General features: G+C 41.7%; 10 protein-coding genes across 13 annotated transcripts in view; 4 read left to right on the top strand and 6 right to left on the bottom strand.

Moving 5' to 3' along the window:
• The window catches only part of tmem86a (transmembrane protein 86A), a 19,057-nt gene extending 15,966 nt beyond the window's left edge, over window positions 1-3,091 (bottom strand). The window contains exon 1 of the mRNA XM_084059095.1: window positions 2,999-3,091. Coding sequence (XP_083915221.1) covers window positions 2,999-3,019 — 21 coding nt within the window. The 5' untranslated portion in view covers window positions 3,020-3,091. The remainder of the gene's footprint in view (window positions 1-2,998) is intronic.
• A 2,541-nt stretch (window positions 3,092-5,632) lies between these two features.
• Window positions 5,633-12,072, top strand: spty2d1 (SPT2 chromatin protein domain containing 1). Its single transcript, XM_084059890.1, has 6 exons — window positions 5,633-6,177; window positions 7,232-7,352; window positions 7,817-9,646; window positions 10,231-10,393; window positions 10,521-10,598; window positions 11,241-12,072. Exons 1-6 carry the CDS (start codon window positions 6,115-6,117, stop codon window positions 11,326-11,328), a joined length of 2,343 nt encoding a protein of 780 aa, XP_083916016.1. The 5' UTR covers window positions 5,633-6,114; the 3' UTR covers window positions 11,329-12,072.
• A 755-nt stretch (window positions 12,073-12,827) lies between these two features.
• Window positions 12,828-21,695, top strand: uevld (UEV and lactate/malate dehyrogenase domains). 2 transcript variants are annotated; one of them, XM_084059093.1, is made up of 12 exons: window positions 12,828-12,946; window positions 14,482-14,566; window positions 14,970-15,035; window positions 16,050-16,213; window positions 16,316-16,460; window positions 16,641-16,735; window positions 16,843-16,948; window positions 17,560-17,730; window positions 18,200-18,364; window positions 19,601-19,688; window positions 20,175-20,298; window positions 20,834-21,695. In XM_084059093.1, the coding sequence occupies exons 1-12, from the start codon at window positions 12,905-12,907 to the stop codon at window positions 20,996-20,998; spliced, it is 1,416 nt and encodes a 471-aa protein (XP_083915219.1). In that variant the 5' UTR covers window positions 12,828-12,904; the 3' UTR covers window positions 20,999-21,695. The 2 variants fall into 2 exon arrangements, with proteins under 2 accessions (XP_083915219.1, XP_083915220.1); XM_084059094.1 differs by having other exon boundaries at window positions 16,316-16,455; window positions 16,639-16,735; window positions 20,834-21,694.
• Window positions 21,696-29,261: 7,566 nt separating this feature from the next.
• LOC311047521 (uncharacterized protein) lies at window positions 29,262-75,182 on the bottom strand. Its single transcript, XM_084060264.1, has 14 exons — window positions 74,985-75,182; window positions 53,603-53,676; window positions 51,328-51,413; window positions 51,014-51,053; window positions 50,783-50,863; window positions 47,329-47,436; window positions 46,546-46,655; window positions 41,667-41,715; window positions 37,934-38,054; window positions 36,885-36,979; window positions 35,635-35,700; window positions 35,022-35,121; window positions 32,560-32,712; window positions 29,262-31,952 (listed from the first exon to the last, which is right to left on the bottom strand). Exons 2-14 carry the CDS (start codon window positions 53,666-53,668, stop codon window positions 30,619-30,621), a joined length of 2,409 nt encoding a protein of 802 aa, XP_083916390.1. The 5' UTR covers window positions 53,669-53,676; window positions 74,985-75,182; the 3' UTR covers window positions 29,262-30,618.
• Window positions 75,183-77,865: 2,683 nt separating this feature from the next.
• On the top strand, window positions 77,866-78,669 carry LOC311046962 (ubiquitin domain-containing protein UBFD1-like; the record flags this gene model as incomplete). Its single annotated transcript, XM_084059541.1, has 1 exon — window positions 77,866-78,669. One exon carries the CDS (start codon window positions 77,866-77,868, stop codon window positions 78,667-78,669), a length of 804 nt encoding a protein of 267 aa, XP_083915667.1.
• A 20,809-nt stretch (window positions 78,670-99,478) lies between these two features.
• On the top strand, window positions 99,479-101,233 carry LOC311046961 (long-chain fatty acid transport protein 4-like; the record flags this gene model as incomplete). Its single annotated transcript, XM_084059540.1, has 1 exon — window positions 99,479-101,233. One exon carries the CDS (start codon window positions 99,479-99,481, stop codon window positions 101,231-101,233), a length of 1,755 nt encoding a protein of 584 aa, XP_083915666.1.
• Window positions 101,234-102,741: 1,508 nt separating this feature from the next.
• Window positions 102,742-116,625, bottom strand: mapk12a (mitogen-activated protein kinase 12a). 2 transcript variants are annotated; one of them, XM_084060936.1, is made up of 13 exons: window positions 116,400-116,625; window positions 112,056-112,185; window positions 111,793-111,851; window positions 111,498-111,609; window positions 111,369-111,398; window positions 110,927-110,974; window positions 110,112-110,226; window positions 108,920-108,991; window positions 108,515-108,594; window positions 107,749-107,827; window positions 107,252-107,425; window positions 105,758-105,827; window positions 102,742-105,661 (listed from the first exon to the last, which is right to left on the bottom strand). In XM_084060936.1, exons 1-12 carry the CDS (start codon window positions 116,516-116,518, stop codon window positions 105,760-105,762), a joined length of 1,086 nt encoding a protein of 361 aa, XP_083917062.1. In that variant the 5' UTR covers window positions 116,519-116,625; the 3' UTR covers window positions 102,742-105,661; window positions 105,758-105,759. The 2 variants fall into 2 exon arrangements, with proteins under 2 accessions (XP_083917062.1, XP_083917061.1); XM_084060935.1 differs by having other exon boundaries at window positions 102,742-105,827.
• A 716-nt stretch (window positions 116,626-117,341) lies between these two features.
• On the bottom strand, window positions 117,342-126,721 carry selenoo1 (selenoprotein O1). The gene is made up of 10 exons (XM_084059883.1): window positions 126,331-126,721; window positions 123,651-123,953; window positions 123,193-123,396; window positions 122,496-122,673; window positions 121,759-121,889; window positions 121,182-121,459; window positions 120,535-120,697; window positions 120,012-120,197; window positions 119,413-119,569; window positions 117,342-118,712 (listed from the first exon to the last, which is right to left on the bottom strand). The coding sequence occupies exons 1-10, from the start codon at window positions 126,609-126,611 to the stop codon at window positions 118,497-118,499; spliced, it is 2,097 nt and encodes a 698-aa protein (XP_083916009.1). The 5' UTR covers window positions 126,612-126,721; the 3' UTR covers window positions 117,342-118,496.
• Window positions 126,722-127,110: 389 nt separating this feature from the next.
• trabd (TraB domain containing) lies at window positions 127,111-135,697 on the bottom strand. Of its 2 annotated transcripts, none has more exons than XM_084059158.1 (10): window positions 135,630-135,697; window positions 135,143-135,177; window positions 134,660-134,726; window positions 134,043-134,209; window positions 133,694-133,834; window positions 132,382-132,492; window positions 131,828-131,967; window positions 131,116-131,288; window positions 130,651-130,747; window positions 127,111-130,439 (listed from the first exon to the last, which is right to left on the bottom strand). In XM_084059158.1, the coding sequence occupies exons 2-10, from the start codon at window positions 135,167-135,169 to the stop codon at window positions 130,268-130,270; spliced, it is 1,095 nt and encodes a 364-aa protein (XP_083915284.1). In that variant the 5' UTR covers window positions 135,170-135,177; window positions 135,630-135,697; the 3' UTR covers window positions 127,111-130,267. The 2 variants fall into 2 exon arrangements, with proteins under 2 accessions (XP_083915284.1, XP_083915283.1); XM_084059157.1 differs by having other exon boundaries at window positions 135,555-135,654.
• Window positions 135,698-139,391: 3,694 nt separating this feature from the next.
• The window catches only part of panx2 (pannexin 2), a gene marked incomplete at both ends in the record, with an annotated part of 6,917 nt that continues 2,129 nt past the window's right edge, over window positions 139,392-144,179 (bottom strand). The window contains 4 exons of the mRNA XM_084060207.1: window positions 139,392-139,705; window positions 140,135-140,317; window positions 141,657-141,792; window positions 143,646-144,179. The exon at window positions 143,646-144,179 is cut by the window's right edge and continues 581 nt beyond it. Coding sequence (XP_083916333.1) covers window positions 139,392-139,705; window positions 140,135-140,317; window positions 141,657-141,792; window positions 143,646-144,179 — 1,167 coding nt within the window. The remainder of the gene's footprint in view (window positions 139,706-140,134; window positions 140,318-141,656; window positions 141,793-143,645) is intronic.

The following is a 144,179-nucleotide window of genomic DNA, read 5'->3' as shown; positions in this document are numbered from 1 at the left end:
AACATTCCCCATTCATCGCTATTTTGGTGCTAAGCTTGGTTGCCGTTTGTCTTTTATGAAAGGTCCAGGTCTACGGTATATACCAGTGTTTCCCAACCCTTTCTGGATCAGGGCTTACTTGAAAATCTCAAAATTGTTCGCGGCCCACCGATCTGACCATTTAACTCGGCAGCTGAGCCAGCTGATCGGATGGGTGGGCCGCGTGCATTTTTCAGAGCGTGTTTAGTTTAATGATCAAGCAATCGACTGTGTTCCGGCTTGGATCAATGGAACTAACAAAGTATACTTTAAGTTCCTATCTGTATCTCAATCAAAACTTTTTTTTCATGAGTTCAAGGTTTTAAAGAAAATCATACTTTTCTTGCAATATCCTCATGGCCCAAAGGGAATCGCTGGTATATACACAAAGTGGGGTCAGGGGATCCCCAGGGGTCCTCAACTCCTTGGGGGGTAACAGGGGGTATTTGTATTTGCTGTATACATCTGCTATTTTTGTATAAATAAAATAAAAAATAAATGAAAATGTGTGCGAATCTTTGAAAATATATTTTTTTAAATGACATTTTTTTTACTCAAATCTTTGCTTCTGGAGGTCCCTGAAAATATTATTGAGATGAGGGTCCGCAGCCAAATATATATCATTTTGGTTGTCCTTGACACAAATATACACTGATATACAATCAGCATACAATACATCATCAGTTCAAGCATTCCTGTGGGCAACACAATTATAGGCTAGGCTAAACTTCTAGAGAGTATATAGGCCAGGTCACACACTACCACACCATCCATCACAGCTGGTGTTAAGGGTACAATTTCATAGCAGCTCTGTCAAAGTATAAGCGGATGCTGGAGGCTGGACTTGAGCACTTTTACACAATTATTTACTTGTCATGTCCACACCAAATGGGTTCTTACTTAGGTGAAAGTGTGCGCACCACCATAAGCTTATGAATCATACTCCATCACACAAGGGTGTGTTGGTTTGCAAAAAAGAAACAGATCTACAAACTCACAATGCATGGCAGTAACTTCTAGATCAGTCCAATGTTTCCTGTTTATCCACATTCTTTGTTGAGCTTCGTTCTAGCAGACGACCATGTGTCCAATTTCCAAAAGAATTGCGCCAAAAAATGCCTGTACCCATTGCATAGTCTACTTTAAATTGTTCAGCATACATTTGTTTTAGCTTTTTGGCCCATATTTGACGCACTAAACGATTGCGCAACATTTCTACAACATTACGCAACATCTTGAACAGGAAGGGATCATATGGGTGCATTTCGCCTTTCCGACATGTCGCCTTTCCGACGTTAACGTTACGAACCCTATACCTAACCCTAACCCTAACCCTAACCGCACGCGGACGCAACTAGTCGGAGTGTCGAGATGTCGGAATGGAAGGAACCCCCCGGATCATATACGTCGTGTTAGCTCTTGCTGCTAACAGCGTTAGCGTGTTGTTCACTCAGTCATTGTGTGTGTGTCTTTTCAGACAGATCGTATACATCGTGTTAGCTCTGGCTGCTAACAGCGTTAGCGTGTTGTTTACTCAAGTTATATACTGTGTGTGTTCGCTGGCAGTCCGTGATGCGACGATGTGTGTTGGTCACTTCATCACGCGTACCGCGGAACAGAATATTCATGTGCGCGGCCAGTCAGACAGTGTGTGTGTGTGTGTGTGTGTGTGTGTGTGTGTGTGTGTGTGTGTGTGTGTGTGTGTGTGTGTGTGTGTGTGTGTGTGTGTGTGTGTGTGTGTGTGTATACATATAGCTCCAACTAAATCCATGTCATCTAATAAGATGCCTTGATTAACTGAAATGTTCATAAAGCACCAAATAAAGACAGTTCCCGCAAATGACACCATGATCAGACAGATGATAATGAACGCTCTCCTCTTCAGGTTGTGGTCCTTCTCCCTCCCCATCTCCACTGAGAACGGCGAGGCTGCAGAACATCATCACTTACATGACAAATAGGCATTTACCCAAATGAACATACCATCTTATTATAACCCACCAGCATAGTGAAAAACCAATGATGACCAACGCACAGCAAGACACCCTGTACCTGAGGTTTGTATATGAGGAAAAATAGTATATCGCCTAACATATATTGTAGGCTCATAGATGTGAGGGCCTAGGCTAATAGATGTGAGGGCCGCGTAGGGGCCCGAACCTCTGTGTGTGTGTGTGTGTGTGTGTGTGTGTGTGTGTGTGTGTGTGTGTGTGTGTGTGTGTGTGTGTGTATATATATATATATATATATATCATGGCAGCTCTGCTACAGGCATGATGGATTGTTTTGGCAAAATTATTTTGGAAATTGGACACGTGGTCTTTTATATATATATATATAATATCTCTCTCTCTCAACAGCACAGCGGCAGTGGGACATTAGTAGGCGCATGCGCGACATGAGGGACCAGAGCAAATGGACCAGAGAGAAGACAAAAAGGTGGTCACATGACAGCCTGTTCTTTGTGTCTGCCACTCTGTGCTTTTAGAAGTGTGTAGAAGAGTGCTGTGTCCCACTCAGATGCTGCACAGATTCTACAGGAAAAGTTGACGCTCTGTCTTTGTCGTGACATGATGCCAACTAACAAAGAGAGCAACCATAAGAACAAACCCCCCAAAAACGTTCCTATACTGTATGTTGTGCCTCTATCAAATTCATTTTCATAGTGCCATAAGAAACAATTAAAGCCAAGTCTGGGGTTGATGATGAGAAACCTGTAGGTGGTCTGCATCTTTTCTTAGCATGCAGATAAAAAGGGGGGGGGGGGGGGGGGGGGTACAAATAATTATCCTCTAAAGAAAATAACCGGGTTACCAAACAAGACGTTCAGACATGACATGACAGACAATGACAGCCCTAACAAAGACGGGCCACTTCACTTGTTAGATGACAACGGAGACAGACAGACAGTTGTCTCAATATATATGGATTATCTGGCTTCCATCAAGGCAGTGACGGCTGTATAAAGCTAGCTACTCACCACTGTCACCGGAGACACCATGATTTTTCATCCGCTTTATGATGCGCCAGGTTGGGCTTGAACGGTGGACAGTTTCCCCTACGGTTAGTACGGTATGTTTTACTGTGTCTGCGATGATGCCGATTGTTTTTGTCACTTTTCGGAAGGGGGGCAGTCTGTAGCCTCATTTATGCTCCGTCGTGCAGTGGTGTCGCGCTTCGAAAAATAGCAGATCTACAAGCTCACAAGGCGTCGCCTCCGCGACTTGTTGTGAGCTTGTAGGTCTGCTATTTTCGATAAATCAGGCATAGTACATGAAGGGGGCGGTGACGGGACTGCCAAGATGTGGGCGGAGCCGCGATGTGTTTGGGCCAATGAACGCGGGAGTTTCCACGTCAAGTGGGAGGGAACAGCGGCAGACGTGAACGCCCACATTAGGAGGAGGAGCCCGGCTCGTGTTTACATTTATATGAGAGCAGATGGCTTTTATTTACGTTTTGGAAACGTTTGCATTGTTGCAGCGGTGGACAAAGGTACTCAGATGTGTTACTTAGGTAAAAATAACAATAAATACCACAATGCACAAACACTCTGCTACAAGTCAAAGTCAAGCATTCAAAAGATTACTTGAGCAAGTACACAAAAGGCATATTTTTGAATATCCTAATACAGTATATAATAGTAATAGGTAATAATTGGTTAATCTATGTTTTGTAATAATAATCTAAATCTACAAAGTTACTTGTAACTAAATTTAAAGTGTACTTAAATACAGTACTTTAGTAAATATAATTTCTTACTTTCCACAGTGGTAGCATATTGTGTTGGATGGGGTAGGTACTACTTTTACTAATAAAAGGAGTGTCAGGTGTCATTGACTTCACAACAAAAAAATAAGAGGGGAAAAAAAGGCCATCTGTCTATGACGGCAGCACAGTGTATGGTTGATAACCATAGACATATATTATATTATAATACAGGTGATGACAATCTCTACTTGCCTCCTCCAACAGTACGTTTGCCCATTTGTTTCCTTATAGTGCCATCTAGTGGCACAAAAACACAGTTGGGGTGTTAAACGGATATTACATAGGAACAACACGTCACGCAACGCCACGACACTGGAGGTGTGGATAAAACCCGAAACGGAGTATACTATTAGAACGGAATTGGTGAATTGAGCAATGCGCCCCCTTGCGAAGTTACAGTATATAATTACACTTCCATTATGTGAAGATAGGCTTATTAGGCTCACTAATTCGATCACTGTACTGTGTTGAACACTGTGATTAGCTATTATTAATCTCAATTAGGTTGTACTCTTCTGTCACTTTAGAATGTAGTTAGAGGTTGTCTTTTTCAGTAGCCTATGTATGTTTCATGTTCATTTGGTTTTAGTTAGTGTTATTCAGCAGTCATTCACGTCTGTTTAATGTATAATATAATAACTTTGGGGTTATGCAGCCTCTAGTGTACTTGACTTGCCTTGTGAACTATTATAATTAGGCTATATTACAATGAAGACAAAACTGAAAGGGGGTTGTTTTTATGTAATTCACAGACGTTTTTATTTAGTTACGTTTTGTGATTTTAAACCACCAAAATGTCAGTGCTATACACACACATGCACACACAGACACACACGCACGCACGCACGCACGCACGCACGCACGCACGCACGCACACACACACACACACACACACACACACACACACACACACACACACACACACACACACACACACACACACACACACACACACAGAGTAGATCTGTACAGGTCTGTACACAGACAGACCTGTATTAATCCTAAAGTCAGTTGTCTTAGCAAGCAACACCACACAGTAGGGATGAAAGTTAAGGGTAGAGATTAAGTCCTAACACTAGTAACAAAAGGGCCTCTGGGGGACACAAGGGTCACTGGGGGGGGGGGGGGGGGGGGGGGAGTGGGGACACCTAGGCCAGCAGACAAAGGCCTAATCAGCGTGTTTGTGGTAATTAATGGGTGAAAGGCTCTCTCTCACTCAAGGCTCTTTTGTTGCATCTTGTTTACACATAATGTAAGAGTCAAACTTATTCTTATTCGGCTTCTTCAGTTCAGACATAGCAGGAGGCAGGAGCAGACCCCAACAAGAAAAAGTATCAAATACGCACATTTTCAATTAAAGGTAGGGTAAGTAATATGTTTTGGTATTTTTATTGTTTTGTTAAAAAAGTCAAAGTACTATATTCTTCTGATAGTAATCATTGCTTCAGGGCGTTTGTTCGGTCACAGGGGTCTCTCCAGCTCTTTGATAAACAGAATAAAGTACATGTTCAGGTAGGTGACAACATTTAAGCCAATCAGCAGAGAGCACTGAAAATGAGCTGGAGAGACATGGGAGACTCCTTTTTACTGAACAAACACTCTAGCAATGAGTACTATCAGAATATAGAGCTACCCTACCTTTAAGTAAGCATGCAGTCGTGTCCGTTTATTCAGGAAATATGTATATTCGAATCATAATGTAATTGGGATTGCATTGTTTGCATTGTATTTTATTTTTTATTTTATTTGAACTTCACCTTTGGCTTTGAATGTTATCTGATGCAGTCCTGATCCGCGATCCAGTCCGCCGGAGCGTTCCTACCAAATCTGTTGGATTCGAATTGAATGTGGACCTTTAATTTCACAATCTGTTTTGCATCAGTCACGACGGAATTCCACCTTGATTTCGCTCCGTTTGCGTTGCTTTGTATTTTTTTTTTAGTAGGATCTGAACACACAGCCGGAAGGATCTCGTCTGTATTTGTTACTGTTTAGTGCCAATTCTTCGCTGGTTCCCTGTCAGAGCTAACATTCGTTCCTTTACAAGCTAACTTGGCTAGCGTCAACGTCCAACCTTAGCATGGTGCTGGCGACTAACGGTCTCTCTGCTTCTAGTTTGGTCTGATTTCTCTGATAACATCCCGTGCTGACCGGAACACCAGCGTTTTATTCATAACATTGGACGAGGGGGGCCACTGTTGTTCCTGACATACAATCTTACATTTAAAGCAGTTAAAAACAGTGAACTACGTGGCCAACAGGGCCAGCGTCAAGTCTGGCTCTCCCGATCCAGCAGCCAGCTGACCCCACCTGCTGTAAGCCATCATCATGGACTTCGAAAACATCCTGTCCATCGCCTCCCAGAACCAGGGGCTCAGCTCTGTACAGCAGGTGAGTTAAAAAAGAAACAGATAGAATATAAAGTATGTGTTTGTTGTTGATTCTTCCACGCTGGCAAAGCATCGAGGGTGCTGCTAGCTGAGCTAACGGCTAACTTGTCCCACTCCCTTCTTCATGCCAAGTAACAGTAACAGCTGATCCTCCCAGGGTTGGCTGTGAAAAGGCTTGCCAAGAACATGTGCGTGTGGAATCCATTTACTGCTGGAGTTTGCATATCGCAATGCTGCTACATTGTGATACATATGCAGAAGTATAAGGCAGATTTGCTAAGTTGCTTCACACTGCTAACTGCTTTGTAGATAGATACATACATTGTAGCGTGCAGTAAAGCACTGGTTACAGTTACAGAGTCTGTAACTGGTTACAGACAGTATATGTAACAATATCGTCCATTAATTAGGCAACACATTATGGCAGAACAGTGGTCTCTAAAACAGTGACCATTTGTCCTTTATAAATTAGCCTTTTTTATGTTTGAATCAGTGTGTCTAACTCTAACTAACCTACTAGCTACTCTTCATAAAGAATAACTGAGCTGCACCAAAAGCTCTTTCAAAAATAAGTAATTACTAACTATAATTCCAGGACAAGTTGCTTAGTGAAAGTAGAGTTACATTGGAGCTACATTGTGGCTGAGCACATGTTCTGAGTGCCATGAGAATAAATAAAACAGGACTGTAAAAGCTACAAATGAATGGAGTTGGAGAATTCTCTTGATGGAGAAATTGCTCTCAAAACTCATCTGTTGTGATACATAATCTTAATATGTTTGAAAATGTTACAATGTAGCTTTTGTCAAGCTTCCCAGCTACATGGTGAAAAATATATTTTTTTGGAATTGCTGAACTACTAACTTTAAAGCATCGTTGTGAAAGTCGTGAAGTTAACCCAAAAGTACTGGGAAATATAGTTAAGCTAGTAGTTTAACTTCTTATACCTAAACTACTGTACAGCACTGAATATAAGCTATATCCATTGTAGACGGCGGGTATGTCAACTTATGTTTCTCATTTACTAAACTATTTGTTTTTGTTTGTTTTTGCAGCAGAATAAAAGGTACAGCTTACAAACTGGACCATCCAAAAAGGTCCCAAATGTGAAAGGCGTGAACTCTGCTGCTGTGCAAGCATTTCTAAAGCAACAAGAACAGCAAAGCAAAAAGAAAGGTAACCCACAACTAAAATAACTTCATTCAGCTCATCTCAAGAGTGACACACACATACAGCATGGTAGCAAAAATATCATGGGATGCTTCAGTTCTTATTTTAAAGCCAACTTTAGATGTGTTTGTAAACAAGGATGCAAATGGCTTGCATTTGCATTAACAAACATTCATACAGGAGTTTGAATTACAATCTCTTTGTGAACACACCCCCGCACTGTTATTGTGTAGAAGCTCTCAAAATGTAATGCTCAAATAAGTCCCCATCTACCAAAATAACAGTGAAAACCCCCAAATACAGCAAGAGGGTGATGTGTTTCTGCAGGTAAACACCACCACACTACTCCAGTGGCTGATAACTGCTGGCATAGAGGGAAATTATGGATAAGAATTTATTTATTTATGTGAACACAGGGTAAAGTTACATACTATGCCTTTAATGTAATTGAGCGGGTACTTTTATTTCAGAATTGCAATTCAAGAAAGCCAAGGAGGAACTTACAGCCAAGAGGGTTGAGTTAAAGTCGGACCGTAAAGCACGTGCAATGGCTTCCAGAACTAAGGACAATTTCCATGGCTACAACGGCATCCCAGTGGTAGAAGAGCCCAAGAAGAGGAGATCAAAAGGCGATAGCAGTGAGGATACGTCCATGAGTAGGCCAGCTGATGATTATTACGATCCGGATGATGAAGACAACTATGACTACGAGAAATCAGATTCTGAGCCCGAACCCGAGCCAGTGAGGCCAAGCAAAGCCTCCAGTAGTAGTGGGTATAGCAAGAGCAAGCCCATCTCCAAGAAACCAGCTGGTCCACCCCCATCCTTTGCGGAACTCCTCAAGCTGGCGGAGAAGAAGCAGTTTGAGCCAGTTGAAATAAAAACCAAGCAGGTCAAGGGCGACGAAAGACTCCGCACAGCTGAGGAGATAAGGGAGATGGAGTTGGAGCGCAGAGCCAAGGGGCTGCCGGTTATTAAAGGGAGGGACTCAAGGCCAGAGAGGGAAAGAGATAGGGAAACCAAGTCCCAGTCTAGCTCAAGCTCGTTTAGAAAAGGCACTTTAGAGAAGGAGCAGAGAAATGTGAAGTCACAAAAGAGCTCATCGGAAAAGCCCACTTTGCCCGGTGGATCGGGGAATAGACCAAAGCCAATGTTATCAAGTGATCGAGGCCACAGTTCTTCTAAGCCCTCCCATAGTGACAGACCCAAACCCTCTCATAATGACAGAGACAGAGCCAAACCCTCTCCTAGTGATAGAGACCGACAGAAACCCTCTGCTAGTGACAGAGATCGACCAAAACCTTCTCCTAGTGACAGAGACAGACAGAAACCCTATCCTAGTGACAGAGACCGACCAAAACCCTCTCCTAGTGACAGAGACAGACAGAAACCTTATCCTAGTGACAAAGACAGACCGAAGACCTCCCTTAATGATAAAGATAGACCCAGGTCAAGCTTGTCTAATTCTTCAGGTGCCTTAAGCAGTAAAGTCCCTTCTAAGGGAGCAAGTTCTCAGGTTCCACCCAAACATTCAAATCCCAGGCCCTCATCCGGCCACAAGCCCAGCACCTCAAGTGACCTTAACTCAAAGAAGGGGACTGCATCATTACCTCAGGGAAAGCCCGGGGGTATGCGGCCACCTGGCACATCTTCGATGGGCCAAAGACCTCAGCAGGGGAGCTCCGGACAACCAAGACCCAGTCAGGGAAGCACATTAAAGGGAGGACCCACAGGCGGAGGCCAAAAGCCTGGAAAGGGAGAACCATCAAGGCCTGGAGGTAGCTCTGTGGTGAAATCGGGCAATAATGGACAGATGAGACCGGGCAATAATGGACAGATAAGACCGGCCAATAATGGACAGATTAGACCGGCCAATAATGGACAGATAAGACCGGCCAATAATGGACAGATGAGACCTGGCAATAATGGACAGATGAGACCTGGCAATAATGGACAGATGAGACCGCCGTCGAGTGGCACCTCAAAACAAGGGAGCCAACCTCAGGCAAGACCTGCGGGTGCACCCAGGCCTGGTGGGAATAGTCTCCAAGGTGGAGGAGCAGTCAGGCCCCCGGGGAGTGGACCTAGTCGGCCAGGAAGTGGGGCACCCGGGAGGCCAGCTGGCATGATGGGTTCTGGACCAGGGAGACCCAAATGCACCGTGGTGTCTGAGACCATCTCAACAAGGGACTTCAGTGGATCAGGCCGAGGTGTTCCCCCTCGGCCCGGCATGCAACAGAGGCCTGGGATGGCCCCTAGGCCAGGAATGCAGCCCAGACCTACGATGAGACCCCCATCAGGTAAGAGCCAGAGATGCATTAACCGCCTGAGTCCCACTTGAGACACCTGTGTCTCGGTTTATGTATTAATATCTCACTGCAACACAGGGTACAGTTTTCAATTGGATCTGATTCTGAATCCATAATTTCTGATGATTATTGAATTGTATCCTATCTGAGATAGTGTGAGATGTCATTGTAGTTGGTGATTCTACAGCTGTGAAAGAGTTGAGCAGCATATTATTTAGCTTGGATAAGGTGTGTTGCCATTACACCAGTAGCCTTAAACAGAGCTCACTGTAATACCGGGCCGAGCGTTTGTGTGCCAGAACCATCGTGTGTGAATACTAAGCCAGCAGCACTCGACAGCCTTTGTCACAACTCTTGGGTCAGTTCCATGGAATGGCTGGACCAAGCTCCGTGTTCAGATAAACAAAACAGCGTTCCAGTATCTTGTCCTCGTCCATAATGTAAAAACTAAATAGACATCAACATAGATATCGTATTTGCTTTTCCTTTCTCCATCAACAAATCACATACTTCATTGTTTCTGTTCAAACATTCACAGGTGACAATTAAATTGAAGTATTTTATTTTTCTCCCAGGAACAACGCTCCCACCAATCACCTCTGCATACAAGAGGCAGATGGAGGATGAAGAAGAAGATGAATATGACTCAGAGATGGATGATTTCATTGATGACGGAGACGACGAATCGAACGAAATCTCTAGACACATCAGGGAGATCTTTGGCTATGATAAAAACAGGTACACAATACCACAGTATTGCTGTGACGCACTTAATTTACACAAGGTTAACCTTTTAATATGAAGTGGATTACAGATCAACCATAACTCATACAAATGATTGGCTGTGTCATGCGCTTTACCACAGATACAAGGACGAGAGTGACTATGCACTGAAATTCATGGAGAGCAGCTGGAAAGACCAACAGAAAGAAGAGGCCAGAAGGTAATGCTCTTCTATTACATTATTATTATGTTTATTTTATTGTTGGCATTGTTATGCTTGATTTCATATAGTTCAGTGTGAGTGACAGGAAACCAAGGGCAGAGACAGGAGAGACTTGCAGGAGACAAGACAGGAGTCGGATTCAAAATTGGGTCTTCGCACTCACAAGGAGCATATGGTCTGTGCACTAACCCTGGCACCAGGCACCCTGACCCTTTTGCATTATTATCTTCTGTCTATATCTGCGGCTTCAGAGACTGAACGTTAAATGAAAATAACATTGAAAGGACAGTGAGTGCATCAGTGTGGAGTAACTCTTGACAGCCAAAGGGCCATCCACGCCAAGAATGATAACTATAAATAAATATATCATAAAAAAGAAATCGAATTCAAGTGCAGTCCACACACCACAACGATGACAATAGTGAATGATGTCGTTGTGATCACTTTCAGAGCGATTTGACAAACTGACAGCTGACATAAAAATCCATCAGAAGTTACAGGGCGTCACGTTCAACATGTTTACAGAACGTTATCGTTCATCTGTGTCGATACATCGATATGGACGGCCCTTTAGACTTGGATCACATGACGTGTACTGATTCTCTTTGCGTTTGTACCCCTGTGTTTTGCCGGATTTAGTCTGAGGATGGCTGTGACTGAAGATTTGGAGGAGGAGAAGCGAGATTTGGACGACATGAAGAGGGCAGCCAAGAGGAGAAAAATCTGACGTTCCTGTAGCCATAAAATGAACAGAGAAAAACCCAGCCAGCTGGGTTTTTCGCTGTTCACTGGGATGCCGTTGTAGCCATGGAAATTGTCCTTGCCTGCTTGAAGGCCAACCACTGTGTCCACTTTAGTGCATCTTTAGTTTGCTTTGTGCTTCACATTGTGCTTCACATGTGCTAACATTTGGTTAACAAGGAGGGTATCCAGTACCTGACAGTGGAGGAAGAGGAGTTGAGAAGAGTTAATGGCAAGCAGAAAGATAAAACATCTGACTTACATCATTCTATGAGAATATGCCGGATACAGTTCTCTTTTCTTTCTCATGTTACGCTATTTATTTCCCTCTGTTAAATGTAAGGTTTGCAAAGTCAAGACACAAAGCAGAAATATTTGTATACAAAATTGTAATAACCACATAAAACAGGAGTTGACAATGTGCCATTTTTGTGAACCAAACCATTTCATATGTTTCAAATCATGCAAAACAGGATGGCGTCACTCTTAATTTTATTTTTTAATTTAATAATGGATACTTTAATGATAGAAGAATCATGACCATATAATGTGTTGTAATATATTTTTTTCCCTTTAAAAGGTTTTGACAGAACTGAGTGGCTAATGGCTGTTATTTACTTGTGGTGGTCTTTTTCCTATTGGTCAAAGTGTGACAATCTTATTGTTTAGGTACAATCAAATGAAAACTAACCTGTTCAACAACACAGAGATAAGTGTGATTTGATTAATGGTAAAGACAACATGTAGCAATAAATGGTGTGGATCATGCATGATGTGTATTATCTTTACTTCAGTGGATAGTAATGCAACTTTGGTTCCAAAACTTTTCCATGGCAAGGACCCTCAACTATCCATATCCTCTGGCTGTGTTAATGTGAGCTGGCATAAAAGAAATGAATGAAAATATCAACAACAAAAAAACGGATCTATAAGCACACACCATGTCAAGATGTGAAGCGTTGACCGCTTGTAGGTGCGGTGGGCTATTCTTGCTGTTTTTAAAGAACTTGTGAATTGATATTGAATTGAAATGATTAACCACTTAAACCCCAGCATTGGTATTGTGGGGAAAGCTTTCGCTGAAAATAGCAGATCGACAAGCTCACAACGTGACACGTTGTGTCGCATTGTGAGCTTGTCAATCGTCTATTTTCAGCTAAAGCTTGCCTTTCCCCACAAGAACAGAAAACAGAAAATACACTAGTATTGAGCCCTGAGGGACTCCAGTTACCCATATGGGATTTAAGTGGTAAAATAACTATTTTAATTATATTTGATATATTTTATGTATGATCTTTTTTTAATCTTCATCTGTCCATTCCCGCCCCCTGGCGGCCACCACTTAAAACACCTGCGAGCCGCCTATGAGGTTCTCTTCATTCATCTGTTTTGTCCATAGACTGTATAGGTTTTGTCCCCTCTCGGCTTGCCGTATCTTGAGGCGGTTGTGAGGAAGTACCATAGTTGGAAACCACGCCCCTTTGTCAACAAAGTTTGCGGAAGTTGTGTTATTGTGTAGGTGTGTGATTCTGAGAGAGATATTTGTCATATTAGTTCCCTAGATGGACCTGGGTTCGGAGACCACACAGAAGATACTGTCAAGGGTTGGTATTTACCTAAGAGCTATATTTGAAATGAAAACTACAGTTAAAAGAGTTAAAATCCATCCATTCATCCGGCTAGTATTGTGTCTGGTTAGTAGTTATGGTTTAGTTCAAACGCCTGTAACTGGTTGGACCAGCCTGTCATATAGCTGTCATTCAGGTTTTACAAAGACAGCCATACAGTGGTGGAAAAAGTACTCAATTTCTTACTTAAGTAAAAGTATTAATACAGAAATGTAGACATACTGTTACAAGTAAAAGTCCGGAATGTACTTGAGTAAAAGTACAAACGTATTGTTGGCATCAAAATGTAAAAGTACTCGTTATGCAGAATGTCCCATTTCACAACTTTTCAAATGTATGAAATATTGAAAATAGCAGATCTACAAGCTCACAATGCGCTTGTAGATCAGCTATTATCAAATGGTCGAAATGTATTTAGGGCTGAAGTGGGAAGTATGTTTTGTAATAATCAAAATCTACAAAGTAACTAGTAACTCAAGTTTTCAAATAATGGAGTAAAAGTACAATATTTGCCTCTGAGATGTAGTGGAGTAGAAGTAAAAGTACAGAAAATTGGATACAGTACTTACTTTACACCACTGCATACATAGGACTAAATCAGAAAGTGGGTACACAATTGCCTTGGGCTGGTGTGTGAAGCTTCAATGAATGATCACATGAACGTGTCAATTCTCCCTGATATAAAACATTCCTTGGCAAAAGTGAAGGCTTTGCCTTACTGTGGAGGTGTTCTTGTCCTTGAGCAAGGCATTGAATCCCCACCTAGCTCGACTAGTTACAGAGCAGTGCTGCAGTGAATGTACACAGGAAAATCCTCAGTGTTCATTGGAAGGTGCAGTAAGTGATTTTCTTTTGTTTAGATAAGCGTACATTTTTTTGCTCTATATTCTGATAGTAATACTTGCTATAGAGTGTTTGTTTAGTAACAGGGATCTCCCTGTCTCTTTTTATGTTTACTAAAGAGCTGCAGAGACTCTCCAGCTCTTTAGTAAACAGAACATGCATCTTCAGGTCGGGATACCAATTTTATGCATTCAGGAAAGAGAATTCATACAGGATACAGTATAAACAAGTGCAATTGGAAGTGATGAAACAAAGAAATGAGCAGACAAAATTGTAACTGAAACACTATAAATGTTAAGCTGATAAATGGGTACTCTCCTGAAATTGGCAAACCACCTGAAAATGTATTTTCTGTTTATTAAACAGCAGGAGAGACTCCTGTTACTAGACAAACACTCTATATAGCATGATTAATATCACAATATAGCTTTAAACAAAACAAATATCACTTACACTGCCTTTAACTGAGTGTACAAATATTACACGCCATGTGTACACTCTCTGAGTTACAAATGCATAAAAATGACACAGGAGTTTACTGTGTAAGGCAAGGTTTTGCTTTGACATACAGAATGGTCAGGATTGACAATATTTATGAATGTTATTGATTGATCATTCCTCTCAACAGTTTACATTACTTTTTCCCTCCCCCACCTTTGTGATATCAGTACAAATTCCACGATGTTGCCATTCAGGAGCTGCAGAAGATCCATCGGATATACCCTGGGATGAAACCAGTGACAGGCACATATAGTAAGGCTTCTTCAATAAACATAGCATCTACTACTTTGTTGCTACTGATTTAAATCAGGGTTTTAACCCATTTAGACCTGAGGCCGATTTTGAACACGCCTTCAAAATCCTTATCTAAGTTTTCTGAAAAACTTCAAATATTTATTCAAAAATTACAAAGAAATGTTGCTATATACTGTACATAGCAACAAGAATCCCAGAAGGGGTTCTCGCTTGAAAGGTATAGTTACATAATGGGGTTCCAGGTCATAATGGGTTAATATAAATATCAGTTTTAGACCTAGGTTAACTGTTTTCACAGAACAGGTATGTTCTCCACACAGTAAAATCTTCAATGTTCATTTATGTTCACTTTACGGTTGAATTTCTCGGGAGACCCAATTACACTCATTGCCCATTTCAGCTTTCAGTGACGGCTCTCAAAAGGATCTCCTGAGGTTGATTGGTAACGTCCCTGTCCAGTATGAAGGTAAGACATGCACTGTCCACGCATGACTGATTCCTGGTTGGATTCGGTCACCATCTACTCTTGAACTCAATATGAACCAGGAAGGAATCAGTCCCTATCTATCTGGACATAGTGACTGATTAGACTACATCCCTTCAGGGTGATAAAGACCCCTCCGTTATCATGTCAGGGTCTAATCACCCTGTCTGGGTTTATTGATTATCCCTTGCATAAACATAATTTTATACATTTAGATCGTGTCAAAGGTCATGTCTCACCTAGACACAGGATGTGACACGAATTTTCAAGATTCAATTTATCCCCTAAGCAAGCAGGCAGGCTCTATTTGCTCAACGGTAAAAATGTCAGCACTTGTGCAGGAAAAGAGGTTCAAATCCGGGGTAGAAGAGGAAAGTTACACAGTGCAGCTTTAAGTAACACTTAACCCGTCTCTCCAGCTCTTTAGTTAACAGAAAATACATTTTTAGTTAGGTCATCAATTTTATGAATTCAGGAGAGAGTACCCATTTATCAGCTTCTATTTTATAGTTTGCCTAGTTTGCCAGTTCCAGTTTTGTCTGTTAATGTTTGGGTTTTTGTTTCATAACTTCCAATTTCACTTCTTTATTCTGTATCCCGTATGAGTTCTCTCTCCTGATTGGATGAACTTGGTATCTTGACCTGAAAATTGATTTTCTGTTTTCTAAAGAGCTGGAGAGATGGGGGAGACCGCCGTTACTGAACAAACACTATAGCAATGATTTCTATGGGGGAAAAGAGCTATTTAACAGTTGTTACTGAAGATTTCTTATTTCTTACTTATACTATTATTATGGTTATTTCCCCCCTGAAGTCTTCAATGGATGGTGCTACATCGACGGAAAGGGGAGGGGTGTGCGTTCAAATTCACAGACAATGCATGGTGTGAATAGCATTTAAACCTAGGAGACAATGGTCTTCTAAGATTTCTAATCTTCTATTCATTGATTCCAAGCATCAGTATTAAGCCCTTACTGTATTTTCATCATGAAACAGGCCGCTCCTACAACCTTCCCATTCAGCTGTGGTTAATGGACTCGTTCCCCTTCACGCCTCCCATATGCCTGCTGAGACCCACCGCTAACATGGTCATCAGGGAAGGCCGGCACGTCGACGCAAGAGGACGGATTTACCTGCCCGAGCTACACAACTGGGACCATGTAAGACCTTGTGTTCATCTGAGCATTTTTTTCCTAAGGTGTCCGGCAGCATTGCATTCTTTAAACACTGGGTTTGTCTGTCTCTCACATTCCTGTTGACAGCCTAAGTCGTCTGTGGTTGGTCTCATGGCTGAGATGATCTCCAAGTTTGGGGAGGATCCACCTCTGTCCTCAAAGACCACAGGAGACGCCAAAGATCCTCATGAGCTGCTGGCCTTTGTGTCGAACCTCCAGATCAACAACAAAGGTGTGTCATTTGTTTAGTCAGCCACACAGGAAAACCATCAGTGTTAATTTAACTCTTGAGAGTACAAATGGAACTATGAACAATGTTGATTTAAACTGACACTAAAGATTTTACTGTGTGATGATTAAAAAACTAAACATAAAGCTATGATGGCTGTCACTAATCTAATGGAAGTTGCAGGTGGTGTTCGACAACATGATCAGCCAATCAACAAAGTCTCAGTTATTGGGGGAGGAGACTTAGGAATGGCGGCAGTTATGAGCATTTTGGCCAAGGTAAATCCTGGTTTGTATTGTCACTCAGGTGTTTAATCTAAGACGCTGAAATACCTTGGCGTAACATTCAACTTTCCTCTTTCACGTTGTCTGTTACTGCGATCTAGGGCAAAGTGGATAAACTTGTTTTCATCGACGTAGCAGAGAGTTCTACCAAAGGTGGCAGCATGGATCTGGAGATTTTCAAATTGCCCAAGGTTGAGGTATCCAAAGGTACGGTATGTCTTGTTTCTATACAAACATCGCAGGGCATCCTTATCAATTATTTCACACTGAGCCCATGCACCCATGTGCTCCACATATCAGCTCCTTCCCTCTCACAGAGGCTTCTGAGTCCCCTTGTGTGCAAGCTGAACCGCTTTAAGCACTTCTTTGTTCCCCTCATCAAAGACCCAAATGACAAGCTATCCAGAGCCAAACTCCGTAACGCTGCTTGTATTTTAACTGTACACATACAATAAAAAATTATTCATGGTGATTTTATGTTGATCTTACTTCACACTATTGTGTCAACACTGGGTCGTTCAGTGGACAGTGCGCAATTTGTTGACAGTCTTTGTTGTACTGTTGTCAGTGTATTTTAACAGCAGATACTGTATGTACTCATAACAAATGTATCCATGGGACAATAAAGTGCTATCCTATCCTATTCCTAATTCATCACAGAGCCAAACTATAGTAGACTCATGTCGTGTCCTTAGTTCGAAACCACAACTTAAACAAACTGCCTCAGTTTGGGATATTCTTGTACACCGTTTGTAGACTTGTAGACTTGAGTCCATTTTAAAGACTGTGTTAACACACTTTGTATGTTATCTTATTAGACCTGTCTGCCTCGGCGGGTTCCAAGGTGGTGGTGGTGACGGCGAACGCGTGGAGCAATAAGCAGTCCTATGTGAGCGTGGTCCAGACTAATGTAGACCTGTTCCGTGGAATTATCCCTGGCCTGATGAAAATCAACCCCAACGCTGTGCTGCTTATCGCCTCACAGCCAGGTCAGTACACAATACAATACAACACAATACAGGTGCAACAGTTAATCAAAGCAATCAATGTAATCGATTAGAAAAAACTATCGATAATCAACAATGTAATAAAATCATCGATAAATGATAAATCCCTATTTTGAGCTGTCACTGTATCATTATAGGTGAGAATTACAGTGAAAATAGCGGATGCGAAAAACGTCACATCACATAGAAAAGCTGTTTTCCCTATTTTAAGTATAAAATAATGCGGAAGGGGTTATTGATTCGTTGATATATCATGTCTTTGTTAAATATAAAACAAAAACCAGCGCTTCTCGATTATTGGATTAATCGAGAAAGTAATCAATGGAACAATCAATAAAGAAATAATTCACAACACAACACACAGGTGCACACATACTCACTGACCCTGTCTACTCTCTCGCTGTCTCACACACTGTCATCACACTCACTGTGTGTGTCTTTCTGGTTCCAGTGGATGTTATGACCCATGTAGCCTGGAGACAGAGCGGTCTGCCCCCGTCCCGGGTGTTGGGTGCAGGGTGTAACCTGGATTCAGAGCGCCTCTGTCACGTTCTGGACATTAACCTGAACACACACAAACAGGCCTGGGTCATAGGAGAGCTGTCTGACGACAAAGGTGAGGGCAATAATCAATAATGTCACTGCATAGAGGAGCAGGGCATTCTTTCACTTTATTTCCCTTGTTTATCACAGATTTTTAAACCGAGTCCTATGTTGCGCTGTTGCGCATATCAGAGAAATGGCCACCGAAGTAGGGCCATTTGAAGTGTTAAACACTGCTGTAACACTGCTGCTGTGGCCCATATGTGTGCAATGTAGGTTTGTTGGGGGCCCTGTGATAGCCAGGAGCCACACGGGGCCCCTGGTGTGGCTATTCTGATGGCAGACCCCTGACCAGTGTTGGTGCCAAGTTTGGTGCGGATCTAAGCAACGGTGCGCCCCGCAGGTCTGCATGTTACGTTTGTGACGTACACCGCCCGCCCGCCGTCGGTTGACCCTATTGGCAATTTTAATATAGGATATCTCAGTAGTAGGGCTGGGTTACATGACTTCAAATCAGTTTCAAACTTTTGCCACTATTGTACAATGAAGTATAATACAGGGTTAAGTGGTTAATCAGACTCATTGATTGGCCCGATTATAAACAATCTATTCTGCTTCTTGATTTTTCGATTAACCTACATGAGCAAGATTAAAGCTCTTTTTATTTTCTTTAGTGAATAAAATGTTATTTTGTCCAATCTGAATATGTTAATACAATACAACTTATACAATTGGGTTGGTTGTATTTGGTCTCCCTGCTCTGCTATTGTGACATTTAGATCCAGTGTCTAGGTTGGACAGGACCTTTGACCAATCCTGTTTCTGGTTTGAGACAAATTTTGACCTTTAAGGTTTTTGACACTTCACTAAAGGTCTTTCTTTACAAAAGAAACCCCATTTAATTTTAGCTCTCTATGTTTCATTTTCTTTTTTTTTAATGAACATATATTTGTTTGTAGTACTACCTGGTTCCCTTCCTGTCTGTGTTTTTTCATTTTTTATAAGTCATTGATGTTGATTGGGCTTTTAGGTTAAACACTGTCTAGTCACAGAAGCTAGGTGGTGGCAATTACCATCCCCTGGACCACCAAATGATGCCCCTGTTTACTGCTCGCTCTCTCATCTTTACAACTTCATATTTTTGCTTTACAGTACTTGGTGTTATTGTATTGTTTTATTCTGTATTACACAGGCATGACCAGCTCTGCATTCTCTCCAAATCTCATAGTCCATTGTTTCCGTTCTAAGAGGCCTCATGACTGCCATGACTCATGCGGTTGCACTGTTCTCTTATTTCTTTGTGTTCAAGTTGCTGTGATGAGTAACATTGGGCTGAGTTCCAGCCAGAGCCCAGAGATCGCTCCAGCCTCCAGCATATCCAAGCCACTGTTAGACAGGTAAGGACAACAAATAGTGTTGCATTTGCATGCGCAACTTGAATCCCTTTGATGGAAGGATTTCCTTATTTCCAAATATGTATAGATCACTTATTGGACATACAGTTCTCATGCCCTCTGAGTTATTGGTCAGTTTTGTTCACTTAAACCATATATACTTGGTCATAAGATGAATAGCGAAAATATACAATCTACAAGCTCACAACACGTTACATTATGATAAGTTGTGAGATTGTGGATCATCAATTTTTGCTATTTTTGAACAAAAGACAAGAAATTCCGCCTATATGACATGCCCAAAAAAGGTAGGTCAGGTTGAAAGTGGCTAAAGAAATGCTATTCAATAATTAGTTATGATTCCATGTTGTAATTGTGGGAAATGGTTACTTTGCATAGACCCTTAATACACAAAAAAACATCTATATACTCAAGAGCAGGGTTAGCATTACTTGTTGACTTAAATACAGTATATATCCTTGCCCCTAGGGGGATGGAAATGACGAAGAGTCGAGGCCAACGTTCATGGTCCGTGGGTCTGTCCATTGCTGATATCGTCTGCAGTATACTGACAGATAGCAGGAAGGCCCATTCTGTATCAACACTGGCTCAGGTAAAACACTCATCACTGATGACATTTAGAATTTATATCCGTCATAACCTTATATAGGGCATCCCTGTTTCAAGATTGTTATAGTTTAGCATTTTTATTTTCTGTTCTCAATTTAGTTTTAATCTGTTGTGTAAAACAGGATTTCTACTTAGTTTTAGTTTAGTTTTTAAAACTTTGATGTTAGTTTATTATAATTATTTGAAAATTGTAGTATTTGTCAGGGGTGTGATTTAAAAACACCAAAAAAAAACATAGCTTAATATCCATAACTAATACTTAAGTTAATAAATGAACAAAGACAAAAACTAAGGACATTTTCTCTATATTAGTTAAATCAAAGCTTTTCATTTATTCATTTTTGTGAACTATTAAAGCCTTGTCCTGTTGACATACTGACAGTGGTACGTGTACCAGAATGGTGAGCTAAAATGTTTGTTCTTAAGGGTTGTCTAACTCTGCAGTGTTTTACGTTTAGCCCCTAGTGGATCACATTAAATCACAGTACGTTGATGTTTTTCTTTATGGTGCGCTCCAGGGCTGGGGTGGCATAGGTGCAGAGGTGTTCCTCAGCATCCCCTGCATCCTGGGAGCCAACGGCTCTACGCGTCTGGCCGGAGTGTCTCTCGGACCGGAAGAAGACTCCAAGCTGAGGGACAGTGTCACCTCGCTCTCCAACACCATGGCTCAGCTCAGAATATGATCACACTCCGTACATCTGAGCCAGTGGTTCTCAAACGTTGTCATTTCAAGGACCCCCAGTTTGGTGTGCAAAAATAGCAGATGTAGAAGATTGCTGCGCGGCACAAAGTGACGCGCTCTGAGCTCTGCTATTTTTGAAAAGCCAACGCTAAAATCTAAAATGACAGATGCTTTCCTGGTTTTAATGGGTCAAGGCAACAGACCCCCATGACTCAGGGAGTGTACAATTACGGGTCCATTTTGGTTCCATTTGTACACTCTCAGAGTCAGTTCCTCACTATCAATCATTTAGCAGTGGGGACCCCCCTCAAGGACCCCTGAGGTGTCCCTGGACCCCACTTTGAGAACCACTGATCTGAGTTTATCAACGTAATGCAATTCTAAGTTCTCTCATGCGGCACTGAATGAAGTATACCAAACACAGCCATTATGTTTGCTGAAGTTGAAAGCAAACATGGCGATCTACAAGCACAGGACAATAATGTCACTTGTGCCTTATTGGTAGCTTTGCACATAATGATGACATCGTTCATGTCGGATCAGAGTCCCTCCCAACTTATTAACTACGATAAATGAATAAGTTAAGTTTGTTGATATTATGAAATATGTAAACTAATTAGTCATGAAAAATGTTTTTTGCCAAAGCCTCCATATTTATATAAACATATCTTATGGGTTTAATGTGCACTGTAGTAATGCTATAACAGAGTATTTGTCTATATATATATATATATATATATATATATATATATATATATATATATATATATATATATATATATATATATATATATATATATATATATATATATATATATATATATATATATATATATATATATATATATATATATATATATATATATATATATATATATATATATATATATATATATATATATATATATATATATATATATATATATATATATATATAGAAATGACAATGATGTTCCATTGCAATACTTTCTGTTACCAACAAAAAAGTTTAACTTTTTACTGGGCCTTAATACCATATATCAAAATGAGTGTAGCTTGAATTATAATATGACGCTTGAATGTTTTTGGTTATTTTGATATGGTACAGGGTCGTAGTGGTAAAGCATCCAGTGTTGTATATTGTATTGTTGGTGGTGTACAGCTTAAATTAAATTGCCATTTCCTCTCTTAAACTAAACTATACTGTATGACAATCATGTTTGAAGTTAAATTAAATTGCCTTATCTAACTGCTTAGTGCCTTTTCCACTCTAAAACTAATCTACCATATGATAATAATGTTGTGCCTTCATCTTTAAATAGTTTTTGCCATTGTATACAGTAAAACCTTTTTATATATTGTATAATTATCAAACATGCTCGGAAATGAAGTTATGTAACCTATGTGGAAGTGCAATAAAGACCTAACTAAAAAAAAAACGTAACTCTAATGGTTGCATGCATGTTCACAAGCATCAGTCTGAGGCCTAGACCAGTGATTCTAAACCTGTGGGCCCCGACCCACCAGTGGATATTATTTTAATATATTAAAATAATGAATGTAAAAATGTCATGGTATTTTTTGTTAAAAGAAAGGATCAAACCATGGCACCACCTCTTTAAAATAATGAATGTAAAAAAATGTCATGGTATTTTTTTGTTTAAAGACAATAAAACAAAACTGGCACATTAGTCCATGAGCCAGAGCCCCAAAATTGAGCAATGATTACCGAAAGAGTGGGCAAAACCAAACCTATATTAAATTGTTCATAGGTTCAATACGAGTAAATAGATATATGATAACCTTTCCACAGGAGCAGCTTTTTCATATTTATCACACATTTTTTAATTTTCCCCATACGTACATGACAGGTGAAAAAATGACAAAATTTAAAAAATAGTTATCATAATGAAACTTCCCCAGTTGATTACTTACATGAAGACAATGATTTATCGTATTACAAGTTTTCTGAAATTGTATATTTAAATATGCAAATTAAGCATTTAGTCTATGAGCCAGAGCCCAAAAATTGAGCCAGATTGAATATTCCCTCGTTAAAAACCTTTGACTCCAACATCTTAACAAAATGGGGGGAAAATAGAAAGTATGGGGAAAAAATAACAAAATGTGTGATAACCATGAAAAAGCTGCTCCTGTGGAAAGGTTATCATATATTTATTTACTCGTACTGACCCTATGAACAATTTAATATAGGTATGGTTTTGCCCACTCTTTCGGTAATGAAATCTTGTCTGGCTCATGGACTACATCTGCTGGACTGGACAGCAGGTGCAAGACCAACAGTGGATTTAAGGCAAGATAAGAAATAGAAGTCTGCACACTGACTTTGCAAAAGCTCCCAATAAAGGTTTATTATAGATTATCGTTTCGACACCTAGTCTTCTTCAGAATGAAAAATGTGTAGAAGTCTGAAGAAAACTGTCGAAACGTTAATCTATAATAAAGCATCGATTGGGAGCTTTTGCAAAGTCACAGTCAGAGGACTTCTATTATCTATTTTTTGTTTAAAACCTTTTAAAAAAATCATTGTGATACAGATAAATAGGAATGTATACAACATTCGTTCCATTGATCTAAGCCAGAACACTGAACACAATAGATTGATTGATCTATAAAATGAACATGCTCTGAAAATGCATCTGATCACTTAACACTTGACCACTTAAGCACTGACATCCCTGTCACACAAAGCTGTGAGAGGGGGCTGATATGACAGGGCTGTGACGGCCTGACACCAGTGTGAACTCTATAGCCTATAGACTCCGGGCATAGCGACGTAACATGGTCGCCACGCCCTTAAATCGTGCCACTTCCGCCGCCATATTGAGGGAGTAGATTGACAGCTGCCACAAGTGTAGAGTAGTGTAGTGTAGTCTGTAGTCCTGTGTTTGTTGTCCAGCAAGTAGACGGTGTACATTATTATCTATCTCTAACTTGTCTGTTGCTCTAATTTAGCAATGGTACGACAGTGCTGCATTATCGGATGCAATGCCAAGGTTTCAGACGTTAAATTAAAAAAGTTAAATTGCACACATTTCCAACCTGGAGGAAAAGCTGTTGGAGATCAGATGTCGGAGATATCAAAGAAACGGCTTGGCATGGGTATCTTAAATACAAATGGGTATCTTACATACAATGAGATTGAGCTAACAGCTAAATTGTGTTTCTCTATGTGTCCAGTCTGAGAAACGTAGTCTAACGTGGGTCTAACGTGGGTGGCTCACGGTCACGGTGGCTGAGTAAACAGCTGTCTGTCTGTCAGCAAGTGTTCAGACGTCGGAGATATCAAATAAATGTAGTATGGCTTGGGTGTCAGCTGACGAAATAACATAACCTTCAACAACATTCCCAAACACATATAAGCTCAAACGAGCATGACAGCACACAATCAAACATATAAACATCTGTTGGAGGCGAGGTTAGGATCAGCATCAGCGTTGCCATGTCGGCTTATTATAAGCGACTTTGGGCTTCTTTTTATGTGAAGTTGCTTGTAAAATTAGTAGTTTTGTATGGCTTATTTATAAAGTGTACTTGCTTATTTAGGTGCTTGCTTATTTAGGCTTTTTTTTAAAAACAAAAAAAATTAAACCAGTGGTTCTCAAATCTTTTCATGAAAATGTTTTGTGCCAGGGAGCATTTGTGTTGTTAGAATGTTTTAAAAAATATTCCAAATGTTCTTTATTTTATTGCAAGGTTTTTTTTTAATAACCTATGTACAAGCTCACGTGAGCTTGTAGATCGGCTATTTTCAAGTAGTCGATGTATCTAAGCCACTTCTTTTGGGCTTGTTTTCATAGACCTGGTTGCTTATTTCTCTCGCAAAATATGGCAACACTGATCGCAGGTAGCGTGCCTTTGCGTCTGCATTCAGCTTCTCTCTGTATGGTAACTCTCTGTCACGCATTGCCAGGTCCATCTTCTGTCCTTTACCAATAAATTCGCTGTAGTTCAGGACACGTCGTGACTCGTGGGTAACTGTCAATGTTGTTGACACTAGCTGTTATTATGAATACCGCCCAACTCACTCCAAATCCAACTCACTCCATGAAGACTTAAGAAATATTTGCCCAACTCACTCCAGGGCTCGCCCAACTCACTCCAGGGCTGGGACAACTCCCTCCAGGACCAAAGACCAACTCCCTCCAGGACCATAGCCAACTCACTCCAGGACCAAACCCAACTCACTCCATGCAATGTCACCAGTGTAATATTGGTTCAATGTGTCAGTGGTGTAAAGTAACTAAGTACATTAACTTAAGTACTGTACTTATGTACAATGTTGGGTATTTGTGCGTTATTTGAGTATTCCCAACTTCCAATGGTTTTACCTCTACTCCACTACATATTGGATCCACATATTGTTTTTTTACTCCACTAAATGTATTTGTTTTACTAGTTACTTTGCAGCTATAAATTATAATATTATAGTGTGTGTGTGTGTGTGTGTGTGTGTGTGTGTGTGTGTGTGTGTGTGTGTGTGTGTGTGTGTGTGTGTGTGTGTGTGTGTGTGTGTGTGTGTGTGTGGGTGTGTGTGTGTGTGTGTGTGTGTGTGGGTTGAATCGGTGGAGACTCTTACATTCTAACCCTAACCCTAAACCCTAACCCTAACCTGGGTGGAGGGTGATTATGCGGGTGAACTCAGTGGAGGAGGGCCAAAACCTTAACGAGGAATATAACAACACCTCTTGATTTGACCAACAATAGAATAAGACATCTAACAAACACTGGACTCCAAGTGCCAAAGTGGCCAGCGAGCCCCCCCCCCCCCCCCCCCCCCCCCAGAACCATTAAGTTGTTTTGTAGAGACAGTATTTAAAACTTTAACCAAGCCTAAAACAGAATAGAGTTAAAAGTAACAAATTCCTCAATATTGTACTTAATTCCTCAATATTGTACTCAATAATAATTTTTGGAGTGAGTTGGGCAAGTGTGTGGAGTGAGTTGGGCAAGTGTGTGGAGTGAGTTGGGCAAGTGTGTGGAGTGAGTTGGGCAAGTGTGTGGAGTGAGATGTCTGGAGTGAGTTGGGCGCGATTTGGAGTGAGTTGGATTTGGAGTGAGTTGGGCGGTTACCGTTATGATGGAGCTCCCTTAATATGGCCACCGTAACTACTTCAGCCTAAGCTTGGCCACGCCTTTTGCCCGGAGTCTATAGACCGTTATATTATACCTCTATGCTATAGACCCCTTAACAGACGACGTCACACTGGTTGCAAATGAAACCCATTCTGTCAGGTCTCGCTATGACGCACCTCACTAGCCAACACACAAGAGGGTGTTGGGAGCGCACCCCGAAACAACAGGTTGAGAATAGAGGATATGCGTGTGTGACATCATCATCAAACACGGAAGTTATGCACGAATGCCTACTGAGTGTCAAAAAAATACTTTCTGGCCTTGACAGCCCATGCTTCCAAACAGAAAAGTCATATCTGATTGCATTAGACAACATTAAACAATGTTAAACTCATTTTGCATGTTTCTTTGCCACTCGATGTGGCATTCACTTTAAGCATGCGCATATCCTCTATTGATTGCATGAAACAATCACCTGTGCATCCAGTCTCAATGTTGGTAAACAAATAATTGGTCTATGGTATGTCTGTAAAAACAAAACCAATGATAAAATAGTAGTGAAAATAACCGATCTACAAAAAACAATTGGCTATATTTCCGACACAAAAAATGTAAAATAGGGCATTATGAAAATACAAATAAAAAGGAGATGGAGATACTCTCCAAACTAGCTTGTGCCAACTCTCTGACGTTGGTCGCTAAATGTGATTCATTCATGACTCAGACCAGACAGACCAGCAATGAACGCATTAGGAGCAGACCATAGAGTTAGGAGCAGACGTTATACAAACAATGTGTCTCCCTCTAGTGACCATGCATAAACACAACCTGTGAAATAATAGTAAAACATCCTACCTCTGTGACAAAAATTCATATCCAAATGTCAGATATATCCAGGTATTAATAATATCCACGCAAGATGATTTACACAAAAAACCTGCTCCAGGGCACAGGACAGGGCAAGCTACACACAGCTGTGATCAATTCCATCAGATTGCTGAGCAACGGAGGGGAATCACCTCAGAGTATCAGGGTAAAAGACAGGGATTGTTTTTTAAGATAGTCAAGTACATTTACTCAAGTACTGTACTTAAATACAATTTTGAGGTATTTTTACTTTACTAGAGTAGGCCTACTTCCAGTAGTTACTAGTTACTTTGTAGATTTTGAGTATTACAAAAACAAGTTGTGAAATTTGACATTCTGCATGAGCACTTTCTACTTTTGGTGCTTTAAGCACATTCAATCATACCAATACTTTTGTACTTTTACTCAAGTACATTTTGAATTCCGGACTTTTACTTGTAACAGAGTATTTCTACATTGCAGTATTGATACTTTTACTTAAGTAAAAACTTTTTTTTGAATACACCTATGCAAAGGGGCTTTGCCCTCAATGCCCAGCCCACATACCTGACTAACTACTTTACAAAAAAACTGACACACAGCCACAATACTCTCTGGAGCCACCCTCCTATAGAAAAAAACGTGGGAAAATTCTCTTTCTACTACTCTGTCACCAAACATGTGGAATGCCCTGACACCATCCCATAAAAAATAGATAGCCTACGTGATAGGAAGTAACTTCTGATGTCCGATTGGATTATTTCAGAGCATGTAGGCTGCTTTAGAGAACACATGATGACAACCCTCTGACCACTATTGACAATCCAATAGTTTATTTTGTATTGCTTTAACTCCATTACCAAAGTAACATGAGACAGTAGCTGATGGCAAAACCTCATATTAATGTGTGCGCAAACAAAAGAACAGAACAAATACAGCAAAACTGTTACAGTATGAAGCAACTTATCTCTCACCACAGGTCTTTGCATTGTACATATTATGGCTCATCATCCATTTCTCATTGAACTTTGTTACAGACAACAAAAAATGAACTCTATAACCTGCCTCACCCAAGTCATGGCTCTCAGAAATATGGCTGTGTATGAAACCTCCCTCTGTTACAACAATCTACAGAGTTCATCATGGAAAAGTGTCAGATGGCACGTTGATCTCCCTTGATATTATGTTTGACCTCTCATAATAATGTGGTTCAATATTTATTAAACACAGACACACTTCTACACTTTCACTTATGCTTTCAATCTTTTAAAAAAACGCAGTGTGCTGTGCTGTGCCGCAAGCTTGTAAATCGCCAATGTTTGCTACTTTTGTGTGAGACTCTTTTAGGATGAAGGAAGATGATTTACAAAATATCATCAAAATATAGAAACACCAGGTTTCAGCTGGACAGCAATATTAAACGTGACCTCACCTAGTCATTTGATCATTGTATGTGTGGGGGGAAAAAAGGCCTAATGTTTTACCTGCTTTCACCATAAGATGGAGCTACAGTTCAAAACTGTTTTGCCAGTGTAGATGAAGCTGGGGTTTTGAGTCTATCCTGATGATGACCCACATTTAATATCCAATCCTCAGATTCCACAATCTTCTGTCTGCACACACAGGGGTATAAACCCCTTAATAAAACATAATACAGGACATTGCTGACGTTACATCAAAAACACTGAAGAATTATGAGTTTGAAATCTGAAAAGTATTCATAAATGAATAACACATCAAATAACAGCACATACCTAGGGCTGGACAATACAACAATATCATATCAATATAAAAATTTTGAAATGGAATAGGTGTTCCTGGTTTTAAAGGCTACGTCACAGTAAAGTGATGTCATTTTCTGAACTTGCCTGGCTGTTCTAGACGTTATATTATTGTCTCCGTCCGTCCGTCCGTCCGTCCGTCCGTGTGTGTCCGTCCGTCTGTGAACACCAAATATTTTGGATTGGTAAGCTTCACGTGACATCACAATATGTAACATAAATAGGTAAGACAGAATTAGGATCAGTACTGATCCTAATTCTGGCGGAGACCTGTGCTCCGAGGAGCACATTTTCTAGTTTGCTACTAATTTAGTTATTATATAGGCATTACTGATTATTATCTATCAAAAAATCATAGCTTAAGTATTTTGTGGAAGCACCAATAATCATCACCACAATATTGTCACAATATCGTTAGGTATTTTATTAACATCACCATCTAACTTTGTCTGTATCGCCCAGCCCTAGCATGTACCCAACACAATTCAAACTGCTGCCCGCTTTGAACACAAGTTAAACTGTAATTGGATTCATGTGAATGAATGAATCATGCTTCTGTGGTGTGGTTACACCAGAGACTTTATTGCACCATGACTTCATCAAAGAGCAAAACGTTTCCTTGCTGGTGATTATTAAGTTATCGGGCACAGAGAATGTGAACAGTCTAGGTCACCTGCCATCAAGTATGAACTTTGAAAGTATAAAACAGCAAGTAACCGTGGTGTGGCATAAACGGATTACAAACAAACTTTCAAATGCTGTTTTTTTGGCACACTGTTTTGTGTTAAGATGTGTGACTGTGCTCACAGGCAACCATAAATGCAGTATTGGTATATGTAGAGGCTTTATGTGAATTAGTAGACTATGTGATGACCAGAAAAAGCCCTTGAACAAAGAGTAGCTGCCCTCAGTGCATTATGATGAAGTTAAGACACTTTGTTGTAACAGGAGAGAGAAACAAAGAGCTCAGGCGTCATTAGATCAGCCACACTCCCGTAGATCACTTCACTTCATCCGTCAACTTGAAAACCACATTAAGGATTCAATACAACAGCAGACACACAGTAACACTCCTGCTATTTGTGCAACAAACAGTGGAAAACAAAAACATAGACAGCGGTTATAAATACAAGTTCAAGTGAAAATTTACAAAAGTTAAACTGCCCTTAAAACGGGTGCAAACGTAAAAAAAAAAAGAAAGATAAATCTGTACACATCAGTGTCAGTGAAAGAAATTGCTTTCACAAACCTCAAAAGAGAAAGGAATCTACTGGCCATACTGAAGGCCTTTCTCCTTCATTTACTGCAACTATTGGCTTTGAATTAATCCTGCAGCATAAACAGCCAAACGTTTTTCAGCTTGGGTAGGGATTACCGAACCGAACAAAATTCGGAAACTGTTTTATACTCCACTCTGGGTTCTGAAACGTTAGACACTGTATAAACTGCTGGAACTGTGATTTGACCTCTGACGTGCTTTGACATAATTACCATAGTCTCTGAGATCTCGCCCTTTCTGGCGATAGACACAAGTTGACAAAGTGTGTGCTATCTCTCTCCTTTAGTTTATAGCTATCCGTTTGTGTTTGTAGTTCCTCAGATAGGGATTAAAGAGGTTTGTACTTCCTAACCTCCTGAGCCAATCGCACACAATGTTTTGGCTAATTAGAAAATCTGCAAGAACTGCCGAATCGAAAATCAGCAAAACACACAATTTTGTTGTGATTAACCTGCTGAAAAAAGTTCTAGTTTGTTTCTGGAGTATGCTACAGCCTTTACTCGAATAGTTACAGTAAGTGAAGGAGTGAAGGAGCTTGATTATTATAATCAAGCATGATGGTGAAGGTGGATTTTCATTTTATAACCCTTTTCGAGCCTCGTCATCCTAGTTAAGTCACATCCTCGGAAAAAGAAACCCTCAGAAGGTGACAGATTTGGGCAGCTGTTGGCTTCCCGGGTGCATCCTGTAAAAGTCTGGGCTGGACCGCACCAAAGGCACGCCCGCTGCCGACTGTCCTGAGGGCCTGGCGTGGCCTGGAGGGGAGGAGCCGGTATACAGCAGCGGTGCCGGGAAGGCGGAGTGGTCCCTGGGGCCCCTGGAGAACGGCTGCGAGTAGCCGGTCGGGGACGAGGTGTGCGTGTGGGAGTGGCCGGTGGGGGGACTGTGCTGGAACGGGGAAAGTCTGTCCGCGAAACAAGGCGGAGGAGGGGCAATGATGCCGTCCTCCACCCAACTGTCACCCCCCACGTACTCCGGCAACTGAGGCAGACGGGGGAGCGAGCACGGCGAGGGAGGAAGATGAGACGGAGGGATGAAGACGGGCGACGGGGGGAAGGGGTACGGGGCGAGGGGGGAGTGATCCTTGTCCGTGACGGCCGGGGGTCGGCCGTACTTTCCCATGGCTTCCTCGGGAGTGGAGGGCAGTCCCGGGCTGTGAGGCCCGGCGGCCGCCGCCTCCAGCAGCCTCTCCAGGTAGCTGTCGTCCTCGTCGTCAGAGAGGTTGTCGTATTGGGAGGTGTTGGAGGGCCTTCGGTTCCCCGCCGCCGGCACGCCCAGGGACACCGGGAACTTGGTCGGCTTGGGGGGCAGAGCTCTAGGGGAGGAGGTAGAGGAGGTGGGGGTGTGGGGCAAGGGGGGCCGCGAGGAGCCGGGCTCCTTTTGCACTAGGTCCAGGGAGGTGGGAGGTTGCGGGCGGGGTTTTGGGGGGAGTCTCCCGTGGGGAGGAGGACGGTTAATTACAACCGAGGGAACGGAGGGCCGTTGGGTCACCTCTACGCCGGGGGGCTCGGCGTCCAGAGGGGTCGATCCGTTCTCGTCAGAGTAGCACAGCGGCGGAGGGGGGAGATCGGGGAGGTCCAGCATCTCCCCCTCGGCCTCCATGGCGAACACCACCGAGGCAGGAGGCTCGTAGGGCGGAGGCCAGTCTCCACACTCCACATGGTCACTGACCACCCCTGCTTCAGCACAGGGTTCTTTCGCTGGTTTCGGCGGCAACGGAGGCGGACCGCCGGACCGGACCACTTCGGGAGTTTGCGCGTGAACCGGAGGGGAAGGCACAGGTTGCAAGGCCTGTGGCCCCGAGAGGCTCTGCGGGTCCTCAGGAGAAGGGGTCTGCTCTGAGGCCATGGTGTCTGGTCGCTGAGCGTCCGTACAGGGCTGTGGACTCTCCTTGGCAGAGGGAGGCAGCAGAGGCAGCAGGACGATGGGCCTCTCCTCGCCCAGAGGTTTCTTCACCAGCTCGTCCGGCTTGGCTGAAAAAAGGGAGATGTGACATGTTTTACTCAGAGGAAAATATAGAACACGCTTGAGACCGTGGGGCTGAAGCTGATACACAGGAAATGGATGTGTATTTTTAGACCCAAACAAGAAAAAGAATCCTGCTCCCCCTCCTCCTCCCCAAAAACAACAAAACACTAAGTAATTAAATGAGACTGTGGGTTGTTTTTCCATGAGAGACGGATTAGTGCCTGTTAGAACCTGCTATGGACACGATGTCCAGCAATGATATTGTGGCATAATTTTCATGCACTGTCCACAAGGGCTGCAACTACTGATTATTTTCATAGCAATGATTCAGTCGATTACTCGTTTGATTCATAAAATAAACTTGAAGGGCGTTTATTTATATATATATATCTTTTATATATATCAACAAATCAACATAAAAAATGTTATTTATAATCGACTAAATCAATGTTTCTGATTAACCGCTTAATGCCTGTTTTATACTTCGTTGTACAACTGTGTCACGCAACAATAGCCAATCTAAAGGCTCACAACGCATCGTGACACGTGAGTGTTTTTCACATTCCATTTCTCCCGCAAAAATCTATTTTTATATCCATTAAGTGTGCCCACCTGAAGGTGGCAGGTCCAGCTTCTTACTGCGCAGCTCAGCCATGGCAGCCTGGAGCTGCTCCACCAGCACATCGTCTGGAACCAGGAAGGAGACAGCAAGTTGCTCCTGTAGGAACTCCCTGAGGTCCTCCAGTGGAAGCTTCAGCAGACGCTCTGATGGGACACACACACACACACACACACGTTTGTATTAACCCATTAAGGCCTGAGGCCGATTCTACAAAATGATCTTCTAAATCCTAACGTTGTTGCTATATCAGTGGTTCTCAAACTTTTTCATGTCAATTTTGCCGCGGACCCCCATCTCAAAGTATTTAGTTCCAGGGACCCCCCAGAAGCAAAGATTTGAGTTACAAATGTTCGCTTTAAATATTCAAAGATTTGCAAAAATGTTCACGATTTTTCAAAAATAGCAGATATACAAGCTGCCGCGCTACGAGCTTGTATATCTGCTATTTTTGAATAGCCAAAGAAATAAAAAATGACACAGACACGTTCCCGGTCTTAATGGGTTAATATATACTAGATTTATGAATGACATCTTTACAAATCTTTCCCCTTCACAAATCCCCGTTTTAAGTGTAACCCTATAGCCGAAAATAGCAGATCTACAATCTCTCGGCAAGATCGGTTATTTACGGTGCACACTTGTGTGCAATAAAGTCTAAATCAGGCATACAGTAACTCCAACCCTGACCCCTAAAACTAACCTCTAAATACCGAATCCTAACCTGAATCTAATTGTAAGCATAACTCCCCAAATCAGTTTGAACCATGAAACAACCATTTCTCTTGGCGAGGACCAAGAAAATTGTCTTAACAATGTCTATTTCTACAATTGTACTATACTTGTGGGGACATTCTGCCAAACACACACGCGCACACGCACACGCACACGCACACGCACACACACACACACACACACACACACGTTAAAGGATGGGAGTTTAAAAGCCAGTGTGACAAGAACCTTTTCTTCTACGTCATTTAACATCATCGTAAGAAAAAGAAGCATCCCGTGTCACTTGAATGACTTTAGAAACAAGGCATCTGAACGGTGCGTGATATCATCGACCAATCGCTGGCGTTCGCCGAGCGAACGGCCAATGAAAACTTAGCATTGGCTTCTTCTCCACAGCAACGAGACGCTTTGCATTATGTAAGCCATACACTTATAGGCAGCCAACCGGGAGTCAGTGGAGGATGTAAATCCATGCATGCAACACGCAGCCATGCATCTACAGTATATACAGTATGAGCATAAAGCTGCTTTCTGAAAGCACAGCACAGCTAGGCATAGTCACAATTATTACATAATCGCCTGATGACAATTATTTGAGATAATTGCAATAATGTTGCACAATTGTAAGAATCGTCGAATTTATACCATTAATTTGCATACAGTACATTAATCTGATGAAAGAAATACCCAATCTATAAGCGATGTAACACGGCCTAAATATGGCCTATTTCACCATAGTGCATTATACAATTTTATTTGATTTTGATTAGATTTTTTGTTTACAAAGCCTAAAAATAAATTAATTTGTATTTATGTTCCAATGTCCGATGCCAAAACCACAATTATTTGCATGACAATTAATCATCAAGTAAACGTTCATGATGGTGACAGGCCTACTGTCACCATCACCTCTCTGTCGGGTGGAAACCTCATATGTCCGTTGGATTGAAATTCAAAGGCATCAAAAGTAGCAGATCTACAAGCTCAAAACGCGTCGCTTCGCGCCGCGTTTCCAAGCTTGTGGATCTGCTACTCTTTAAAAAAAAAAAGAATAATAAAAAATAAAATTTTTATCCCGCGATTTTTGTAACCCATTTATTTTCACCCGGTGCCAATTTCCTAAGTGATCCTGGGCACTACACCAGCGCTACACCAGTCCCCCACAGCTTAGGGAGGCCAGGGCCGAGCTCATGCCTCCTTCAATGCATGAGAGCCAACTGACCTTCTTGTCACCTGACAGGGGGGAGTTTCCCCGGTAGGACGTAGCGCGTGGAAGGAACACGTTATTCCAACCAGTTCCCTTCCCCTCCATCAGGCGCCCCGGCTGTCATGGGGGAGGCGGTATAGCGACCAGGATTACTACATGTTTTTGTGAGGGTATTAACTACCCTAGGGGACACGGGGAGAACATGCAAACTCCACACAGAGTAGGCCCTTTCGCCAACCCCACCTAGGGTATGGGCGCTGATGACGAGTGCCCACAGCGTCCCCGGGAATCGAATCCAGGACCTTCTAGCTGTGAGGCGACAGCGCTACCGACTACGCAACCGTGCCCCCCTACAGGGATCTGCTACTCTTGATGCTTTTGTGTGACGCTGTAGTATGATCAAGTAGGGCGTTAATTTACGAAAACACAAAAAAGTTAGAATATGGAGTTAAGAGACAATTAATCGTCACGTAAACTTTCATGATGGTAACAGGCCTACTCCTCAGTACTCACTCTTGTGTACTTTGAGGGCAGTGTAAGCCATGGCAGTGAGCAGCCTCTCCCCCTCCAACATGAAGATGTCCCACAAACGCAGCGTGAGGGTGAATGGGCTCTGTTAACACAAGACACACAGGAAGAGCATGTCGCTAAGCCACTTGCAACCTGGTAATGTTCCTATTTTGGGTCATTATAGGCAAAACATTTCATACAAAAATAAATCAAAAATTGATTTTTAAAAAGTTAAAAAATATATTATAATAATAAAATATATTTTCAGAAGATTTTGTGAAAAAAAAGCAACCTCAAAAATTGCAGATTTACAAGCAAGTTTTGTATCAATGTTACCCATTGTGAGCTTGTAGATCAGCTATTTTCATGCGATGCTTTTATAACACAGGGCTTAAGTGGTTAAATAGAGTAAAATAAACAAAAACAATCTTCGATATCCATCTATCTGGAGGCGAGTAATGATGATGTAACCATAATATTTACATTGTGTAACATGTATGGTCATACACAGAGGGAGCCAGGGAGATTTAACATTTACGTAATGCATGTTTTGTAAGCAGGGACTTTTTATAAGCAAACAGGAGGCAAATGGAAAATATGACATGGTGAGACTCACTCGATCGATGAAACACTGCAGAAACCATTTAGTGGTGTATATTCCTGTGATCATCTGCTCCTTTTCCTGTGGGTGAACAGCATTTAACAGAGTATTAATAGGAGACGGTTTGTGTCTCAAACATGATCCAGGCAGTTGGTTCTAACTACTTTTGACCTTTGAATACTATGGTATGCAAACCTCCCCCACCCTATTTGAAGCCATCAACCGGTATATACTACTACAACTACTACTACTACTAATAATAATAATAATAATAATAATGATGCGTAGCTTGCAAGCTAGTTCAGGCAGATACACTCAAGAGGTTACACGCATGTGCAGCTCTATGTGGCCGATGTACTGTATGTGACGTGTGCTGATCAAATTGGCGGTCTACTTAAGCTTACCCGATTCATTGCACTAATCTCCTGTTATCAGTGTTGCCACTAAATGTTGTATGCACTTTGTTTGCTCCCACCACCACCCCAGCACTACCAGTGAGCTCTGCTTTTCCTAAGGGTTCTGTTTTCCCCTGGGGGGGTTTGTTATAGATGTACGTATATCTCCGTGCTCTTAAATGGTTGTCTGCTAATGTGCTGAGCAGGGAGTAACGTATAGCAGATCCTGAACGCCAAGATCGAATATTATAAAATGTTGACCAAATTACAATTAAAGTAAAATAAGGAGATATCACACAATTTAAAAGAGTATGGCAACAGAGGGGTAACAGATCAAAAAAGAGCTAAAGCAAAGTATGTAAAACACAAGTTTCTACAGACAATACAGCATAGAGGTGATTTACGGAAAGGCTTCTCTGAACAGGTTCGTTGGATAGCCTCAGGTAGGACATTCCATTTGGCAATTGTTGCTGTCAGGCAGAAACCTTGTATCTCCATATTTAAACGTTTGATGTTTTATTTAGTAAATCAATGCCCTACTTCAATCAACACTCATACAAGAGTGTAGCTCAAAAATGGCAGGTCTACAAGCCCTCAACGCGTCGCAATGGGATGCGTTGTGGGCTTGGAGATCTGCTATTTTCGCTATATATAAAAAGATTTTAAGATGAAATCTTAAGTGTCTCTGTGGGATTTTTTTTAATGAAAAGTATAGTAAAAGAGTGTGTGACTAAATGGTGACTACATTGGATCCATTGGACACAGGTTATTTTTTCCCCCATTTCCTGAAAAGTAACGGTTTTGGACATACAAGGTTTCCACCCGACAGTGACGATACACAAAAGCACGAGTTATAGAGGTATGGCTCACCAGGTGCTTCTTGAGCCTGGGAAGCAGTTTGGAGAGGATCTGTTCGTGGTGGGCCTGGAATCGTAGCAGCTTAGGAAACCCAGGGATGAAGAACCCTATTGCAGTGAGAGAGCAGGCAGTTGTTGGTGCATGGTAGAGCACAGTGAATAACACATATCATCCATTCATTTAGTAGTATCCAAACTTGAATTATCAAATTTATTACCCACGCGTCCTTATTTTGGGGGGAACATTCGCCAAAAATAGACGATCTTCAAGCTCACAACGTGTCGCAGAGCTTGAAGATCGGCTATTTTTGGCGAGATTTGGTGTAGAGGGGAAAAAGGCGCACCAAGTACAGAAGCAACTCGTGTCCAGTTTACTACGTGCGGTTTAAGTGGTTTAGGGTGAAGCAAGAAAATGCAAGGGCAAAGCCAATGATGTCCTTTTTCAGTTTAACACCAGCAAGACAATTTGATTTCACTACACTGTGTAGGTCGAATTGGCTCTGTGCATAATTGTCCCAGGTTTACAAAAAGTGGCATACCCGTTTTCTGTTGCAGTTCAGTGGAACAGAAAGCTTCATTTGATAGACTTGGCATCAGATTTGAACGGGAAACGCACATGGCACCTTTTATGTGTGTTTCCCGTTAGTCATTATTAGTCATGGTTTTCACCCTCAAAATGACTTTTTTTCTATCGATTAGTCACCCCAGGGAGACTTTTTGTTTTTCTTTTTGTCGCATTCCTAAGCCAAAAATGTGATGACCGGCAGCAGTTCCGGTAGGAGACACAAAGAGTGGAACCGCTGCCTACCGGTCCTATATCTATGAATTCAAGTCTCCATGGGGTGACAAAAAATTTTTTTTTAGGTGAACTATCCCTTTAAGTGGATTTTGCTTTTGTATAAATTGAACTCTGCTCACACTGACAAGAGGTTTATCGTCTCTGTCGGGTGGAAACCTCCAAAAAGTTAAAATATGGAGATAAGGGGTTGCTGCCCGACAGCAACAATACATTTCTCTTTCTCTCTCTCACTTTCTCTCCCTCCCTCTCTCTCTCTCTCTCACCGTGCATGACATGCTTGCTGCTGGTGAGCAGCTGCGACAGAGCCCAGAAGGCGTCCTCCTCGCTCAGGTACATGAGCAGCAGGGCGGCGATCTGACTCATCCCCTGGCAGTAGTTCACCTCCTGGGGGACAGACAGGAGACAGACAGGGTCAATTAAACTGCTCGGGGGACATGATGAAAAGGAATTATTTATAACTTAATGCAGAATTCCAGACCCAGAGAGGAGGAGGATGGGGCAAAAACACGTGAATGTCTGATGTGGTCTGAGAACTTAGTGGATGTCAGTGGATGTTTTTTCTGCTTGTATGATGACTCTTAAGTGCCGGGGAGCCTTATGTTTACCGCGCCTTTACCGTCACGGCCCCCTAGACCAGTGGTTCTCAAACTTTTTCATGCCAAGGACCCCGAAATTGCCAGGGCTAATGTGGTTGACAGAACCAGGTTCTGCTTTTAAGTCTTACTTAGAAAGGTCCTTTTCTTTTTAAACTAGCCTCTTCGTTATGCTGTTTTATTGCATTGATGTTTCACTGCCTTGATAGTTTTACTCTCCCTTCACTTATCGTTCTAATTGTGGACTGCCGTTACGTTTTCATACCGAATGCCGTTTTAATTATGTAGAGTGTTTTGTAAACTCTGTGTAAGAAAGATTTATTATGATTATTATAGGCCTAATTGCTCCTACGGTATCTTAACGTCAATTTACTATTACAACAGTTACAACGATTTCAGTTTCATAAAGGTCTGCACTAAAATTATAACCTGTGGGGGACACACAGGGCACAAAAAATCTATGTCACACAATTGCCATTGGTCTGCATTAAGACTAATTTATAGTGCCACTGTGACAGGGTACTCAGCAGCATCAAGCGCCCTTTCATGGAAGCATAATTAATGTAATTAGGGTTACTTTGAGGCTAAACTGCACATTTCCTACATTCCATCTCTGTCTGTCCCCATGTGCCCCCCCCCTCCAACACACGCAAACACACACATTGGTATTACTATACTTGAGGACAGCAATGTTTTAAGATGGTCATGACATGTTTTTCATTTCTTGTTTGCCATTTCTAACCCTAAACACAACCCCTAAATTCCTAATCCTAACCCCAACGTGGATCCTTTAATAATTGTATCCATATAGCTCTAAAAAGGAAAATGGCTTTTCACCAGGCTTTTCAAAGCGTGTGTATGCGTGGAATTTACAGCGCACATACAGTGCGTTTAGAAAGATCCAATTGATATCAAAGATACCGGCTAAACCAGGCGCGCGGATAACGCGAGCCCCACATATGCAAGCTTTAAAATAGGATTGGATCACACATTCTCTAGTGTGTGCCGGCCGAGATGCACCCACACACACACACACACCTCCTGTGGGCTCTCTTTACTACTGACCCACTTTCTGGTGAGCAGGGAAGGGGGGTTGGGGTGGGTAGGGGTGGTGGAGAACACACAGCACATTGCCATTTCCTCTGTCTGCAAAACACCTCACACCAACCAACTACCTAAGCCCCAACCAACCTGCGTGTGTGTGTGTGTGTGTGTGTGTGTGTGTGTGTGTGTGTGTGTGTGTGTGTGTGTGTGTGTGTGTGTGTGTGTGTGTGTGTGTGTGTGTGCGAGCGTGTGCCTACGCTCCAGTGTACATTAGCAGCAGTCTGTGTTTATGTCTGTATGAATCATGAGACAGTCCTGTAACCCAAACATTTGCACCTCTTCCATTCCCTGTCTCCACCCAGGCAGAGGACCATCAGCTGCTGGATCCATCTGGGGTTTGTGTGAAAAGTGTTGCTAAGTGTTCACAGCGCTGTCTTTTACAAACAGTTTAAAGTGTACACACGACTGTGCATAAAATGATGTATCGAAGCAGATAACTCCTCGTGGGTGGGGGGGGGGGGGGGGGGGGGGGGGGGGGGCAGAGAGGAGGCATCTTCGCATTGCTCTAGATTAGAGAAGCCAGTCATCATCATCATCATTTCTGGCTTCTATTTCGATGAAGCCACTAGAGCCAAGATTATTATTATTTACCACTTCAGCCCTATATAGTTTGTAGTACAACAAATTCAAGATCTTTAGATTATTGTTTTGTTTTTGAAAATGTTTGCAATTTTTTTTAATCTTTGCCTAGAAAGACATTCCCAAAATAGGGACGCCAGATAGCAATTAGCTAAAGGATATTTGTTTGAGCGGCACTATTGCATATAAAATCAATGTAAAGACGCGTCTTGGCGCGACATCGCATCGAGAACTGGTGATGTGAACAAAGCGCTCCGTCGCCTCGGTATCTCCGCTCCAGCTGGAAAATCCTAACTGAAGCCACGTTCGCTTCCCTCCCACTGCGCTATATGGCCCGCGGCTTCCTTCCTAAAATGTATTGTTTATGGCCCGCCAGTATAGTCATGTGAAATTCATACATTGAAGTTTTTGACTGTTTTGAAATTAACCTGGGCAGACAGGCTATTTTGAATTTGTAAGGAGTGATTGTTCCTTGTGTTATTTCATTCCCCATTATGTGAAAGAAAAGCTACTGTATTTTATTGCATTTTTTTCCACACCTGATTACATCTGGCTACACTGCCATTTAAACATTTATTGGACTGTAATATAATAAACATTGTGCATGAAAGTGGGAAAAGTGTGTTTTTGTTTTGTTCACAGCACAGATGAGTGACTCACATCTGGCTACAATTGCCAACAAAAGACCACTGATATTGTACTGCAGTTAAAGCTGCACTACCTAACTTTCCTCTTCTATCCCGCTTTCCTGCGCAAGTGCTGACATTTTTTACCATTAAGCTAATAGAGACTGCCTACTTGCTCAGGGGATAAATGGAAATCTTGACCATCAGGTCAAAATCCATCTCAGTTCCTGTGTCTAAGTGAGACATGACATTTGACACGATCTAAATGTCTCAATAGAAGAGCAGGGACACAAAATACAACCATCCCAATTGTACAAGTTATATTGTGCTGCACCATAGAGATTGGACAAAATGTATTCATTTAAAAAAAGTGAACAAAACTTTGTTATGGTTCAAAGGCTACTGTACAGTATGACAGGAGAAGCAGTTGGCCCTAAGGTATTTTCAAATATGGCTCCCTTTGCAAAACGTATGGTTGGACACCCCTGAACTAATCAGTCAGAGTTTGAGTCAGCAGGATGATAAAGCAGTGAGTATTTGGTTCAATGCTGGGCTAAGTGCTGATGATGTACATTCTGGCTGAGCTACAGTCATAAATAAAACATCCCCCTCCTCTCCCCTTCCCCAGGCGAAGCCAGGGTCAGAGTGGACGGGCAAGGAATGCTTACACTGTTCATTTAACCACTTGAACCCAAGTATCCCTATTCTGGGGAGAACATTCGGCGACAATAGCTGATCTACAAGCAAGGCCTTGTGAGCTCTGTTCTAGACTTTAAAAATTATTATAAAAAATAGGGGGCCAAGAATCCAACCCTAGGGGACTCTGGTCAACAAAGTATCCGGTCAACAAAGTATAAGTGGTTAACTTTCAGTGTGCACAAATCTAACCAAATGGATCTGTAGGAGTCCACTATTCTGCCAAGCAAAACACACTCGCACTTCTCCACATTGTGTAACACACAAACACACACACACACACACACACACACACACACACACACACACACACACACACACACAGCATGTACACACACACACACACACACACACACACACACACACACGCACACACACACACAAACAAACACACTCACCGGGTTGTACACCGAGTAGGCTGCCAGAACATGAAATAACGCCTGCTGCCTGGAGAGGGAAAAGAAAAGAAAAAACAGACACCAGTCTTAAACCATAATAATTTAAAAATAATTACAGTTTATAATACCATCCAGAAAGAATACAGGAGTTTAAAGAATGAACACACCCCGCCCCGACACCCATGTGAGAAAATGACTGAAGCACAATGCCTCATTGTTAAATCAACCTCATTGACTAGCACAGCTTGCATTAGAACTGGCATGGCCAGACTAATATCACTGCGTAGATATTAGTCTGGAATCTCTGTGCATTGCACCTGCATTTCCAAGTGGCAAATTCAAAAAATGCCTCTGGTAAACCCGCCGCATATTTGCATACTGGGCACTGATTGGTCCCTCACTACTTCGGAGAGAGTGAAATCCAATCACAACTGAGCGGTGCCAGACCAAATCTGCCAAGGGCATTTTTTTTTGCACTGGCAGATTCTTCTTGTTTCCAGGCTAAGCTTGCATAGCTTGACACTTACGCTAGTCTTGTTTGCCAGCCTTTTGATTCATAATTACATGGTGCCAACAACACAAAAACGTAAAAATGGATACTAATGGCTTCTACTTAACGTAACAGCTACTAGTTACATACTGCAGTACATACAGTATGTAACGTATTCAGACATGTAAATCACGAAATGTCCTCATAAGTGGATATTCATGTAAATCATTAAATGTTTTCACTTATTCATTTAAAAGAGGGAACTAAACATGTACAAGCACCAACATACATCATATATTAGCTACGAATTCAAACAATGTAAATCACAAAATGTACTCATTTGTTATTTATGCTATAACTACAACTCTAACCTCCGACTAAATGTTGAGTGGTAGTTATAAAACAAATAACAAATGAGAACAATGCGGAACATACACTGTTTCTTTGAATACTGTATATGCACTTTATAACTAGCCAACTAACTATGCATGGCAAGACTTAAGTCACTACATGTGAGTAAAAGCCATTAATGAAGCATAGCGTTAGTTCATGCAGGACAGGGAAGTCTTGCATCATATTGTAACAGTTCAAATATGATTATTTTGGGGGGTCCCCTCAGACAATCATATTTTAACTGGGGACCCCCCACTCTGACAAGCAATTGGAATTGTGGGAGTTGAGGCATTACATTTAGTTTGACTCAGTTCCACAGATAAATATTGTGAAAACAATACACAAGGCGTTTTTTTTTTTTAAATGATATTGTTTGACAATTTGGCAAATGCTTGACCAGTTTTTATAGTATATTTTTTTGGTTACTTTTGATGCAGTAATGGTATTTTTTCTTTTCTCTTTTAGATATTAAAAAGATCTTAAAAGTCCTTAAATTGTCACTTTACTGCCATCTGTAAAAAAAAAAAACTAAAATCATGTGGGGACAACCAACAGGTTGAGAACCAGTGCTCTATTTGCAGGTGAAGTGACTAATTAATGAAAGAAACTCATGGTGGGTTTGTTTTGACAGTGTTACGGGCTCTTTATACAATTATTGCAACACAGCTTTCTTGTAACCGGGATGACCAGGGCGCCCTTAATCAGGCACACCCATAGCCCACGGTAAGTCACTGTAGCAGAGAACGGACACGCACACCACGAAATGTTGCAAAAGTGAGCAACTCATTTGCGTACTGAACAAGGCATTGTGATTTGTGCAGCGTTGTTCACAAACTGGAATGTGGAATATCTGACCTGTTTTCACTCTATTTCACTTTACTCATATTAGGAATACTTGAATATAAGACCTGTTTTCCTTGATCTATCTCTATTCTTCTTCCCTTTCCTGAAAACTACAAATGATGCTAGCTTGTATGAAAAATAATTTCACTTTCTTTTACACCAGTAAACCTGAGATGTGGCAATAAAGTTGAAGATTAACTGTCCACATAGTAACTGTCTATCGATACCAGGCAGCTACTGTAAAGTGTGGACAGGGAGACCACGCCGATTTTAGACTGTGTTGTTTATTAATGAAACTTCCCTTTTAGTTTCCTGTGGCGACTCCTTCGTCTGTTGCATGAGTCACGGCTTGTAGTACATGCAGCTACAGTACAATAAAAAGAGCCATGTATGGCCATGGATACAATGAATACAAGAACGCTCGCCCCAAAACACGCTCACCCCAGGTCAAATCCGGCGACCTTAGAACGGTCACCACCAGGTATTCCTAAACGTAACCTGAGTAAAACTATGCCTAAACCTAACCTTATTCCTAAACGTAACATCAGTAAAACTATGCCTGAACCCAACCTCAGTAAAACTATGTCTAACCCTAAACGTATTCCTAACCTTAACTTCAGTAAAACGAATACAAGAATACAAGAACCGCTAGGTGCGAGCGGCCCGCGGAAAACATGGGGGTGAGTGTGTTTTGGGGCGAGCGTTCCAGTTACCGATACAAGTGCGGAGGCCTTATAGTGAATGTGAACATGTTGTTTGTGTGGGTGCTACCTGCATGTGTGTGAACGTGATGCATGCATGATATTAACACACTCCTACAGTTAGCCCACTGATCCTGCCATAAGTGCTGTGGTGGGGGGGTAGCAGTGCTTCAGGAAGACGTAGAGCGGAAGGTTCCCTGTTCGATACTCGGCTCCCCCCTTAGTGTCGAAGTGTCCTTGAGCAAGACTAACTGCTCCTGATGAGCCTTACCATGGTTTCCTCCGGTGTCGGTGTGTGTGAATACGTGAATGTAATGCACATTGTAAAGCCCTTTGGATAAAGTTGCCATATAAATGGAACCAAATGGACCCGTACAGGTCCATTTGGTTCCATTTGTACACTCTCTGAGTTATAGGGGTCCTTGAAATTACAAAGTTTGACAACCACTGAACTCAATATAAATCCGGCATAAGGGTTTGTTATGTGTGCCTGGCTGATCACATCTGGCATTTCATCACTTTGTGACACGGAGCACAAAGCAGCCAGTATGGGGGTAGTTAGGGGTTTCCCAGATGAGTGGGCTTTGTCAGGGTATTAACAGATATAATGCAGACAATTAGAGAGATCCCCATCCCAAGGCCGCCATAGTCAATACATGTCTTATAGATGCTGACAGAAACAGGAACGCAGCTTTAAATAGCTCTCAGTGTGTGCGTGTGTGTGCGTGTGTGTGCGTGTGTGCGTGTGTGTGTGTGTGTGTGTGTGTGTGTGTGTGTCCCAGCTGTTGATTTGCAGGGAAGCAGCCGGCAGCCAAGCAGGATGGAACAGTATTCAGGCCTGTGTGGATATACACACTTTGAACAGAGAGGGGAAATATGACACCAAGAGACAAGACTTACGGGTCCATTTGGTTCCGTATGTGCACTCTCAGTTTACATTTACTGTGCAGCAAGAGATATGGACTGACCTGGGTGCGATGAACCCACATGAACCCCTAGCATCCCTATTTGTGTAGATTTGGTGTAGATGGAAAAAAGGAGGGGGCCAAGTGTAGGCCCCTAGAGAACCCCAGTCAATGAAGTATAAAGTATGAAGTCCTGGACTCATAAAGTCTGTTTGTTTTGTTGTCTTGCCCTTCTCTCCCTCATTGCCAGATCTATGCTTTGTCACTACATGCAAACAGCGTTGTTCTGTGTGCACTGCGCTCATGTGTGTTTCTCTCTGTATGTCTCTGCACGTTTCCGTGTGACTGCCATTTCCTGCAGGGCCTTGCTCGCTGACAGGAAGGCTAATAAAACCCTGAGGGGAGAGCGAGAGAGAGGAAACCACTTTTGTTTTAGTTAGGTGTGCATGTGCGGGCGCGTGCGTGTTGCCAGTCAAAGGTTAGAGCCAGAGTCGGTGCCCTGTACTGTAGGAGACTTTGAGAGGACAGACCTGGACATGAGAGGCTGCTGAGAGAAAACAAACCCAGCTTTTGGAGACGCCCAACGAAAACAAAGCAGGGAGACTGAGACACGCGTTCTGAAAGCTAAGCAAACCCTCTTCACTTACCCAATGGTGAGTAAAGGTCAGAGGAAAAGTCCTATGATCCACAGGAGCGTGAAAATAACGTGAAAGCCACACTAGCGCTCCGTTTCAGTTAACACAATTATGTTAAATTATGATGTTTTGGTATTATCGTTCTAAACCTACATTCTTGCTGTTTTACATACAGCGAAACGAGTTTAATTTTATGAAATATCCGAGACCATTATGGATTCAAATACTCTTTAATCTTAAAATAATATAATATTAATATTATTACCGTAGGGCTCGACTTCACCAGCCATAAACCTAACATGAGTTAGGTTTATGCCTGATTCATATTAGATGCACGTTGGTGTCTCACACACCAAAAATAGCAGATCTACAAGCTCACAACGTGGTGTGCTGTGACACTGTGAGTTTGAAGATTGGGTATTTTCGGTGCGCGACACTGGCACCCAACTAAATATAAGTCCTTCTTTAGAGAAAGTGCAAGAGTTAGGCAAGGGAAAGTGCAAGAGTTAAGCAAGGGAAAGACATGTTGGACGAATGGTGATGGTGAATGATAACTTTAATCCATGTAGACTGCTACTGTGATATATTTCAATGTTTAGTTTATTACAGTGCAATCGGAGTAATGGTGACTTCATCCCATCATTATCAGTTACGTTTATAGGTCTATTAATGTGCTAGACTTGTATTGCAAGATTAATAGACCCATAGAGTCATGGTGTTGAGGTCTATTCATCATGCATTTCCTCATATTTTGATACCGCAAGTCACACTCTCCAAAAGCATCGTGCTATGAAGTCACTGTTAACATTCTCTGGCACGGCAGTGCACATGACACGCGAGCTCGTCCAAACAAACTCAAATGGTGCCTGGTAAGATGGATTTAGACGGTAGAACGTGGAGTGGAATACTCACGTGACTCCGAAGCGGTCCCTGAACATGATGTGGTTCCTGAACGTCCTGTTGACGTCCAAGTCGATCTGCTTGATCTCAGAGGAGAAGTTACGAGCCTGCAGCTTCATTCTCTGTGGAGCGAGAACACAACATCAGTTGCAGGGTTATCATAGCAGGAAGGCATCTGTGTCATTTTAGGTTTTTGCGTTGGCTATTAAAAAATAGAAGATGTACAAGAGCTTGCACATCTGCTATCTTTGATCATTTTTGAAAAATCTTGAAAGTGTGAGAATGAGAACTACTGATTTAGAAGGCATTTGTAGAATCGGTTGCCACCAGGTATTCCTAAACTTAACCTCAGTAAAGCTAAGCCTAAATCTAACCTCATTCCTAAACTTAACCTCAGTAAAACTATGCCTAAACCTGACCTCATTCCTAAACGTAACCTCAGTAAAACTATGCCTAAACCTGACCTCATTCCTAAACGTAACCTCAGTAAAACTATGCCTAAACCTAACCTTATTCCTAACCTTAACCTCAGTAAAACGAATACAAGAACCGCAGGGGCCAAGCATTCCTAAAAAAAAAAAAAACAGGGTCCGGCTAGGTTGTTGTACCGACCGTTCTGTTTGCTAAACTAACACTTGGGGGGAAAAATGGGATTTCTTATTTATTTTGTGAAACGTTGTTATATTCACATTAAATATTTTTGCTTACATTTGAGGACAGTGTGCTGGAGTTTTTTCTTTCGTTAACTGATACAAAAATACAAATGTAATTGTTGGTTACGGGCTGTGATCTTACCTCGTATTTTCCCACATTTTCCTGTTTGACCGTCTCTATGTCCAGAAGCAGTGCCCAGGCTTTGCCTCTCAGCTGCTGAGGGATCCCTTTATACACCCGCTTCACCATCTGAAATAATACACAGCAAACACATCATTAACCACTTAAAACTCCATATGGTTGACCATAGAGTCCCTCAGGGCTCTATACCAGTGTATGTTCTGTCATTGTGGGGAAGGCTTTTGCTAAAAATAGTCAATCGACAAGCTCACAGCGACGCGTTGTGAGCTTGTCGACCGTAAGGCGCTGAGGAGGGTCGTTCGGACTGCCGAGAACATCACTGTGTGTGAGCTGCTTAGTCTGGAGGACCTCTACATCCAGCGCTGCCTCAATAAATCCCTGAGGATCATTATAGACCCCACCCTTTACATTTCTTTCAACTTTCATTGCAATTGTGTCTTATTTGTTTGTATTGTCTTTTTGTGCTAATGGTACAACAAGATACCAGGGCTCTTTCGGAGCGGGAACTTTGGGGGAGGCGGGAGGGGTAACATACACTGTTTTTGTATGCTTTTGTCTTATTGACCTGGATGTGAAAATAGAAAATACCAATTAAGAAAACCTGGAACAAAGTAAGACCCCACCCACCCCCACAAAATATTTTTCTCCCCTCTAAAGTCCAAAAGGGTGAAGGGATACAAGATCCCCTTAGCGCACACTAGCAGGCTGAGGAACATTTTTTCCCCACAGGCCATCAGACTGTTAAATAACACTGAAAAGTGACTGTGCAATAACCCTCTGTACTTTGCACTATGCACTTTCATTGACTGACACTCTTGCCCTGTTTTTATTGTTTATTGAGTGTTTTAGGTCGTTTTTATCATGTTTTTTAATCATGTTTTTATTGTATTGGAGCTTCCAAGCGTACGTTTTACACATGTATGTACCTAAACAGTGCATCTAAGTGACAATAAAGTGAATCTGAATAAGGACGCTGGGTTTAAGTGGTTAACTCTCGGATGGAGAGGGGCAGCCTTGAACAAAATACATACAGTAAGTACACACACGCCAACGTGGGCAAGAGGAGATGGAAATATATATTATATATATATATAATAAGAGAGAAGAAAGTGCACTGTAAAATCACGACTGTTCATTTAAGCCAGAGAGAGCACAAAAGGAAACCAAATGGACTCTGAGACTCTCTTGAGTTAAATTAACACTGGCATGACTGAGGTTACATTATCCAACACACAGCCTGCAAAACGGTCATTTTGAACAAGAAATCAAGCTCTCCTATTCGTTACTGTCTCACCTCTGTGCTCCAGACTAGCTGACACCTTCTCACCCACACAGTGGGGGGTTCCATTGTCTTCTAAATAGCCATTAACATCTCAATTGCACTCTGCGCAGTCAGTGAGCCCACATAATGTTGTTGTTGTAGGCAGACACAAACATTATAAAATTAGGCTAACTTGTAATGGTAACTGCAGATTCTGTATGTAAAATCTTTATTTAAAAAAAAGCGTATAAAACAGCGCGATCTGTAGCGTCACACATTAAACTCTTCAGTGAAACATGGAGCCTATATGAACCACTGAAGCCACTGTCTAATTACGTGACTCCAGGGTTAGGGTTAGGGTTAGATTACGTGATCTCCATTGTGCAAAACACATGGATATCTCTTGACAAACCAATATTATATTATATAATATTCACATTATTGTCTGAGCGTAAAGCTCTCATTCTATCAGCTGTTCACGCTGATGAGAAAGCGTCTCCTCTCCTGTCCCTCTCATCTCCTTGTCAGCGTAACAAGTGAACACATCGCTATATGTTCCACAAATGTGCTCATTCCTGCGCTAAATATCTGATCTACAAACATAAAACAATCGCTGCCTGACGAGCCATATGCTTGTAGATCACATCTGTTGGCACAGCATTTTAAAACAGCGCGATCCAGTAGCAAACACTCTGTACACTGCAGTGAAAGGGTTGCCAAATTTTGAGAGAAAAATAAGCAGTCAGGTCTATGAAAATGTTACTGCATGCATTGTGCCCTAAGAAAACAGTGAGGCATGAAACCATTGCATTGTAAATGGGGTTTATATCCGAGGCAAATTTGCAACCCCAGTCCCTGGTTAGACCTTTCTATATAAATATTTACCTAATAAAAATTATCTACAAAAGGACATGCATGAAGCTCTAATCTAAACAAGTATGAAAATATATTTATATCTGCAAAGTAACTAGTAGCCTAACTAAAGTTTTCAAATAATTGTAGTGGAGTAAAAGTGCAAGATTTGCCTCTGAGTTGTAGTGGAGTAGAAAAGTATTACCATTATAATGTAATTATATATATCATTATAATAATAATAATAATAGAAAGACGCCCAAAGTCGCTTATAATAAGCAGACATGGCAACATAGAATAGTTGCGCAGCAGCAAGTCTGCTGTCTACGGGCCGCTCTGTGGGGGGTCTCGAGGTGTAAAGTGCTCTAGGGAGGGGGAGAGAGGGGGAGAGCGATCAATTTAGCCGAAATAAAACGGCTGGGATGGGATACATGGTATGTATTTCATATTTATAATGAGTAAAAAAAATTAAAAAAAAACGGAGATGGTTTGAAACATATATTTAGGAAAAGTCATGAAAGGGGAACTTTCTCAGAGCTTCCTGAGAGAAGTTAAGCCACTTTCAATTCTCAAAATCGGTCCCATTGATTGCTTAGTCACGGAAGTGTTAAGCCCCCAGGGCTCTGTAGTACACCCCCTTCTTCTTCGCTTTACACCACGGTGCGTTGCGGGGACTGGTATGTGGAAACACACCAAAAGTGTGGTCCAGGGACCCTCAGGTTTCTGTTCTCGCCCTGATGAAGACCGTAACTGGTCAAAACATGTTGGCAATTTTTGTAGAATAAAATTTGTTTTAACTTTACTTCCTCTTACTCCTCTCCTCTTCCTTTTTAAGTCTACATTCCCGCTGATCCTAGAAGCACCTTCAATACACTTTTAAGACATGTTTATCTCCTGTGTGCACCCGGTTGGCCTCTGTGTTTTTTTTTACCCACAGGGTTCCCTGAGGACGAAATGGACTCTTACAGGTCTGAAACTTGGAGAGTTATGGGGGTTCTCGAAATTAAAAAGTTTGAGAACCACTGCTCTACACCAAATATCTTCACAGAACGTTCACCCCGTGAATAGGGACAGCAGGGTTCAAAGTGGTCAAATGACAGTTAGAGATGCATCAGACCCTGTTCTGCGTCTCGTGTCTAGACCAGAGAGGAGGAATAGGGAGGAATTCGAGCTAAAAGAGGAATGGAAAACAATTTATGAGTGACAAAAAGGGAACGCTGCATCAAATATGGTCGTATGGTCGGGCTAAATTGAGACGGTTTGTGTGACGAGCGGGATGACTATACAGGATTCATGTGATGAGGTTCGTATGGAGGCCATCACTGCAGAGCTATCACACACCTTATCAGTGTTCCTGTACTTGTCCCACTTCTTCACCATTTTCAGCCATTTCTCCGATCGTTCCACCTCCTGCTGCTTTTGCTGAAAAGTAAAAAAGGCCAGAGACATGTACTTAAGGCCCAGTTCGTACTGTAATGTTACGCAGGTTCAACACCACCACAGGTTTTGTGGTGGACTGGTGGTGTTGTTTTCTTCGTTCTTTCATTTTCTATGAGCAAGTCATACTGTTACCTTCGCCTCAACAGCGCTGGGTGTGGGTAGTTCCTCCTCACTGGTGCAGAAACAAATACATAACAGCAGGCAGACACCATGTGGCATGGCAGGGAGAGAGAGAGAGAGAGTGACAGAGAGATAAAGAGACAGCAAGAGAAAGACAGAGAGAGAGAGAGCGAGACCAAGAGACAGAGACACGGAGAGAGAGAGAGAGATACAAAAACAGAAATATTAATGGTGCAATTAGTTATTCTCCAGAGTTGGAATAACTGGCCTTGGTCCTAAGCCGGGGTCAAAACCCCCCTAGTGTGCTGTCAGGCAGGTAGACTTACTGCAGGAAGCCGAAACGGTCAGTGACCTTATAGATGTTATAGTCAGCATCCTCCCAGGGGTCGATGTCCACACCTTCTCGGCGCCCCTGAAAACACACATGCATGAATGTAATAAAAACGCAACGTACTGCACACGCAATTCACAGCTTGAAGGTATGTCAAACGGCCCTACACTGAATGGAGAACGTCCTGTTATATAATGAGTATACTGTTACAACTTGACTACTGTAATTTGCTAATATGGCTGATGGTCACTGGCCATGAGGCAGGGTCAGGGAGTTTACATTATTTCACAGGCAGTCCAGAGGTGATAACAGTTGATGGATGTTAGTTATACAATGCAGGATGTATGTTGGTTAGTTGCAGTGGTGTAAAGTAACTAAGTACATGTACTCAAGTACTGTACTTAAGTACAAATTTGAGGTACTTTGACTTTACTGGAGTATTTCCAATTGTGTATACTTTTACTTCTACTCCACTACATCTCCGGGGCAAATATTGTACTTTTACTCCACTACAATCATTTGAAAAATTTAGTTATTAGTTACTTTAGAGATATAAATTGTATTGTTGTATTGGATCTATTAGCTCGTGCTCATTTGATTTGGCTATTTTATCTCATGTGTTTATGAAAGTAGATAGCTGATATATTGCACTTTTACCTTAGCGCTAGGTATACTCTTGGTTGCTTGCTTTTACAGGAAATGCTCTTAAGACCTCTGGTGATTAGTAGTTTCGTTCCCTACCTATGTTGAATGCACTTATTGTAAGTCGCTTTGGATAAAAGAGTCTGCTAAATGACTGTAATGTAATGACTGTAATGTAACATACATTAACCACTTTAGCCCTATTTTATACCAAGGCTATTTGAAAATAGCCGATCTACAAGCTCGCAACGCGTTGTGAGATTGTAGATCTGCTATTTTCAAACATTTTAGTTCTTTTACTTTTTGTACTTTAAGTACATTTTGATACCAATACTTTTGTACTTTTACTCAAGTAAATTGTGTATGTCATTTAGATAAAACATAATGTATACGTTTGCTCGTCCACAAATTCCGAGCATGTCGTTTAGACAGACGCTAGGTTTCATGTGTACTTGCTAAATGTCTAAATTGTAACAGTATGGAATGGATGCCAGTGACTTCCCTCACTGGTGACTGGCATTTAAATAACTCGGTCACAGTGAAGTGGTCATGTCTGTGTGCATGTGGTGTGTCTGCCCATTGCCATTAAACTGCACAGACTCAAGGCAATTGGGGGATTGATTTGATATCGTATTGTTTTTTATTGATTGTTGAAAGACCATGCTGGAGGTCAATGTATTCCTAATAGGTGCAGTAATTGCTTTAACCTCAATTTGAGACCTGTAGTGATTATAAGCCCCCCCAGGAAGTGTGCGCGCACACACACACACACACACACACACACACACACACACACACACACACACACACACACACACACACACACACACACACACACACACACACACACACACACACACACACACACACACACACACACACACACACACACACACACACACACACACCCCTTTGGGGAGTGTCATTAATTTATATTTCTCTATGCTCAGTTCACATGGACTTCACTACATGGGGCAGGGCACAGTGACATACTTGCACTGGTGTGTGAGACGTGCCTCGACTACCTAATCTGTCAGTGAGAGACTTCCAGAGGCCAAGCTGTTCTGCGTTCCTTGGGAAAGGCATGTCATTTGGCACTGGTGGCACGGTACAATCTGTCCCAGAGCTCAGCTGTGTCTCCCCGCCCCCGCCCCCACGACCTATGGTATAATCCACAGATTTAGGAGCTACACAGCTTCATGTGTGACATCTCTGATATGGTTGCTCATCTCCATATTGTAACTTTTTGTGTTTTTTCGTAAATGAATGCCCTACTTGATCATACTACAGCGTGACACGAATGCATCAAAAATAGCAGATCTACAGGCTCGAAAAGCATCTCGAAACACGGCGTTTGGAGCTCGTCGATCTGCTATTTTTTGCTATTTTTGAATTTGAATCCTGAAAAGTAACAGTTTCGGACATATGAGGTTTCCACCCGACAGAGACGATATCTGCTATAATCCTAGGTCTAAGGGTGAAAACAATCAGTATCTGCCTATTTGGTCTATAAAAAGCACAATCGGTATTAGTCTGTTTGATTTGTATCTTTATGGCCAATGTTTGGAAGTGTCGTAGCTCCACTAAGTTGATTACACACACATACATACATACACGCACACACATACCTTGTCATATTTGGAGATGATGTCAGCTCGTTCGTCTGCTATTATCAGTTCTATGTCTTTCTTCATGTCAAAATCTGGAAGCAACAAGACAATAAGAATATTAAACTGATGAACAGATTTCACGAAGAACATACCGTATAACAGGAACTTCACATTAATCACATAGTCATAGAACATATAACAGCAATAACAGGAGCTTCACTAAACTCTAATACTTGTGTTATTATTACATATACTGCATTTAGAGTCCTCTCTGCCTTTGGGAAAGAGCTGTGTACTTGATACATTCTGCGAAGTGTCTAAATTGTGACAGTAGGGATGCCAGTGACTCCCTCACAAGTGACTGGCATTTAAATAACTCGGTCAGTGAAGTGGTTATGTCTGTGTGCATGTGTGTGTGTGTGTGTGTGTGTGTGTGTGTGTGTGTGTGTGTGTGTGTGTGTGTGTGTGTGTGTGTGTGTGTGTGTGTGTGTGTGTGTGTGTGTGTGTGTGTGTGTGTGTGTGTGGGGGGGGGGGGGGGGGGGGGGGGGGGCTCAGTTAACACCAATTCCTCTCTCTGCCCATTGCAAACTGTATAGACTCAAGCCAAGAGGGATTGATTTCATATCGTATTGTTTTTTATCGATTGTTGAACGACCATGCTGGAGGTCATGTATTCCTAATAGCTGTACTGCACCTATTGCTTTAGCTCTTGGGAAAGAGCTGATCATAAATAATTAGCTATAACAAGATCAAGAGGATTCTGAGAGGATCATGTGTCATGGCTGGTTCTCCCCTCAAAGACTAAATCTTTGATTTGTTTTAAATGAGATTTTCCAGTGTGTCTGTGATTGAATCTTTCCAAAGAGCAGAGTAACATTTATCATTTACAGGCTTACCCATTTTCACAAAGGCAACCCTCATTTTGTCATTATAAAGTACAAAGATAAAAACAAAACAAAAAGTAGATCTTCAAGATCTGCTATTTTTGAGGACAGGGCTTAAGTGGTTATACAGGAACAAACATCACTGGAGGCAGTATCACAGTCATTACGAAACCCAGACCACGACACACCACAGCTGTAGCATCTTTCAGTATCTACTTCACAATCTACTGAATAACATCAGGCTATGACCAACATCACACCTTAACCACAAGAGACAGAGCTAATGTTAGGTACAGTGTGCACTGTGCACTATCATAGCCTCTACATCAGTGGTTCGTTCTCACACGTTTTAATTTTAAGGATCCCCATAATTCTGAGAGCGCACATAATGTAACCAAATGGACCCAAGGGTCCATTTGGTTCCATTATGTGCACTCTCAGAGTTCTCAGAGTTGCCATTTGGCCTCAAGGAATCCTGAGGGTCCCTGGATGTAGAACCACTGTTCTACATCATCTTGAGTGGTAGCTTCTACACCGGACACCCCAGAGCCTTCATCAAACCTGCTCCCATTTAATCAGCTTTCAAATGATCATCAATGTGTAAACGTCCTCTAATGCGTTTGATGCTGGGCAGTGGGCCATAATTTCCCTTCATGTTGTAATTGGACGTAGTCCTCTGGTGGTAGGTATTCGCAGAATGCCCACACAATAATTTAAGCCTTCTTCCTCAAATGTGTGTTTTTTTTAAAAGAATACGTTAAACTGCCAACTCCTACTTCCCCTTTTAAAAATGTACAAGACCTCTGCTTTGCAAAAAAACAAAAACAATGCAAAGTGTATGCCTAATGTATAGGTGTCTAGAATCCAAAAAAACAAACCTACCCTACATAGTATACCAAACAAACAAGCAAGCAATTTTTAGCTACAACATTTGGAAAAGGTTTATGCGTAAAACATTTATGGGATCGATACAATAGACAATGAACTGCAAGAGACCGCGGCCTAAAGCAACCTCTACCCAACAGAGGACTAGATTGATTGTTTTTTATTTGACATCTTTACTGACGAAAGGCATAAAGTTCTATATTTCCATTGTGGTCAGCAACATAATAACTGAACCGATGGAAGTATGTTAATGTAAGGTTCTGTGTTATTCCTGGGTTAATTGAGCTGATGAGTGATGACAAGTCAAGAGCTTCGGCTACAGTATGTCAGCAGATGAGAACAGGTGGATCGTGCAGCCTGTCACAGAGTTCACATGGGGGCACACTAGTACAGTAGTGCAGTGTGTGTGTGTGTGTGTGTGTGTGTGTGTGTGTGTGTGTGTGTGTGTGTGTGTGTGTGTGTGTGTGTGTGTGTGTGTGTGTGTGTGTGTGTGTGTGTGTGTGTGTAATGCTTAATTTATACTTGGTTGCATATCAGTGTTACATTACATTACATTACATTACAGTCATTTAGCAGACGCTTTTATCCAAAGCGACTTACAATAAGTGTATTCAACATAGGTAGGGAACGAAAACTACTAATCACCAGAAGTTTTAAGTACATTTCCTGCAAAAACAAGCAACCAAGAGTATACCTAGCGCTAAGGTAAAAGTGCAATATATCAGCTACCTACTTTCTTAAACAGATGAGACAAAAATGGCAAAATCAAATGAGCACGAGCTAAAACAAATAAGTGTATCGACTAAACAAGATCCAATAAAACAATACAAAAATAAAACAAGAGTTCGTACAACTAGTTAACAACAAGTAGGCCAGGCAAAGAGGAAGGATAGTGTTTCCTGAAGAGGTGGGTTTTCAGCCTGCGGCGAAAGATGGGCAGTGACTCTGCTGTCCTGACATCAGTGGGAAGTTCATTCCACCACTGTGGGGCCAGAACAGAAAAAAGTCGTGACCGTGTCGATCGACCAGAAGGACCGTTGAGTGGCGAGGGAGTCAGTCGCCCCGAGGTGGCAGACCGGAGTGGTCGGGCAGGGGTGTGGACATTGACCAAAACCCGGAGGTAAGAAGGAGCTGTTCCTTTCACTGCTCTATAGGCTAGCACCAGGGTTTTAAACTGAATGCGAGCTGCTACGGGGAGCCAGTGCAGAGAACGGAGAAGGATAGTTGTGTGGGAGAACTTGGGGCGGTTGAACACCAGACGAGCCGCAGCTTTCTGAACAAGCTCCAGAGGTCTGATGGCTGATGCCGGAGCACCAGCAAGGAGGGAGTTGCAGTAGTCCAGGCGGGAGATGACAAGAGCCTGGATGAGCACCTGGGCTGTTTTCTCCGTGAGGAAGGGGCGAATCCTCCTGATGTTGTAGAGGAGGAATCTGCAGGACCGTGTCACTGATGCGATGTTAGCCGAGAACGACAGTTGATCGTCCAGGGTCACACCCAGATTCTTCGCAGTCCGAGTTGACGTCACCACACCACAGACGTCACCACACCATTCTCAATGGTGATGGCCATGTCTCGGTGAGGACAGCCCTTCCCCGGGATGAACATCAGCTCGGTCTTGTCCAGGTTGAGCTTCAGGTGGTTTGTCGACATCCACTCCGAGATGTCAGCCAGACAAGCAGCAATGCGTGCCTCCACTTGTGTGTCAGAGGGGGGGAATGAGAGGATCAGCTGGGTGTCATCGGCATAGCAGTGGTAGGAAAAGCCATGGGAGTGGATGACAGCACCAAGAGATGTAGTGTAGAGAGAGAAAAGAAGAGGACCCAGAACCGAGCCTTGGGGAACCCCAGTAGTGAGCCTGTGTGGTTCTGACACAGACCCTCTCAGCATCACCTGGTAGGAGCGACCCGTCAGGTAGGATGCAAACAGGGAGAGTGCAGAGCCTGAGACACCCATCCCCTCGAGGGTGGAGAGGAGGATCTGGTGGTTCACTGTGTCGAACGCTGCAGACAGGTCCAGGAGTATCAGGACGGAGGAGAGAGAGTTCGCTCTAGCGGCATGGAGCGACTCCGTCACTGCCAGGAGGGCAGTCTCTGTCGAGTGACCCACTTTGAACCCCGACTGGTTGGAGTCCAGGAGGTTGTTCTGGTGGAGGTAGGAAGACATCTGTTGTATTGTGCGTCGCGATGCAGCACATTGTAAGCTTGTAGATTGGCTATTATCAGTGAGCAAAAGCGACACACAATCAATCCGGCTTAAGGCACTGGTGGACACAGACTGTGCAGTTTAAAAAGTTGACAGACTGCCTCCTGCACCCACGGGAAAAGGAGCAACACAGTGGGCGATTGAGGGGGGATTGATGAGACCACTGCCTCCCCCACATTCTCACAGTTTCACCCTCGTGTCTCCCCTCTAAGCCTGGCCCTAACCTACGCTCTAGCAGCGCCTGGTCGAGTCTGTCTGACGGCATGGCTTGTCTGTCTGCTCAGCAACTGTCGGTAGCAAAGCATCTGTGAGGAGAAAGAGGACAGCTTGCTCTCTTTCTCTCCTCATCGGCATCTCACAGCAGTGTTTGGCTATGAAGACTATGCCAGCTATGCCAAGCAGACATTGAGGACACATGGAGATAAAAGACACACGTACTGTACGGGCCGGTCGGCCTACGTCATGGTACAGTATGAAGGCTTTAAGATAGGACAATGAAATACCACAACCACAACAAATAGCATTACGAGATTATGAGAGCGAACTGAGCAAGCCTAGAGACACAAAATGTATTTGAATTCTATAACAGATAGATGAGGAAATACATGCTGTGTAATGTTTTCACTATCCTGGGATTTGTTGTCTAAAAGAGGGTCTGTCTGTGTGTCTGGTGCTAATCTCGCAAACCACTGGACCGATCGGTGCCAAATTAATTGTGCACACTGCTAGTAGGCCACAAAGTAGCTTATATGTTTTATACTTTTTGAAATATTTAACTCTTTTTTTTATAATGGAAAACAATGGGGCTCTGATCAGTCTGAAACCTTTCCCAAATATAGTCATAGATATGTCTTCATAGTGGACTTGACGTCTCAGTCTGGCAACATGAAGTCCAAGATCCACATTGGGAGCCACACTGTTCCCATGTGGGTCCCCAGATCCTTATGATAATATATTGTTGCTGTGGGGCAGAAACCTCTTATCTCCATATCTTAATTTTTTGTGTTTTTTCTTAAATGAATGCCCTAATTTTTTGTGTTTTTTCTTAAATGAATGCCCTACTTCATCATAATATAGCGTCACACCAAACCATCAAAAGTAGCAGATCCACAAGCTTGTAGATCTGCTACTTTTGAATTTGAATCCTGAAAAGTAACAGTTTGGGACATATGAGGTTTCCACCCGACAGAGACAATATGAAATGATCTCATTTATTTTCCAAGATCGCTTTGTGAGCAGCACTGGAGCGTTATGGGTTACATAGAGTCCGTAGCAGATTTTCTTTACTTATTGAAAAGAACAACAACAAGTTCATCATTCAAGTTCATCACAGCTTCACTGACTGACGTTTAACAGCACGTGTGGCCAGATGACGCCTCAGGCTGCGTTAAAGCACGCCTGGCATCCTTTGCCAGCAACAGGTGGGGCAGCATGGCCTGCTGTTCCACAAAGACCCTCTATGGTTACCCTCCACAGACCACAAGTCCAGCTTCCAATACACATTGTGGTAATTCACACCCAGTAAGTGCTATTCAATCCTACTGCACCACATTTCAGTCACCACAAATCGTTTCTGTTCTTGCAATCAAGTTCATGTAAGCTGCCACAAACTGTGCATTAGACCTGTATTTTACCCTGGCCTCTCACTTAGTGGTTCACTACTATTTATTTATTTTGAGCTTCAACTTTCTTATGTTTAGCCACTTGATTGATTGATTGATTGATGTACTTTATTTAGTAAGACATGAGAACAACAGTACATGGAAGTACAAATTCACAATACAGGGTCTACTAAACTGGAAGTCTCATAAAGCACTAAGCTTGTTTAAAAATGAGATACCCACGCACACAAATCATGATGACATATAAGAGACAGACAGATATACACCAAGATAGATATACTTAAGCCCTATATACTTCGTCATACGACGAATAGTGCAAATAGTCGATCAACAAGTTTGTAGATCTGCTCGCCAGGTTGAAAGTGGCTAACTCCCAAAACCCTTCCAGTTTCAGCAGCTTAGCATTCTCCTGTGTAAACAACTGAAGCTCCTCTCTCCCTTTCTCCTCACTGACAGCTTATCAGTGAAAAACGTAACACACCAATAATACAGATGTCACCTAAAAGTCTGTCCTTTTATCCTGTCAGCTTTCCCTTTCTCCTCTTATCTCAAGAGGGCAAACTGTTTTTGGTTTTCAGGGGTTGTCAGGAAACTCTTCTAAACAGCTTAGTAAGCTGTTTGGGAGGTGGGACTATAGGATGTGGGTTATTAATGTATTGTTCTATATGGCATGCTTTACATTTTCAGTCAGATGTCACGATGGCTCTTTCCCTGTTTGAGGGTTTCGCCTGGTTTTTACGAAACATTGCACAGGTTTTGTTTGTAATGCCCTTTCTGTTGAAGCTCAATCAAAAGCATGTTGTTGAAAATATTTTGTTTGTTGTGTTTGTCTAGATTGTCTATTGATTTATTTTTGGTTTACTCTCAATCTCATTGATATTGTTCTTATATATCTTATAGGCTTTCAATTACTTCTATCGTTTTAATTGTTTTCAGTGTTTTATTGTTTTTTATTGATTTTATTCTTCTCTGTGAAGCACATTGTCATTGTGATGCTTTACCAGGTTCTCTTTAGAGTTCAATAAATCCATATTTTCCTTTCCTATGAATGACAATTACTCATTTCACAGAAGTGGACAGAAATGACCTCAGCGAGAATGACCAAGTCCTTGAGGACCATCCTGGAGACATTTTCTGTCGCAAAAATGCTTGCGTGGGACAATGTCGGGTGTTATTATCTGCTCTATACAGTATGTAAAGTGTCTTGAGACGACTTGTTGTGATTTGGCAGTGGCACTATATAAAATTGTATTGAATTGATAGACATTTTACTTATTCAAATCACAGACTGTAAGCTGTTTTTTATCATTGGGCCACTAGCCAGTCATGCTTAATTCATGCTGTCGCTCGCTGAAGAGTTCCATGTTAATTGGTTCATATATTTTCAAACATTTTCAAAAATAGTGGAAATAGCAGACCTACAAGCTCAAGACGTGTTTTGAGCTTGTAGATCGGTTATTTCCACTGTCAATGTTTTTTGAAAGTATGAAGTTATTAAATATGTAAGTTATTTGTCATATCTGCCCTGTGCAACTTTTTTTTTTTTTACGAAGCCTAAAAGCCAAACATAAATGTAAATTTATATTCATCAGGTTCCAATGTTGAACAACAATTAAATCGTTAATCACAATTATTTGAGTGACAATTAATTGTCAAGTAAAATGTCATAATCGTGACAGCCCTAGCCCAACTTCAGTCAGTCAGAGTCAGACAGTCAGTATAATAAAAGGTCTGCTATGCCTCCTCTTCAACTTCCAGCAGGCAGCTTCCTGTGTTTTGTGCCTCCAGACTGCTGATAATATTGTGTGGCGGTCAGGAAGAGAGGGAAACCAGTCCCCTCCGCCACTCCTTGAAGGGAGAACCTGTGGTGAGTGACGCTAATATTTACACGCAACAAAAGCAAATAAGTCTCCTTTTTTATTTTTTACCAAGGACAAGGATTTCTGGTTTTAAATAAAAAAGGCTTGAATTTCCCCAGACTAAGCATGTCTAGTCAGCGACAACAGCATGGGCAATACCACAGGGTGGCCTGGCCAGGCAAAATGTACTGTGCATGGTTCTTATTTTGACAGTGAGTCAGGACAGTGGAACACAGAGTGAGTCGCCTTCGCTGACGCTGGTCAAAGTGCTGATGCCTCACGCATCGTTCAAAGACCTTCACACTGTGAATGCTTCTTTTCAAGTGGTGGACAGAGAAGGTGGATAGTGCTGGACAGACATTGTGGTTGTTGTGAGCCACGCTGCTTAGTTCAAACAGATGGAAACTGGGGGGAGAAACTCTGAATCAGCCCCCCAGAGGTCACTGGGTGGGTGGGAGGGAGAGAGATGTTTCCCATGCCAATAAAGCCTCTTTGAATTGAAAGAAAAAGAGAGAGAGAAAGAGAGAGAAAGAGAAAGAGAAAGAGAGAAGAGAGAGAGAGAGAGAGAGAGAGAGAGAGAGAGAGAGAGAGAGAGAGAGAGAGAGAGAGAGAGAGAAAAGTATCCCACCTGGGAAAGGGGGGGGGCATGAGAACATAAAAGGGAGAGTCATGGTCAGAGTTAGTGAGTCAGTGAGAGAAATATAGTAGGAAAATATGAGCTGGAAGAGCAGAATGATATCGTCGCTGACGGGTTGAAACCTTGTATGTCCAAATCCGTTACCTTTCAGGAAATGGGGGGGAAGAACCCAGTGTTCAAGTGTAGTTATTATTTAGTCTCTGAAGCTCTTGTTATCTTTAAATATCTATAAAACCCACACACTTATCCACTTATTTCAACCTGGAGTCCCTATTTTGGGCATGTTTTAAAACCTAAGAAAAGTAATCCAAAATAGCAGCCAGATCGATCTACAAGCTCACAATGCACAATCGCGATGCAACACATGAGCTTGTAGAGCAGTTATTTTCGCTCCTTTTGCGAGACACTGTCATCCGTAGATAGTAGAGCATTAATTTATGAAAAACGTCTTTGTTACTTTACACCACACACTTATAAGTACAAGTGTACTTTCTGTCTACCAAAGAGCTGGAGAGAAGGCGAGACCCCTGTCACCAAACACACCCTCCACAGCAATGACCACCATCCCAACACAGGGCCTCAACTACTTCACAAAACAACTTTTAGCTTTAACCAAACAACATCTCTACACTTTAACAGTAAAGGAAAATGACCGACTACTTCACGTCGGAGGTCAGAGGATGGAGAATCATCGATAGCGAAAAGAAACACGAGACAGGGCATTTTTTTGTCTGTATGCCATATTGTATGTTGCTTGCAGTATGAAGGACTACATAATGACATGATTTCCTGTTATGACGTGTGGCTCTAAATGGAGCCTCCATAAGAACACTCATAACCACGGACAGCACGCACAACCTTCTGAGTCATATCTAGATAATTACATGGCTTCTTCCAGCATGCAGAGGATGCAGAAGTCTCAAACTTGGCTCACACACATGATTTATCATCAAAACTTCCTACTGTCAAACACGCACTGTAAAATCATGTGTTCATTTGACTCTGAGAGTGTAGTTACAAATGTATAAATGAATGAACACGAGGGGATTTTACTGTGCATCACATTGCTTTGTGAGATTTAATTGGAATTTGCACATTCCAGCACTTGCGTAGGAAACCGGGTTCAAATCCGGGGTAGAAGAGGAAAGTTACATAGCACAGCTTTAATAGAGAAGATAGATATATGCCTCACAAATGGAATGAAAAGAACGTCCGATCTTAGGAACATCCTACGACTAGTGTTGCTAGACCTCACAGTGTGTTGCTGACACAGACTCAAACTAAGATAATACAATTTTAATGTCAGAATGTTCTGAACATATGTGGCATGGGAAGAATGGGTTCAACATTTTCTTCAGTGAATATGAGAGCAAAGGAATCGGTCATAATCTGTGCTCATGGTCACTTATTAAGAGGTGGTATTTAAAGACTGACGAGCAGATTGCATCCTTACAAATGACTTAAAAGTTTAGTAATTGTTCAAGAGGAAAAACAAGCCAGATTAATATTGTATCGGACATTATATGTATGGTATCAAACAACCCCTAGTTCTCAACCTATTCCATAAGGATGCCTGTTTGAGTCAATTTGCAGAGATTCCCTTATACTGTCCCTGATCTTCTCTCTTCTGCTCTGTAATTAATCTTAATCTGGATAGCAGTAAGATTGAAAATGGTAGATTAGAGCACAGATCACAGTGAGAATGAAAGGCTGAGATTAGGGGTTTAGCAGTGGTGTGTGTGTGTGTGTGTGTGTGTGTGTGTGTGTGTGTGTGTGTGTGTGTGTGTGTGTGTGTGTGTGTGTGTGTGTGTGTGTGTGTGTGTGTGTGTGTGTGTGTGTGTGTGTGTGTGTGTGTGTGTGTGTGTGTGTAATCCAGATCGGGGTGCAGGCTGACAGAATATTGTCGTATGAAAACAGCTGTAATCCATGGTACAGACTAGACCTGTCCAACACTGAGGTTTAACCTTGTTCAACACATCAGTAATAAAACTAATGGATCAGATAGATACTATACTATCAATCTACTATATCTACTATACTTGTGGGGACATTGACCCTCAAAAGTATAGTAATACGCGCACACGTACTCATGCACACACAGAACCTCTCCTCAGACTGCTGATGGCATGATGGGGGGAGGATAGATGACAGATGTTGCGTTCCACTGGATGACTGGCTGAGAGGAAAAGACATCCTTGCTCAGCACTGAGACTGAGCCCGAACCTCACCCTGGTTCAACCCTCTGCCTAACCTCACAGAGCATACTCCCATCCTGTCCAAGAAGCCAACATACCTCTGTGTCATCTGTTTCACCACCCCACCACTGCTGACATTTTACCTTACTGGAGCGCTAAACGCCGGCCCAAATCAAGGATTCTCGAATGAGACGAAAACCGTTTTAGAAATGCTTGTGAGAAGAATTGCAGCAGTGTGAGTTACCCTGTCTCTCTGGTCATAGCAGGAAGCAGGCTGATGGCAGCGCTTGACATGACATCATGTCATGTCGCAACATTGCTAGTTTCAGCAGAATGTTGCACTTGCAGACCATACTTACAGACTCATCTTGTTGCAAATCTTTGATGTAAACAAAGGTGATGCAAAGAAGAGCGGGCTCAGCAGCATCCCTCACATGTACCAATCTGCTTTTACTATTAAGGTTAGTAATCTTGCAGTTATTTAGGCGCTGGGAACCTATCTGCATCAAGAGGGTTGACCTACTCTTGCAGATAGCCTGTGGAAAACCCAATTCCATTTCCTTCTCTGGCCTGGCGCCTACTCCAGTGTGACCCGCGTTCCACCACTGAGAAGGGGGGAGAACTGGCCTGGGGGACTTCCCTTTGCATTTAGGTGTAGATACACTCCTTCCCTCCGCAGTCCTCCTGACTTCCGGATTCAAAGTGTGGGAATAAAGCCATAAAATAACACAGCCTACCATGTAACATGTGTAACCTGTGTCATGCTTGGTATTTGGCTTGGCATTTAATATGACCGATATCATTGAATCTGAAAGATATTGCAATATTTGTGCACGTCTATTACTAGGGCTGGTAGATATGACTATTTGAAGCTTTTGCATTTATTACAATTAATGAACAATATTTTTTTTCATAGTGAAAATAGCAGACCTACATGTTCACAACGCTTCGCATGAGCTTATTGATCGGCTATTTTCTCTATTTTTGTACACCACCACTGTACAATGAAGTATAATACAGGGTTAAGAGGTTAATCAGGCTTATCAGTTTAGTAGATTTAAAAAAAAATCAATTAGAATGTTTTGCTGATTAAAAAACACGAACAAAAGAAAACCTTGATTCTCGATTATTCACTTATAAGTCCCTTATTGGTTCTAAGTGTTAACGTTAAGCAGAACAAGCCCATCATTCCAATCCAGCAGAAGGAAGGAACTGAACAAAGCAACCACATGGCTCCAATTTCCACATAAAACATCTTGAAGACCCAGACTGCTGCACAGCTCCTCCTGCTATTAATGGCTGTCAGACACTGCGTGTGTGTGTGTGTGTGTGTGTGTGTGTGTGTGTGTGTGTGTGTGTGTGTGTGTGTGTGTGTGTGTGTGTGTGTGTGTGTGTGTGTGTGTGTGTGTGTGTGTGTGTGTCGAAGAGGGTGAACATGAAAAGAAAGATTTTGAGACTGACTCAGAGAGAGAAAGTGAGAGGGTAAAACAGATATGAGAGAGAGAGAGAGACAGAGACAGAGAGAGAGAGAGAGAGAGAGAGAGAGAGAGAGAACTATCAGGTGGGTCGGAGTCAAACCTGGAGAAGGGATGTCCTGCTGGAATTTTGTTGACCTGAAGGAAGATCCACAAGGGATCGAAACGTCTTCCTAATGAAGTTGTCTTTTACCTTAGCTCAGTGTGCAGGTTATGTGTATGCCTTTCACCCAGCAGCCACTGTGTCGATGTGCGTATAGTTAGCTTTTCTCCGCTGAAATTTCGCGCCAGATTCCCAGCTCTCTGTGTGTAGACAGACAGGTATGGGAAAACCTCTCAACAAAAAAACGTTCTCAGCTCAGGGCAGGCCCACGGTAGCTCCGGTTTCAGGTTCAGATAAGAGGATATTATTATTCCTGGCTGGCCGTCGCATCTCGCTCAATTTAATCCACAACAGAGCTTTTGTTCGTTTCCTCTCAACACAACATTGGTCTTGCAAGTCGAAAACAAAGCCACGTTATGCGGAGGGAGACCCCCCTAGAATATGAATGTCACTGGAAGCCACCGCACAGGAAATCCAGAGAGGCTCAGCACAGGGAGGCTGGACAGCCCTCCCATTCTTTAAGGGGAAGGTATGGAACACAGATGGGACACTGGAGGAACTCCATCACTTATGGAGACCTGCCATTTGTGCCTGGAGCGCTGCTTCTCAATGTGGGGTCCGAGGACCCTCATGGGTCCGAGATGGAGTTCCAGGGGGTCCCCAACTAAATGACTGATAGTTAGGATAGGAACCAAATGGAACCTCACACGAGTCTGTAACTCTGACCTGAGTTAAGGGTTCCATTTGTACACTCTCAGAGTTATATTAACACAGAGGGCTCACTTCATATCAAACTGTGGGCCCTTGAAATTAAATAGGTTAAGAACCAGTGGCTTAGAGAACCTGGGACCTATGAATATGATTTTACAGTAAAATAGCAACAATAGTTTGTAGATAGATAGTTGTATGACAGGGGACAAGATGTTCACCACCAACGGGAACACAATACCATCAATGCCTTGCTGGCCTTCTGTTTAGCGCACAGATGACGCTGTGGTCAGACTCAGGACGGCGACCAGCTGAGTCCGGCTAAAGGCCACTGAATTCCCGCCCCTGCCCTGCCTCTCAGAGCCATGTCCAGACAATGACGTGAAATGTCAAAGTCATGTGCAATCTACATGTGTCCTGCTGACTCCTGCAGGTGTGCCACTGTGTGGACAATGGCCAATTGTTAACCCTTGTCACAGCACTTCCTCTCGGGCTTGTGCTAAGTGGTCCTTGGCCGAAAAGAACAAAGCATGACAACAGTGTATAACTTCATCAACTGCCGCTGATGCAATCCAAAAATAGGAAGTCAGTGAGTATAGGAAGCACCATGCTATTGCATTAGGCCGATGCATCTCACTGATGGGCAGTCACAAAGTCTCCCATAACCACTTTGATTTTTAAAAGCAGCAAAAACTACTACAAGCTCACAACATGTCGTTGTCGGAATTTTGTGAACTCATTCCCCTATAACCCCATGCCCCAAAAATATGGACACCAGGTTTAAAGTGGTTCAGAAAGATCCCACATATTTTTTCCGTCTGTGCTCGTCTCTCTCGTCTTGTCTTGTCTCTCTAGTATGGCGGAATAGTGTCTGGGTTTATTTGTGGAAAATCACAGGGACAGGGAGACAGTGTGACCCTAGGGTGCTTTCACCCAGAACATAGCCTAGAGGCTGGAGGGAAGCGCAGGGCTCAGAATAGCTCACTGTCCCCAAGGGGCTAGCTCTTGTGCTGTTCTGTTCTGCTCTGTACTGTACTGCCGCTGTCACTTTGCCTTAGCAAAGAAGACCATACTGACTCACAGCACCACACAGCATCCCGATCCCCAAACCTCCTCCATCTTAAAAATAGGAAACAACAAGATGGAGTATGAGGAGGAGGACATGGCATCTCGGACGGACGCTCCCCCCCACCGACTCCCCCCTCTGCTCTGATCCCCCGGCCTGAGAATCCAGCAGCAGCCAGCCCACGTCCCATGTCCCATGTCCCTGCCCTCGTCTCTCCACTACCTAGGGGGGGAAAGATAGCTAAATATAACAATGACAGCACAATGCTTTAGACGCTGGAGCTGTACACCAGAGATAGAGAGAGAGAGGGAGAGAGAGGGAGAGAGAGTGAGAGGCCTCTTTTCCCAGAGTGGCAGCACGTTTCGGACGAGTGGTGGGAGGGGAGGCAAGAATGTGACGGGAAAAGTATTCGTAAACACAGAACCACAGGACCCCACGGAGAAAGCCACGTTCTCATAAGATGATGCTCTCCCCGATGAGGACAGAGAGAGACAGAAATAAAAGCAGCGTCTAATAATAAAGCCACAGGGAAAAATCTCATACAGAGTTTGAAGAAGTTGTGTGGTATTCCTTTGATTTAATAGAGAGGCCTTTGTGAGCCCTCATCGGAATGCCAGACTTACTGTAATCGTCCGTAATCGCCTATTGCCTAGTAAGGGAATACAATACTTGGGGTCAGAGTAGGGCTGGGCAATTGACTGAAAATATATCGAAACCGATATTGAAACCAAAAAGAACAGACTTAATCTGGCTCATGTAGGTTAATCAAATAATCAAAAATCAGGGTTTTTGTGATAAACGTATTTTATTTCTTATATATCAACAACTTGACTAAATCGATTAGTCTGATTAACCACTTAAACCTGTATTATACTTCATTGTACAATGGTGGCACACAAAAAGAACCAATCTACATACAACTTAAGCTCACAACAAGTTTATCATCATTAATTGTAATCGAGCCAAAAGTTTCAAATAATCGTGATATTAATTTGAAGTCATATCACCCTAGAGCATCGTTTGAAACGTGATACACAACGGCCACGTCTAACGTGACAGCAGAGGCGAGTATGGAACCGTTTGTTCTGTTGCACTTTCATATTTTACTTTACTTTTTTCCCTATACACCAAATATCTTCGCTGAAAATAGGCATTCTGCAAGCTACGCGCTTGTAGATCTGTGAGCCTGTAGATCTGTCAGCTTGTAGATCTTGTCAGCGAATGTTCGTCCCAGCATAGGGAAGCAAGGCTTCATGTGGTTATCAACAAGTGCCCGCCCCCACCAAACTAACCTCCAATATAACAAGACAGCTGTTTGTATAACACTGCAATGCCCTCATCATGCCACACACAGTACAGCGCTGGTTTCTTACAGGCTGAATAATTCAACAGGGAGAAAGAGGCACACAACACATGTTCCCCACAGGGCCAGGACCAGTGCAGCTATTAGACAGCTGGCCTCAAGCTACAGGCTCAAGAGTCTGATAAGGCAGACACAGTCTCACTCCACTGGTTATTCATTTGGTTGTCCCTTTACAATCATGGTCACTGCAAACTACAGTATCGGTGGGATCACAAAACCTGGAGGAGGGTTATACCACACGATGGTTTCGCGTGCTGAAGATACCTGACCTAGAAGCTCATATTATGTGTCACATCCGTGAGGCTTCGTGAGCTTGTAGGTCTGCAATTTTCAGCCCATAAATTAGGCCTAACATTGATGGAGGATTGCAGATGGGAGGGTTGTGTGTGTGTGTCTTGCAAAGACGTAGGACAGCCGAGACGGCCGTGGTTGGAGGGAAATTCCGAGGCTCGACAAATTTAGTCTCTTGTCATTGTTGACTGTAACAAAACAACATCACTATTAGGCTATCATGCTGGTGACCGATCTCTCCTTTCCTCAGGCAGGGGTTTGTTTGGTCCCTTTTTAGCCTGAGAGACTATTTATTCACAGTATTAAGTCTGACCTCCATTTCACTGAAAGGGGGAGGGGGGGGGGGGTGCACAGGCTTGACTAATCACAGACATATCAGGCAATTCAAGCGAGTACAGATGTGACACTGGCCGAGAGGCTTGCTAACCAGAGCAGATGCAGATATCTACGCACAACTAGAGCCTGAACGATGCCTGATTTTTGTGTCCAATTCTGAGTCCGAGACCACCGATTACCAATGTTTTGATCGATATTTTGTCAATAAGTGTAACACGTTGTGTTGTGAGCAAACAAAAAAATCTATCAATCTTATACCAGGTAGACTAGAAAGTGCTTAAAAAACAGGATTTGCGACAGATCTGCAGCATAATTGCTGATACTGACGTGGTCAAAACAGTCAATTATTGACTGGTCTACCGATATATTGGTCTGGCTCTGCTACGCACAACACAGTTGTTTTACAGTATAATGTTTTTAGACGTCCGAAATAAGGATTGATTATGTTAATAACAATTTTTTATAAATCGATTAAATCAATTAGTTTGATTAACTGTTGCACCCCAGATAAGTGGTTAAACAAACTCAATCCTCTTTATGACCAGTGAGCCGAGGACATTAAACTGCTTAGAAATAGACTAGTACTGTTCTCTGTTCTGAGGTGTTGAGCAGGCTGTGGATGACAATATCTAAAAAAATGCTGGTTCTTCTTGGTCACACTCTAAGCCTCTGTGTCCTCTTTGAAAATGGTTGGCAAAAGACTTGGCTATCTGGTGCTCATTGTGACACCCTGCTATGGGGCTCTCACAGCCATCATAAGGAAGCCTTTCAAGCGGACAAAAGGGCCATTTATGCCTCTCCAGTGAAATAATATTATCAGACTCAGAGTGCAGAATATCTTTGGCCTTAGTTTAAGGATGCTACTGACTGAAGAGGATTGTGAGAGTCGAAAATAATTATAATGACCGAGACCGACCTCTTTCTCAGCAGCATTTATTAATAATCCAGCACATTAGGATTGCCTTCCGCTCCCAAACATTTCAAACGGCTTTGTTTCCATTCTGTGGAAAGGGGAAAATGTTGTGTATAGTTCTGCTTATTTAACATATCCTTCACAACCACTGATTTGTTTGGACAGATCATGCCTCAATACAGTACCTCTCAGCCAGGAGAAATGAATAGACCTCAATGCCTTGTGATATCTCTCAGCGTAAGAGGGTGGAGGTGCCCGCCTGCCCGGTCGTGCACATTAACCGCTTTTAACCTGATGTTCCTATTTTGGGCTGACAATTTTGGATAAATTTTCCAAAAATAAAATAAAAATGTAAACATAAATAGCAAACATAACAGATCTACAAACTCACAATCCATCGTGACGCACTGTGAGCTTGGCTGCTATTTTCACTATTCATCACAACAAAGTATATAGGCCGTTAAGTGGTTATGTCTGTCTTTGTTGTATGATGGAGTCACAAGCCTCACGTCGACGTGCCGAAAATAGCCAATCTACGCTGTGAGCTTGTAGACCTGCTATTTTAGACGTGTGACTCCAGAGTCATAAATTAGGCATCACTCCAATGCAGCAACCCAAGAACCCCCCCCCCCCCCAAGGCCCTGTCATGGTACGAGTGGGTCTCATGTCCTCTTGGCATTACTGAGGTATTATTAAGCTCATTGTTTTGAGCAGATCTATCTAAGCTCTGGGAGCTTTCCCACATAACAAAGGTCTAAAGGTCTACAGGCAGATTAGGGCTTTTGCTGGACTGATGATAATGGTGAAATCATTTGAGGGGACCCTACTGTACATGCTGAATGGTGAGAAGGGGACATGGGAAACATATGGCAACAAGTGGAGGCGACATCCTTCTCCCCATTAACAACTTTTAACCTGGTAACCCTATTTTGGGCATGTCATTATAGGCCAAAATGTTCCAAAATGTTCCAAGTGATTTTATCCATCCATCCATCCCTCCCTCCATCTATCCCTCCATCCACCCAACCATCTTCATCCTCTTAAACATCAGGTCACGGAGTCAACAGTTTCAACTGAGAATGACAGACTTCCCTTTCCCAGGCTACATTAACTAGACACTAACTATTTAAAAAATGTCTGTTCTACAAGCTAACAATGGCGCAAGCTTGTAGATCGGCTATTTTTCTATTACATTAGGTGCATAATAGTGGGTGGTGCCACTGACTAGTAAGTTCATACTGGGCATTGCATGAGAGTAGTATGATCTTCTACCAGCGTTAGCCGTGAAAGAGATTAAGTCATACTGGCTATAGTTATGGTTTGATCAGTTCAGCACAAAATACAGCTGAGAGTGCCTTGGGACAAGGTACTGAGGAAAAAGTAGCCATAAGACAATGTGGGGAGAGAGAGAAAGAGAAATTACGTAATAGGGCCTGGCAAAAATCCAAAAGGGGGCATCAGCATGTGTCACTTGGTAGCAGCGGCCATCTTTATGGGCAGAGACTACATAACAATCACAGGGTTTGTGACGGAGCTTGTAAACGGGGACTCTTCCGTGCTATTACATACTTTATTGACTTACAATGGTGCAAACTTGCTCAGTTTATGCCATAACAGGTCGCGTCGAGGGAATGCGGTAGATAAAGGAGTTACATTTTTCAACTTTCCAGCATGGAGACAACATCACAGAGGTCACATGGACGAGTTAAAGAGACGTCGGATGGCTTGGATCTCAGATAAGAAATAACGTTCAACAACCAATCCAAGCACAGCCGTGTTTGTTCACGGCATTTTCACAAAAGGTAAGTTATTACCAAACACATTTAACTGCTATTTTGTCTCTGCTAACTAAAAGTAACTAGGTATTAGTTAATACCAATGCCAACTAGATTAGGGTAGCCCGGCTGCGTTGACATCAACTTGTTACACAACAATCTGTTCAGAGCTAAGACGCATACTGTAGTTTTTGATTGATTGCATACTTTATTAACACGTTGTATAACTAAGTTACATAACTAATTAACAATGTTGTTGTCTTTTCCCCAGGGAAAACCAGCCATGGAACAGACCACAAGTTGCTGTACTGAGCAACACTGACCCTGCAACAGCACCAGATGTGGAGATGAATGGCACATTATTATCCTTCTAATAAACGTTCTCGAATCTTGAAACATTGTCATTCATATGTAGCATACCATGAGTTATCATAGGAAATAATAATAGAAGGTTACTCCAGTTCTGAATCAGTTCTTAATGATTAAAAACAATGAACACAGTGAATCATCTGGGCACAGGTAGGCAGGCTACTTGTAGATGTTGAGCAGGTATCAGAATGAGCTACATCTAGAAGCTGAATTACACTGGTGTGCTACCAAGATTTGACAAAAAAATACAATATATATTTATTGCACCATAACCACCTACATAAGCACAGCTATGTTATATTTGTGCATTTATAATGTCTACGTTACATCTCTTCTCCGAAAATAGCCGACCTTCAACGGTTTTGTGCTAGACTACAACTGTATACATATGCAAAACGCTGAAGTTTTTAGATTGGAGCTGGACAATCAGTGATGCAATCTACAAGTGAAACACAATTTACATGTGAGGACAGACAGGGTAACAATGCCCAGTTTCGCTCTGTCCATCCCGTTTTCCGTTCACTATGTAGTCGGCAAAGAATTAGTGAATGTTTACAAACACAGATAGAGATATCCACCGTCAATTTGTAGTCTAGAGTGTCACTATGTACTCTCTGCCCGTAAACATGGACGCGGCTACCAAGGCGCTCGACACGCCCACCTTGCTGACATCAACGTTGCCACTCACTATATACGCAGGAGAGGAGAGGAGAGAGAAAGGATAACATACTGTAACAGTGCAGTCACATTTCTCATGTGCCCGGCTCAGGCACGCGATGTGTCTACCAAAAATAGCCGTTGTGACAGCGTGTGAACATTTGAAAATGTATTAACATAACTTATATGTGTGAACATTTTTGGGAAATGTTCAACTATAATAACATGCCCAAAGGGATACCAGGTTCATAGTTAAAGATAAATGATTGAGTCAGTCAGTCTACATTTCGCTGAAAGGTCTGGACTCCAGTCCAGGTAGAGGGATACATCGGACACAAGGATATTTTGTGTGCATGTGGACACACATACATCTACATGCACAGAACAGTGGGATGACTCAGGGACAGAGTACAGCAACTTGCAATGGCAGCTGGTCTACAATATACACTACATCACAAAGACACCCATGTACCTGTCAAACTACTTCAAAAACGACAATGACGTCCACAATCACAATACCAGAGTGAGCTCCACAAATCAAGTTCAACCCAGATTTGGCTCCAACAAGGGATTAAATGTGTTCTACTGCTAGTGCTATGCCACAAAAATGTGGAATGCCCTACCAACAGTCATAAAAACATGTGAATCCTTACTCTCCTCCAAAACCGCTCTAAAAGAGCACTTACAGGTGTATCATTAAATGTTTTTCGATAAATTGAGTACAAAGGACCACAATGGAAACAAGCCATAGTGCTTTCTTGGGTTTAAAATCCTCTTAACAGACATTGTATTGAACTGTACTTCCCTGTGCTTGTCTTTGCAAACTGTTAATAAAGTATTCAATCAATCAACCCTCCCACTCCATGCAAAATTAGGTGAACGGCATGACATGCAGACCAGTTACTGGAGCATCTGTGTGTGTGTGTGTGTGTGTGTGTGTGTGTGTGTGTGTGTGTGTGTGTGTGTGTGTGTGTGTGTGTGTGTGTGTGTGTGTGTCTAGTAGGGGAGTATGTGATGATTCACAATTAATACATTTAACATCTCAAAGGCTCTTGCTCAATTTCCCCCAGCCAAACCATTGTGTATGAACAGAATGTTTCCAGTTGAATTTCCAAGAAGTAAATTAATAAGATGTTGACAGTTTTAGAAAATCTAGATTTAGATTATAGATGTAGCTTGGAACGCATACTAGGCTTCAACAAAGATTTAAAATGTTGGGGAGTGCAGTGCAGTCAGTGCACGCCTTGGCAACCCACTACTGTTTCCGGTACTACTGATCTTCTTGTAACGGACGGGAACAGCCCCAACATGCTGCTCATCATACCTTTATCGCATTTAGAAACAGAAAGAAATAACAATGCAGCGAGCGGAAAGTGAAAGATGAAAATGACACAGACACACACACACACACACACACACACACACACACACACACACACACACACACACACACACGTTGCTAGTGTTTTGTCAAGTGAAGTCATCTGCCTTGAGACATAAAAGGGGAATCCAATGCTCGTTCGTTAAGGCAATAATAGTGACGGTTCAAACAAGTCTTACTACTACTGGAGGGAGTCGCTTGCCAAAAAACAAAACAATCTAAGCTAACGGTTAGCTTGTAGATCAGTTATTATTTATGTCAAGTACGTACTACGTAGTGTAACCCCCATGGGAGGGTCCCCGCCGGGGACCACACTGAGAACCAGTGGTGTGTAAACTAAAGCAGTGGTTTTCAACCAGTGGTCCGACCGTCCGGGGACCACCAGTGGTCCTTGAGGGAGTTCCAGGGGGTCCCCAGCCAAATTAATAGTTAGGAACCAAATTGACACTTATGTGTCTGTAACTCAGAGAGTGTACAAATGGAACCAAATTGTACACTGTCAGAGTTAAATGAACACTAATGATGATGATACAGTGTAGATTGGGACCCCAAAGAAATCAAAATGGTTGAGTCCCCGGCATATTTTTTCAAATGGGGGTCCGTTGGCCAATATGTGTAAATTTGGGGGTCCCTGACGCGAAAAAGGTTGAAAACCACTAAAGGAACGCTCATATCTTACCTTTTAGTGTGACGTCCACTCTGGTGCAAAACAAACCGCACTAACAACACTATTCTCATTCTCTCCTCGGCTGGTTCCGTCCAGTGTGTACTATCACACACACATACTGAGCCCTGGTTCTACTCAAACGGGTCGTTTAACTAACACCACACACACACAGCACACACTCCCAATCCCTGTCGGCTCCGTCTTGTAGAGTGTGTGAGACATGCAGCTGTTCTGGCAGCACGGTGAACGGCACAGACTGACAGCCTAGCCCTACATGAACGCGCACGCATTCTCAACAGCGGCAGCAGCAGGCGCGCCCCCGCCCTGCAAGGAAAGGTGGAGCACGATTTGATATAGTATATATCTGTTTGTTATCATGTTATTTTTAGATTTTAGATGTATGAGCACATTTTTATAATAATCGGTTACAAATTTACTAGGCTATATATATCAGCCGATATTTAAACGTCTAGACGTTTGAAATTAGATTCTGAATTCTCAGCTTTGAGAAGTTTGGCATCAATTTTAAATGAGTTATTATTATTATTATTAATAATAATAATATTATCATTGTTATTATTATTATTCCATAGAAGGCATGCTATGATAGGCTACTGATTATGGCAGTGCAATAGTCGTTATCGACATTTTTAGTGTAGGCTACGTGGGATCAGTAGCCTGCCCTGCACCTGTTTGCAACTTTGCATATTCAGATTGTATAAAATCTGGTTTCAACAGATCATGCAAACTGCTGAACTTGATAACTCACTGTTACAGTAGGGTACTTCCAGTTGTGGAAAGTAACTAAGTACATTTACTCAAGTACTGTACTTCAGTACAATTTTGAGGTACTTTTACTTTACTGGAGTATTTCCAATTTTCAATACTTTTACTACTACTCCACTACATCTCACAGACAAATATTGTACTACACTACAATTATTTGAAAACTTTGTAGTTACTTTGTGGATTCTGATTATTATTAGGAAACATATATTAATCACTGCAGTCCTATTTAAACTTGCTATTTGAAAATTGCCAATCTACAGGCTCACAATGGTCAAGATGCCAGCATTGTGAGCTTGTAGATCTGCTATTTTTAAAAGATTTGTATACACTTTATACATTTGAAAACGTGTGAAATTGGACATGCTGCATATTAGGTACTTTCTACTTTTGGTACTTTAAGTACCAAAAGTATTTCTACATTTGCAGTATTGATACTTTATTACTTTTACTAAAGTAAAACATGTGAGTATGCCTACTTTTTCCACAACTGTGGGCTACTTCAAATTTCTGCTCCGCCGTTATTTAGTCTGTCCACAAGAGAACGCCAGAACTCTATCGTAGCTAGTTTTAAACGCTTTGAAATTCTAAACAGGCCTACCGATTCGCCATTATATTTGATAACAATCACGATAAATGGTTAAATTACGCCTTCGTGGTAAAGTTTAGCGCGCACTACAGCACTTACAATGTATCTTCGTCGCTGTAAGAAGGGTTTTGATTTAACTGCTCTTTCCCATTTCTTATTGGTCTACATGGTAAATGCGTCATCAGTTTTAACAGCTCGCCCAGGAAGAAATGACCATTTGATCATAACGTGTTTCGTTTGTAATTATTCCTCTGTGCGTTTAGAGACACGCAAGCACACGGTACTCACTTCATTGCATAGGATATAGGATTCGTGATAGTCTACTTTGTTTGTGTTTTTATTTGTATTCTGTGTCTAAAACATGACGCTGCCTGGTATTGCCGAGAATCTCTTTCCTCTCTCGTAGTGAGCTGCGACATCGCTTCTCGGCCTTTTGGCTAAGATCAAGTGTAGTATCTGTTCTTATCAGTTTAATATCTGATACGTCCCCTACCCGGGGACCATATATTAAATTGATTTTTGGAACTGGGAGATGGAATAGGGGCTTGCTCCGTCCACTCCACGCATCGACCTGGTATTGCAGTACCTCCAGGAACGGTGCACCCCCCTCATTGTGTGAAAATAAAGTCAGCAAACTTAATCTGTGACACATGTCGCATAACTTTAAACATAAATAATGGGCAAGCGAACTGGCATATTTAACAATATCAGCATCATAACATTTTTTACGGTAAGCTTTTACAAATAGCAGAACACATCTTTAACGACCATATCTTAGGATGCCCACATGGAAAGCTAACTAAAACGTTTAAAATGTAATTCCTTTCATATGCTGTGGCCTCTAGTAAGTGATTTCACTCACTATCACTTGAAATTATGAGAAACAAAACGAGGCTTTGGATAATTGTAGCAACTGATGAGTATTACCTGGTCTTCCAGCGCCCTCCTCTGGACATAACAGGCTAGTTAACAATGGTAGATTCATTCAATGAGCCATTATTTCCTAATATACTGAATAAATGGCTCCCTGAAAACGGCTAATACAGTAATCTTTATAATTGTCAATGTTTATTTAAACTTCTTTACACATCTATAATAGTGTAAGTGAAAGTTTGGGCATAAAAGGGACACAGGTAGACAGACAGATTCAGAGATCCCATATAGGTCAGATCAGCGGTGCAACCTAGGTGTGAGGGCGTGTAGTGGCCCCAACTTAAATAGGGATTAAGCAGTTAATTCATAATGTACTTTTTCTTTTCCTAGAAATATACTTGAGTTAAAAGTACTATACTTGTCTTTGAAGTTTAGTGGAATCAAAGTCATAATTATCCAAAAATACAAATATAAGTACATATACTCAAAAATGTACTTAAGTACTGGTGCCTGCACAACTCGCCATTGTTAGGCATGGCATGGCATGGCAACGGCTTGTGCAGTATGATGTAAGACCAGAGCTCTATATACAGTAAGTGTGTGTGAATGTGTTTGACACAAACTGTACAAAATCAATGAAATACGATGGATTCTCAGACCACACTATTTGAAAGAAAAAGAAACGAAAAGGCAGACAAAGGGGGCCCCGAAGCAGTATTTCATGCAGAAGAGGAAAACATTACAACTCAGGACTCCAGTATTAGCAATGGAGACCACACGGTTAAACAGATGGTGGATCTTAAGATCATTTGGAACAAGATTAAATATGATCTCAAAATTCCCATCGATAGCACAGGAGCCCAACTGAAAGAGAGGATCCACTCACTCACTGGTCTTACATCAGATATGCAGAAAGTTATGTACAAGGGACTAATCCCAGAAGAGAAGACACTAAGTGAAATTAAAATTACCAATGGTGCAAAGATAATGGTTATAGGATCTACATTAAATGATGTATTAGCTGTGAATACACCGGTGAAAGCTGAAGAAAACAAAAAAGAGCCTTTATGCAGAAAAAAGCAACACAAGAAGGTGTTGGACAAAGGGAAACCAGAAGACATAATGGCAGCAGTTAAAGGAACAAAGGACAACTTACCAGCAGCGCCTTTATCCGGAATGTTTAACAAATCCGGTGGAAAAGTTCGACTCACGTTCAAACTGAAACAAGATGAGCTGTGGATTGGAAGTAAGGACAGAACGGAAAAGGTGGCGTGGGCCTCCATAGACGGCGTAGTGGCCGAACCCATTGAAGGTCACGAGGAATACTACATGCTGGCTTTTCAGACGGGTCGAACAGAATCTTCATGGTATTGGGTCTACTGGGTGCCTGCTCAGTTTGTTGACGCAATCAAAGACACAGTCATGGGAAAATGTAGTAAGTATTTCTAATGTGCGTACTGTGTTCTCTATAAATCCGGGATTCTCTGTGTGTGAGTCTGTGTCCACTTTTAAGCCAATTCTGTGCGTGTGTGTGTGTCCACTTTTTGCCCAAACTGTATGTGGAGATCCTACAACTCTCCCAAGTTGGTGCACCATACATGACTGTAGACTTGCCTCCTAGTACCCTCATAAAACAGATACAGCACTATACTGCACTAGTACTCTGACAACGGCTCTAGATACATTTTTACAGCATGTCTCTGTAGGGGGCTAGCCGTCTATAAGGCTAGCCTCCTACAGAGTCTGTGTGTTCGGAGCTAATCTCACAAACTGCTGGACAGATCAGCACAGAATATTTTTCACATATTGTGGATATATCTGTCTAAATTACACTAGTGCTTTGCTACATGAGCCATGGACAGACAGACACACACACAGACACACAGGTTCACAACACAACCCGGGGCAAAAACATTATCCACCCCTTGGCTTCGGCCTGGCGGAGATAATAATGTATTACGAGTACTTATGGATGCTATTTAGTCCCTTTGGTATACGTGATGGCATAGGATAAACTGTTTCCCAGTTTTATTCCAGTTTTATGTATACTGTATGTTTTAGGTCACCAAACCACAGTAAGCAGCTTTTCAATTGATATTTTCAGCATAGAATCTTCTCATCTGGCCCAGATCATATGTTTATGGCATGGCTCTGTGCAAGGCTGTAGAGCTATGAGAGGGCCTGTATGTCCGTGTTTGTATGCACACTGCCAGTAAGCCTCCACTAATTATTTTCCCATATATTTTATACCTTTTGAAATATTTAACTTTAATTTTATAATCAAGTCAATGGGGCTCGGATTGGGCTGAAACCTTGCCCACATTTTTAGTCATACATCATAAATATGTCATAGACGACTACTACGTCTACGATTATTACTTTTATTTTTGTAATTTTCATTATTATTATCTATTCTATCACTATTCTGTATTATTATTAGTTGTTATATTGTATTGTTGTTAGCAAAGAACATGTACCACCAACATTTCACTGCGTGTACCTGTATGAGTGAGTACAAAATAGAACCTTCTTGATTCTTGACTTACGTAAGGTCCACAGAGCCACGCCATTCCCATGTTGATCTTGAGATCCACATGAGTGCCACGCTTTCATTAGACCCCGTCTTATAGTAATTCAGAAGGTAGGCTAATAATAGATTGCAGATGTTCTTAATTTTACCATTGCTACATCTCATGTGCTCTATCCCCAGAATGTTTTCTTTTTTAGTCCAATGTTTTGTTTGATCGATTTCCAGATCTTGTATCAGCCAAATTATCCTATATCATTGTTCCATCCTCTCATTGTAGTTTTTTACCCCCTTGCTGGGGTACCTTTGTATCAGCCTCCAGAACCATGAGCATCTCTGCACCAGGGTCTCTTGCCTGAAAAAAACATACCCCATAAATAAGGTTAGTATAGTCCATAACGGTGTTGGCCCGGGTTTGAATCATACCTGAGGCATTTTGCGGCATGTCATCCCCTCTCTTCCCCAACTTTCCTGTCTCTCTCACTGTCACTATCATCAAAATAAAGACAGGCCTTGGATTTATGTTTAGTTTCCCAGGGTTATGCATGCATTTTACAGATATGAGTGGGAACTCTTTACTTTCACAAACTGTTTCTACTGTGACATACAAGCATGTTTTCTTGTCATTAAATGACAGTAGAGCTACAGCGGGGGTTTGTTAGGAAGTTAGAGATTAAGCAAGGATGGGGGGGTGTAAGTTGTTGTTGTGAGGGTTTTGGTTATTCGTTCTTTTCTTTTCTATTGTATTTGCAGGGTTAGGGTTGTTTTTTATGTGATTGGTTTGATTTCTTTTGGTCACAGTATTTATTTTACTTCTATTGTCTGAGTTTTGCTTTGTTTTGTGTTTGATTTGTATGGTGTCATCATTGGTTGTTGTATCTTTTTCTTTCAAACATGTTTTCTTTTGACGTAATGTCTTTTTTTTTTAGAAGAAGTGTTTAACTGCCGTGAGCAGGGAGGCATTGGATACCATTTTTATAGTCATAGATATGACTCGGCCAAGGATCAAACCCTGACCTCCAATCTCAGGCAGACACTCTAACGGTTAGAGTGTCAGCTAGAGTCTAACCATAAAATCACTGAGCTGGGTTAACTGCAGTGCTTCTTAATAAAAACATTTGAAAGAAATCTTTAAAAAATGCAACCATCTTGATGAATCAAATAACTGCATTCACTTTGCTCTTCAAGACTTTCTCTTTCTCTATTCAGACTCTTGTACTCCTCCATCTGAATGCAGTCTCTTGAAAGCTGGTGATCTATTCCTCCCTTTTTCTCCAATGTTTTTAGAGTTGTAGGATGGTCTCACTCTCACCCATCGCCTGCAGCTGGTTTGCTGCAGTTTGCAGCTCTTCTGTGGCTTTAAGCTTCTGCTTGAGGAACTTTTCAGCCAAAGCCTCCTTTTCTCCGTCCCTTTCAAAGTCCCTTTCCCTTCTCCTCATGCCAACAGTGCTCCTTGCAGCCCTGTCATTCCTGAAGTGCAAGCAATTGCAATGTTTCCTCTAAGCGTTAGGGTTAGCCTCCCTATTATTTGGGCATATTAAAGTAGGGGAAATCAAATGTTTCAAAAGTGTTAATAGCAGATTTACAGCTATTTATTAATACATTTACGATCCACATAAATTGTAAGTGGATAAATAAAATGTGTCAAAGGGGTAGCAATGCTACTCTTTGTATCTTTGAACACTACAATCACTGTATGAGATTCCAAAAGTTCCTTGGTGGATATTTTTTACTGTTTTATCTGGACATACATACATAGTAATAGTAATAGTAATAGTAGAGTAATCCCTCTGCATAAAAAAGGAAGCAAAATAGAACCTGGCAACTATAGGCCTGTTCCCATCCTTTGTTCCATCTCAAAGGTTGTAGAGCGATTAATTCAAGAACAAATCAACAGCTACCTGAGCGAGCATAAACTGTTGTTCGAATTCCAATCGGGCTTCAGAACTTCCCATTCCACTGACACATGCCTGCTGTATTTGACCGACTACATCAAACGTGAGGTAGACGCGGGCAAATACTGCGGCATGGTTATGTTGGACCTCCAAAAAGCGTTCGACACTGTAAACCATTCAATTTTACTTGATAAACTGAGGGCGATTGGTTTTGACTGCACATCACTAAACTGGATGAGATCCTACCTGGAGGGAAGAGAACAAGTGGTTGACATCAACAGAACCATGTCCTCTTCCCTCCCGGTGAGCTGTGGGGTTCCTCAGGGCAGCATTCTAGGGCCGTTACTGTTCCTTTTATACATTAACGACATGAATGCTGCCTGTAACTGCAAATTGCTCCTGTTCGCTGATGACTCGGCACTCCTGATCTCGGGAGAGGACAAGTTGCAAGTTGAGGAGGCGCTCAGCTCCGAACTCTCAAAAATCCGTACTTGGCTTACCGATAACAAACTGTCACTACACCTTGGGAAAACTGAATCCATTCTCTTTGGGACCCAACATTCCCTCAGACAGATGGAGGTAAATGATTTCAAGGTCAAAGTCGATGACACAATTATCTCTAGCAAAGAAGAGATTACCTATTTGGGTTGTATTCTCGACAAATACCTGTCAGGTGAAAGCATGGGGTCAAAGGTGGTCAAAATAGTAAACCAGAGAACCAAATTTATGGGCAGAGTTTCCTCTTTTGTCAACCCTCAGGCCCTCAGGACCCTCTCAGGGGCCCTGATTCAACCACATTTTGATTATGCTAGCACTTCCTGGTACTCCAACACCTCAGTGTCACTGAAGACTAAGCTTCAAACCTCCCAAAACAAACTGATTCGACTACTCCTCGGATTGGGGCCCATGACCCACCTTTCTCCCACCCATTTTGCCAGCCTAGGCTGGCTCAGGGTGGAAGACAGGGTTAAACAACTAAAAATGGGACTGGCCTTCAAAATTGTAAATGAAAATTTGCCCGATATGCCCCCTATTCCCGCATATCTGAGTAAATAACTCCAAAAGGTTAGTGACACCCACAGTCACAATACCAGAGGGAGCGCTAACAACAATTTGGTACCACCCACCCATAAAACAAACATGGGCAAATTCTCCTACTACAGCACTGCCACCCAGGATTGGAATGGTCTAACCCCATCCCTCAAAAAATGCAGTTCGCTGGGCTCATTTAAAAGAGCCTTAAAAAATCACCTTTCAGGAGGCCAAAAGAGGAGGTAGTACCATTTTCCCGTTAGACAGCCGACCCCCCCCCCTGTTCTTGTACATATCTTTCCCCCCTTTTTTTATTCCTTTGGTTGTACATAGTGTTATATATATATATATATATACATATATATATATATGTGTATATATATATATATATACTTTTTTTTGCTGTTTTATTTTTTATTTCTTTGTGTAATGATATTCGAACTGTGGTGCCACTATATATGTCTATGAATTGAATACCAAGGCCCTCATTGGAAACAAGTCCGCAAGGACTTTTATGAACGGACCTGTTAGACAAAGTATTTTAAATGTAAATGTGTTGTTTTACATTCTTTTGCCTAATAAAATATTCAATCAATCAATCATACTTTTTCATGGCTGATTCATACTTGGTCGTACGGCCACATTGCTCACCAAAATATTAGTTTTTTTTGTAGATTTTTGGACAGTCGTATGACAAAGTATAAACTGGGAGTATTATGTATGCTTAATATACACGTGATACTAGTGTGCCAACTAGTATCACAACCTCCAATGGATATATTCTGGGATATACCAGCCAGCCGGCACATACATACAAGGTGGCATCATGTTTAGTTGGATTAGAATCCTTCTCAACACTGGACATGCCACTTGCCTTCCTTCCTTGTTACTCCTTTTTGTCCCAAGTGAGTGGAACATAATTCTTAATGTGGGCCCCAGGGGTCGTTGAGGGGGTTCCAGCGGGTCACCAAATGGTCACCAAAGCGGGTCACCACATTTTGGGACCCAAATCTACACTGTAAAATTAGTTTAAATCAGTTAGCTCAGAGTGTACAAATAGACCCATATTTGGTTCCATTTGTACATTGTCAGAGTTACAGACCGTAAGGCTCTATTTGGACACCCTGGTGTGGTCCCCGGACCCAAAATAGAGAACCTGTGCCCTTACGTACTGGGGGGGTCCTTGAAATGGAAAAAGGGATAGTTTGTGAATCACTGCTTTAATCCCTGTTTATACTTCCAGATTCTGAAGAGCTGCATGGAACCTGCACCTACTAGGAAGAAGTTGACGGCAAACAGATTCCAGTTCTTTGGAGTGATGACCATGGAGTATCGAGACCAAAGAGAGCCCGTCGTAGTGAGAACGGCTGACTGGGACATGCTGAGTTTCTCGGCGGGGCGGTTCAGGTCGGCCAAACCCGCAACAACCAAACCCCATTTGAACATGGGAGCCCAGAAGAACACCGTCTTTGGACCGGCCGGGTGGTTATACATAGGTTGCAATTTTGCAGGCAATGAAAGTCCGACTTGGTTCAGAACCCTGTGGTATGCAACTCTGACTCCTGTCAAGGCCATTGTTGAACTTGTTTTAAGTTTGAAATTACCCGCGTTGTAAGATATAATCTTTCCCGGGGACTTTGATCTATGCGAGAGGATTTGCTAAATGACACTGTCTGTGTTTGTCAATTCACTTAAATGACAATTACATGTTTGTGATGACGTCATTACATCATCTATCTATAAACTCCATAAATCTGTGTGTGTCTGTATGTTTTCATCCAAATATGGCCAAATACGGAACTATGCCCAAATATGGAGATGACCGACATAGACAACAGGGGACGGGTGAGAAAGACACAAGGATACTGTTTCTCGACGTGGGGTCCGGGGACCACCAGCAGTTCAAATGGACCCTTATGGGTCTGTAACTATTAGAGGTAAACACTGAAGATTTGACAGAGAAGACTGGGGTCCCAGAGATGAAAAAAGGGTATCAAATGGGGGTCCGTGGACTAATGAATACCCTGATCATACTACAGCGTCACACAAAAGTAACAGATCCACAAGCTCGAAACGTGGTGCGAAGTGATGCGTTTTGAGCTTGTAGATCTGCTACTTTTGAATTTGAATCCGGAAAATAAACAGTTTTGGACATAGGAGGTTTCCAACCGACAGAGACGATATCTAACTGGGAGTCCTTGGAATTAAAAAGGCTGAGAATCACTAAATTACTGGAACCCCAATCTACGCTGTAAAAATCCTCAGTGCTTATTTGACTCTGAGAGAGTACAAATGTAACCAAATGGACCCGTAATTAATTGGCTTTTAGACCCAACGTTTCACTTGGCACACATAACAAGAAATCTCAAACTCTAATTGGAGAATGACTGAGAACACCCATGCTTCCTCGAAGATGAATCCTAGCTATTGAGTGACCCCATGACCTATATCTATCCTCTAGCACCACACTTTGGCCAATTTGCAGTTGAGCGTATAAGCAGCAGCATGGACTCTACTTGATAATTATAGTAATAATTCCAAGGGATACAGGAAGAGTGGGCAAGGGCGCCGATAACGTGGGTGCCCGGGGGCACAAGCACCCACTGTGGGTGAGGAGCACCCACTGGGTGCTGGTCAAAAAAAAAAAAAAAAAAGTTAAAAAAAAAAAATATTTTTCAAAATCAGATCGCCTGGTTCAGATCGCCACTGAACAACCGAATTAACCGAAATAAAGTTACAAAACCCCCCCAAAAAAGTCAATTATCCGACCAAAACCCGCAAAATTTTTCGCGCACGCGTTGGGCACCCGCTAGAGCTTATGAATATCGGCGCCCCTGAGAGTGGGCACCAAATGTTAAATTGCCCCCAAAATGTAAAAATATACATAGGATATGCATGATTTGAAAATGCATGGAACATCATTATCAGTCATAAATGTACCCTTTAACTTCTTGTTTATGCTCGTAATGACTGGCTATAGCCAGGTTCTGAACCCTGTCAAATTTAGAATTGATTTTAAAATAGTTATAACTGCTTTTAAATCCCTCCCCCCTCTTATTTAGCTGAGCTTGTTGAACACCACAACCCACCTAGAGCCCTAAGGACAGCTCACCTCTCTCTACTGGCTCTGGAACGATCTCCCCCTTTGCATCAGATCCGCCCAGTCCATTGAGGTTTTTAAGTCTGGTTTGGCTTTTAACCAAAATTGAGTTTTAACTTTGATTTGCTTTTAATTGTTTGTGATTTAATTGTATTTTTATTGTATTTTGTACTTATTTTGTTGTTTTGTCCTCTTGGCCTAGGCTGTACTGCACTTTGGTCGGCGACAGTCGTTTTTAAATGTGCTATATAAATAAAGTTTGTTTATTATTAATTGAAGCAATTCGTAGCAATTGTAGAAATATTAGGCCTTAGATAATGGTAATAAGTAGAGCACATAAAAATAGATAATAAAATAACATAGCATTACATAACTTAAAATAGGTTATGAATCATGATTGTATGAATATATAACTACAGATATAATTCTTATGAGTTCACCGTGTGACCATCTATGTACTTTATTTAGGTTTAATGCAGGGCAGTTTGCCAGTCTTTTGGCAGAGGTACAGCAGTGGCTGAACAAACCCAGTGATGATCACAGTGATGGACATAACACATTTATATGTAACTAATTCACCTCTCCTCTTCATGCTGTTGTCCCGCTCCCCCCCCCCCTCTCTCTCTCTCTCTCTCTCTCTCTCCCTCCCTCTGTGTGTGTGTGCCACCTGTTGATTTTCTGCAGTGACTGGATATACAAATAATAATTTTCATATTCTGACATTCTGACACACAATTTGAAAACTCGACTGTGCAAAGACAATATAGTGGTGAAAACATACCCCCCACCCCCACACACAACCACACACACGCACACACCTGTTGTTGATAATGACAATGTATTGTTTGTGGAAACAAACACAGACCCAAGATTCTTCTTAAGACACTAGCCCTAGCTACTTTACTAGTGAAACAACACAACTAACTGGTGCAGCAAAAAGACATAAAGAAGAACACACCTACAAGTGTTCACAATGACAGCATGTGGATTTTATCTGTCTGCCCACTACAATAATACTTACATGTATTTGTATAGTGATTTAGCCTATATGAAACAAGATAAAATGACATCAGAACCTGGCAGCAACATAAAAGACAGGAATGATGAGAATAGTGAATAAATAAACATTGGCAATAAAATAACATAATATAGGATTGCATACATATAACTTAAAATAGGGTATGAATGTACGACTACATATAATTCTTGGGAGTTCATTGTGTGATTATCTAACTCCTAAAAAATGTTTTTGGATCCGTTATGTTGGTTGATTATTTCTCCCCATCAATAATACCAATTGTTGTTTATTGTTGTTTATTCAATAAGCATACTCTCGGAGCCGAAGGCAATGGCAATTGGTAGCCTAATATATTGTATTTTATATCGTTGGAAAGCCTGATTAGTCACCTTTACAACGCGGTACAACTTGTAAGGATTGTGTATTCGTGGAATGAGCAACACAGCAAACTGTGGGTAGCATCCCCCAAAAATATGCCAAAATCCCCCAGTTGCCCTATTGCACAGGCCTTATCCTGAAGGGACAAACGTGGCATGTTGATGCTTGGAGCACACACAAACTAAACAAGTTGCAGAACCCATACTCAGGTAGTCACACATCTGTGACTGGCACACACCTGCCAGCACTTGAAGCTCAATACGAGAGTGAATACCAACAGAAGAATATTGCAGGGGATTTTGGCAAATGTTTGGGGAGCGCTACCCACACGGTTAGCCACAAATGCATGATCCTTACAAGTTGTAACTCGTTGTAAAGGTGACTAATCAGGCTTTCCCATAATATAAAATACAATACCAATACCAAGTATTATTGAAGGGGAGAAATGATCGACCAAAATAACATTTCCGAACTTTTGTTTAGGAGTTTCTATGTGCCTTGTATAGGTTTAATGCAGGGCAGTTTGCCAGTCTTTTGGCAGAGGAACAGCAGTGGCTGAACAAGCCCGGTGACCACAGTAATGGACATAAATATATATACAACTACTTCCATTTCATCTGACAGGGAGTCGTGTCTGGCAAAAAAGGCAAAAGCAATGCACCAAATAAAGTAAGTTGACAAAAATGACACCATGATCAGGCAGATGATAGTGAAGGCTCTCCTCTTCATGCTGTTGTCCCTCTCTCTCCCCATCTCCCCTGGAACGGGCTGTTTCAGAGCCCTGAGAACGGCCAGGCTGCACAACAGCATCACTGACATGAACAATAGACATTCACCCACATAAACATAAAACCTTATCTTGGTACCACCCAGCAGCATGTGCCCTACCGATGCTCCAGCGATGGGCAACCAGGCCAACACAGAGCAAGCCGCCCTGTACCTGAGAGGTTTGTACTTAAGGAAAAGCACTGGGTGAACCACTGCCATGAATCTCTCTACACAGATACAGCTCTGGAAGACGGGACGCCCGGTGAACAGGAAGCCATAAGTGAAGCGGTCTAAGTCGAAGCTGTTCTTGATAAGACAGAGAAGATACAACAAGCTGAAGATGATCTCAAATACACTCAGATTGAGTGTAAGGATCTCTGAGGCCAATGTACCAGCTGGTCCAGTTAAGACCAGCCACAGAACACAGCTGTTGATGGGGACTCCCAGGACCAGGTTGATTGTTGTGCTGGTGATCTGTGAAATGTCCTTGATGCTGTAGACGGAGGACTCGTTTGATGTGTTCATTTTCCTGGCAGCGTTGATATTTTGAGTGTGCTCCCTGTCTTTTCACAATTCAGCAGTCTTTCGGAGAAACAGACAAAAACAAAAAAAGGAGTAAATGACAGAGACAATGAGAGAATACATTGATAAGAGGGTTGTCTCCACCACACTATTTGTTCCTGCACAATCACTACAACATAATACTAAATAAATCACCTATACACGTATAATCTTAGATATAATATTTTCAATCAGACCTTGACCTGTGAAGTCCTCTTGTATGTGTGCTCTGCTCTCCACACATGCAATGTACCACCTGATGTTCTTCACTGACTGGATATACAAATAATTCTCATATTCTCACATGGCATTAATGTTCATGCATCATTAGCACACACTTTGAAACTTCCTGCAGTGCAAAGAAAATATTGGCTTAGTTACAATCAGCTAGTCACAATCATGAAGCAGAGAGTCGCCCCATGATGATTTTAAGTTGAAATATCTCAGATAAGAGTGACTTTTAATTGGAGAAAAACTGAGTGAATGTGTAGTTGTAATGCAAAATAATTACATACTATTAAAAAAACTATAGGTAATATACTATATATACAGTAATTACAATATATTTTATACTATAATATTACATTCAGAATTTAAGTCATTAAAAAGCAAACACTTTAAAATCATGGGTTGAAATACAATGAAAGGCATAACAAAACTGTATGTGACATAAAATATACATAACAACACTATTACTAAAGGACTGAAAGACTACATCAAAACATTTGAGACAATGCATACAAGACAATGCAGTAACCCACAGTCTCTGCTAACTGACAGGCAGACTATAGACTAGACTCTGTTAAACCTTCATTGAGTTTAAATGTAAAATACATTGATACAAAATACATATATAGGACAGCATCAAAATAGGCAGTCTGTTGAAAACACAAACAAACCTGTGACTGTGTTTGTTGACTTTTAGACCAGCTGGCCTCCATGGCAGGAGGTGAGAGTGTATCCTCTGCCCCCACCGCTCTTTTTTCTGTAAATATATATACTGTATGTTATACAGTGGCGGAAAAAGTACTAAAATGTTTTACTGCAGCAAAAGTATCAATAGAAATACTCTGTTACAAGTAAATGTCTGGAATTAAACATTTACTTGAGTAAAAGTACAAAAGTAGTGTTGGTATAAAAATGTACTTAAAGTGCCAAAAGTAGAAAGTACTCATTATGCTGAATGTCCCATTTAAAATTTTCAAATGTATAATAATAATTATAACTATAAATCTTTTGAAAATAGCAGCTCTACTGTACTGAAATGTATATAGGGCTGAAGTAGGTAAATCATGTTTTATAATAATAATCAAAATCTAAAAACTAGTAACAAAAGTTTTCAAATTATTGTAGTGGAGAAACAACTGCCAATGAGATGTAGTGGAGTAGAAGTAAAAGTACTGAAAACTGGAAATACTCCAGTAAAGTAAAAAATACCTCAAAATTGTACTTTGGTACAGTACTTGAGTAAATGTGCTTAGTTATTTACACCACTGCTATTATGTAATGTATTGTGCAGTATGTATTGTCTGTCTTCATTGTCTTGATGGATGAATTGAGTACAGTGGACTACAGTGGAAACACGTTCCCATAATGTTCTATTATTTTCATTACATACTGTATAAGCATTCAATGTTTCAATTCCTCACATTCTTTCTCCAATTAAAAGTCACTCTTATCTGTGATATTTCAACGTATCATCATCATCATGGGACTTGGGGCGACTCTCTGCTTCATGACAGTGACTAAAAACAATATTTTCTTTGTGCTGCATAGTTTTCATAGTATGTGTCATAATATGAAAATGATTTATCCAGTCAGTGCAGAACATCAACAGGTGGCACATTGCATGTATGGAGAGCAGAGCAGAGCAGAGCACACAGACAAGACAAGAGGACTCCACAGGTCAAGGTCTGATTGCAAATATATCATATCTAAAATGATGTGTGTATTGATGTTTTGATTAGTGTAATGAGTAGTATTATGGTGTAGAGGTGTTTTGATTAGTATTATGTTGTAGTGATGTTTCATTATTCAAAGTGTCTCTGATTATGCAGGTAGAATTCATGTGGTGGAGGCAACATTCTTATCAGTGTGTTTTCTCGCTTTGTCTCTGTCTTTTACTCCTTTTCTCTTTTGTCTGTTTCTTTAAAAGACTTTGGCGAGTTGTGAAAACAGAGATCACGTTCAAATCAACGCTGCCAGGAAAATGAACACATCAAACGAGTCCTCCGTCTACAGCATCGAGAAGATTTTACACATTACCAGCACAACAATCAACCTGGTCCTGGGAGTCCCCATCAACGGCTGTGTTCTGTGGCTGGTCTTAACTGGAGCAGCTGGTACAATGGCCTCAGAGATCCTCACCCTCAATCTGAGTGTATGTGAGATCATCTTCAGCTTGTTGAATCTTCTCTGTGTTATCACAAAACAACCCGTCTGCTTCTTGGCTCGTGGTTTCCTGATCACCGGACGCCCCGTCTTCCAGAGTTGTATCTGTGTAGAGAGATTCATGGCAGTGGTTCACCCAGTGCTCTTCCTCAAGTACAAACCTCTCAGGTACAGGGCGGCTTGCTCTATGTTGGCCTGGTTGCTCATCGTTGGAGCATCGGTAGCGCACGTGCTGCTGGTTTTTAACAAGATAGGGTATTATTTTTATGTGGGTAAATGCCTATTTTTCATGTCAGTGATGCTGTTGTGCAGCCTGGCAGTTCTCAGGGCTCTGAAACAGCCCGTTCCAGGGGAGATGGGGAGAGAGAGGGACAACAGCATGAAGAGGAGAGCCTTCACTATCATCTGCCTGATCATGCTCTCATTTGTGTTAACTTACTTTATTTGGTGTGTTGTCCTCATTTGTATGAGTCAAGGACACTTAGAGAAAGGTACATTAACTACATACATATGTTTGTCCATTACTGTGATCAGTGGGTTTGTTCAGCCACTGCTGTACCTCTGCCAAAAGACTGGCAAACTGCCCTGCATTAAACCTATACAAGGTACATAGATAATCACACAATAAACTCACAAGGATTATATAGTTATTATTATACATTATTTCCCTATTTTGTTATTTATGCAATCCTATACTATTTTATTGTCTCCGCCAGGAGAGTTTGTTTTCACTTTCTGAAACTGGGACTAACATTGGTCAAGCCTCACGTGACACGTGACAATACGGTGAAATAGTGTGATCTGATTGGCTAGTGACGTATAGCGGCCTATAAATACATGTGTCACTTTGAAAGAGTCTGTGCCTCTTTCAAAGTGAGGTAAGACAGGAATAATCACGAAATGGCTGAGAAATGGCGGATACTGTAACAATTGGAAGTGGAATTGGAAGACACTTACACAGACAGGACGGATAGGACACTTACATAGACAGGACGGATAGGACACTTATACAGACAGGACGGATAGGACACTTATACAGACAGGACGGATAGGACACTTATACAGACAGGACGGATAGGACAGTTATACAGACGGATAGGACACTTGTGTCATGTTACTATGACACAGTAACATGTTCTATTTTTTGTAAGAATTATGACATAACAATTAGAACATTCCCAACACAAGTCTGCTGGCGGAGACTTGTGCTCCGAGGAGCACTTTTTCTAGTTTAATTTTATAATAATTTGTATTTATTCAGTAGTTATTGTTTATCTCAAAGTTATCTTTCCTACCATATTCCGTTCTTTTTTATCTTGTTTTGTAATGCACTATACAAATAAAGTTCATTTTTATTGTAGCGAGTAGACAGAAATAATCCACATACTGTCATTGTGAGCACTTGTATGTTCTTGTGTTTTTGCTGCACCACTGACTTGTGTTGTTTCACAAACCTGTGCCAGTGTATTGCCAACCTTCTCTAGTAAAGTGGCTACGTCTTGAGAAAAGAATAACATTGTAAGTCTGTTTTTTCCTCCCTCCACGGGGTGGGGTGTGTGTGTGTGTGTGTGTGTGTGTGTGTGTGTGTGTGTGTGTGTGTGTGTGTGTGTGTGTGTGTGTGTGTGTGTGTGTGTGTGTGTGTGTGTGTGTGTGTGTGTGTGTGTGTGTGTGTGTGTGTGTGTGTGTGTCCGCAGCTAAGCTTGCAAATCAATACACCGATCAGTGTCAAAATTTCAAAAGTGGCTCCTGCTCCGCTCCTCCAGGAGATAGAACAACAGTATTGAGTCCGGAAGGTTCCCGGTTCGATCCCTGGCTCCTCCTGACTGCATGTCAAAGTGTCCTTGAGCAAGGCACCGAACCGCTAACTGCTCCTGATGAGCAAGTTGGTGCCTTACACGGTTTCCTCCGCTGTCGGTGTGTGAATGTCATTTCATTTCATAAATGGACCATTTACCAATATTTTCTTTGCACTGCAGAGTTTTCAAATTGTGTGCTAATGATGCATAAACATTAATGCCATGTCAGAATATGAAAATTCAATTATTTGCATATCCCGTCAGTCAGTGGAGAACATCAACAGGTGGCACATAGCATGTGTGGAGAGCAGAGCACACTAACAAGAGGACTTCCACAGGTCTGATTGCACAAATATTATATCTAACATCATGTATTAGTGTTTTGATTAGTATTATGAGTAGTATTATGTTGGTATTATATTTTACTATTCAACGCTTGCCTGATTATGCAGGTAGAAATAGTGTGGTGGAGGCAACATTCTTATCAATGTGTTCTCTCTATTTGTCTCTTATTCTTGTCTTTTACTCCTTTTTTTATTTGTCTGTTTCTCTAAAAGACTTTGGCGAGTAATGAAAACAGAGATCACAGCTGCCAGGAAAATGAACACATCAAATGAGTCCTCCGTCCACAGCATCGAGGACATTTTACAAATCACCAGCGCAACAATGAACCTGGTCCTGGGAGTCCCCATCAATGGCTGTGTTCTGTGGCTGGTCTTAACTGGGCCAGCTGGTACAATGGCCTCAGAGATCCTCACCCTCAATCTGAGTGTATTTGAAATCCTCTTCAGCTTGTTGTATCTTCTCTATATTATCACGAAAATGCGCCCCATATACTACTTTAATGGTGGTCTCCTGTTCACCGGGCGTCCCGTCTTCCAGAGCTGTATCTGCGTAGAGAGATTCATGGCAGTGGTTCACCCAGTGCTCTTCCTCAAGTACAAACCTCTCAGGTACAGGGCGGCTTTCTCTGTGTTGGCCTGGTTGCTCATCGTTGGAGCATCGGTAGCGCACGTGCTGCTGGGTGGTACCAAGATAGGGTTTTATGCTTTTGTGGGTGAATGTCTGTTGTTCATGTCAGTGATGCTGTTTTGCAGCCTGGCCGTTCTCAGGGCTCTGAAACAGCCCGTTCCAGGAGAGATGGGGAGAGAGAGGGACAACAACATGAAGAGGAAAGCCTTCACCATCATCTGCCTGATCGTGGTGTTATTTTTGTTAACGTACTTTAATTGGTGCATTCTTGGTGTTATTGTTTTCATCGTAGGACTGACAGATGAACTGGCATTAGTTTCGTGTATGTTTATGTCCATTACTGTGATCACTGGGCTTGTTCAGCCACTGCTGTACCTCTGCCAAAAGACTGGCAAACTGCCCTGTATTAAACCTATACAAGGGGATACAGGAAGAGTTGTTTTTTTCAGAAGACTGGGCACCTTGTTGGAAGAAGACTGGGCATCTTTTGGGGAGTAGACTGGGCACTTGAGGGGGATTTCTGGGGGAAAGACTGGGCACTACTCTTCTGACACGACGTGCTGTGCGCTTGTAGATTGGCTATTTTCGGCCCAAGACTACAAAATAATGTGAACCGTCACCGAATGCATTTGATGAGTGGATATAATAGCAATAAGTTTATTTCTTTTTTTCTGAAAACTCTTAGGATTTAGAACAGTGGTTTAGAACAGTGGTTCTCAAAAATAGCAGATATAGAAGCTGCGAGCATATATATCTGCTATTTCTTTACATTTTTGAAAAATCTTGAAAGTGTTTGAAAGATTTTGAATAATTTAGATTTTTTTTTTTACAAAAACTTTCTCTTCTGGGGGTCCCTGGCACAAAACCTTTTCAGATGGGGAGGGGGGGGGGGGGGGGGCGGTCCGGGGCTAAATACAAACATTTTTACATTTTTTTAGAATCAGCTTCAGGTTATATGGTTAATGGGTTAAACGCAAACAGTCAGAATGTGTTTCATGCGTATATAACCATGTTCCAGCATGTCTTTGTCACAGAAATGCATAGCAGACAGACTCTGGCAGCTCAAAAACACAGTTTTGGTGCCGGATTACCCAGGTGGCCACTCCAGGTGCCCAGATTTCCCTATAGTGCCCACAATGTTTTGGTGCTCACTCTTCTCCTGGTTACCATACAAGGCACATAATCACACAGTGATCGCACAATAATTATTGTGTATATTATACAATAGCTATATTAATTCACCATAACATTTTGTTTAGGGTCACATGTGTATAGCTATATTAGCCTGTGTTATTTTGTCTATTTTTATTCATTCACTTTAACTTTTCTTCTGTTACGTTTCCTGCCATATGTTCTGCAGTACTTTTGGATACTTTACAATCCCGACAACCCTGTTTAAACGATTATTGATTAATGATTATTGTGAAAATTATACTAGTGAAAGATTATATCAAAAATAACTTTTGTTTAATAAAAAAATAAATCTATGCTATTGTCACATATTTAATGCCTCTTCTGAATAGTCTGTGTTGACCAACGGAAAAGTTTACATGTGTGCCTCTTACAGTGACTTTCATTCAGACTCTGATTTATTAGAAAGCAAGCGCTTTAAAATCATGGGTTCATATTTACAAATACTGTTCAAAATCAACGAATGACAAACTCATTTGATTCAACTGGTGATGCATTATTTCAATATTTACAGAATTTCTATTAGGTGAATGATAGATTTAGCACACCCATTGAGACCTGTTGCTACCTATACGTTGTTATACCTTTCAATCCGGATGCCACCTCTGTGTCTCATTAGTTGTTGCTATAGTATAGTAACATCATTTGTTATTTTTAATTTTTAGTAAGAATTTGAACGTTTTCAGAAAACTATGGTTAGGTTTTAGAAGGCGTTTTTAGAATCGGCCTCAGGTCTAAATGGGTTAAAACGATGGGTGTCTTCGTGATGATACAACTGTTCTCATGCTCCATCAAATATTATGATACATTTGGTAATGATGTTACATTGAATTCTAGTACCGGACTGGTTTCTGGATCGTTTTTTATTGGCCATTGTGTAGCCTACGTTTGAATTGACACTGCCTTTGTCAAGCAGACGGACTTGACAGCCCTGCACCACACTGATGTTGTCTAGCCTAAGCGCTGCTTATTAAGTTAACATCACATTATATAACACCAGAAACATGACAGCTACTGTTGCTGCTGTAGGGTACCATGTTGGCTAAAGGTAGAGGTGTTTATAAAAGGTGCATTCTCTGTCCGGTGGCTCTTGGTCACTATAAATAAAGCTTTTATGTACCGTTACTGTACATACAACTTAACTTCCTATCAGTGGTGTAAAGTAACAAAGTACATTTACTCAAGTACTGTACTTAATTAAGTTGAGGTACTTTTACTTTACTGGAGTATTTCCAATTTACTTTGCAGATATACATTATTACGTTGTAAATAATGCCCTATTTTATACCTCGGATATTTGAAAATAGCCGATCAACTACTTGATGGAACGTGCCAAACAACAATTGGGAGGGGCTTACGGATCCAGAGAATCAAAAAATCAAACAAAGGGCCTGAGGAGGAGGCACATACAGGATTTTCTGAATCCTGAGGTCTGAGGCATCCGTTCTAGGCTTCTCTGGTAAGTCAGCCTCCTTGAGTGATAGGCAGGGCTTTGTGCGATGTTTGTTCGGGGGTTTGTGTGGCGTTCGTGCCTACTATGGTCGCATGACGTTTGTGCCGGGTGCAAGCGCACCTGGACCGTGGCCTGGAATTAAAAACATATTATTACACCCTAGTAACCATAAACAAATCCGATACGCCCATGTAGGCATGTCAACATAACCACAAAACTATAAAATCTCGTACTTCTTTTATTTAAACTAGACCGGTGCATGAAGGGCACCGGCTTACTCGGGGAACACGCATGTCAGGATCGATGCATGTCGGGATCGATGCATGTCGGGAATACACGCCACACCCATTGTACAACACTTCCGTTATCTGATGTACTTCACATTTTACGCTGTTGCTTTTGTTCAGATAGATAGATATATACTTTATTGATCCCGAAGGAAATTTGTTTTGCTCATCGGCACCAGTGCAATACATCCATACAGAAGTCAATAAAAAAAGGATGGTAAACATTTAAAAAAACATTACACCAATGGGAATGAATACAATAATAAAAACTATCAGTTATAAGCAGTTAAAAAGCCTAGGTAAAAACAGTTAAAAAGAAGCACAGCTAACAAATAAATATAGATCAGCTGGTCAACCCTCTCCCTCTCCCTCCTCTCTCCCCTAGTGCATCATTGTGCAGCCTAATGGCCCTTGGAATAAAAGAGTTCCTGAATCTGTCCGTGCTACACTGCAGTGATCTGAGCCTATTGCTAAAATTGCTCTTCTGTGCATATAGTGCTGCATGCAGTGGGTGGCTGGCATCATCCAGAATGGACAGTGCCTTGGCAAGGGTCCTCCTCTCTGCCATAGCCACCACTGACTCAAGCTCAGTCCCAGTCCCTATGACCTTACCGGCCCTCCTAATCAGTCTGTCCAGTCTGACTGTGTCTCTCTGTCTGGCGTTACCTCCCCAACACACCACAGCATAGAAGACCACGCTGGAAACCACAGACTGGTAAAACATCTGAAGGAGCTTCCTGCAGATGTTAAAAGAGGCCAGTCTCCTGAGGAAATACAGCCTGCTCTGACCCTTCTTATAAAGACTGTTCGTATTTGCTGCCCAGTCCAGTTTGTGATCAAGCTGCACCCCCAGAAACTTATAGGACTCGACCACCTCAACCTCCACCCCCCCGATGGAAACTGGCTGTGGGGTGGGGCGGGTTCTCCTAAAGTCAATAACGATCTCCTTGGTCTTGGAAACGTTTAACTGTAGCTTGTTCAACTGGCTCCAGCTCACAAAGTCCTCTATCACTTTCCTGTACTCCCCCTCCTCTCCCCCCTTAATACACCCGACGATGGCTGTGTCGTCGGAGAACTTCTGCAGGTGGCACATCTCCGAGCAGTGTCTGAACTCTGCTGTGTACAGGGTAAAGAGAAGGGGGGCAAGCACAGTCCCCTGTGGGACTCCTGTGCTGCAGGTCATAGTGTCGGATGTACAGTCCCTCAGTCTGACAAATTGTGGTCTGTCGGTGAGATAATCCACGATCCAGGACACAAGTTGTGGGTCGACATGCATGCTGGTCAGTTTATCTCGTAATAGGGGGGGCTGTATAGTATTAAAGGCGCTTGAGAAATCAAAGAATAGTATCCTCACCGCACCACTTTCCCTGTCCAGGTATGTGGAGGCCCGATGGAGTAGGTAGAGAATGGCATCCTCCACCCCCACCCTCTCCCGATATGCAAATTGCAGGGGATCCTGGGCATGTTGCACCTGGGGTTTGATAAAGTGGAGAATCAGCCTCTCCAGAGTCTTCATCAGGTGCGAGGTCAGCGCTACAGGTCTGAAGTCATTCAGTTCACCATGGCGCCCCTTCTTAGGCACCGGAACGATACATGATGTTTTCCACAGTGTGGGAACCTTCCCCAGCCTCAGGCTCATGTTGAAGATGTGCTGAAGAGGGTCTCCAAGCTCAGTGGCGCAGGCCTTCAGTAGCCTTGGACACACCTTATCGGGGCCAGCCGCTTTCCTGGGACGGATTCTCCGCAGCTCTCCTCTGACCTGGTCTGCTGTGATGAGACGGGGGGTGGGGGGAGGGGGGGTGAACAGTCCATGTTCAGTTTGGGAGGAGAGGGGGGGAGGAGGGGGTGTGGAATTGGGGACTTGATGGGGGGCGGGAGGGACGGGGGGGGGGACAACCCCGGAGTCAAACCGGTTAAAGAAGGTGTTAAATTCATTTGCCCTCTCTCTGCTCCCCTCCACTGCACCCCCATTCCCCTGTTTGAGGCCTGTGATGGTCTTCATGCCTTTCCACACTTCCCTCATGTTGTTCTCCCTCAGCTTCCTCTCCACCTTGCATGAAGGGCACCGGCTTACTCGGGGAACACGCATGTCAGGATCGATGCATGTCGGGATCGATGCATGTCGGGAATACACGCCACACCCATTGTACAACACTTCCGTTATCTGATGTACTTCACATTTTACGCTGTTGCTTTTGTTCACTGCTGCATCATTCTCCCACGCGCACAGCTCTCGTACCATTTGTGTCATTGCACGTGCTGCCACTTATATTGGTGACGTGGCATAAACGTGACGCGAAGCTCGGCCGGTCAGTGAGGTCGGTGCAGACATTCCTCAAACACACAGAGATTCGGCGCATCCTCCACAGACGAGCGGACATACGGATTGTATGTGGTTTTCGATAGCCGAGTAAGCCGGTGCCCTTCATGCACCGGTCTAGTTTAAATAAAAGAAGTACGAGATTTTATAGTTTTGTGGTTATGTTGACATGCCTACATGGGCGTATCGGATTTGTTTATGGTTACTAGGGTGTAATAATATGTTTTTAATTCCAGGCCACGGTCCAGGTGCGCTTGCACCCGGCACAAACGTCATGCATGATAGATAGCAAAGAGAACAGCATAGAAATCCTCCAGGTAGACTCGGCACAGAAGCGGACCCCACTTTGAGAACCACTTGTGTTAGGCAACAGTTTGTGTTGTGTGTTACGTCAGACCAGAGCTTGGTCAGCCTATATAAGGTGGCAGGTGCCGTAAGCATTTAGACCTTCGGACAGAAATAACCAGATAGAGGCAACAGATGCAGAAACTGCATAAACTACAAGGATGAGTTTCTTGTGGGTTTTTGCAAAGACCTTCAACAGAGATTTACATGCGTCAAGAGTAGTAATGCAGGTGAAGGCGGCAGCCTTGATACACAAGGCAAAGAAACACACCATTCCCTTATTATTCAAACATGTTGCGGAAGATTTCGAGGGAAAGGTTGCAATGATCGTGGCAGCTACAGGGGAGACGTGGACTTTCAAAGAGTTGAATGAATACTCTAACCAAGTTGCTAACCTGCTGCTGGACAGAGGGTTTGTGGAGGGAGATGTGGTGGCCCTGTTCATGGAGAACTGTTTCCAGTATGTGGGCCTGTGGCTGGGCATGGCCAAGATTGGAGTGGTGGCTGCCCTCATCAACACCACCTTGAGACTGAAGCCGTTAGTTCACTGTGTCAACATTACCAATGCCAAGGCCATAGTGTTTGGATCGGAGCTTACTGAGGCGGTTTGTGAGATCCATAGCTCCTTGGGGGAGACCATTCAGTTGTTCTGCTCTGGGGATTGGGATGACACAAAGGTCCCACAGGGAACAGAGTGCCTAGAACCCCTACTGGATGCCACCTCTATCACAAAGCCAAAAGATCCAAAACGCCAGTTCAAAGATCACCTGTTCTACACCTTCACATCAGGCACCACTGGGTTGCCTGAAGCTTCTATTATACTGCACGCCAGGTACTATCAGATAACATCCATGGTGTTTCATTACTTGAGGTTGAATTCGCAAGAAAGGATGTATACCTGCCTTCCATTCTACCACTCTGCAGGTACCATCGTAGGAATTGGACAGTGTATACTCCGTGGCATGACTGTAGTGATCAGAGATAAATTCTCTGGCTCAGATTTCTGGGGCGACTGTAACAAGTATTATTGCACGATTTTCCAGTACAGCGGAGAACTCTGCCGGTACCTGTTGAGGGAGCCGATTCGCCACACAGACCGGACGCACTGGGTGCGCATTGCATTAGGCAGCGGCCTGCGGAAGTCCACCTGGGAGGAGTTCTCCTACCGCTTCAACATTAGAAGCATTGTAGAGTTCTATGGAGCCACAGAGGGCAACTGCAACCTGGCCAACTTAGAAAATAGGATTGGAGCTTGTGGTTTCATCAGTAGGTTCAACCCAGCCACTGTGAAGCTGGTGAAAGTTGATAAGCAAACTAAGGAATTGCTCAGATGTCATAATGGAGTCTGTGTTACTTGTAAACCTGGCGAGCAAGGCATGTTAGTAGGCCAGATAGTTAAGGGTAACCCTATGCGGAGGTTTGATGGCTACATCGACGAAACGGCAACCAACAAGAAGATTGCCCACGATGTCTTCAAAAATGGAGACACTGCCTATCTCTCCGGTGATGTATTTATGATGGATAGTTTTGGATACCTGTACTTCAAAGACCGTATGGAAGACAACATCCACTGGAAGTTAAAGAACGTCTCCACTACTGATATAGAGGGCATTCTGAGCTCGCTGGTGGACCAAAAAGATGTGGTCGTGTACGGAGTAGAGGTACCAAAAATACTGGGTAAGGCCGTCATGGCGGCCATCGCTGATCCCTCACGCTCCTCTGACCTGGACAGGTTTGTTAACGACATAAGACTGGCTCTTCCCGCATTGAAAAGGCCCGTCTTCCTTCGGTTCCTGTCAGGGGACGTCAAAACGACTAGCACATTCAAGTACCAAAAGACAGAGCTTCGTCGTGATGGTTTTGACCCCAAAGTGGTATCAGATAAACTGTACTTCCTGGATCCCAGCAAAGGGAGCTACATAGAGCTGGATGAGAAACTACACAAGGCCATCATGTCTGGGGAACAGAAACTCGGATGACCAGGAATGGCTACAACACACACATCCAACCACACATTAAAAAGTGCATAGGACTTAATGACAGACAGACAAGGAGAGCAGAATTCAGATCCTTGTCTACACGCATGCACAAGAGATTCAGACATACTGCTGCACACATGCAGTAGCCGTACCCTGCTGCACACATCGAGAAAACACACAACATAAATATCCTCATTTTCATAGCATCACCAAAAGCGAATGTTTTTACTGCTGTAGAGAGGAACACGCAAGGCATCTTGCTGCCAGAATACAAAAATGAAGAAACTGCAGAGAACTACAAACATAATGCATGCAAGTATCGTGTGTGTATTTGTGAGAGAATTGAATTGAATTGAAGACGTTAACTTGGCCTGGGGTGGAGTCATTTGTACATTTGGGTTCCACAAGATAGTTGCATTTTTGTTTTAAATATTGTTTGACATTTGTGCTTTATCATTTTTTGGGATTATCATTTTCTGTTATTTTCTTTACTCGAAAAGGACAGGTGTAGAGGCAGGAAACCGAGGGCAAGAGAAGAGGAGATACGACTCAGGGAGTCAGATTTTGAACCCAGGTGTTTGCAACGGAACTCACAATGTGGTCAGTGCACCTGGTTGAGCTGCTTTATTTTTTATAGAGAGAGACATGGAACGAAAAAAGATTTGTCCTACAAGCTCAAGGCGTTGCGGATGTGTCGCGTTGTGAGCGGGTCGGATCCAAACCAGCTTTTTTATCATTTTTCTTTGTGCAGCAGAACTGCTGGGCAAGAGCAGTTTGAGGGCCGGATTAGATCAAATGCGACTTCATGCAGGCCGGACCGCTTGTGTACACACACATATTCATTTTCTCTCATGTGTCTCAGTCCCTTCTACAATTATGAAATCAATTTACACATTTTGTTTGAGGATTACATAGCAATTACTCAGCATTACACACACACACACACACACACACGGCCGAGATTATTAGTTTGTTTGTGAGCTGCCATTTAGTCTTACCTTTAATTTGTGTAACACAAATTATGTCATACAAATCTAGTTGAATAATCATCAGTCATCTAGAAAGACAACATAATGTAAATGGCAAGTAAAATACACAGTGAACCAGTTGATTGCACTATAAAAAAATCACACCCAGTGTGAAGTGGGCGGTGTGTGGTCATCACAACATGACTCACTTTAAAAAAAGGATATATGACTTTTTTTAAAGTCCATACTGCTATTCATAGGGCTTCACATGTGTCATGTGTTTCGCTAGCCAATTGAAAAGTCAGCCAATCACATTACAGTTAGTGGTGAGATGACACTAGCTGTAATGTGATTGGCTGATATGAAAAAAGTATCGATTTGCATTAACAATGGAAGGGTTAGGGGGTACACAATTTTTTTTGGTCGGTGTCCAAAACTCACTTATAGGGGGCGGCTACACCGCCCCAACAAGAATTTCAAATCACCACCATCATAGCTGTAATAGAATCCATTCAGTTAGGTGAAAGATAAAGAGCACAGTTGTAGTTAATCAATCTTTAATAATAAAAAGCATAGCCAGTATTAAAAACAAATATATATTACAGTATTCTACAAGAAAAACACAATGTGTTTTGTGCAAAAAAAGGAAAAGAAATAAAAATAAGAAACTTTGATTTACACTTTGGTTTTAAAAGAAAATGTAAAAAGCAGCTTTGCCCGTACCTTATTGTCAGTGATTGTGCTGTTAGATTCACTGGTGTTGTAGGTAGAAATGATCATGTTGCAAATGAAAGTACAGGTCGCACAGCCTACAACACATACAGTACTGTACAGTACGCAAACAGGCCAGTCTAGTCCCTAGACAAAGTCAAATAGCATGCCAATGCTGAGGATATTACGCAAAAAATGTTGGCGTTCCTGATTTCAGTTAAATTTTAAATCGTCTCTGTTGGGTGGAAACCTCATATGTCCAAAACTGTTACTTTTCAGGATTCAAAAAAAAAAAAATAGCAAAAATAGCTGATCTACAAGCTCAAAACGCGTCACGTAGCGTTTTGAGCTTGTAGATCAGCTATTTTTGCTACTTTTGTATGACACCGTAGTATGACAAAGTACGGCATTGAAAAAACATAAAAAGTTAAAATATAGAGATATGAGGTTTCTGCCCAACAGAAACTAACTGTAAATGACTGTAGGGCTGCAACTACCGATTATCTTAGTGATTATTGTGTTTATAATCTTTTTCGATTAATAATCGAATAATCGAGAAGCGTGTTTTTGTTTTTATAAATCAATGAAATGTTTTAATCGACCAAATCGTTTTAATTGGTTGATTGATTGATCGATTGATGTACTTTATTTAGTAAGACATGAGAACAACAGTACATGGAAGTACAAATTCACAATACAAGGTCTACTAAACTGGAAGACTCATTAAGCACTGAGCTTGTTTAAGATGAGATCCCCATGCACACAAATCAAATCCTTTAGTCGTAAGCCATGTGTTATACTTTGTCGCACAACAGTGTCATGCAAAAATAGTGAACATACAGTAGCTGACCTGAAAGCTCACAATGCAGCGTGGTGTGATCTTGTAGATTGGCTATTTTCACTAATCAATTATTTGATTAAAATGTATTATTTTCGTATTGGATTAAATAGATTGGTTTGATTAACTGTTGCGTACAGTATATAACACATGTATATAATGCCCAAATGTGTACAGTACACCATCCCTGTAATAACCTTGTGTTGATTTCAAAAGCAACTACAGTGTATCGTCACAAAAGTAACGTGAGCCCTACTTGAAGGTGGTGTAAGTGATGTGTATGTGCATGTGTATGTGTGTGTGTGTGTGTGTGTGTGTGTGTGTGTGTGTGTGTGTGTGTGTGTGTGTGTGTGGGGGGGGGGGGGGGGGGGGCAAATAGCTCTATATTCCCCTAGTAATCATTGCTATAGTGTGTTTGTTCAGTAACGGGGATCTCCCCCTGTTACTGAACAAACACTGTATCATAGCAATGATTATTATCATCATTTACATCTTAAGCATTTTAGAAAAAAGGGAAAAAATAAATAAAAATAAAATCACTTACAGCACCTTTAATGAAGAATTGTGCAATATTGTTATGCAACATGATGTACTCTACTCATGTACTGTACTGTACATGATTTGCAAGACATCTGGAAAGAAAATAACTATTGCTTCATCCAGGAAGCAAGATATTGGAATGCAAGAAGGCACAAATGCATAGACACACCAGAGAAACCTTATTATCGTCTCTGTCAGGTGGAAACCTCATACAGTATGTGCAAAACAGTTACTTTTCAGAATTCAAATTCAAAAATAGCGAAAGTAGCAGGTCGACAAGCTCAAAATGCGTCGTTTCGCGCCATGTTTCGAGCTTGTAGATCTGCAACTTTTGACGCTTTTGTATGACGCTGTAGTATGTATGATCAAGTACGGCGTTAATTTACAAGAAAAATAAACAAGGTTTCTGCCCGACAGCAACAATATGAAACATGCCCATGAACATAGAAAAAGGGTTGGTATTATGTGCCAGGTAGGGGCATTTACGACCCCTATACCCATAGATATAGAAACGTAGATACCGCATTGGCCGACGGACATATTTGGTAGGGAGGGTCGTGCCTCCTAATGCATGTATGCCTCATGCATGTCTGTTGAAGCAGGATGTCTCTCCACTATGAAAGTCATCATAACTCATAATGCATGTATGTCTGTTGAAGCAGGAGGTCTCTCCACTATTAAAATCCTCATAACTCGCTGGATTCTCAACCAATTTGTACATGGTTTGGTTTGTTACAAATGTCAAACATATAGTTATGTTATGATCTAGGATACTTGCTTAAATAAAAAAATGTGTTACCATTACAGTGATTACTATTATTGCCATCACCTGGGCGGGTGAGTCGTGTAACTTTCCCGACGTTAAGCTGTGTATGTGTTCAACAACACAGCCACGCAGCCTTGCAGTTTAAGTGCAGATTTCAGCTTAGGCAAAGGGGTGAAAAATGTACCGTCCAACCGTTGTCTGTGTACGAGAGAGAGAGAGAGAGAGAGATTACCGCAATACGACTTGCGGCATTCTTTTTGGTGACTTTGTTGGAGTAAATATAAACATAGTAATTATTCCAAAAGGTTGAATAGCAAAACTCTGCCATTGTTTGGTTGTAATGAGTGTTCCCAGAGAGAGTGCTGTACACGCTCGGATTGGACACAACTCAGGCCCATTTCTCCCAGTCGAGTTATGGCAAGCTACATAATATGTTGGTGGTGCTGACATGCGGCCTAGTGGCCATTGAGGCGTCCAGCCGTCTAACTACAGTATTTATGTCTATGGCTATATCTGCCACATAATACCAGCCATTTCAGGAAATTAAAACTACAACAGCATATTGATATTAAAATGTATTGGTTTCACAGGTTGTTAAGTGAGCCTAATCATCAATCTAGTTATTTCAACTCAACGTTCAATGCACAAAACTAAATGCTGATTAGGTGTCCTAACACAAGCCTGCAACCCCCCCCCCCCCCCCTTACAGTGAGGTTTCCCTGGTCTCCAGCTGAACTGGTTTGAAGGACAAAATCTCTGTGAAGGTGTGACCTATGAGAGAGAGAGAGAGAGACTTTAAAGCAATCTTAAGTTGTGTCCATTATTCAGGTCCATTTTTACAGTCTTAGAGTTAACCCATTTAGACCTGAGGTCGATTCTAAAAACATCTTCTTTGTTTTCTGAAAAAAAGAAGAAAAAAAAGATGTTGCTATATACTGTACATAGCAACAACTACCCCAAAAGGCAGTGGTGTGTTCTACCGTGTTACGCTGTATACGCTGTATACAGTGCAGATTTCTTTGGAAAAAAGCGTATACAGTCCAATAACTATTTCATCCATTGAAAGCGCGATAGCGTATCACGCATGTCGTGCAGGGAATTATTATCGTATACCCTCCAGAAAAACCTAGAACACACCACTGCCAAAGGGGGTTCCCGGATTGAAAGGTATAGTAACGTATAGGGGTTCCCGGTCAAAATATGCCTTGTACGGTACTTAGTTTGTACATTAACATCTATAGGGCTCAAAATACTCCAGTTTTCTACGCATAAGTATGTACAACGCAAGAGGCATTGCTCACATACTTCGCTGTGTAATGGGACATTTTCTACCTACCATAAATACCTGACTAGTTTGCACAGCCTCTCTTCAAAAGGTTTCTGCCATGTTGACTACCATCTTATACTTTCTGTCTTCTTCTACCTTCTTCACTGTCTACCTATGGTTGTTAACTTGTTTCCATCCCGCTGAAGATTACTACTGTCCCCGTGATTCCCTGTGGTATTGCAGCTTGTGGACAAGTAACTTTCGTATCAGCAAAGGACGCACTGCAGCCAGTCTGCGGATTCTACAAATGCCTTCTACATCAGTAGTTCTCAAACTTTTTCGTGCCAAGGACCCCCAAAATGATGTGCATTTGGCCGTGGACCCTCATCTGAAAATGTTTTGTGCCAGGGACCCCCAGAAGAGAAGATTTGTGGTAATAAACAAAAACTCATTTTTCAGAAATGCTCCAAAATAGCAGATGTACAAGCTCGCAGTAAAAAACTGTGAGCTTGTATAACAGCTATTTTTGAGAGCTACTGTTCGAAACCACTGTTCTGAATCCTAAGAGTTTTCTGAAACACTTTTGTTGCTAAAATCTAAAATGACCCAGATGCTTTCCCGGTTTTAATGGGTTAAGTATAAATGGGGCTTATGAGCCCTTATGTTCAGACTGGGAGCCCAAATCAGATTTTTGTCAATCCAGATTGGAATTAGAGTGTTTTTCTGAAGTAGATCAAGTCGATCAAGCTCACAACGTGTCGCAATGTGACCCGATGTGAGCTTGTACATCAGTTATTTAGCTATCGCCATTTTTCAACAGATGAATGGAAACAATTGTGACGATTATGCAAAATAAGGGTGATTATCTTGAATAATTGCGACCAGTAAGTATGTAATGGTTGTATGTAATCCTTGTGGCAGGGCTTACGTTTCCACTGGTCCAGGGGCAGGTCAGTGTTGTCTAGCGAGTGGTCGTAGGGCTGGGCCTCCGTCTCCTCCTCTGGCTCTCTGAACTCTGAGAAGTAGGGCAGCATCAGAGCGTCCGCTGCCGTCACCCTGCTGGCCGGGTCCAGCAGTAACATGCACTCCAGCACAGTCACGGCTGGGGAAGGAAGGATCAACAAATTAATTAGCCTCTTAAGCATTATTTACAGATGAGTTTTTTTGATCTACAAGCTCAAGTGTGACATGGTGTGAGCTTGTAGATCGGAAATGTTCACTTATTTTTCCCTTTTTTGGGGGAAAACATATAAGCTTTGCACCTAATAGCATGCCCAAAATAGGGATAGATTATTATGGATTATTTCATTAAATGATCAATTGTTAATAATTTTGTATCATCGATTAAATTCAAATAGTTCAATTAACTGTTGCATCTCTAATTATCTTTGTTTTAAAACAAATAAAGACTTAAGAATGTCCTACCCTGCGAGTTCGCTTTGGAAAACACTTGGTGAAGGTCTTTCTTCTCCACTTTGGGGAGACTTTTGATATAGCCTTTGGCCTGAGAGAAGAAGAAAACAATTTTGTCAACCAGTTTCGGTTAATAAAACATGTGTTAGTCTGCATGTGTGCACTAGGACTTTACTATATATAATTTCAGTATAGACAACGTGTCGTACACATGTGCAATAGTCACAGTGCATAGGATGCAATATGAAGCCAATTAGATCCATGTGTCAAGTTGCACTAAAACTAAATTTTACTCCTTGGCAGTAAACAAATTTCCATCTGATGAATAATATGATTTAGTGTGATTTGACGGCTTAATGTGGTTACTGGAACAGTGCATCAGATGTCAAGTTGATTCAACCATGTATTGAACTGCCTTGCTCCCTCTGCCTGTAAAATCATCCCAATCATTGATAGACTGAACAATTCTTTCTAAATGTTGATTTAAAAAAAAGAAGGAAAAAAAAAAAAAAATATATATATATATATATATATACTGAATTCTTTAACTCCTGAATTTCTTTTTATACACTAAATACATCGCTATGTGGATTATTTTTTCAGCCCTACTGTAGGTGTGAGCACATGGATGAATACATGTGCAATGTGTCAAGCCCAAATTATGCTCCATCACACTCACAACACGTTGTTCCAGGACGCTATTTTTGCCACGCGACTCCGTTGTGTGACGTAAGTATGAATCTGCTTGATGTGTTGTGATATCATGTGCTAAACTCACATCCTGAGATTCTAATTTGCTGATGAATTCCTGAGTGGGCGTCCCCGTGATCTTCATGATCTCAGTAAGCTGATCAAGGTCTAAGCCACAGGCAGGGGGTCAAGGCTACAACATTATATTCACACAAGAGTAGCCAAAATTATCGGAAAACTACATTCTAAAAGTACAGGCCTACGACTAATAGCCATTTCCCAAAGGAGCTATTCAAATTAAAAGACATACATACAGTGTATCCCTGTACATTAGTGCCCGTTTATTAATATTATTATTTTTATTCTTAGTACACACACACACACACCTGAAATTTGACAATGATTGTACAGACCCTTCTAAACCTGGGAGTGAACAGTATAAAATACCATATGATGATGCCAGTGGCAGAGGGACAGGTTGATAAAAGGATACGGTCATTGCCTTTAAACAGAGGTTTCCCCTGAAGCATCTCTGCCATGATGCAGCCCACAGACCAGATGTCCACTGAGGGGAAAACAGCCCACATGACTTTGTTAACACACACAATTTCACACTTTGAGCTACACTCTTAGGGTGTGATCACACTGTCCGCCTCTTATGAAAAATAAAATGCACTGCCAAGAACACCTTTTTTACTGAAAAAGCTAAAAATGGGTGGGGGGGTGGACAAGATACAGAAACAGACTTCAACTTCTACTCTCAACTTTTGGAACGCGCTCCACTCGGCCAAATGAGTGCGATGACAAATTACGCTCTGTAGAGACAGTGTGAATATACCTTTAATAAATGTACAGTAATTGAACAGTAACTGAATGGGTCAGCATGGTGATAAAAGAGCACCACCTAGTGGATACTCATTATAGCTGCACTCTGCTTCCACTAGCACAAATTGATTGGCTGACAGCTTTTCAGCAACTCAGTGTCAAATAATTGTATGCCTTAATTGGACCTGGAAGTAGAGAATGCCAGTGCTCATTTATGCACTACTACAGTGTAGTCCAAGGTGCATTAAACTGGACTAGGTAATGTATTGGGCTTCCTCCTTAAAGTCACTTCCTAATGATGCGTTCACATTAGTAGCGACAAAAACTACATATCGGCCAAGCGTGGTCAGCTACACTATCATGGAGTTATTGCTAAAGTGCTGCTCGGCACGCTCGTCATCAAGCATGTGTCCGTGACCGTGTGTGGAAGCAATGAGCAAGAAAAAAGTGTAAATATAAAGGTTTGGTTTAAAAAGAACAGGGAACTGGCTAACGGCAAGAATTCGTTTTTTCCCCATTAATAGCCGGAATTGTGTAGACTGAGAGAGAAGGGGAGTGGAAATGGTGAAACTAAAACTTGATTAATGCTTCACTGTGCCACTGGAGACCTGAAAAAAGCTCAACTTTTATTTGACATAGCATCGGGCATCAGTTTGTTCATGTTGCTAGCTTCCATTGAAAATTGCTTGTAGCCTGTCGCTTTTTCGCTGCTAGTGTGAACACAACATCTAATTATTCTGCTCTATAATAAATAGTTTACAAAATAAATAATAATAAAGTATAGCTGACTTCAAAAGCTCACTTAGGTCATTTGGACAAAACATGTCCATGTCATATAGCAGCACATAGCAGATGATTACCGGTTTGAGTGTAATGCATCCAACTGAGGATGACTTCTGGAGCTCTGTACCAGCGAGTTACAACATATCCCGTCATCTCGCTGTCTGCCTGCCGTGCCAGACCAAAGTCCAGGATCTGACGGGACATGAAGAAACAAAAATCGTGCTTTCAGGGTTTGCTCTCAAGAAACAACACTCATATGCAGGTGTGATGAGTTGAGACGACTGTGAGGGAGAGATCTGGTAATGCACATCAACGCATATAGTCACAACCAAAATGTTTTGAAACGTTTCCCCACATTCTTTTCACTAGACAATCTACAAACTCACATGTCGTGACAAATTTGATGGATGGCAGCGTTAGTGGGTTACAGTGGAAGTGGTTAACCCTCACTGATACCATACATCTGTAGCAACTTTGGAGGGAGCCGTTTAAATGTGAAGGACAACCAACCGATGTTTAACATGAAATCTATCATTCTTTTGTCAAGAGGACATAATGGAAATCTGACATATAACACTTCCTCATGTGTTGAGTGCAGAGAGGTCAATCCCAAGGCACAGGTCAATCTTAATCAGCCTACAGTGCATCTCTATGCATTGTTTTACATAGACTAGTGGAGACAAGAGTCAGATTTACACATGTCCTTCCCCGCAATAGAACAATGGGATTCAGGTTAAAAATCTGCACGGTTGCCCTTTGAAGAGCTGTCAATTTTTCAGCTATAACATCACAAGGAAAAAATACCATGTGTCCTCTTGGGAGAGGACACATGGAGAGGTGATTGTGTTATCAGACCACTGAGTGTGTGCAGGATCATGTTTAATCACTGTACCTTGAGCTCACAGTCTTGGTTGATGGCAAGATTTCCTGGTTTGAGGTCCTGCAAGAGTCCATACAAAACGATTAACTGAGATCAAGAATAAACAGATCTGTATGTCAACATGAATTGATTGAACTGCATATTTCTGCATATTTTCTTAATGTATTTTTGTGCTGTTTGTTTGTTGTGTTGTTGCTCGTCTAGACGTTGTTTGGCTTTTTGTAATTTTTTTATATACTGCTGTACTCTTATTAACTGTCAATAAAATGTTCAATCAATCAATCAGTACCGAAAAACATCAAGGCTATTCTAGTTAGTGTCACTGTGTAAATGAGGAAGCTGTCATTTTCACAATTAAACACAAGTACCACGTAAAAGGGAGGCTACATGTGCCAATGCAGACACAAGACATGCAAACACACAAATGTTGGTAATAATTACCAAGGCTACTTACCCTGTGAATTATACCAGCAGAATGAATGTACTGAAGGAAAAGAATATATAACAGGGATTGAATCATCAAAAGCGAATTCAACGATATCACGTTTGCATTTGTGTGAGAGCAGACATCAGAGTTCCCCACCTTTAACCCTTTGAGCATCTGATACACCAGGTACTGAACTTTGTCTTCTGAGAGCCTCTGTAGCTTCATGAGTTTCCCCAGGTCAGTCCCCATGAAGGGCATTACCAGATAACTGAATAAGGAAAATACATGCATTATAATTCAGGAGCTACAAAGGCTACAAAGATTATCCATCTTCATCATCAGTCAGCTGGTGCTAGCTTTAAGATGGTTCACAATATGTGTAAGGACAGTATGCCATAAGGAATTAAATCATTGTGTGTGTTGAAGTGACGGAAACACAATTTGTACTTACAAATCGTGAAATCTGTCCAGAGAGAGATCAGCAGTGAACACATCTAATAGGCCAATGACCTGACCCAGAGACAAATTGTATATAATGAAGCAACATCACTTTTATAATTACAGGGCATTCTTTGTGCAAATAACAAGACATCAGATAATTAGACATTACAATTTTAATTCAACATAAATGTAGCACAATCATAACAGCAAATTGTCTAAAGCTTTGATCCTTTTCCCTGGACCGCTGAACTAAGATCCCATTGTGAGACTCACATTTTCATGCTTCATGTGTTTTAGAAGCCTCAGCTCTCTGTAGGCCCTCTTGGCAAAGAGCTCAGACTGGAAGGGCCGGTGAAGCTTCTTGATCGCTACTTTGGCTTTTGTTCTAGAATCCACAGCTGAGCTGGAAGCAGACATACATTAAAAAAAATCAATTATCACCCCGGCATTCATCGTTGCCTGACCGAGGGCAGGCATATCACGCAAGGGCTCAAAACCTCCATCAAATAAAAATGTTAATAAATATGTAAATTATTTTTGATGAAATCTAAATGCTAAGATGTTTGAGCCTCAGGCTCATGTTGAATAACTGTGCCAGTAAGGCACAGTTAGGGCAGCGATTCCCAACCTGTGTGGGCCGGGGTGGCCTGCAAACGCTTTCCATTTTTTCAAGTTGGCTCTGTCCCAGAAAAGCTTGGGAACCGAACCGCTGCCCTATATATTCTTCCTTCGTTTAGCCCATGTGCTACAGGCAACCTATGAGTAGCGGAACACAAACAAACATAGCCTGCAGGTTCACTCATGTCAAGTGCTATTAAACTATGGTTGTTCTTGACTTGAAGAACTTGTCTAAGGAATTCATGCGCTTTTCACTGCCACAGTCTGAGTCATAGGATTATTGTGTTGTAGCTCTGGGGTTTTCAAACAGATTCATGTAATGGACCACCAAGTTGACCTGGTGATTTCAAATGATTCATAGGGACCCTGATATGAAAATGTATATTTAATTAACACAATGGTTCTCAAATATTTTCATGTCAAGGTCCCCCAAATTGATACATTTTAGGCCGTGGACATTAAGCCATTTGAAAAGATTTTGAGCCAGGGAACCCCATAAGACACGGGGTTTTCAACAGGTGGTCCGTGGACCACTGGTGGTCCATGAAGGTATTGCATGTGGTCCCTGACCCTGCATTTAGTAATGTAGGAAAATGAAGATGTGTATGTTATCTTATTTTTATCGTCCACTAGTTGAGAAACAGTGCAGTAAATTACCTGGTCACCGTATGACGTGTCAATGTTGTCAGGTACTGAGAAGTCGGATGTGAACAACTTCCACAGAAATGGGAAGATTACATTATAAGCTGGATTGCCTGGTTGAGTCACCATTATTAGGAAATGTGACCATAATCAATCGCATGTGTCTGCTTGCTCATACATAAGTTGCAATAAATCAGCTAACATGAGTTTAATATGGAAGGTTAAGAGAACAGAATAAGGGCAACCAAGGGAAACGAAAGGAATAGATCAGTGGTTCTCGTTCATTTTTTAGCTGTACCACTAGCATATCTCAGTTAAAGGAGTAGTTCATCCAAAAAAATACTTATTTGCCATCAATTGCACACCCCATGAAGCCTTGAATGCATGGATTTTTTTTGTTTTCGTTGCATTCCTAAGCCAATAATTTGAATGACGGGTGTACTTCCAGTAGGAGACACAAATGATCTACAATTGTGTCTCCTACTGGATACATTACCCGGTAGGAGACGGGAATCAAATTATGGCTTAGGAATGCGACAAATAAAAAAAAAGAATCCATGAGTTCAAGGCTTCATGGGGTGTGCAATTGATAGCAGATAAGTAATTTTGTGGGTGGACTACTCCTTTAAGGGCTTGATTTAATTCACTTTGAATAAACAAATTAAATTAAGCCCATAACAGTCAATATTTAATTTCAAGCTTTTTCCCCCACACCACACCCATCCCCCTTCCAAGTTCCCAACACAACAGTGGTCCCCAAGTTGATTCTCAGTCAGGGTGGTGGTCCCTGTTTCATAATCAGTTGAAAACCCCTGCCATAAGAGAAGATCTAAGTTGTTAAGATTAGATTTAGTACAGAATTCTACAACTGTCTTACACACTGTAGGTGGGTAGAGAGAAACCCACCTGAAAAGTCATTCTTATACAGTATAGTCTCTCATCGAATGACCTTCTAGCTGGTGAAATTAACCACCTTTACCTGGCGTCCCTATTCTGTGCATGTACTATACTGTTATATCTGTATTATCTTATTGTTTTTCTTGCCCTTGTATTGCTGTATATGACAGCACTTTCTTTACTCTGCTCCTGTAACTCTTAACTACTGTGCTGCCTCTTGGCGACTGAAATTCCCCCATGGGATATCAACAGTATCTATCTATGTCATAGGCAAAAATGTAAAAAAAAGAATTGCTCTACCACTGCCAGCTATTTTTGAAATAATGTCATTAAACTGCTCCTCAAGGACCCCTGGGGGTCAACGGACCCCACTTCTCATAATGGTACAAGAAAAACAGATTCATATTGGTGACAGTGATATAACATCTTGTTAGAATTCTATCGGATAACTTTATAGCTTGCACTAAAAATATTTTACACCTATAAACGTGTGATATGGCAATAAAGTGAAGCTGACGTTGGATACATTTTTTATTATAGTAATTTCAAGTGAATAAGATTATAGGATCACTGCTGGTTGACAAGAACTTGTTAAAACAATGTTTTTTAAAGTGCGGTCCAGGGACCCCCCGGGGTCCTTTTGGGGATTCCAGGGGGTCCCCAGCAGCTTTATAGCATCAGTTTAACCACTTTAATCCAACATAGGCTATTTGAAAATGTGTGAGAGCTTGTAGATCTGCTATTTACGAACCTTGAAAAAATAATTGAACATTTTGAATATTTTTGGAAACATTTTAACGTCACATCACAAATCTTGCATGATGGGGGTCCCTGGCACAAAATATTTTCAGATGGGGGTCCACGGCAATACAAATCAATTTGGGGGTCTTTGACATGAAAAGGTTTGAGAACCACTGTTTAGTATACATGTACTCTACCATACAGATTGGTTAAAATAATGTTGTATTCATTCCAATAAGTTCCGGATTGCAGCTCTAAAAGGACACGCCCACGATGTTAATCATTGATGGGCAGATGAGGACCTCATACAGGGTTGCCATGTCCGCTTATTACTAGTGTTGTGTTTTCTAGCTTGTAGATCGTCTATTTTCAATTAGCCGATATATATAGGTTTATAAGTGCTCAGGTGGCCTATAGTTGTTTCTTTTTGGCTTGTTTTCATAGACCTGGTGACTTATTTCTCTCGCAAAATCTGGCAACACTGATTTCATACTGTGAACCACGCAAGGTGGCGCTAATGGACTGAAACAAGTGGCTGCAGAATAAAAAACAAGGCACTGCTGCATTTGTGTGTAAATGTTCGTGTAAACACAATTACAGATCACATAATGGTCAATTATTATGCAAAACTATCTCGATGCAGTCTTCAAAAGCACATATATGTGCATGTGAACAGTTCTTCTGTCAATGTGAAGTGTAGGCTACTACTACTACTCAGTGGTGGAAAAAGTACTCGCATATGTTTTAAGTAAAAGTATCAATACTGCAATGTAAATACAAAAGTATTGGTATCAACAATTTAAATTAAACTTTTGGTAATTAAAGTACCAAAAGTAAAAAGTACTCATTATGCAGAATGTATAATTATAAAAAATGGAAAATACCAGATCTACAAGCTCGCAATGAGTTGTGAGCTTATAGATCAGATAGATAATCAAAATCTACAAAGTAACTACGTTTTCAAAAAATTGTAGTGGAGTTAAAGCACAACATTTGCCTTTGAGATGTAGTGGAGTAGAAGTACTGAAAATTGGAAATACTCCAGTAAAGTAAAAAAAGATACCTCAAAGTTGAGTATAATACTTGAGTACATGTACTTCGTACTTTCCCACCACTGCTCATCATACAAGGAAGTGAAGCAAAAGCAGCCTGGTGTTTTTAAGCTGAAATAGTATCTCATCATAGTACGACGGTGTCGCTTGCATCATGTCATGTTGTTGTGTTGTTTTAAAGATTAAGATCAGCTCTGGTGGTTGTGAATCAGTTCTTGTGAATCCACAAGCGACACACCGTCGTACGAACGGATTATAACTTAAGCTGCTAGGCTCACACAGCGCAGTATACTAAGGCAGAGCTACACATGTTCCTTTGTTTCACTGCTGCAGTCTGGATTGGAAGTTCGATCAATAAAATAAAAACCGATATCAAGCAGTGCCACCATCTGTTCTTAAACGTTGTTATCATCAGTATCACTTTATCTTATTGGTTGATAGTTTTAGGATCCAAATCAAATGGACCCTAGCTTTACTGTCTGTACTGCGAGAGACTACAGGAGGGTCCATTTGGTTTCATCATGATCCATCTCGCAGTTAAAGGAGTCCGTGGGACCCAAAAACTAAGGGACCCTCAGTTTAAGACACCCACGGCGTGGGTGTCCCAAACTGAGGGTCCCTTAGTTTTTAAAATTAAAAATAGTTTCGAACCAGTGATCAGACTCACCAGACGGTGCCATAGGCTCCAGTCCCCACCTGCCTCAGGTCCCGGTACCGTTCCGGTACCTCCCATGTGGTCTTGTTCACCTCCTGGCGACAGTATCCAGGTCTGATGCGATTAGACATATTTATTGTCCAAGTGTCCGCTTGGTGCTTATATATTTTGTTCGGTTAATGTGTGTCTGTTCCGTCTTTCTACGCATCCATTGTCTACCTATGTTGTTCACCCTCTAGTAGCGTGTGTGTGCGTGCGCAGCGCAGCAGGGCGCAACCCGAGGTCACCAAAGCAAAGCCACTCCCGAAAAGGCTCCTGAAATGTGATCAACACCATACCGTGACACACTGTTGTCTTTCAATCGCCTTAGGGTATCTATGCTACAGTTTGGTAATGGTAACAAGCACCATGTGCAATGATGTAATCTGATTATGGCAGGTAGTTTTAATAACTGCACATTGATTCATATTCGAACTAGGGTATCCCTAGACCAATACTAACAGTTAACATAGGCTACTCTACCATAGATTGATTAAAATAACGTTTTATTCATTAAAAAAAAAGATTGTAGCTTTTTTTTGTATAAAACTCAAATTGTGGAAACGTTTAAAGCCCCCTGGCATTTTTTGAGTGGAACATTATAAATTCCATTCTGCAAATATCAATTTAAAGGATGAAAAATGATTACAAACGGTATTCAGTGGGTATGTACTGTATGTGTGTTTGGAGCTTGCTGTGACTTGTAGGCTACAGTAAGACCTGAGGGTGTAGACATTCCATACAAAAGCATGTGGTTGACTGAAGTTTTATAACCAGAAGACTGACACTGCACATTTATATAAACATGACGATCAGGAATCAGGATGGGACACACACAATTCCTGGATCAGTCAAGTCAAAATGACAGTTTTCCTCTTGGCCTTATGGTATTTCCACAAATTGGAGAAATGCAAGTTGGTCTTTTTAAGTATCTTTGTATTTTTGGTTACATCAATCACATTATGCAACACACAAATTACTTAGCCTAAATGCAAAACAAAAAGACATGAGAAATGGAGATTACTCAATGTCAACATCTTTAAAGAAAGCTCTTATAAAATAAACGTTTTCAACAAGATTATTTTCATAATAACAGCTCAACACATTATTCAACATCTCACGTTCATACATACCAAGATTCTTGCTTTCTGCAAAGTTTGATGGGTGTGAAAGAATGTCAAATAACATTGATGTGAAGTTATGACCAAATGAGCAGTCACTCTAGGCCATGACGATGTTAGTGAATTAATGTGAATATAGTATTTTTCCCTTCATAACAAGAATAATTCAAAGCATCCCATTTATAACACAGCACTCATTTAAAAAAATGATTGAATCTTAAAAAAATCCTCCCATTTTTCTCGACTTCGATGAGTCCACAGTGTCAACTATAATCCATTCAGTTACATAAGATAGATATAGGAGATAACACGTTTTAATTCATGTATACAATGTGTTCTAGTGTGAACACAGTTACTGCTATGTCAATATTCAAATATTTTCTCCTGTTTCGATTATTAACTGTGCGTGTTAATTGCGGCTTACTCTATAGAGTACAAACATTCCCTTTCACTCTAATACATGCCCTAAAAAAAACACAGTCAGAAGCTCAACTCTCACACACATTAAATTATTTGGTATATCATCATCATCAGGCAATCCAGTTAGTTCTCCATGGTTATTCAAACACAGACAGGTCATTGTAGGACAGGTTGTCTGAGTCATCATCAATAGGCAGCACAAACCCAAAGCAGAGAGGGAATCAGATCAGGACATCTAATCAAAGTTGATATAATATATGTGAAATTCATACATTCTAATTATGCCTTTTTTTTCTCTTTGCTATGTCCCTGAACTCATTCTCTCCTCCTTTGGCTTAGATCATGCTTGCTTTTGGAGTGTATTGCCTCGTGCTTGCCTTCCATGCACTGCCTGCCAAAGTAACAGAGAGTTTACAATTGCACCTCAATTTAGTGTCACACTGGTGCAACTAAGTATAAATCTGGCTAAATAAACTCTCTCTATCACTTTATGTAGGCTAGCGATATGTCAAGGAAGGCATTACGAAGATCAGCTGACGCAGATGGCGTTCGCTGAAGCAGGGGGTCTGCTGGTATAGGGAAGAGGGACTCTCATGGATGAAGAGGTTGCTTCCTCCAGCTGTCCCTCCTCTCCCTCATCTCTCTCCGCCTGCTCCTCGACGCCTCCTCCACCCACCCATACAGGCTTCTCTAGACCTGGCTGGGAGGAGAACGGCTTCTCCAGAACCTTGAGGACCCGTTGGACCTTCCGAAAATACAAGAAAAGCAGTTAAAAACACTAAATCGTAACACATTGCATGCCAATCACGTAGATCTACGCGAACCTATTTATAGCCGCCACGTGCCAATCGCGTAGATCTACGTGATTTTTTCCAATTTGACCCAAAGACCAAGGAGATATGATTTATCGAAGATATAGACTCCTATCCACTTCCTTGTTAACTTAAAACTTAAAAATGATTTATCTCGGCTCCTGAGTACTTTTTTTTTTTCAATGAAAAATCTCTGGCACTGGCTAGAAATATTCAGAAATACCTCTGGCAGTTAAATTAAGGGAAATAAACGCACATCTAGATTAAGTGAAAAGGGGATCATGTTCAACTTGGATGAGGAAGCATTCAAAATGATCATGAATGGACAAGGTGTAGCGTAGCAGCATATGAATTAATTCAGTACTCCTACTTGCACTTACTCTTTTAGATTATTTTTTGAAGAAAAACAGAACACACAGTACCTTTGTAAAGTGCTCATATTTTTCCAGTGCAGTGTAAATCAGCAAACTCACAAAACAAATGTGCATTGACATTCAAATATGAATAAACAAGACAGTGAAAAGGCTGTAGTGGTTCACTGTTTACACCTAACCACATAAAACAAGCTATGATTGGCATAGCATAATCCTAGCAAATTTGAGAAAACAATACAGTCGATCCTTGTATGCTCACCTCAGAGAAGTCTAAAGTCTCTGCGGCGTCAATTGCATTCTGGGCAATGTAGTTTCTGAGCACCACACATGGATTGGTGCCATCCATCACCCTCACCCGCTCCTCCTGCACAGCCTGAATGTTATCCTGGCCCTCCAGCTCCCGGGCCAGACGCTTCCTGTAGCACATGATAAAACAGGGAACTGAGTCAATGGAACAGTGCCATAGTCAACAGCCCATTTCCTCTTCCAGTCCGTTAGGGCTGCAACTATCGATACGTTTCTTAAGCCTATTATTCTATACTATACTATACTATACTCAAGAAGTGCGTTAAAAACATATTTTTATTACACCATTTTATATATCAACAAATCAATTAACCATTCAAGCCAAACTTTATATCCCGTCACACAATGGTGCATCGGGACACATTGTGAGCTTGTAGATATTTAACTTTTTTCAACATTTTTGAACCATTTCACCAATAATGACATGCCCAAAATAGGGATCGATTACTAATCTAGTATGTTATTAAATGATCGATTATTTATTTTGTATCGATTAAATCGTACAGTTCCATTAATTGTTACACCCCTCTTTGTTACGCCCCTATTCTCCACCTGTAAGAGCTGATCCACTGGATCCAGTCCTCTGCCTGTTTGATGTTCAGATCTTCCTGGCTGCTCTCCGTCAGGTCCTTCAGTTTGCTGAGTTTCTCCAGCTGCCTGGCCAGGGATGTCCTGTCTGAGATCATCTGGAAGAGGGCTGGGTTGCTCTGGGCCATTGACAGCAACATCGCCAGCTCACTGGCAAGAGGGGAGACGGTGGCAAAAGTGAATTGTTTGAAAACAATTTAGATTTAGTCTGTTTTAATTAAACATGTGCCATCTTTTTTTGGGGGCTTTTTCTGCCTTTATTAGATATGTACAGTAGCCTGACAGGAAGTGGGGCGAGAGAGATGGGGATTGACACGCAGTAAAGGTCGTTGGGATCGGGATTTGAACCAACATTCGGGGCAACATGTGCTATCTTGACAGGAGGCTGTAAAAACAGAACTGATGCTGTTTTGTGGTTCATTTCCGTAACCACTTAATCCCCGGGGAGTCCCCCAGGGCTCTGTACTGGGTCCCTTGAGTCTCTCACCGTGGATCCATTGTGAGCTTGTTGGCAGCCCTGAGCTCCTCTAGGGAGGCCCACTGCACTGACAAGAGATCTATGGCCTGCTTGACAATGTCCTCCTCCACCTCACCTTCAGCGGGGCAGGGGATTTGACTGAGGCTGCGGAAGGTGTTGGTAAAGTCAGCTCCTGTAGGGGGAACAGACGAGAGGACCGGAGCGAATGAGACAGAATAAATATTGACAATCATTGTGTAATATCTGGTGCGTGGTGCTGTTGTAACGGTTTGCGTCCTAACAATTCCAAAGCCAGTTGAGCTCAAAACCCCACCCCCATGGCTTTAATTGGCCGAGACGTCGGCAATTTTAGGGAGCGCTTTTTTGGTTCACTTAACGTCCTGCAATTTTGAAACCGGCTGCTTACCACGGCTGCACCTCACGAGCCTCAAGGCCTTGTTTTCAGGGGATTTTAGACATTTTTCAAAATTGCAGATATGAAGGACATTGAGTGAAACAAAAAAGAAGGCTTCCTATATTTTTTTTAGACAATGGCATAGTGCATTAGATGTGTCTCAGCCAATCACAGCGAGCTCAACTGACTTGGGGCTCAACTGGTTTGGGAATGACAACGTGTAATGGTCTTGTCAAAGCTTTGCTATGCTAAAAACAATCACCTGTGTTTTGCATGGTCTGCATCAGCTCCCTAATCAGCTCCTCGTCCTCGGGCTCCTCTTTCGTCAGCAGGCCTAACTTCTTCCTCATGTTCCCCAGGTAGAAGTCGTTATAGAGGTCCCCGTATTCAGCCACAACAGCCTTGGCCCTCTCTGGCGGCAGCTCTGGATCCAGCGCCTCTGCCAGCTTCACCAGGTTCCACCTGCATATCTCTGGCTGGGCCTGGTATGAGTAGCGGCCCGAATTATCAGATGAATTACAGATGAAATCTGGATCAAACCTAGGAGGGATAAGGAGAGAGAGATATAAAGCGTATGTATTAGTTCTCTGTCTTTACTGAAAGGCAACTAAATTAGCCACTTATGCCCTATATCCTTTTCGTACAACAGTAAAAAATAGCCAGTGTACAAGCTCACAACACCTAGCATCGTGACACGTTGTGAGCTTGTAGATATGCAATCTATTTTTATTTTTGCTGGAAGTTAATTTTGTCTTCAGAATAGACAAAAGCACAGGACAAACAGAAAATGTATGTAACCACTCTGACTGTGTGACCTCCTCAAACAAACACACACAGACCTGTCCATAAAACCATAAGGGCCATAGTCCAGTGTGAGTCCCAGGATGCTCATGTTGTCCGTGTTCAGGACTCCGTGGCAGAAGCCTACACACTGCCACTGGGCCACAAGTCGAGCAGTGCGCTGCATCACCTGCAAGCAAGACACGAGAACTGTTATCTGCCTACGTCCAAGAAAATAAAAAACTCAAACCCTGTATTTATCACAGAAGAGAACTTTGTCTGTCTGTCTGTCTGTCTGTCTGTGTCTCTCTCTCTCACTCTCGCGCACACGCACGCACACACATAATGGTATGAAAATGCCAGGGTGAGGTTTCTGTCTCACTTGCTAATATGGTAATCTAATAATAGAAGGCCTAGTGACTCAGCACATGCACTGAAGTCAGGCTGTCATTATACTGTACCTGCTTTGGAAGATAACCAAGGAAACAGAATCCTAATGTTCTTGGCCATAAACAAAAAGGTCCGTTCTTGGGTGCTAAAAGCTCACACACTCACTCTTTGAGTAAAACAATGTGAAACTGATACACCTGATACAAATAGCACTATAAATGTTTTTTTTGTTTTTGTTTATTTAAGTGTCTTGATTATTTAATTTCGGTAATCGAATAAGTAATCAATAGAATAATCCTTTATCTTAAATAATCACTTCTGTTTGACACACTGGCAGAACGTTAATTGTAATTTATTTTCTTAAAGAAAGCTGAGAGTTGCGGCATTAGAGGAATCTGATGTTTACCTCTCTGAAGAAAGCTACGTTCCTCTCCACCCTGTCCGGGAAGTTCTGCTGGATCTCAGGGTAGAACATCTCAATGACATAATCCATCATCTGGCTTCTGATCTCATCGCGTCCATGGCTGGGCCCCTGGCGGCCTGTATTCTCATCAGCCTGCTTGAAAATCTCAAAGGATCCAAACCTGTATATATAACCATGCACGCACAATTAAAAGAAATGGCTCCCATACTATAGTTAAGTTAGGGAAACAGATATGGGACAACTTCAGTGATTTACATACTAGCCCATACCTAGACAATAACATCAGTTGCTTTTTAAAAACTAGTTCTCCATAACTGCTAAAAAAAAAGCAGCTGTCTGGGTATGACGAATCATGACATCAAAAGTTGAAGTAGTTGATACTGTAGTGTATTGACTATGTAATTACAACATACATAGGTGCTGTTTTTACACATTATTTGAATTTCCAGCGTTTAAAATGATCTGATGCCCTGTCTTCAATAAGTAGACTGAATACAAGGCATGACAAGAAAAATCTGTTGCACCATAGTTGCCGCTTCCACAAGGATGCTCAGTCATACATACAAACACAGTGCTTTTCTGTTCGGGCGTATGGCTATGGATGTATACCAGTGTGACAGTGAGTCACAACTAGGGCCTGGCCGATATATATCGGATTTGCAGATATACGGTCACTGACCTGAGGAAGGTGGGAGCAATGCGCAGGACTATAGAGCATCTCTCGTGGCGGGGGTGTCCATCGTATTTAATATCCCGTACGACTCTGCTATCAGATGTCACCACAGAGCCTGCTCTGGTGGTGGGGATACCCAGGGCAAACATCGCCTCACTGCACAGAAACTCCCTGATGCTGGAACGCAGCACCTTACGGCCATCAGCTTGTCTGGGGATGGGAGAAGGACAAAACTGGGTGTGACACTGAAATGTATATTTATAATTGTTTATATATATATATATATATATATATATATATATATATATATATACATACATACATACATACATACATACACACATACATACACACACACACTTTAACACTCTGAGAGTGAACAAATGGGTACATTTTGGTTACATTTGTACACTCTCAGAGTTAACTTAACAAGTTTTCAAAAAGTAGTGCACAACTTGTCTCACCTGGAAAAAGGCGTCAGTCCAGCGCCCTTCACCTGCATCTCCCACCGGCCACTCGGATTTTCCTGCAACAGTTCTGGCTTCTGATGAGCAGGAGCCTTCACCTCCCCCAGGTAACAAGCAGCCCCGTCGCCCAGCTGCCCAGCAAACGATCCGAACTGGTGACCACAGTAGCAGTGGGCCGCCGGCTCCGAGCCCGGCATGACTTTGGAGCCACTGAGATACCCCGGTGCAAGAGGATCGTTCATCACCTCGTCCCCGTTGAGCCCCAGCAACGCCAGCGCTTCATTAGAGACCGCCACAAACCTTTGATTTGATCAATGTAATTAGAATGTGATGTGATTAAAATGTTATTTGAACAAGAATAACCTCTGACGACACGCTCATGTCACCATGACTCAGCCATAAGCATATAAGGAGTTCCCAGTGCAGCTACGCCCAAATATGGAGTGTGTTGTCTAACCTCAATGTGTCATCATGGCATCAGCAGTCAGCTCCATATAGCAAAAACTATCCACTATACTTAGTCACTTCTAGGCATATATAACCACAATGATAAATAATCATATTTCATATAGCCACCCATTCTTGAGAATTGGTACAAATCATGTCCTACCAAAATATTTCAAATTATTACAACACTAATTTAAAAAACAGTTGAGTGAACATATATTCTTAAAGGGCAAGATTACTTTGGTAGAGGTTTGGGTTGTGGTGGACAAGATATCACAAATAATTGCTCTATTGATTAGAAATTGATACTAAATGTGCTCCTCATTGACTTACATTGTATGATAAAACAGCTCTCAAAGTCACTCTTTTATCACATAAAAGAATACAAACAAAGTTGATTCAGACAATATAGAACATCACCAAACCCAGTACTGTTTAACTTCCTGTTGATTTTGCAATTTATATTAAGAAGAAAACCCGGACTGGATCCGCAGATCCTGATCTTCAAATAGTAAAATCAACAGGAAGTTAACATTTTTATAAAAAAAATAAAAAGTGCTGTGGTTGGTGATGTTCTATATTGTCTGAATCAGCTTTGTGTTTGTTAATGTTTACGCGCTAAAAGAGTGACTTTGAGAGCCGTTTCACCATACAATGCAAGTCAATGAGGAGCTATTTGGAATTCAATCAATTTCTAATCAATGGAGCAATTATTTTTTATTTATCGTCCACCTTTGGAGTTACATCATGGCAAGGTAACTACACAACCCAATCCTCTATCAAAGTGGTCTTGCCCTTTAAAGGATTTATATATATGAATTACATACGATGTATACAATGTTTACGTCTAGTTTCTAATCTAAACTTGCACTCTGCCAGAAAACACTCTTGTCTCAGACAAGGATTCACAACTTCGGAAAAAAATGTGTTGTTGTTAAAAGCTTAACAAAAACTAACCATGTGTATTGATAACATAGGTGTAAAAAGAATGTACCATTATTATCATCTATATTTAAAAATATTTTTTAGTAAACATTTTGGCCCTTTAAAGTTTACAATTTAGGCATTTAGCAAACGCTCTTAATCCAGAGCGATTTACAGTAAGCAAGGACAAGACATCATAATACATCAAATGCATAGAAATAGTAATCTAATAATAAAGTAATACATAAGTAAACCAATAATCTAATAATAACTAATACATACGTAAACCAAGAACCTATCATCAGCCTGTACATTGAAACTATACACACTAGGATGACTTTGCCAGGTCAAAAAGTAGGTCAACAATGACCTGGCAAAATTGTGTCCAAAGACCAAGTTCTTTGTCAACTCCGTCAGATTTCTACTAAAACATAATTTAATCAGGCATAAACAGGTTTAGCTATCCTAAGGTCCCCTGTCTCACGTCCTGGTTTTAAAAAAAAGGCAGGAAAGCTGCTGAAGCTCTGATAAGCTTTCTATTTTTTTGATAAATGCATTAAATAATATTGTTATCAGATGTCTCAAGTTCAACTATAAATTGTCAACTCTGTACGTCCATAAATCCAAACAAAATACAAACTATGATTTAAAATGTGTAATTCTATTAGCATTAAGAGAACTCTGATTAATGTTGAGAAAAATATTGTCTACTCACTATGACTGTACTGTTTAGATGTCAACTCAGTGGGAGGTTGGCCCATTACATGGTTTAATAGTCAACACTTTGATCTTTTAAAATATATTTTATATATATTATATTTATTTACTGGCATAATTGAAGAGTATTTAAAGAAAAAAATCCCAATTATCAAGAATGGGTGATAGCCTACACACTCAGTGGTGGAAGAAGTACTCAGATATTTTACTTAAGTAAAAGTAGCAATACCACAACATAACAACACTCTGTTACAAGTAAAAGGCCTGTGTTCCAAGTGTTATTGAGTAAAAGTACAAAAATATTGGCATAGAAAAATGTTTAAAAATGATGTACAAGATCAGCTATTGTCAAATAGCCCATGTATAAAATAGGGCTGAAGTGGTTAATGTATGTTTTATAATATAATAATTCATGTCTGCACAGTAACTAGTAAGTACGTTTTCAAATAATTGTAGTGGAGTGAAAGTACAATATTTGCCTCTGAGATGTAGTGGAGAATGAGTAAAAGTACTGCAAATTGGAAATACTCCAGTGAAGTACTTAGTTACTTTCCACCACTGCTAAACACTGCATGTGTTCCCCCAGTACCTGGGCTTGTTGACGGGCGTTGGGAGCACCCTGGAGAAGCAGGCTCCCTTCACTTGGCGGCCGCCGGGCTCCCTGCAGAGATCCACGGGCAGCCTCTTCAGAACCACGTTGTCAAAGTCCAGCCGCTCCAGAGACGAACGACCTACAACCAGCCCCATCACAGCGCCGTCCATCACCACACCTCCTCCACTGGACAACAGTCTGATCACTATGCCGTACAGCCTGGAGGAACCACCGAACACGCGTGTACGTGAGAGAAGACGGGGTCCTAGTGAAGCCATTCAATACGTGCCATCTGTGTTATCATCTGTGTGATATAATTTAATACGAACAACAAACTTTCATAACCTGCTCTCCTTGTACAACATGCAGCGGATGTTTGGCAACTCGCGTTTGCTGTTGCATCATTATCTGTCCGGCCGGAAACAAGATTTATTATAAATCGTTCTTGTTACAAGAACATCAAGAGCGGAACGATTTTAATGTGACACTCACGGCGGAATTCCAGTAACGAAAGTAATATTAATATTCCCACGTTAATATGATTGATAAGAATTCAAATTAATGAATTGTCATTAATTAACAATTCACATAATGTGAAATTGGGACAGCTTTTGTAATTTATCTCTCAGTCTCTAGTCTCTACCTCTGACCCAAAACACACCAATATGCTTAAAATAAGCTACTAAATAAATAAAGACGAAGACAAAAAATTATTAAAACTACCTAGAAAAATGTAAAACAAAAAACCCAGTTGAGGCAACAAAAGCATTAGCTTTACTTTAAAACGTATGGTTCAGTACATAATTCAACGATAGCAATGCTATGAGATGATAGGGGATATAAACAAATGTGGGCATTTAAAAAATATATTAAAGAGAAACAAAGACATACTTTCACCACAGGAAGGAAAAGCACCATAGCTCTCTCGCTCTTAATTATCCAAGTTAATCCAAATGCAATTAATTACCTACAAATACCTCTCTATAGCTTCATGCACTCAAACCACTTTATTTTAAAACTGAGAGTTGTTTACTCAACTCTGTCCATGAAAACTTCTCATAAAATAAAAAACACAAATAAACCATTGTGCTAAAAGGGATACAGGAAGAGTGGGCACCACAACATTGAGGGTACCTCAAAGTTAAATTGGCTACTTTTTCCAAAATGTAAAAAAATTATAATTGGAAAATGGTCTGAATTAATGTTAGGTATGCATGATTTGAACATGCACCCTTCCAACTCCTTTATGCCCAAAATAATGACTGACTAGCCACAGGTTTTGTAGCAATTGTAGAAATATTAGGCCTTCAATGAAAAATATTCAAGCATGTTCAAAGCATGGATACTTTACATCTACTTCAGACCATTTAACAAATTCAGATTTTTTTAACCTTTTGGAAGAAAATAGCCAATTTAACACTGAGGTGGACACTCTTCCAGTTACCGTTAAAAGTACCCCTCCCAAATAAGAAACAATGTACCAGGGATGTCAACAAATCATGTTTTACCCATGAACAACAGATACTGCTATTAGGTATACAGCTCAATGTTGTTCTCAGTAGTGGAGGCAATCTGTGGGTCAAAGGTAGCAGCAATGCAGAAGTCCTGATCTATACATCGTCGTACAATGGTGTCATGCTCCAACAAAAGATGAGATCTATCTATCGAGCTTGAAGTTCTGCTATTTTCAGCATGCAACACCATCGTACAATGGAGCATAGTTTAGGCATTTAGTTTACTTCCAAGCCCCGACCCATTTTTTAACTCTCATGGTCAATTTCCTTCCTACAGAAAAAGCATAGTCCTGAGAGTAATATGTCAGGTACAAGCTTCATGTAAAAGGGAGACCGTTCAGTTGTATCTTTCAACAGCCCAATAATTCAACTAAGGCCCTCCTGTCGAGTCTTTCTAAGATGGCTTTCTTTACAAGGTGCATATTTTCTTATGTCCAGTATGGACCGTTAGTAAAAAGTTAGACATTTGTGTTTAAAGCATACATTTGAATGTTCCTCGTATTAACAACCACTCAAGCCCTTTAGTCTTAGTGCAACGGACCCGAGTTGCAAATGCACTTGGACCGCTTTTTTCCATCTACACCAAATCTCTTAGCCAAAAATAGCCAATCTATAAGCTTAGATCTGCTATTTTTGGCAAATGTTTACCCGCATAATAGGGATGCTGGGGTTCAAGTGGTTAAAAGAGGTCTTGTATCAAATGTACAAAATGCTCACAAAGTCAACTGCTGGTCCTGAGGCATGTTCAAGCCAACCACATCAAGTTTCAGCTCAAAGCAGGTGTTGAGAGACCGTGATACCATTTCAGTCCACAATGGGGGAGGCAACACATCACTAAATGTCCATACATACAGCGACACAAGCCAACATTATGAAAAATTCATTAAAAATAGCAATGTAATATTACATACAGTATCTACATATCCAATTTAAGAATATGTATAATGCATATTGTATCCATTTTTGCCTTTTCAGCCCCCCCACCCCAGAAACTCATGAGCCCTTACGCCTGATTCATTCTTAGGTGCACCAAAAATAGCAGATCTACAAGCTCAGTCTCTCGAGCCAGACTGTTGACTACCACCGTTTTGAAATGCTTCCGTCATACAGTCTGTGCAACTGAAGCTCTGAAAACGATCCTGGAGTAAAGCGGATGTCCTGCATCCTCCCCCCTTCTGTTTTGTCTTTGCAGTCATGCAAATCTGTCCTGTAAATCAAATTAGTCAAAGCAGAGATATAGCTTGCTGCTTATCAGAAATGGGAATTCATAAATATGTTTTAAGGATATTTTAAAATATATTTCCGTTAACGGAAATGACAGCTTCCTTCCTTGGCTTTCGGGAGGTGTAGTTCCAGACTGTATATAGCATTCAGAGATTGCGGAATACCGGTTGTCGTCTGGCTATGCGAGACTAACAAACAAGCTCACAACATCGCAGCACACAAGCTTGTAGATCTGGCATTTTTGGTGCGAGACATGATGCACAACTAAGTATAACTCAGGCTTTAGAATTGCGATATGAGGCACTTGTCTGTTGTGGCAAGCAAGACAGTGCATAGAGGAAATGAATGACTGTTATGTTAATCTTGTTGGTGGCCTAGAAATAATATATTACTTTTAAGAACAGAGAACTACAGTAGATTGCTTTCCCAACAAACTAATGCAAAAATTATAATTTTTAACGGGTTGGCACTTTTACCAGGGTTATAAAACATGTATACTACAAAAGGAACCGTTTCTAAAGCACATGGCTAAATTCAAGATCAGGGGACAACCATTATGCATATTTTGGTATCTCATCAAATATCACTCTACCCAAACATTTATAAAGTGCTGCATATATTGAATGAGCCAATGAGTAAACCTTTGGTTGGTGCCAGTATCCAAGGATCTACAAAAAAAAGAGCCTTTATAAAAGTGGGCCTCTCAAAAATCATCTGTCTCATTAGGCTGCGTCTTTGAAGGCGATACCTCAAGAAGCCACAAGATGGAGCTCAAAGTAAAGCTCATGTCATGTAAAACGTGTGCCTCTTACTGAGTCATGATGAGTTGTCTTAAAATGTTCAAGTCAATATAAGGAATGTGGGGGGTATATATAAATGTAAAGAATTAATATCATTTGTAAACGTTACAAAACCCAAGCAAAAAAGGAAAAAACAAAAAAGAAAGTTTGCCGAAACAAAACAATTAATAAAAAAAGCAGAGTACTGTCATGGTTTCTTTGGCAGTACTGCCCTGTCGTGTCAACAGGGACACTGATACGAGGCGGGAGGAGCTTCTTGAGGTCCTTGTTAGTTCATCCACCCCAGCCCTCCCCGCCCTCTTGTTGTTAAGGCCATTGGTGATAAATGCATTGTTTCAATAATCAGAGGGTTCTTGTCACAGACGTAGGGGGTCAGGGGAAACAAAGGGGCCACGGTCAAACAGGGGGTGGTTGCAGATTCTCCAGTAGAGACCGAACAGCAGGTATAGACAGCAGCGCTCTGCCAATGCTCCCTCCAGCACGGTAGCAGGCATACCCCAGCATTCCCATCATGCCACCCTTGAGGACCGTGCGCAAAACCCAGCCGAACCGCGACGGAGGCGCAACACTGAGGAAGAACGAGAGAGACAGAAAGAGATGCTGTAAGAATTTTTTTTAATTTTTAATTAATTGATCGATACCAACAAATTCATATACATTTTCTAATAATCAACTAAATCAATTAGTCTGAGTAACCACTTAAGACCCAGTTTATATGTCGTACAACGGTGTCACACAAACATAGCCGATGTATAACTTTGTGACAGCATCAAACGTACCTCATAATCTCGTGAATGTTGAGTGACTTGTCCCAGTTTTTTTCTATGCCAGGAACATGACCCATTCCTACGACTCCCACCACCACAGCAGGCACTTCTGGAATGGTAAACAAAGCATTGTTACAAGAACAAAAAGGATCTCATGCCCCCATCTATAATCAATAAGTCCCAAACAAGGTAAAAATGTATCAATTAACCACTTTCAATTTGCTGTCCCTATTTTGGGCATTATCAAGACATTATAAGTGAACATTTTCTAACATTTTCTTAAATAATTCTAAATAGCAATATCTACAAGCTCACAATGTGTCCCAATGTGAACCACCAGGTAGGTTTAATTTGTCACATGTAAAAAATAAAAACAACATCCAAGCAAATACTTAATAGTACACAATTTATTCTCCAATGCAGATCGAGATGCAATCAACTGGAAAACATGAATAAAAAATGATCAACAATACGCACTCTGGGCATTAGGGGGCGCCTCCACACAGCGTGCAGCCTGGCGTAGTGTGTGTGTGAGGTAGACGTCTCTCTCAGCCACGATGGTCTGGTGGAGAGCAGGGAACTCTCCGATCATCTCGGACATGGTCTGCTCCAGCAGATCCTTCTGTTTGCACTTCTCTACGTCCTCTTTGCTGAAACACGGAATGCAGAGCAAATACAACAAATTAAATCCTCAGTGTTCATTTAACTCAGAAGAGTGTACAAATGGACCCCTAAGTCAGGTAAACATAGAATGACAGGACATGGCATATCTGATTATCTTTTCATGATTAAATGCAAATAAAGCAAATCTCTTAAAATAAACAAACTAGGCGTTGCCGTTGTTCCTAGCTTAATGTACGTGTTCTTTTAAGGAATATCAGCATATCGTATCGTCGCTGCTGGGCAGAAACATCTCCAAATCTCACTTTTTATGTTTTTTCGTCATTTAATGACATGAAGAGTGTCAAGCTAAAGTAGTGAAAATAGCCAATCTACAAGCTCACAATGCATCCGTCTGTGGGTTCTATAAATACCGATCCAATGGAAATGATTTTAAAAAGTACTACATGGATCCATTGGAACACAGGTTATTTTTTCCATTTCCTGAAAAGTAACAGTTTTGTACATACAAAGTTTCCACCCGACAGCGTCAAAATCCTCTTTCTCAAGGGAGTGTGATAGTTGATACCTGATGGGGTCAGAAAGGAAGCAGAGTCCCCAGGCCAGACGCGCCTTCTGCCACAGGCTGAGAGCAGCGATGGCCCTCTTGAACGTCACAGGGATGGGCCTGTCCCCCAGGTGAAACTTACAGAAGGGCACCCGTCCAGCCTTTATAGGACGAAAAAGGTCAAAGCAGCGAGTTACAGTATTACACTTCATGCATACAAATATACAAAGACACACACTAGGTATGTACTGTATGGTCCAAACATCTTTCAGGGATTTGTGCAGCAGTGTTTATTCCTTATATTATATTTGCATCAATAGTAGAATAAAATCTAATTGTCAACATCATCACAGCATATTTGTCATCTTTATGGTAATCTCTCAGCACCACTGCCTTAAACATGTAATGTTGTTGTTAGTAGGGATAAACAAAGAAGCAACAAGGAGGAAGTGGACGAAGAAAGGGGAGGAGCCAACCCCCGAGTTCCTGTTTTACACAAAAAAGGCAAGAGGCAAAATTAAAAAAAATAAACAAATGGGTTTCCAGATTGTCTTTATGGTGTGTGTGTGTGTCACCTCTTTGAAAGCCTCCCTGAACTCTCCTCCAGGAGCCATGCCCAGTTGCTCTGTGATGTGAGCTGAAACTTTGAGCAGCAGGATCTGCATCAGGCCAGACATCACCCCGTTCTGACAAACACACAAGACACAAAGAAGGTTCAACATCCATCCAGCTTGCAATTTCACAGTGAAAACCAGTGTTCATATGATAATTTTTATACAACTAACATTTCTCAAGAGTGGTGAGCTGAGCATTTCCTTAATACCAAGCCCTCGTACTGATACTTTAAGAGAACTGGGGAGACAACTAATGAACGTGAATGACAGAGGAAAGACTTAAGGCTGCAGCATACTACTTGCCAAAACAATGTTCAGTGAGAAAAAAATAATTGCATAAAAAAGAACAAACACACTGCCTTGCCGAAGTTAGTTTTAGAAGTTCTTGCACCTTCAAGATTTTCTTACTAGCGGCACACTGCAGATGACACCTATCTGCGGGCAAAGTACCATGGACAGTTTTGAAGAAAGGTTGGCTTTCTATATCATTTTTTATCCAGTGTCTGTCGCCAGAAATGGCGAAATCTCAGAGACAAATTACATCAAATCACGTCGAAGGGTGATGAAAACAAAGAGTGGAGATCTACTGTATGCGTAAAAATCACCATTCCAGCGCTGTATACAGTGGGCAGGGTCTAAAGTTCAGCACTCAGCAAGCAGAGCCACATCAAGTATAAATCAATTTCATCCTAAGAGAACTTGTTTGATTTCGGGCAGGCCGAAAAAAGTTTGACTTCTTTGGAAGTATACTGCCAGCTTTACTGTAGCTGACATGCTGTGTTTGCTTCAGGCACAGAAGCGAAATATTGCTTGATGCTGCATCTTTTCATTGACTTAATATTGCATTACTCAAGACAGTTGTGTCTTGTCTGTTGTGTGAACGCACCTTTAGGCATAAAACTGTATTTGGCATGAGCAAACAAAGGACTCTCTCATCTGTCATCATCTCATCAATATTTATTGAACTAACGGCTTTTGTTCTCTAGTGTTGCTTCACGCGACAGGATAAGAGCGGTTATGGGTCTTTTTCTGCCTTGGATAGCACAGTTGAGAATGACAGGAAACGGGGAGAGAGAGACGGAGGGAGTGACACACAGCAAAAGTCGCACAGCGCATATGTGGTATGCGCCTTAACCACTAGGCCATCGGTGCCCCCTTGATTACATTTATACCCACCTCAGAGTTACATATAAGTGCATGAACACTGGCAGTGTTCACACTCTGCCCCGCGCACCTCCCCAATGACTTCTTCACACCCTCTGGTAAAACTGACCTGTTTGATGGCTTGCTGGACCTTTTCCAAGTTGATGTCCTTGGCTTCCTTCAGCAACGTGCTCTCGTCCATCTTCAGCATGGACACCCTATATTGGCAGAGCTCCACCACCACTACGTCTGGCTGCACTGCACGGATCGTCTAGGGGAGGGGACGGTGTTTAGATCTCCATTAGTCCAATGAATACATCTCCTGCATACATCTCTGATACGCTTACTTGGCTACATACAACCTCTCAGATCATCAAGCACTGGTCTAACTGTAAGCAGGCCTGCACGTTAGGGAGTACGGATACAAATCTGCATTCTTGCTAACGTATGTACACTGCAAATTTTCAACTTTACTGTACCAAAGCAACGTCCTTTTTGCTGCTGTCGCTGAAGTGGGCGGTGCCCACCAGGTAGAGCACGCTGCCGTCGGGGGCAGTCAGCTTGGTGACCGTCTCGGGGAGGTCGGGGGAAGACTGGCGTCGCTGGGCTCGAACCTGCCACAGCAGCTCCACCGCTTCAGCCTCAGCTTCCACACCAGGACAGAGAGACACAGTCAGGACATGTCACACATGACTTAGGACAGTGATTCTCAACCCGTTGAATTTCAAGGACCCCCCCCCCCCCCAATTTGATATGCATTAGGCCTTAGTACAATTGTTTTATTTATTTTTATTTTCATCTCTGGGACCCCAATCTACACTATAAAGTCCACTATAAAGTGTTAATTCAACTCCGAGAGTGTGGCGTGCAAATGGAACCATATGGACCCTTATGGGTTTATTTGGTTCCATTTGTACACTCTCAGAGCTACACATTTGTTCTACCTACAGTAGCAGTACAGTAGGCCTGAGGCAATGACAAAGCAAACAGTTTTTTATTTTTGTAAACACGTATTACAACATCTGTGACGGAGCAGCTTATGCCTTCATGCTACACTGAAAAACAAGGCACTCGCTCAGATATATGAGGAACTTACATAGTCCTGGGGGAAGGCTGGGCAATTCATCCTCTGAGGGCTCTTCTGAAGGCCCGACTGACTCATCCTGTCAAAATGTGGCAACGTATAAGAACAACATTCATCGTGACAACAAATCTTACAACAGCACCATGAGGTCAAAGATTATCCCCCAGTCAAATCTCATGACTCAATAACAGTATTTGCATACCACTGCTGCTCTACCGGTTGCTGGCAAGTGGCAACTCATGCATTTAATTGAGGATATATTGTGCATATACATGACAGCACACACAGGCGTATTATACAAAGATATTACAGCTGCCCAGCGAGGGGTACCCTTCTTCCCCTGGTGTGAACGGGCCACAGCTGTCAAAGCATCAGTCACAAATGTACACACACACACACACACACACACACACACACACACACACACACACACACACACACACACACACACACACACACACACACACACACACACACACACACACACACACACACCTCTGAGTTATTGCTGTCCTGGTCCATGATGGAAGCTGCATTGGATGAAAGACACATTATCCGTGAGCATACAAGTGGAACCAAATGGACCCTTACCTATGTGTAACTCTGGGAGGGGCACAAATGGTACCAGATGGACATCTGGCTCCATGTACATAACTCCATGTAGTAACTCACATGTACATGGAGCCAGATGTCCATCTGGTTCCATTTGTGCCCCTCCCAGAGTGTAACCCTAACCCATGTACCCCTCTCAGAGTTAGGACTTTTAAACGTCCAACTAAGTGTTTGTGAGGCTCTGTGGTTGAGCTAGCAAGGTGACGCTATGGCTAACATACTGCTATATCTACTGCGCTAACAGCACTAGTGAGAAACACCATCCACACAGCGAATAAAGTACGTGTTCTCTTACCAAACACTGGCATGATCAAAGTCAAAGTGGTGCGCCATACGCAACGTATGAGTATCTAAAACAAACATAACTTACAGAGCAAGAAGCCAGCCCGTCTGTCAGCCTGTGATCTGCTAGTAAGTACACGACTTGTCTGACAGCCACCGCGGTGCATGCTGGTACTTGTAGTCGTAGTCAGAAATTAAGACAACAACAACAAAAACCCAAATTAAATATCCAATGCTGGAAAGTAAGTACATTTCATTCTGTGGTACTTTTATTTCTTCCTTTTGATACTTTATGCTTCCACTCCACTATATCTCAGAGGCAGATATTGTACTTTTTTTCTCTATTACAATTTTTTTTACAGCTTTTAGTCAGAATACTTTGGAGATTTAGATGATTAAATCTAAACATACATTAAGTGATAAATTATTATTATGTATATGTTAGGCAGTACAAGTAGGCTAATTAAAATCAGCACCACACTTACCAGCTGCAACATTAAAACAATGAACACAATAATGTACAGTATTACTACAATAATCCAATATCAATATGATTGTGAAATGGGCCATTCTGCATAATGAGTACTTTTACGTTTGGTGCTGCAAGTATATTTTGTTGCCAATACTTTTGTACATTTATTCAAGTAAAATGTTGAATGCAGGATATAGTATATATGTATTTCCGAATATGGTCTTGCTACTTATACTCTACTAGTATATATAATTTAATTTTGTACAGATCTACTATCCCAAAGTGGTTAAAGTGAAGGTAACCAACTGAGATTGTTATTTTATAATGTGATTAAATATTAATTCAAGTTGTCTCATTGCTACTTCTGGTACTTGAGTACCAGCAGCTGTCAGAGTCCTATTAGTGAGAACATGGAGAAAAACTAAAACATAGGAATACAAAATAATGAAATGGTGACTCTCATTCTACTGTATGTGCATGCCTCCTTTTTGCACATTTGATTGAATACTGCTGCTATGGGATAGATATTGTATCTGCACAGCACATTATACCTTTGAAAACTGATGCTAAAAGATAAGCTGTTGTACCTGTCTAGGACAAAACCCTTACATTACATCCAGTATTTCATATATATATTATGTATTTGTTATTACATTCTTTTTAAATTGTTGTTATTATTACTTATTTTTCCTTTATGTCTCATTATGTTAGCACAATTTTGCAGAACAAGTCCCATCAACATTGCACTACTTGTACTTGTATAAGTTGGTGACAAATACAACCTTGTTGACTCTTGATTCTTGATTCATGCCATGGAATTCCCTGAAATATTCCCTGAGATATATCTTGTTCACAAGGCTTGGAGACTTGGTACAGACATGAGGTCACAGTGACCTTGACCTTTAACCACCTAGTCTAATCAGTTCATCCTTGAATCCAAGTGGATGTTTGTGCCAAACGTCACGAAATTCCCTCAAGGCGTTCCTGAGATAAACAGATGGACGGACAGATGGACGGATAGTTTGTCACCAGCGGAGGCATAAAAACAACAACAAATAACCTACAACTATTTCACTACTAACTTTTATTTTATTTTATTTTATTGAATGACATTACACTACGTATTGTATAACAGACAAAATATGTGATCCCTGCACAATAACTTCAGTCTCTTATACCATTACCACCAAGATTTCCATTTATTTGGGACAACCTCAACGTGAAAGTCTGGTAGTGTACAGCAGTGGTTCTGAAACATTTTCATGTCAAGGAACCCCAGATTGATATGTATTTGGCCGCAGACCCCCATCTGAAAATATATTTTGTGCCAGGGACCCCCATAAGGGAAGATATGGGTTAAACTTTTTCAAATTTATTCCAATTTTTTCACATCACAACATGTTGTGATCTTGGTAAAACTGAATTTGATGCAGTAACCTATTTGGTTTGGAACCCCCTGAAGGACCCCTGGGGGTCCCTGGACCCCACTTTGAGAACCACTGGTTTACAGAAACTCAATTTAAGCAGAGCTGTGTTACCTACGTGGGCCTACAACATGCGCTCACACACTTTTGTGCTACAAGTGATAAAGTGCTTTTAAATGCATTTAGTGTGCTTGTGTGGTCTAAAGCCTGTTATGGTGGCGCACCCCGGAAATAGCAGATCTACAAGCTCACTTCTTGCTATTTTCAGTGTGCGACACTTGCGTGCAAAACAAAGTATAAATCAAGCTTTTAACAGAGGGATCGTGTGCCAACCAATGTCTGTTGTCATGGCAATTAAATTAACTATAGCCTATTTCTTCAAAACGATTGGGAGGTTAATCCGGTAAAGGAGATGAGGAAAATGGAAATGTTTTTCCTCTGTGCCCCGGAGAAGGGGTCGCACAGGTCGACATAATGAGTCTACCAATTAATGAATTCAATATTTTGGTGACAGTGTCCATGACAGCACAATGAACGAATTTTAGAGTGCGTTCGATTCAAATTGACGCAGTTGATGACATTTGAGTGGAATGGAGTCCTTGTGATGTGAAGCACAATCAAACGGGTTGCAACCAGCTATTCAGCCAAGAACAGCTACATCTCCATTTCACACACTTCACATCACAATGTTCCCACAAGAAGACAGCAGACGCAGATGAGTCACACCCGAGTGAGTCCAGCTCTATTCATTACATTAAAGTTATTGAAGTCTCCAAGAGGCAAACACATGCACGCACACACACGCGCACGCACGCACGCACACACACACACACACACACACACAATCACACAATCGTTTGACCAGATTTTCAATAGCCACCAGATGTCCAGTAATTCAGCAGATTCTGCCTCTGCTTTTAGACAATACTACTGTGTACACATAGTGACATTTGAAGTGAAAGTCTTTTCCTGCACTGCCCTCATATCAGTTATCTCACACACTTTCATGTTAGACAATGTTTCAGTCTGTCCTTCAGTGTTTGTTCCCTATAACAGGACATATTCCCATTATTAGGTTACTGAACATGGTGTGGCGTGAGTAGATCATACTTTGTGGCGTTGATGAATCCATATAACCGTTGCGTTTCATATTAAACACATGAACGCTAGTGTCCGTATTCTGGGCATGTCATAATAGGTGAACATTCTGCAAAAATAGCCAAACTACAAACTCAGCACAGCTCGACGTGGCTCATTATGTGCTTGTGGATTGGCTATTTTCACTATTTGACCTACAACAAAGTGTATAGGGTTTAAGTGGTGAAACACCTCATAAACACATGTATGGTGTACCATGAAACATGTTTTAAGCGCATACATTATTGCCACAAATATGTTGTGATCTTTTGCATATTTTCTGTGCAGTTTCCAACAAGGGTATTGCGTGATCTACCTGTCTACTTGGCAATAAAGGGAGTAAGCGTTACCGCGCATGTGTTGAATGTACATTTAGTTTGAAGCCATAATACAGTCCTCTTTGACGATATGCATTTTTTACCTCCAGCCCTGTTCATTCCTTCCCTTTGCCACACAGATATTACTCATGACTCACTCTTAGCACCCTGTTGAATCATATCACTGCTGGTTTCATTGGTATAGGTGATTGGCTGCACAGAGTCATCCTGAGACATAGGTGACATCATTTCCTACAGTAATACACTGTTATCCACTGTTAACTGCATGGATCTTTTGTCTCACTGGATTCTTATAACCGACATCATCGTCCTGTTTGCATACACCTTACAGGGCGTTCCTTTTCTGTTTCAGTGTCTGCCCATCACCCAATACAGAACAGTTGGCGAAAGAGAGCAGGTGACTAATTGGTAGGAGAGGTGATTTGGCATTGCGGGGTTTGTGTGTGCAGATTGCAGTGTTAGGGTCGGGGGGTGAGAACTCAACATTCTCCAGCAGCAATGAGCTCCACAGGTCTCTCTGCCAGTCGGTCTCTGCAGTTGGCCTCTTCCTCTTCCTCGTCAAAGAGAGCATGGTGCATCAGCAGCTGGTGTCCAGAGGCAATGGTCAAGGGCGCAGGCTGAGTCTCGGGCTGTTCCATCAGGGATAGAGGTTCAGTGGAGGTCTGGGGGCTGAGGGCGTCTTCACTGGAGACCGCATTGGGGCTGACACCGTTCACGTAGGCAGTGGTGGTCAGGGTCAACGATGTAGAAAAGCCAGCAGCGTCGGTCGACTCCGGAGTGTGTGCCTTGTTTTCTGAAGAATGAAAGAGTGAAATACAATAATGGATGAAACCTACGAACACAAACATATGCGTGTCGTCAGCATGGCACTGTGACACTTGTATTCATCAACCACTTGAGCCCTATTTGAAAAATAGTGGAAATAGCCGATCAACAAGCTTGTAGATCTGGTATTTTCGCAATTTCTGAAAACGTGAAACATTTTTTTAATTATTTCAACATTTTCGCTGACATGCCCGAAGTAGGTGCACCAGGTTGAAAGCAGTTCAAATAACACTCGTAACCACATGGATGCGATCCTGGATCCCCAACCCCCCACAGGACAAGCTTGGGTCTCTCACATGGGAAACATGTACCGCTCAGTCAAAGGGGAATCCCCCCTTGGCCAAGGTTGCCAAGTTGCCAAGGTGGCGTATTCCACCTGGGAACAGAAAGAGGTTACCTGTCATTGCAGCAGACACATGGACCACAGTGTGCGTCCCTTCAAGGTACACCGCATCCAGTGGGAGATCCGAGGGCAGCGGCTCTGTGATAGTAGCTTCCACTTTGGGCTTACGGGTCAGCATGTACGGGTGGACATCCAGATAGAAGTTGCGAGTCTGTTTTTTTTCTATCCCACTTAAATCTGTAGTTGAAAATGCAACAGATTGATTTGAGAGGTTGCCGTTAAATGTTCATTGAAAACTTACATTACAATGCAACATAAACGGTTACAATGCATTACAATGCAACATAAACGGTTGAGATGATTTCACCAACACTGCAATGTCAGCCATTATGCATGCCATCATATATTGTCTCAAGGTCCTTGGGCCGCGTGTCAAAGTGTTTTTTTCCCCAGCTGAAAATGCAAGGCGCTCTCATCCAAACGCCAAGAGTTGAAAATATTTCAACTCTCTGCGACCAGATAAAACGCCAGAAATGAATGTGCAGCCCAGAAGAGATGCTCAGTGCCTTATCACACTTTCCAGCATAGCGTAAATATGCGGCACTCCCCATTGAAAACTAGAAAAAGTGCTCCTCGGTCACAGGTAGTTTATTGTGGGCCAGCAATGTTCGGAATTCGCCAATCATGATGGAATATGAAAAATCCGTCTTGATCACTTAACTATAGAGATAATGTGTACCGATGTGCATGATGTTTGGACATTTTTTTTACAAGTAATATAAAAAAAAGTTTCTACCTCCTGGTGGCGCTATATAAGGGCAATGTTAAAAGGGTGGCATTTGTTTCTTAATGTTGTGCGAATGTGCGTGCAAAGTTTCACCGCAATCGACGCTGCATTCATGATTTGCGGCATTTTGTTCAAAACAGGCCAATCCTGCAAACTTTAGATGTCAATCTTAGCCAATCAGGATGGAATATGAAACAGATCCACCTTGATCACATGACTATAGAGATCATGTGTACGAATTTGCGTAATATTAAAAAAATGTTTACATAAGTCGGCCTCCTGGTGGCGCAATAAAAGGCAAATGTGAAAAATGCAGGGCAAAGGTATCTGAAAGACCTCTTTTGCTAAATGACTATGGAGATACTGTCTACCAATTTGCGCGATGTTTGGACAAAATCTGTAGGAGTACTGTCAGAACATTAGTTTAGCAAAAATCGACCTCCTGGTGGCGCTATAACAGGCCCATGTGAAATCCAGGGGAGTGTGTGTTCACAGTTTGGCTGCACACACACACACACACACACACACACACACACACACACACACACACACACACACACACATGGACGGACGGACGGACGGACAGGGTGCAAAACATTTTCTCTGCCATGCCTTATGGCCTGGCGGAGACAACAATTCATAACATATGCTGCGCTCAAGACAAAAACACGCCTTGGTGGACACAGCCACTTTAGCCTGGTAAACCCCCCCTTCCGGAAATATTATTTGCATACATCAAATGCAAATGAGATTTCCGGAGGGAGGGTTTACCAGGCTACAGCCACTTACCTTTAGTGGGAGGATGCTGTGTGCTCTTACTATCCAGAAGTGGTGCAATGAAGCTGTCCGCCACCGTTTTCCGTCTGAGGGGCTTGGGTTTGTCAGGCTTGGCGTTTGTCTCCAAGCGTGTCATAGTCAGGGGTTCCTTTGCAAAGGGCAGAAAAGACAAGTCATTCCACACGCTTTTCATGTTTACTTCTCTGCACAGTAAAATACTCAGTGTTAATTTAACTCAGACAAATGTACAAATTGTACATTTGGTTCCAGAGTTACAGACCTGCAAAGGCAAAACTAAGGATTTTAGTGTCTATGAATGCAATGATGCAACGTGAGCTGTTCATTCTGATAAAGCAGAGGAAGTTGCACAAGTCTTTGTTAAGCTTTTTTCTAAGAGGCATTGTGCTGAAGGCCTGTTCAATTGGAACCATCCTTCAATGTGAACTCAGTTAATGTCCCAAGAATCCCTGTGCTGTGCTGAACACAATTCACACAGTTAAAGGGTGGGTTGGTTTTTGTGCACAGAGGGTTAGGAATATAACTGCAGTGTGTCCTGATGGGTACAACTTTCAAGATACTAAGCACTAAGCAGAGGAAGATTTTCGCATGAATGAATGTGTAATTAATGTAATGTCTACTGCGTAATGTGCTGTGAAAATCATCAAAACAAATCAAAACAAAACTCTAAAAAGTCTGCAATCTGTAATATATTCTGCACACTCCCTATGTTTGTGAAAGGGTTTTTATACATAGCTTTCTTAATCTACTATTCTCTATTGAATAAAGATTAGTACAGGTTAAGAAAGATGTGTGCATGCCGTGTGTGTGTTTGTTTGAATGAATGAAGTACAGGGGGATGAGGGTCATGAATCATGATCACAGCGTCCAATTGCCGTAAAAGATTGCACTCACATTCCCACTAGGCCAAGGAAGAAAAGCCACCTGTTTCTCATTCGCCTACTATAACGTTTTTTTTTATTTGCTAAACCAATTTTTTTAATATTACTCCTACAGACTTTTCGGTACACATCTCTATGGGCATGTGATCAAGACGGATCTGTCCGAACTTGAGTGATGTAAGCGCAAAAGAAACGTGTTCTGTATTTTGATTCAATACTGATCTAAGCAGCAATGGTGTTTCTATATTTTTATTAAGTAGAATGTAAAACCTAGAAACATTTTTATATTGGAAATAGAAAAAGTGCTCCTCGGAGCACAGGTCTCCGCCTATAGAGATCACGTGTACAGATTTGCGTGAAATTTGGATAAAATCTGAAGGCTTAATATCAAAATATGTGTTTTACATAAGTCGGCCTCCTGGTGGCGCTATAAATGGCAAATGTGAAAAATGCAGGGCAGATGTTTTTCCTTGGCCTCTAGGGAGTGTGCGTGCAAAGTTTCACACAGATCGGTGCAGTTATAGTTAAAAATGCAAATCGGCCAGCTATAGCGCCACCATGAGGCTGATTTAAAAAAAATCAAGTGGCATTTCTTCCTCCGCCTAATGAGAATGTGCGTGTGAAATTTCACAGAAATCGCAAGCTGCGTTCATGATTTGAGGCATTTTGTTCAAAACAGACCAATCCTGCAAACTTTGGAAGCCAACCTTAGCCAATCAGAATGGAATATGGAAAATCGGACAGATCCGTGTTGATCACATGACTATAGAGATACCGTGTACTGATTTGCGTGATGCTTGGATAAAATCTGTAGGAGTAATATAAAATAATGTTTTTTTCACAAATCGGCCTCCTCGTGGCGCTATAACAGGCCCATGTGAAAATTTTGGGGCAGAGGTTCTGCTCTGTTATCCAGGGAGTGTGTGTGCACACGGACGGACGGACGGACGGACGGACGGATGGACGGACGGACGGACAGGGGGTAAAACTCTCGCCATGCCTTTGGCCTGGTGGAGACAATAAAGATGAAGCTTCATATCGGATCTAACCTAAGTACATTCATGTACAGTAAACATGGAGATTGTGATGACCAGTAACTTACCTTGAACGCTTGAGGAAGTGGATGTGAGGATGTCATCCACTTCATCTTCTTGCGGGGCCGTTTGATAACCAGAGGATCCATGCCTATATCACCCACTCCAACCACAGAGGGGTCCATGTCGGGGTCCATGGTCTGCATACCGGTGTCCCTCACAGTGGGCGTGGCATCGTGATTGGACTGGGCCAGGGCAGCCAGCAGCTGCCTCACCACATTGTCATACATGAGGTCACTCTCGTTGGTGATAAAGTCCAGCCGGTTCAGGGACTTGATGTGGTCCCTGTTCTCGTTGCAGAACATCGCCAGGATGTTGATGTCGCAGAACTGTGACTTTTGCCAGCGGCGCCGCTTCTTGATGCCGACTTTGTGCAGCTTGTCGAACACAAAGTTAGATTTGCGCACCACAAACAGATGGAGCAGATTGAGCAAGATGATGAGGTTCATGGTGCAGAGCAGAGTTAAATCCACTGCTGCCATGATGCGCTGGAGCTGTACGGCAGGCAGCTTACAGTTGACGCTGAGCTTGAGTTCCGAGTA

This window comes from Gymnoscopelus microlampas (genome assembly GCF_963454915.1).
Source record: "Gymnoscopelus microlampas genome assembly, chromosome: 6".
Lineage (NCBI taxonomy): Eukaryota > Metazoa > Chordata > Actinopteri > Myctophiformes > Myctophidae > Gymnoscopelus > Gymnoscopelus microlampas.
The sequence above is the reverse complement of the archived record's forward strand: the minus strand, read 5'-3'. Positions and strand labels throughout refer to the sequence as shown.

Excerpts from the sequence above, each read along its gene's own strand:
- selenoo1 (XM_084059883.1), bottom strand. The coding sequence starts at position 126,611 with ATGGCTTCACTAGGACCCCGTCTTCTCTCACGTACACGCGTGTTCGGT. Across the intron at positions 121,890-122,495 it reads ACGTAGCTTTCTTCAGAGAG|GTGATGCAGCGCACTGCTCG; the intron begins GTAAACATCAGA and ends TCTTGCTTGCAG. Across the intron at positions 120,698-121,181 it reads GCAGACCATGCAAAACACAG|GAGCTGACTTTACCAACACC; the intron begins GTGATTGTTTTT and ends TTCCCCCTACAG.
- LOC311047521 (XM_084060264.1), bottom strand. The coding sequence starts at position 53,668 with ATGAAGAAAGACATAGAACTGATAATAGCAGACGAACGAGCTGACATC. Across the intron at positions 41,716-46,545 it reads AGGGACCGCTTCGGAGTCAC|GCAGCAGGCGTTATTTCATG; the intron begins GTGAGTATTCCA and ends TTCCCTCTCCAG. Across the intron at positions 35,122-35,634 it reads TGCAGTGTTTCATCGATCGA|AGCCCATTCACCCTCACGCT; the intron begins GTGAGTCTCACC and ends TTGTGTTAACAG.
- mapk12a (XM_084060935.1), bottom strand. The coding sequence starts at position 116,518 with ATGTCTAATCGCATCAGACCTGGATACTGTCGCCAGGAGGTGAACAAG. Across the intron at positions 110,975-111,368 it reads CTGCTGGTATAATTCACAGG|GACCTCAAACCAGGAAATCT; the intron begins GTAAGTAGCCTT and ends GGACTCTTGCAG. Across the intron at positions 107,828-108,514 it reads GCAAATTAGAATCTCAGGAT|GCCAAAGGCTATATCAAAAG; the intron begins GTGAGTTTAGCA and ends TTCTTCTCTCAG.
- spty2d1 (XM_084059890.1), top strand. The coding sequence starts at position 6,115 with ATGGACTTCGAAAACATCCTGTCCATCGCCTCCCAGAACCAGGGGCTC. Across the intron at positions 7,353-7,816 it reads ACAGCAAAGCAAAAAGAAAG|AATTGCAATTCAAGAAAGCC; the intron begins GTAACCCACAAC and ends CTTTTATTTCAG. Across the intron at positions 10,599-11,240 it reads CAGAAAGAAGAGGCCAGAAG|TCTGAGGATGGCTGTGACTG; the intron begins GTAATGCTCTTC and ends TGCCGGATTTAG.
- uevld (XM_084059093.1), top strand. The coding sequence starts at position 12,905 with ATGGACCTGGGTTCGGAGACCACACAGAAGATACTGTCAAGG. Across the intron at positions 14,567-14,969 it reads ACCAGTGACAGGCACATATA|CTTTCAGTGACGGCTCTCAA; the intron begins GTAAGGCTTCTT and ends TGCCCATTTCAG. Across the intron at positions 16,461-16,640 it reads CCTCCAGATCAACAACAAAG|GTGGTGTTCGACAACATGAT; the intron begins GTGTGTCATTTG and ends TGGAAGTTGCAG.
- trabd (XM_084059157.1), bottom strand. Across the intron at positions 130,748-131,115 it reads GGCGCCCCCTAATGCCCAGA|AAGTGCCTGCTGTGGTGGTG; the intron begins GTGCGTATTGTT and ends TTACCATTCCAG. Across the intron at positions 130,440-130,650 it reads AACATTCACGAGATTATGAG|TGTTGCGCCTCCGTCGCGGT; the intron begins GTACGTTTGATG and ends GTTCTTCCTCAG.